Genomic DNA, 144,179 nt, shown 5'->3' with positions numbered 1-144,179 from the left:
CCACCTTTAAAGAAGTGCTTTACTTATATCTGGAGATAATAAACTAGGGAGTGGAATAGGCTGGATGAGAAGTTTCTTTTAGTGTTTTAAGTTTTAACAAAAGCAAATACAATTCTTTCTCTCTCACATAAGTAAAAAAATGTGTTCTGCCTCACACACATTATATGTGTGCATATAATCTATATATGTCCACATTTACAAAAACATACTCACTTACCTAGTTAGCCAGTCATCCCACTGTCAAATGCTAATATAGTTTACACTGCAAATTTTATGTATCCAACCAGTTCACTATCCTTTTCTTTTTCTTTAATATATTTTTTTTAAAGATTTTATTATTTGAGAGAGAGAGGGAAAGAACAAGTGAGGGGGTAGACGGAGAGGGAAAGAATCTGAAGCAGATTCCACGCTGAGCATGCAGCCAGTCACAGGGCTCCGTCTCACAACCCCAAGATCACAACCAAGAGTTGAACACTTGACTGAATGCACCACCCAGGGACCAAGTTCACCATCCTTTAAAATGCCATCATCACAGAAGCATGAATCATGATTATGTTTTGAAGTTCTCTGAATAACTTAGGTGTGTAACATTTATCTACAAAGCTAATTTTTTGGTTTTGATTTATACTTGGAATTCAAACAAAATAGTATTAGATCTATTTTTACTTAAAATACTTTAAAGAAATAAAACAACAAGCAGTTCCATGGCTTTCTTAGCTTTATTCAAATGCTCTTTGACCTTACCAGGAAAGAGCAGCTCAATAATTTTTCCTTTCTGTATTCCCTAGTGTCAAAGTTTCTCAAGCCCAAATACAAAGGAGATGCTAAATCAAACATATCTGTACTGGTTTCCACTCAGAGAACTCTGACAATCCTGCTGAGGAAATAAAGAAGCAAACATCCTCCCCACTCCATGTCCCTAGCTCCAAGGAAAGAATCCAGTAGACTGGGGTTCATAAGTTTATACATCAGTTTACCTTCCTTTCCTGCCAGAGAAAGAAATAATATTAAGGTATGGAGGGGAAGTCACCTCACCTATCTGCCCTACCTCCACCCTTCTAAAAGAGCAAGCTTCTTTCTGTTTCCCAGAGATAGGACACAGTCACGATTCAAGTTACGATGCCCTTTCCACTTTCAGACGACTTTACCAGGAAGTGGCTCTTTACATGCTGAGTCAGAATGTGCTTCCCTTTAACTTCACTGGAGTTTATATGCCTTTTGAAGCGGCACAGAACAAATCTAGAACAAATCTAATGCCAATTCCAAATGGCAACCCTCCAAATAGTGAGAACATGTACAATTCCCTAGGACTTTGAAAATTCAAGTTAGGTACCTCCAGTTCCTTCAAACACCCTTTATGAATGATTCTTTTGATCCCCCTGGCTTCCATCTTCTAGTTATGCTGCAATCTGTCCAATGTCTCCATAGGGTACCCTAGTCACTGTGGAGAAAAGTGGGATCTTCTTCACTCATTACACAGTACCTCTCTGGTCTTAAAAACATAGCCATTCTGTACTGTTTCTTCCTAATGAGATTACTGTTAATCAACCACCTAAGTCTTTTTCAGATGACCTGTTGCAAATATCAAGGGGAAAAGTGTGAGAAATTGTAACTTGTATTCACTAGTACTTGAATTATATATGCAGAATAATGTGTTCGCATGTAGCCTAAAAAGGTCTAATAGTATCAACCTTTTCCCCTAAAAGAAAAAAAAATAACAAAAGTACTCAAACAAAAGTTATCATCATATATTGACGTTTTCTAAACTAAACATCATTAAAAGATAATTAACTTACTTGTTCTTTTACGCTGTCACCAGTAAACATATACTTCATATGATACAGGAAGTCACAGATGGGATCCATGTAATTTAAGTGGGCACTACACTGGTCTACATTCAGCAACATGTCATAAAATGCCACTCCGATCTATTTAACAAAAAATATAAAATTATTTAAGTGGGCAAAAAAGGTTCAACTATTCAGAATGATGTAGCGGGACTCCATTATAAGACTAACAAAGAGGGATAACACGTTTGTTGAAGAATTGTCACTGATCACACAAACATATATCTGGATGGGATATACGATAGGATCTGCATTTTTTTTTTTTTTTTAAAGATTTATTGATTTATTTCAAAGAGAGAGAGAGAAAAAAAAGGTATGTGAGAGTGTGCATGTGAGTGGGGGGAGGAGCAGAGGGAAAGAATCTCAAGCAGACTTCCCACTGAGCAGGAAGTCTGACATGGGGCTTAATCCCACTACCCTGAGATCATAATCTGAGCTGAAATAAAGAGCTGGATGCTTAACTGACTGAGTCTCCCTGGCACCCTGATATGGTCTGCATTTACAAAAGAATCCAGAGTGCTACAAAATGTCCCCTAACAGGGCTTAAATGCAATTTCTCTTCATAACTCAGTAATGTCGTTTAAAATATAAGAGATAGACGATTTCCATTCTAGAAACCATTTATCAATATCTGAGATAACTGCAGTCTCAGAGATACTTTACCTTGTATCTTCTCAGTTCCATGTGGTGGCTCATACTTCAAGGTTCTATTCTTGACTCATTTTCTTTTCTCTGCCCTCTTGTTAGGTGACTGACTTATCCATTCCCATGATTTTAATTAATTCCTCTGTACTACAGTACAGGCTCTCAAATGCACTTCTCCATCCTTAACTTTCTTTTCAACCTTAAGAATGAGTATTTCCCCTCCACGTCAATTTCCAATTTCCAATTTAATACATCCCACGTCAAACTCACACACTAAATCCTGATTTAGTGGGCACACTAAATCCTCTAAATTGTTCTTAGATCCTACGAAACTAATTTCACTATTAATGGTTATGATGATATATAGTTTGGAAAACCCTGGGAAAGAAACATCAACAGATCTTTTAGAACTTAATCACAGACAACACAGGTTATATTTTACCTCTATCATACAACGTGTTCTCTCTTGCTGAAATCTTTGTAAAAATGGTCCCACAAGATGGTACACGTAAAGCAACTGGAATTCAGTCTTCACTATAGGAAGAAGGACTTCAGTGAGAAACCTAAAATTTGAAGATTAGAAATAAAAATTTCTTATCACTTCAAATCAGCTGAATTCTTTGAACTTTGTTGATACAGCCTACCCAGGCATTTCCTAAAATTTGTAAATTTTTGCAAAGTTTCTTTTTCTAATTAATCTTACATTCACACTGGCTATGGTTTTCCTTTGATTATCAAAATAAATAAGTTCAGATTGAGGAGTCATTCTCAATAGTAAAAGTACTGAATGACAGATTGTGAACTACAGGTATCCTGCCTGCTTTCTGAAAATTTGCGTTATGCCGCTTTGCTTTTACAAAAGGCCTACATTATTATAACAATGGCTTTTCTTGTAAAAGCAAAAATTCTCCTTGGTTTTCTTTAGGTTATCAAAAAGAGGTATTAATGTAGATTTTCTCTACAAGTGAATTGGTATAACATGAACTTTCAGAAAGGGCGGGATGTGCTTCACTTTATGTCATTTTGGCTTATGGAAGGTTTCATAGGAATACTTTACTTTTGAATAGCAGGAAAAACCTGTATTTGAAATAAAAAAGAGAATAACCAATCTAATATAAACGCCATTCTCAAGAAATTTGACTCTAATTACTACCAATTTTATAACCAAGAAAAGTAATCAGAAAATAGCTATTATGAGTTATTCAGTTCAAAATGCAGCTTTTGGGATATATTCTGGAGAAAGCATGCATTTGACTGAATCTCCTGAAACTGTAATGGAAAACTAGATGCCAGACTATTTTTTGCTCATTCAAATTTAATTTTTTTTAATCTTTTTTTTTTTTTAAGATTTTATTTATTTGACGAAGAGAGAGATCACAAGTAGGCAGAACAGTGGGCAGAGAGAGAAGGGAAAGCAGGCTCCCCGCTGAGCAGGGAGCCTGATGCAGGGGCTTAATCCCAGGACCACAAGACCATGACCTGAGCTGAAGGCAGAAGCTTAACCCACTGAGCCACCCAGGCGCCCCTATACAAATTAGTTTTTTCAAACAATTTTAAAATATGAGTGCTTTCTCATTATCTAGAAACTCTACTTAATTAAAACTCACTTTGAAAGTTACTCTATTGAATGAGATATATACCTCCTGTGTAAATGAGGTTAATAAACACAAAATGAAAAAAGTCCAATTTACTTACGAAATCATAATACCTACTTGGGAATGAGAGAGAGCTGTCCAATGCTAGAATGGTGCCACACAGCGTGTGCAAGAGCTAACGTATAGCTGCAGCTCATCTCAGAGTACGACTGATGACAAGCAGTGAAGTCAAAGAGGCGGAATGGATAGCCAACCCACTCCGACTCGGATGTCAAGCTGGGACTGCTGATAACGCTCACAATTCGATCATGCAGGACAATCCAATATGGTTCCTTTAAAATCAGAGGAAAGCCTGATGAAAAATATCCCTTATTGGGTATTCCACCCCATTTCCAGTATTCCACTCCAAAGTCTAAACTCATGGCACTTTATCGTTCTTTCAAGTTTTTTACTTCTCTAGCATGTTGTCTTGTGTAACGGAGATTTTGAAAGCAAAAGTGGATGGCTTCATAGTAAGTCAAATTAAGTCAATAAGAACCTGGGGATAATTGTCTGTGAGTTAAGAGGGCTCTATACATGTGTCTGCCTGATTCATATAGTATCTGGTATTTACTACACCGTAAATTGCTTTTACCAATACCTATTACATAGACAACACTAGTATACATAAGTAACTCAGAAATAAATATATATATTTTGGAGGCATGTAAGGAAAAAAATGACTCATTTGGAGAGGTGAATAATCAAGTCTGTAGAGCACAGGGTTAGACGGTGTTACTGACATTGAAAGATATTGCAAAGTCAACTGTGTGGTGCCAAGTAGACACAGATGAGGTCACAGAAGGGGGACCTCACATGAAGGAAGGTCAGGGAATGGCTCACTGAAAAAGCAGGACCTAAGCTGGCAAAGAATGAATAAGCTTTAGAAAAACTGACAGAAGGAAAGGGGTTCTGCATGTCTTATTATGCAACACATCAGAAGTACTTAAAACATATCTCAACAAGAGCTATTTGCATGAGCAAAGCCTCTAGATACACAACATGTTAAGTGGTCAAAAGCAAATCAGACTTTAATGCCAAAGTAAGGTTGGATAGGTAAGGTGGGACCAAAGGATGCAGGGACCCACAGGTCAGGTAGGTTTTTAGAGCTCAAGAAGAAGGCAAACAAAATACTCACCGTAGGTTTCTGAAGCAGTAATACAATAAAAACTTAAAAAATATGGGAAGACTTCCTTAATTGTGTGATGTCCTCATACAGGGCATCTTACATGCATCTTATTCTTGTGGCCAAGAGGGACAACTGCATTCCATTACTACATAAAAATCAGTTATTAACTCACTGGTAACGCAGTGATGATCAGTCCAATTGCATTCATCCATGCTGTAATATTCTCTCTTGGCACTAACGGTTGACTAAAAGTGAAGAAAAAAAAATGTGAAATTACAAAAATACTTTTATATGGTTGATAATGGATCTTATTTTGAGAATATATATAATTCAGGGCTAATAACCGACCTACTTCAATAAAACTACAATGGATTTTTTTGGGGTGCTTGGGTGGCTAGTCATTGGGCATCTGCTTTTGGCTTGAGTCATGATCCAAGGGTCCTGGGATTGAGCCTCGAATTGGGCTCCCTGCTCAGCGGGAAGCCTGATTCTCCCTCTCCTACTACCCCTGCTCATGTTCCCTTTCTTGCTGTCTCTGTCAAATAAATAAATAAAATCTTAAAAAAAAAAAACAAAACTACAATGGATTTTTATTGAGTAAAAATTTAATATACCCAAAAGCTAAGTAAGGCTTTTCTTAGTTGTCTCCTTTAACAATGGTTGCTGGGATGAAAGACTATTTCTACTTATTTATACTTTTCCAATCATCACCCTCTACTTTTTGTTGATCTTCAAGAAAGGAATCTTGAGAGACTATCTTCAGTGAGATGTTAACATTATTCTTAACTTTATTAAATGTCAAACAGCTACTGAAGAGCAGAGGTGGGAACAAACCCAGGTCTTCTGACCCTGTCCAGGGCTCACTCTATTACATCTATATCACAAAGATAAAATCTGGGACCAAAAGACAGTTACTATCCCATGTACTTCAGCCTTGGGACAACAGGTTTGTCTAACAGTTCCAAATAAAATATCATTCTTTTTATACAAATAAACAATGAATGTTATTGCATGAAACAGGATACACACCTTTTCAGGACGACATTTAGAAGAGCATTTCCAACATCTTCACCTGAAACGGCCAAGGCCATGAGCTCCACACAAGTAACATGCAGTGCATGCGCAGCTGGGTTGGGAAACTCATTGAATCTCCAGTCACAGTTTGGGAATGGTCCAGGAGATTTGCCAGCCATCGGTGCAGATGGTTAAAGCTATAACTGTTTGTTTATTTTGAGATTAACGGCTCACATTTGTAGTGCTTTATAGTTTTAAAAGTGTTTCCCATGTAAACATCTCATTTTATTACCAATTTATCTGATTATAAGTCCCCAAGAAGTGACTGAACAGAAATTAAGAGGCAAATAATAGGAACCAAATACACATCAGTTTGACATAACTGAAATGTACTGACAGCAACCATGTGATTAACCACAGGTATAAATGGTTGCTCTTATATACCTGTGGTTTTGTAACTGTGACAAGATAGCTAGAGAGGCAACAAGATAGCTAGAGAGCCCCAGGCTGCATCCCACCTATTTCTTTTAATAGTTATAAGACAGTTGATAAGAAGATTACTTTATAATGAGTAATTCTTTTACTTCAGGAAACAAATGCCTTCATGTAGGAAAACAAATCACAAAACAGTGGGATGATGTACAGACATGATAAGCACAGTGTGCTAATAACTTAAAACATGAAATCAAAATAAAGAAATAAAAATCCACATATAGCAGCCTTTTCATTAAAAAAGAGAGAAAATAAGTTTTATTATCTATTAATATTTTTAAAAAGCATTTAAGGATTTATTTTAAGCAACAAAATTCTATGTTCTCCAGTAGCAAACAGATACATTTACTACAATACAGAGTATTTTTTTTTTTTTAGGAATAGAATTTTTTTCTTTGAAACAACCTCATTAGGTCTATTTTTTAGATATAAAATTTAATGGAGTGAATGCAATGCCTGTCTGGCATCTAACTTGATGCTAATGTAAGCTTTCAAAACATTTACAAAAGTAAAAATAAAAATAATTGCAAAAAAGAATTGAAATTTTGGAATATATAAAAATATTACTTGAAAGTATAATATGTATTCTCACAAATCAACATATAGTTATTTCTGAAGGGTCTGGAAAAATCACAATGAAAAGGATATTATCTACTAGTCTGCCAATCAATCTGCAATAGTAGGAGTCATCTGGGACCCAAGGATTTTCTTCCCGTGCATTCATGCCACACTTCAAGTATGTGTCACTTAGACACCAGCCTTGTGGTCGATTATCCTTGAGTGAGCCAATGATGGCATGGACAAGCTTTCGCTTGAGATGTGGGCGTTCTCTCAGATGCATTTCATAATAGTGCAGAGTATTATATAAATAAGTCACGGGGCGATCTGCCAAGAAGAAAAGACATCATCACAATGTTAATCTGGTTGCCCACAATGAAAAACTAACCCCCTGTTTTCAAGATTACCAAAAAATAGCTCAGAAGCTCATGAAACTATTTCATATGCTGGGCAACTGCATACAATGAGTATTTTTATTTTAGGACAAGGCAGAAGGCTTCTAATAATATATACGTGGTACATAAAGGAATATCCACTGCAATGCTGCTTACACTAGCAGAAAGATTCGAATAGTCCAAATAGTCAAAACAAGGTAATCATGGCATGTGTGGCACAAATGGCTTTTTTATGTACTGATATAAAATAATCAATCCTAACATATTATAAAGGCATTAAACACAAGGTGCAGAACAATGTGTATATCCTATATTATTTGTGGGGGGGGGGGGGAAACTAACCCCAGGATATCTACAGAAGGATACACAAGAATCTGGTAACAGTAGTCTCCTATAGAAAAAGAAACTGGGCAGCTGGAGGTCATGATGGAGTTAACTACTTTTCACAGCATACCCCTCTCTACCATGTGGACGTTACCTAATTCTCCCACCCCTCAAAAAAAATTTTTTAAAGGAATGCTTGCTTGAACTTCATACCTATCCTATAGTGCTAAAATGCAATTCAGACTTCTGGTTAGGAGGACAGTATCTAGACAAAGAACTGAGAAGAACTGCCCCCTAGAGAAATACACTTTGTCCCCACAGTGGCTGCTCTAGGCCTTTCATGCTTCTGTCGCTCCACCATTCTCCGGTCGCCTCGTTTAAAGCTTCAGAGTTGTCTCTGACATCTTCCTTTCTATATTCTCTCCACAAGCAGCTAATCAAACCCTGTTCCTTCTTCCTTGACTATCTGTCCCTTCCTTCTCATTTCCAGTATCATCACAGTTGTTCAGGTACTAATCATATAACTGAATTTTTTGATCGAAGTCTTTGAAATGGTTTCTTCCTTCCGAAACATGCTGCCAACTACAATTACCTTTATCTTTTTAAAGTAATGCTTTCTATGCCTTGACCTTACTCAATAATTTCTAGCTGACTCTTGATTATCTGCAGGTTATAAAATCAAAACTTCTCAGCCTGGCACTTAAGGTGATCTACAGTTGGGTACAAAATTTAAATTCTCAATTTAGCCAATGAGGAGACTATCTTCAAAATGCTGTGATTTTTCCAAAGGATTCCTTCTGCCTAGAGTGTTCTCTTTTCCTGCCTGTTTATATAAATCACATATATCAACAGCTTGAATCCTATCATCTAGGGAGCCTGCTGAGTTAGTTCATAGTCACATCAGTCTGTTCTGAGCTCATATCATACCATTCTCCTTCTTTACTTATTTGGCAACTAATCAAACACTATGTAAAAAGGATCATCTCTTGCATATCACTTTTATTTCTGCTATTTAATATATTTGCCATGACCTACCTATTCATATTTTTATGCCATCTATTTTATACTTCACAGCATCACTATATAGCACTTATTCTCAAAACACTTTTATTGAAAAACAATTAAAATGTTTAAACCGTGATTACCCATATGGTCATGCCCAGACTACTTTTGTTTATTGAGTTATTAGATGGAATTATAATTTGAAAAAGCTTACCGTGAAATTTATATAAGCCACCAAGGTGATCTAGTAGAGTTTCCAGTGATTTGGAAACTGGAAGCAACTCTAAAAATCTGTGGATGACTATATCGAATACTGGGAGAAATCGAAGACACACATTTCCAAAATAGATGGGTAGATAGGGAGACTGGATCTGCACAGGAGGATCAACCTGCTCCGCCAGGCCCTCAAAATATAGTTTCTCAGGGTATTTCTATGGAAGTGAATAAATGGCAAAAGTTCAGGGCACCTTTTTCTATTCTCTTAAAAAAATAAAGCTAAATAAACTTCGTCATTTTTAAAAGAGTATGAAACAATTTTGTTTTTACGATGCAATGAAATAAATCTAGAGTGCTTTACTTGAAAAAATATTATCCCAAAGACATAGCAAAAGAGATTTATGTAAAAAGAATTTGTAATACCCTTTCATTTTGTAACTATTCACGTCTACTAAAACTGCACTTTCAATAAATTCCTAACAGAGCTACTCTGAACCTTGAGGCAGTTTAGAGAGCTAATTTTCTTCTATATAGATTAGAGGGAAAACAGAGAACCAAAGAGAAAACAGCCAAAGCAATTAGCCAAATTCCTAAGAACAGTGTAAACAAGATTCACTGAAGCGCTGAACTGAATTAGTACCTTGTGATAACTCATGTGCTTGGTGTGCCAGTCATTCTGTAGCCAGTGTTCTGGAGAATTTTCTTTCACAAAGTCACTTACTCGATTTCTAAAATCATTTGGTTTGAGTAACAGCAACTGAATTATGAAATAACAAACCTGGGCTTCATTTCCTTCATGACTACGCATGGCCTTTGGAGAACAACAGAAAAATGGTATTAAAATGTCTGACCTGTGCAAAAGCATGGGTCTGCTACTAGATAGTCTATATGTGAATATAGTAATATCTTACTATTATTAGAATTTTATTATATGTCTAGTCTACCCCTAACCAACTATTCAGAATTCCCTAAACATATTTGACTTTCTTGCCCATTTTTGGTTCTCACCATTCCTTTTGCCCAAAGTGTCCCTCTTTTTTGGTTGAAATTCAATCCATCCTTCAAGATCTCTCACCTAGATAGATATGGTCTCTCATTGTTGCCAGGCAATATTTTCCTTGCACCTCTATCTTATCCTTCTATTTACTGATTTATAGATTTAGCTCATTTCTTCTACTATATCATAACCATACTTATATTTATGTTTCACAGCTAAGAAGTTAATCAACTAAGTCACCCCAAACATCACCATTATAGTTTTTAAAAAGTAGTATTTTCCAGCCTGGTTCTGTGTCTTCTCTTAAAATTTTGCGTAAAACAGACATCAAGTGAAGAGGAAAAATAATATGGGGAATATTGGGTGGCTATGAGAAATATTCAGTTCTGAATATGGCTGCGCCAAAGTGTAGAGAAATGATTATTAGCACTCTGCAAAGAAATACAATGACTTTTTTTTTTTTTTTTTTTTAAACCACTTTCTACCTCTAGTGGCAGCCTTTGGAAGTCAACTCAGGGGCTAATTGCTTGTACTTCTACAGTATCACAAGGCCAGGACCATGACTGTCTTACTTATTTCTATACTTTCTATGCATAGAACACAGTAGAAATTTAATACACACTTGCTGAATGAATGAATAAAGACACTGGGAAATCTCTAGTCCCTTAGGGAAGTGATAGCAATGCTTGATAACAGTATAATTTCATTAAATCCTTAGAAGCAATATAGCTAGATTAGCGCAAGATCCATCAGTCACACACCTTGATCCAAAAGAGAATGAAGCAGCTTAGAAATTTATTATTAAATAAGCGTATTCTTACCAGGCAGAGAATTAATCTGTCCAGTGTAACAATGTTATACTTCCACACCATGTCATTAAGAATTTCAATGCATTTGTTGAGTTGCTGACCCCCAGCTGATGTAGAGAACTCATATACTAAGAAATCTGCAAATGTTCTCACATGGGCTACCAGGGCCCTGGCTCCAATTCTTTCTAATACTCTAGAAAACAAAGAATAAAAAATAAGTTATATTGCTATATGGTATAACGGTTTGTCAAATGGAATGCAGATCTAGGTTTCTGGCTTACCTATAGCCAATTTGATTAATATGATCTGTTTCCAAGAGCATTTTCCAGAGAAGACAAAGGAAGAGAGGAGGGGAGCCTTGCATAGAGAAGTGGGTAATGATGTCATTTTCATTGGTCATTGACTTCCACTTCCTATATTCCTCCTCCACATTTTTTTTCAGATTAAAACGGCTTTCCTGAGGTACATTATTTTGCTTGAAGAATGCCTAAAAGGAAGATCAGAAGTTTACATCAAGGGTTATACTAAAAAGAAGAGCACTCGCTATAGAGTTAAGAAACCAGTTCTAGGCTTGATTCTGATAGTAATAAACTTTATGTGACCTCAAGCAACTTAGTAATCAAGACCTGAATTTCTATAATGGGAAAATACACAGGCTTGAGGAGATTATCTCGAAGATTCCTTTCCTAGATTTCCTAAGCAGAAATTCCAAGCAAGCCTGAATTCAAAGCCTCCTCAATCACCTGTTGATCTTTGGTTCATCTTTGGGGGGGGGGGAGGAAAGAAATTTATGTACATTTTCGTTACATATTTTGTTATCTCTATAAGGAAAATCCATTATACTACCTCAGACCATCAGTATGAGTATCACCTGGGACCTGTAAGAAATGTAGACTTGGGCCCCATTCCAGACCTACTGAATTCTAAGTTCAGCAGTCTTTCTGAACAAGCCCTCTAGGTAATTCTGTTAAGTTTGAGAACTACTGCTCTAGCCCTATTGGGAGTTCTAAAAAGTAGATGCTCACTACGCTTAAACTTTTCTATGAAACGTAGAGGACAAATGAGGTTTTCCTTTCTCCATTATCATAGAAGCCAAGTTAATAGTTTTTCTGTGTGATTAAAAAAAAAATTCAGTCAAGTGTAACAATGTGTATTCTGTGAGGCTCTGTTAAGTTGTATTTCTCCTTCAATTCTAAGAGAGACATTTTTTTCAGGTAATGTGTTAATTCTCACAAGATTCTAAAACTGTTAACTAATAAGATAAAATGAAAATTTTATTTTTAGGAATATATCCAGTTCTGGAGTGGGACAGGGAACAACTCAAGAGACTCTGGAATGGCAAAGATTTTTAAAAAAGGAAATATAAGCTAATTTCCTTTGGAAACCACTAAAACAAGTTCTCTAGAATAACACTAAGTGGGAAGAAATGAGTTAATGGGAAAGAATGATTTCATATATATTAAATGGAAAAATGACTTTGTATACATTCAATATGTAATTAAGACCAAATTACCTGTAGTGGGCCTGGAAAACAGCTAAGAGTGTGTGATGCCCAATTATGAGGAGTAAAACTCATGATGGTCTGAAGTATGTCTTTACACCAAGTTCCCTGAATTGAATCAGAGCCTGTAAAAAAATCTAAACATAAACAAACAGATGTAATCCAGATATAAATGACCCACAATTCATAAGTGATATCATAAGGAAAATAACAATTATGTACACCCATTGAATTGCACTGTAATACGCTCACTGCTTAACTAGTTATATTCAATTTAAACTTACATTCTCTTAGTTTATAAATAATCTGAATGATTAATTAGTAATTATGAGCACAATTAATGAAAAGAAGACAAAAGACATTGCAATCTTTTTTTTTTTTTAAAGTAGGCTCCATACCCAGTGTGGAGCCTAACATGGGATTTGAACTCATTAAGATTAAGAACTGAGCTGAGATCAAGAGTTGGACACTTAACTGACTGAGCCACCCAGGTGCTCTTGCAATTTTTTTTTTTTTTAAGGTTAGAGAGCACCAGTGGTCTAACAGTGATACAGGCCCACCATGACTGCTCATGCAGTTCACTCTGACAATGAGGTATCAGAACTTTCTTGAGCCAAGGAAACAGAATTAATAAAGTATCTTTTTTAGTGGTTGAAATAGTTACAGACTTTAACTCTCTAAATCAAGAAGGTTAATTTATGTAAAATAAGATAGTTCACACAAATGTATTTGAGGCTGCTAAATTCAATAACTACTTCTTTTAAAACAGCAGTTTTCAGAGTGTGGTCTGCAGATTCTGTAGGTCCCCAATATATCCTTTCAAGATTTGATGAGGTCAAAACTATTAAAGTAATAATAAGATAGTACTAACCTTTTTACTGTGTTGATATGTGCACTGATGGAGCAAAGGGAATGTAAGTAAAACTGCTGGCCCTCAGAACATTCAAACACTGGCACCAGACTATACTAACAGCCACTGTAATCTTCACTACACTCTCATGGGGGAGAGGGGCTGTAGAGGGGAAGTGTCAGTTTTACTCAATAACATCCTTGAAGTAGTGAAAGGAATGTATCTTAGCCCTTAAGTACATCTAATCTTATGTTATGATAAAAATGGAAGTATGCATAAAGTGTCCTAGCTACCCATCAAAATATGATGGGTATCTTAAGGAAAAATACTTGCAATTTTGTTTAAATATTCAGTTAAATCTCTTCTTGGCCTTTTGGCTAAGATCATGTGTGGAATATCGAGTTAAGTTAGCTCCTTTTTTTTAATGGAACTCCACTTTTACTTGAAAGAATATCTGAAAGAAAACTACAGTTATTTGGATTTGGGCATTAAGCAGAAATTTTCTTGAGAATGAACAAAGGGAACCTGTTACTTCAAGGAAAACAAATGACCACATCTTTTGACTTTTTTTTTTTAATTTGACTTTTCAAGTGAAGAATCAAAATTTTGGAAAACATGTATCCATTACTATAAGCCTGATAGTTTTCCAAAACTTAATGACTGTCCTAATGAAATTTGCAGCGATATTAACAAATGTAATTTTAAGATACTGTATAGTGAAGTGTGCCCACATTTATAAGATCTATGTAACACAGTGAACCAAAGCTTTCCAAAAACTAATTCATGAAGTTATAAAATATACATGAATTTAAAAAATCCATTAGGTGTGCAAAAGAGACCAAAGGATTATAATGTTAAGAGTACACAAAGTTCACTGATAGAACTTTGGATTCTACACTACAACTAATGTTTGAGAAATCATCACTTGTCCAATTTTGTGTGACATCAGAGAATATTAACAATTGTTGGAAAAGACCATTAAAACACTCCTCCCCTAAAACCTCTTACCTGTGTGGGGCCATATTTTTTTAGTTCTAAAATAACATATTACAGTAGATGATATGTAGAAGTAAATATGAGAATACAGCAAAGCTTCTTTTACATCAAGTATTAAAGAGAGATGCAAAAAATGTGAAACAATGGTGCCTCTTCTCATTAAAGTTTTGTCTGGAGAATATATAGTTTATTTTCACAAAAAAAATGTCATTTATGTTAATATATAATAAGTTTATTATTTTTAAGTGAGTCAAAAAATATTTAAAAAGCATCCAACTAATAATACAGTGTATATTACCTAAAATTGAATTTAAATTTAAAAATTTTTTTAAAGCATCTATCTTAATATCTAATAAGTAAATATTGATAGATAAAATCCATATAAACAGAAAATCTTTGGGAATTTCTTTTTTTATTTTTAAAAGTGTAAAGTGGTCCTGAGACCAAAAATCTCAAGAACCACTACCTAAAAATGATGTAAAATGGCTGAAAACTGAAGCTCAATTCAGTTAAAATAAGAGTACACAAAAGAACCTACATTAATGACTAAAATGGTGAGTATTAAAACAACCGTTATTTTTTCCAAATAAATGAAATGCATCTTTTTAGTATGTTATCCCCTTAATAATCAGTAGGGACACTGCATGCTCTAATTCATCTGTTTTTGTTAGTGGTAACCACCATATTCACTGTACCTGTTACGTGAGTTGCTCTAGCTAAGGTCAATATTAAGGCTCGGTTCAGCTCTTCCGATTCTGCGGACAGCACTGTTTTGGGATCACTCAGGAAGCGTGTGAATTGTGGCTGGACCTCCGAGCTCCCTAATGCTGTTATAAGCCTAAGGGCAGTGCTCTCAACACTGAAAGGTGGGAGAACAAAAAGAAATGAAAAAGTTAAGTTACATATAAAGTTTCAGAATTAAAGATTTAAATCTAATTCTAGATTGATTAAATGGAAAAACATGAAAACTATGAATTTCTGTTCGATTAAAAAAATACCCTCTTCCTTTATGTGAGAATGAGCTTTGTTTAGTTTTAAAAACCTGAGGTGACAAAAAAATTTTAAAAATTTAAAAAACTGAGGTGCCTAATTTTATAGCAAAAACCATCTAACACTACTCATTTGAAAAAGGTAGCTCCTAGCTTATAGGATTACACAATTTCAACTGAATATACAGCATTTCAAAAATCACATTTTTCAATCTGAAATATATTTTCACTTAGAGCTAAATCAAAGTGACATGATAATTTAACCATAATCTGGTGTATTTAAATCCAATATTCTTTTTTTTAAATCTTTTTTTTTTTATTTGACAGAGAGAGAGATCACAAGTAGGCAGAGAGGCAGGCAGAGAGAGAGAGGGAAGCAGGCTCCCTGCTGAGCAGAGAGCCTGATGTGGGGCTCAATCCCAGGACCCTGAGATCATGACATGAGCCGAAGGCAGTGGCTTAACCCACTGAGCCACCCAGGCTCCCCTAAATCCAATATTCTAAAGGAATAAACTAGAACATTTTGTCAAAGGCCCTGGAAGTACTTATTCTCAGGCCAAAGATTATCAGGAGATGCCTGAATTACCTTAATAACTTCCTATTTAAAAAGCTGTCCTCTATTTCTTCTGTATTGGAAATAAAATACCCTAGAAGCAGAGGAGATTTATGACACATGAATATAAATACTATAAGGGATTAAGTTCCCCATGTTCAACACAGTTTCTAAGGAATCTTAAGGAAAGACCATCATCCCAGAGCTCACCAGAGATGGAGCTGGTTCTGGTTGGTTTGTGCAACGGCGGCTAGAGTATGAAGATGGCTCAGGAGCTGCACCCTGTAATGAGGCTGGATGTGGTGCATCCGGTAGCTGAACATCTCAAGAAGTGTGTGTAAGATCCCCCAGGCGTGGGACTTGAAAACGGTAGGCAAAAGTTGACCTCGAGGAACAAGACAATTTAAGGTACGAATTATAAAAGCTATGCGTTAAAAGACATTGAAGTAAAGTCACATGGAGTAAAATCTGTGTCAAGATTTGATCGAACACACACATACACACTTTCCAAATTTTCTCCATTAATTTCTTCTTTAATGGTAAGGAAAAAAAATCCATATCCTAATTAGAATACCGAGTTTGCTTTTTTTTTTTTTTAAGATTTTATTTATTTATTTGACAGAGAGAGATCACAAGTAGGCAGAGAGGCAGGCATAGAGAGAGAGGAGGAAGCAGGTTCCCCGCTGAGCAGAGAGCCTGATGCGGGGCTCGATCCCAGGACCCTGGGATCATGACCTGAGCCGAAGGCAGAGGCTTTAACCCACTGAGCCACCCAGGTGCCCCTGCTTTTTTATTTTTTTGTTGGACTATGACAAATGATACTCAAGCTCATCTGAAAAAATGAGACAACATATGAAGAAAAATTACCCTTCCTCACTTCTCAGTTGTTTTTTAAATTACTTTCATAACGTTAATGCTCCCAATCTTCTGAAGCATAAGGATCATTTTTTAACATACAAATTGCATAACACCCACTCTTATTCTTTCCTCTTTCCCAAAAAAGCTGTATTCAACCCTTAATTATCTGGGAAGAAAAGTAATTATGGTTCAAATTAAAATTATACTGTATTAGTAAAAAGTTGTAATTACCATGAGTCAGAAAAACACTTCTATATTAGAAAGTATCTATTACTTAGAACTGTATAACAATTAACAGATGCTATAAGCTATCTTCTGAAATGCAGAAAACTCCTTTGCCGGTCAGATATAGCCCCAGGGGCAAACCAGCAGAAGCAGCACATGGGACCACACATTCTTGCATGAGAATAGGGACCATGTCTGTCTAGCTCACTATATCCCAAGCACTTAACAAAATACCCCTTCAAAAATTTAATTATAGGGCACCTGGGTGGCTCAGTGGGTTAAGCCCCTGCCTTTGGTTCAGGTCATAATCTCAGGGTCCTGGGATCGAGTCCTACATCCCTGCCAAGCAGGGAGCCTGCTTCTTCCTCTCTCTTTCTCTGCCTGCCTCTCTGCCTACTTGTGATCTCTCTCTGTCAAATAAATAAGTAAAATCTTTAAATAAATTTTTTTCAGTGTTCCAAAATTCATTGTATATGCACATACATAGGGATCCATGCAATATGTGAACAATACGCCTTTCTTATCGTAACTTTAAAGTACAACTCACTCTCCTGACTCTCACACTCTTATCCCTCTTTTTCACTTGATTTTTCTCCATAAGGCTTATCATCTGACATATTCCATACTTCATTTATTTTTTTCTGTCTCCCTAATTAGCAGGTAATCTCTATGACGGCAATGACATCTGCACACTATTGTATCCCCAGGACCTAAAAGAATCCCTGTTGAACGAATGAAAGGGTTAATGGTTATGAACACGAGAAAGTCCTGTCTTACTGATAAATCCTTTGATGCCCAAGGACTCTATTTCCATATACACCAATAAACGACTGTAAGTTTCCACTAGGGCTGGAGCCAAGGCCACGCTGGATTTGGCATGAGCAAGTTTTATCACTCTGGTAGCAATGCTATGGATAAGGCTGAGGAAAAACAAAAGAAAAGAAAAAATCCATATTTTTGAAACAGATAAGCAGTTACTCATAGGGAATCTGGTATAAATCTAAACTTAAATACATGAAAGGCATGAGCTCCATTTTAATCATTTAAGTTGTGCAGGACACTTGATAGTGATGCACTGAGGCTAATTCTGGTTTCCAAGGTGCTTTCAATGTGCATCAGGATCCCTCTGCTCATGCAAAAGCAAAATTGAGGTATGACTCATAAAAACATACTTGAATTAAAAAAAAAAAGACTAAAACACACGCAAACCAAAAACGCCAAAATCATTTAAACAAAAAGAGCATGTATAAATGGTTTTAGTCTGGTTTTCTTTTTCAAATATGTAACTAAAACTATTTGAGAAATTAAATGACTTTTATTACAGAATTACTTAAAAAAATCACTGCTAAGACTCAAACTCAACTCTGTCACACAGCGGGTAAAGTACATGTATAATGCTATGACAATGTTTACCATTAGAAAAAGAGTATGACTCTTCTAGAACCGGTGTCCCACAAATGCATTCTCTTTTATCTACAAAGTGTCTGAACTCTGAGCCAATACTTAACAGCTAAAAGACTAGAATCTGGATTTCTAGCCCTTCTCAAAAAAATTTAGAAGATCAAGCTATACTAGTTTACATTCTTATATTATAGAAATGAGCTAAAATGGCAACACCAGGAGGTAAGCCCTGAACGCTTCAGTCAGCCTCAATTCCTTCTAGATGCACATACTTGCATGTGCATGAATATCTGGCTCTCTTTCACTCAGCAGCATGTGGGACTCACCTACATTGTCAGCTTGGCTCCTAGAGGTACTTGAGTTCTAGAATCACAACCAACAGAGCCATTTCTGTCTTTTTAGAAAATCATAATGTCAATTCTAAAATCATCCCTGTTTATAATCAATATAGTATAGGCATTAAAATTTTTGCATCCCTGGACTCAGCAATTCTACTTCCAGCAAATTATTTAATAAAAATGTTTTATAGGTAGGTGCAAAGACAGTCTTAAAGGTAGTTTAGACATCATTACAATACTAACACACTGCGAATAATTCATGTCCAACAATGTGGAACTGGCTAAATAACCATATATAGCCACACAAAAAGACTTCTTCATAGAAATTAAAAACAGATGTTTTTAAAAAACACTGGAAAGAGTTGTTTGACAGATCCTTATGGGGAAACGATGGTTATGAAAGAGTACTGCAGGGCACATGAGTGGCTCAGTTGATTAAGTGTCTGCCTTCTGCTCAGGTACTGATCTCAGGGTCCTGGAATCAAATCCTGCATCTGGATTCCTGCTCAGTGGGGAGTCTGCTTCTCCCTCTCTCTCTGCCTCTCCTCCCACTGATATCACTTGCTCTCAAATAAATAAATAAAATCTTTGAAAGAAAAAAATATCGCAGTAAGAATCCATTTCGTTAAAAGAAAAATCTCAACCCATAAATACATATATTTATACATAGGAAAAAAAAAAGCCTCAGAACATACACCAAAAAATTTTATAATGCTCATTTCTCATGAAGAGATTATGGTAATATTTTCTTGAGGTTTATTTTTATACTTTAGAATTCCTATAATAAATATTATTTTTGTAATAAAATAAATCTAATCATTTTTTGATCATTTTTTTAAAAGTATACCTGACCATAAAACACACACACAATCATAAAATAAAGCCTATACTACGCTGGTATCAATTCCCTGATATAGGACCAAATAAAAAGAACATACCTCATTTTGGCATGAACTGTCAGTGAATCCAGGAGGTTCATGGGTAAGGGAGTAATAGATGCTGAAGCCAAGCAGCTTGTTCCAGGAAGAGGTACTCTCATAATTCCATTTCCATAAATAGTTTCTACCAGAGCTCCCATGGGTAATGTAAAACATTCTGAATTTGTAGAGTATGCATTACACAGCAAGGCAATCTTATAGTCATTCATTTGTAAACTTTTATTTCTAAGACTCTGCTGTAGGAACCTAAAATTTCAAGTACCATTAAACAATAAAAAATGCAAATAATTTCCAGAAAGTTAAGTCTGTGCTTTAAAAAACATTTAATTTCATGAAATGATTTACTAATACTATCTTTATTCCTACAGGTATTATAGTTTCTGCCCCAAATGCAGAGTGGAAACACAGAAAAGTTTGAGTAGCATTTCAAAAAGAACTTAAGTAATCACAAGTTATCAATTAATGGATATTTGTTAAGTATTACTACATACACGGAAGATTCAGATAATGAAGAAATTACTCAAGAGTTCATGAACTTGATTTCTACTTATTATCTATCTGGTTAAGCACAACAATGTGGCATCATTATAGATGTCACTGTGAAAAGATATTAAGGAAAATCTCATAAAGGGAAAGCCAAGTGAAATGTGAAGTCTGCATACCCTACAGTTTCCTATGAAGAGATTTGGCAGTCCTTGTCAGAAGTTCTAGGTGGGAAGTCCAGGTGTTCCTAACACTGGTGACTGTCTAAAACCAAGTCTATCTAACAAGGGAATCTTCACTGGGTAATCACAACTCTGGAAATGGTGTAAGGGAGTACACCAGCCAGAGCAGCTCAAATAATCCCGGCTGCCCAGGGAGTGAAGTCATCTGTCAGATCATTCTCAGATCCTGAGTACTTAAGAAATTTTGAAACACTTTCACATGCTTTTGGAAAATAAGAACTTTCATTAAGGTAAAACATGTAAAAGCAAAAATTAGACCTGGAAATTAAATATATATATGTCTGCATACATATAAAAATTTTCTAGTTGTTTTCTGATATAGGTATTGGTCAATTTCTCTTGGTAGGCCATTGCCCATTAAATATTCACCTTTACCCCCAGTCGGTGTGGGGAGATTTCCATACTCGATACAAATACTGAGACCAAGATTAGCCTACAATACCCTACTTCTTAATTAAAAAAATTAACTGTTAAGCTACAAATTACTTACTCATGGTGAAGCTTTAGGGAATGAGGTATTGGAATCTGTAGCTTAGAGTTGTCATTTTGGGCTTTTCTATTGAGATGAATCCAAATGCAAGTCATTGCAAAGGCATGAGTTGACTGGGGTTTGTTAATATCAGGAACTGGGATATACTGGAAAATAACAATAGGCATATGATAGGAAAGAGAAGAATTAACTAATTATATGTATTCTAATAATCCATTATTGATACACCTCTTTTTAAAATATCCTTTATTAATTTAACTTCAATTGTTCTTTGACTATTCAATATTACAAATCAAAAGATCTAACAGCTATAAAATAATGAAAATGTAATTACAGGATTGTTTTTTCTTGCCAAGAAATTAACAGAAATTCAAAGATGCTTAGCTGAATTTTCCTACTGTCATGAGGCATTCAAAATCATTTAAAAATTATATTCTTTAAAAAACAAACACATTATAAAATTTTACTGAATGTGATGAATACTGAAAACACAGAATTTCTAAAAGTCGCATATATGCTTTTCAGGAACATCTAACAATTAAGAAATATACAATCTAAATAAGTACGATAATATGCACTATCACACATATACATATATTGTATACAGATGGGGGAAAGAACATGAGTGTCTAGAATTTGCCTTAAAATTGTCTAGTGTTAACAAAAATGATGAGTGGAAAGAGGAAGCAAGGATACTTCTTAAAACTACAATGAGATATCACCTCATACCTATCAGAATAGCTAAACTCAAAACACAAGAAACAAGTGTCAGCAAGGATGCAGAGAAAGAGGAACGCTCTTGCACTACTGGTGGGAATGCAATCTGATGCAGCCACTATGGAAAACAGTATGGAGGTTCTTCAGAAAGTTAAAAATAGAACTACCCTATGATACAGTAATTGAATGTACTACTGGGTATTAAAATACAAAAACACAAATTCAAAAGAATACATGCACCCTATGTTTACTGCAGCATTACCTACAGCAGCCAAATTATGGAAACAGCTCAAGTGTCCACTGAGATGGAATGAAGAAGATATGGTGTCTCTGTGTGTGTGTGTGTGTGTGTGTGTGTGTGTGTGTGTGTGTATAAAATGGAAAATTATTCAGTCATAAAAACTAATGAAATCTTGCCATTTACAACAACATGGACAGAGCTAGAGAGTACAATGCTAAGCGGAATACGTCAGTTAGAGAACGACAAATACCATAGGATTTCACTCCTATGTGGAATTTAAGAAACAAAACTGAGCAAAGAAATAAAAAAAAAGAGAGAGAGAAACAAACCAAGAAATACTCTTGAGAATAAACAAGGTTACCAGAGGGGAGGTAGGTAGGGGGATGGGTGAACTAGGTGATGGGGATTAAAGAGTACACTTATCATCATGAGCACTGAGTAATGTATAGAATTGTTGAATCATTCTATTACACACCTGAAACTAATAAAAAACTTAAAAAATATTTCTTGGTAATGAGTACATAGCAGTTTATTTTTCTATTCACTCTACCTCTTAGTGCATTTAAAAATTCCCATAACAAAATTTATTTTAAAAACTGGCAATCATCAAAATATAGCATAGATTACTCGAATACTCATATAATAAAATAGGGGGAACATACTCAATTGGCAAACAAACAAAAAAGATTAATATTGATGTCAGTTGATCTCTCAGTAATGTATACAGATTAAAAACAGCTTAATGCTTTCAAAACTGTAAACCTATTTAGAATGTAGAGAAAGAGTTTGCTATACAAGATCTTCAACTGTAATTCAAAATAAACTTCAGAAATAATCTAGATCAATTTCTTCACTTTACATATGGGTAAACTAATGTTAAGAGGGATTGATGTCCATCCCAATTATGGTTAGTCATAGAATTGGGAAAGAACTCAGGTTTTCAGCTTCCAAATCCAGTGATCTTTTCACGAAATAACACTACATATAAATTAGACATAATCCAATCATCATACTGTTAACTATTTTATAAAACTTACCTCTTTTTCTGGGTATAGAAGGTCAAAGAGCTTCATGACAGGGAGAAAATCAGCTAGCGCATTTTTCTGAATACTTCCAGAAATGAATTGCAGGAGAACCCACATTAGATGATCTCTGCCTTTAATCAGTCCTCGCCCTGCTAACTGTAAAAGATGTTTAAATACACATCTACACAGCTGGTTAAAGAGATGGCGTAGTAAAGTTTAAAGAAAAACAAAACAAAACAAAAAACCAGGAGAAACCCTGGTGTCCAAAAGTTAGCATCTGGCTTTGGCATTTATAAAGTATTTAGTCTCAACTCAAGACACACCAAGCAAAGCCTTTTAAATTATTTTTATATTTTATACACGTTTCCTCCCTGACTCCCAAAACAGCTGTGCTTACCAAAAGTTAAATGTTTTAGAAACAGGATTAGGACTAGGTTGACCATGTATGCAAGAAAATCAAGTTTAATAAGATAATTACTTAAAATAGCTCATCAAACACAAGCAATACCTTATGATACCAGAAGGATTTTTTTTTTTTTTTTAATTTAAAATTTTCAGGGCGCCTGGGTGGCTCAGCGGGTTAAGCCTCTGCCTTTGGCTCAGGTCATGATCTCAGGGTCCTGGCATCAAGCCCCACATCGGGCTCTCTGCTCAGCGGGGAGCCTGCTTCCCCCTTTCTCTCTCTGCCTGCCTCTCTGCCTACCTGTGATCTCTCTCTCTCTGTCAAATAAATAAATAAAATCTTTAAAAATTTTTTTTAAATCTTCAAGAAGTTGTTATCAAAAACAATTTCTGGTTTCCTGCAGATTGTAACAGAAATAAAACGTCATGGGAATGGCAGAGGGGTAATTAACTGGTGGCTGGAAGGATTTTAACAATGCTTACAAAAACGTTTCCCCCAAATAATCCATGTTGTAGAGATGTTACAGATACAACAACATTTATTTCCATTCACTGTGTCTAAAATCTTACAATAAAACCAACTTTTCCACAAACATAGTCTTCTACTTGTAGTCTCTATTTTGGATTCATTGTCCCACTTTTTCATTCACTGCCAAAGTAGAAACCACTGAATGATTCTAGACTCCTGTACTCCCTCTGTTACCGATCCATGGCCAAGTCCTATTCTCAGCATACCTGTACCAGCATATCTGGTCTTGGACTCCTCTCTGTTCTGGTTTGGGCCATCAGCATCTCCCATTCATATCACTGCAAAGGCTCCTTTACCAATTTCCTTGTCTCTGATTTTGTCCCCCTCCATCTCTTTATGTCACCCTCTACCTATATGTGGCAATTAGCAGTAATTTTTCCCACTTGTGTATGATGATGTCATTCCCCTCCTCATTTGCCTTCCAAAGAGGATCTAAACACCTTTAGAACAAACATGTGGCCATATAAAGTTTTCCATGTCTGGTCTTGCCTTCTCGCCTTCCTGATCTCACCAATACTTTCCTGTTTATATTTTTCTTTCTAGTTCTCACACACACATTAATCTTTTTCCAAATGGTCGTCTTATTGCAATGGAAACACTTTCTTATCTTTTCTTCTTGGCAAATTTCTACTTGCCCTTCAAGTGCTAGCTTTAAGATCTCTGATAAAGTCATACCTGATGTCTTGAATAGGGACTATTCTCCTTCATACCTACTGCAGGAAAATATGCTTCCATTATGTGAACTATTAAATTATAATCAAATTGTTTACTCTTGTATCTTCCCAATAGTAAGCTGCTCCTTGAGGGTAGCATGGTGCCTTTTCATTTTGTACTCCCTGGTCCTTGCACTATGAATATGTGGAATAAATGACTGAAACCAGTATTTATAGTGACAAGAAAGTGAAAAGTTTAGAAACCACAAAAGCACTGCACAAAATGGAAATTAGGGCTCAGACCTTCTGTTGTTGCTGAAATCACCAGGCAATGTCCATTATCAGTCTAAAACATACTCATCAACAGGTGAAGTGACTCTGATGAAAGATTAGTACTTACCTTCTGATGAAGAGAAAGGACCATATGCGGAAAACTTGCAAATTGGAAAAGCACAAAGAAAATGAGCTGACTTGAGAGATGCTGCCACAGGAGTTGGCTTGTGCCGCCATCATCAAACTTCTCCTCGGTCTCGGACCGCTCCATGGCATAAACCACCAGATCCACCAACTGGTCCTCCAGCACAGGGCAGCGCTGCTTGTGCTGTAGGGCAGAGATTAGATACAGTATTCCAAAAGCCTCCCGGTTAGTTTTAGAAGTTACTGGTTAATGGACATTAATTGTAACAAGAGGCTGAGAAGCATGGAATGAAGTTGAACTTAAGTTGAGTTAAGGTTAGATTTAGTCTATTAAAGCTGCATCATGTTACATTATCATAGAGGATGAGCTCCATAAAAAAAATTAATTTCCAGATCTCATAGAAAACAGACTCCTTAGTAACTTTTGACTTTCACTCACACATCACTGTTTCAATTTGACAAGGGGCACTACACAATAGAAAATTTTGTTATTTATCCTTTGAAAAAAGATAATTTACAAAGCATATGAAATGACGATAGCAGTATTAATTTTGCATTCTAACTCAAAATATAAAAAAACCCGAATCTCCAGAATCAAATATTGTGATGAGAGCAAACAAAGCAGAGAGAATCTACGTATTTTAAAGCAACCACCACAAGTTTATACTAACTTTACATACAGAGATGTATCTCAATAGCTGCAATTACTCAGTATCTGTTTTTCAATGTGTGTTACTGATCCTGATACTGAAATGGAAACTTCCTCTACAAAAAAACTGATCTCAAAGTTAATCTCTGGTCTTCCTTCTTAGAAGCCAAACATAATGCAGCTTTAATTTTAAATTAGACTATTTTAAAATCTAAAACAAGAAAAAGAATTGAATTTAAACACTAAAAATGAAAATGCAACTTCCCTTTCTAGAGGCAAAAAGATTTATGCTTTTAAAAGTGATTTAAAAAAATATACTTTTACCAAAAGAAATATGTTAAGCCATATTTTAAGCCATTTTCATATTTCTTTTATAAAATATGTTATATGACTTAATGGCCAGGCAGTTGGAAGCCTTTCTAATGAATGCAATTACTAATACAGATGCTTTCCCTCTAAACTTTAGACATGATTATTAGTCTTTTGCCATGAAAAAGGGATATGATTTCTTTAAATTTAGGGAAAAAATGCAAAATGGGGACAGATTTGGGAAAAAAAAAACAAAACAAAACATAATGAGTAGCATCCCCTCTTTTGCATGCTCTTTGCCAGCTCCAAACTCGTAGCTTCAATATAGCTGCACTTTCTTAAAGCATGCAAATAAAACAAACATCTATCCAGAACAGTAAGCATCAATGGTTGTTTCATAGTTTTTTCAAAAACACAATGCCATGATCACAGTTCAACCACATTACAGGTTTACAAATAGCAATATTAACACCACCAGTTGAGACTACAGTACTTTCCCTCCAAATGTAATTATCATTATGAAGCAGAGCAAAGTGCAACAGACAACACTACAAACTATTTCTTAAATCAGCATGCAAAACTACTGTGTACAGGGCTTGAAATTCACTAGTTCTGCCAATCACCAACAACCTAAGAAATGTGTCAGACAACACAAATTTAGAGTGAAATCATTCAAAGTATACAAGAGTCAGAAAAATTTGTGAAAAGAAGTACAGCCAGGATTTCCAGTAGGAATTTTTCATTAGTGATGGGAATTTGCCTCTATTTTGGAGACTAACCAATTTGTCATCTATTCCTCCATCCACAATGGTCTTCCATTAGTCTACTCCAGGAAAAAAGAACAAACTAAATAAAATTGGTTTTTAGCACCTGAGTCGTTTTGGAATTTTCCTTTTTAGTATTAGTTATTTATTTTAAAAAACTAAATGTTTACCTACATATCTTTAACCGTGTTGTAATAGTCATACAGTTAATGATTTAAAGAGGAAAACCAAAAATATTAAGATTTTGACTAAGTAAGAACTGGGAAATTTACAGTTAAAGCTGATGATCTTTCAATACATACCACGACTTAAATTACCTCTAAGTTTTCTGTTAAGAATATATGAGTCTGGAATCTCTATGGCATCCAATGCCCTGGTGTCTGAGTGTGGCAGAACATCTATCAGGATTAACTCTATGTTTCCCAGGTGTTTTGTTTAAAGCCAAGGACACTTCTCAAACTGAATTTTGGGATAGCTTAGTTCCTTTGTTTATTTGCCAATTTTATTAGTACCAAAAATAAAAATAAAAAAAAAGAAAAAACCCTGCTGAAATATAAAATGATCTGTGTTAACTACTTGAGGATAAGTTCAGCTTTAGTTTCTTCACTAAAAAATAAGTACATTAAAATTAATATATTCCACCATGTAGATTATTTTACAAAGTGGAACAAATGAAAATTTGTAAAGCAGTTTAAAAATCTGATGAAGATTAAGTATCAATCACTAGGCTATGGTAATTTGGTAGGCCACTGGATGCTTTGTCTATGGCTATTCACCATGTGCTTTCTGAAGATTTTGTAAATTTAAGTCTTCGAGGCAACAGGCTTGTAAGTGAAACTAGCTAGTTTACATCATATCTATATGCAAATTTAGTTAAAACCTGTTTAAACAATAAGAACCCAAGTTCAATATTTTAACAATTTAATTTCTGCATAATAGCTCAAACTGCACTGGAAACTTACTTTTCAGCTCTGGTAAAAGCTGAAAATGAGGCACAAGGCATTAACAGAGACACTAACATTAACCTCTACTCATGACCCTGATTACTTCCCATCACTATTCCAAACAACAAATGGTAATGCTTTTCAGTCTAAATAAACATATCCTATATTAAGTGGCCCTGACAATTTTGATTTAATAGATCTGGTACTGCTTTTGTGGTAAAATTTTAACATATTGTAGGTGGGCTTAAGTTATTTTCAAATCATTATTTCAGTGCTAGAAATCAATTTTAGAGCAATATTTATTCAGACAAATTGGGAAGAGAAATCCCTTTGTATGCCATTTATCATATTCTCTGCCAATCAGAATTGGAATCCTATGCCAGTTAATAGCACTTTCAATGGTGCCTTTCAAAAATACCTGAGTGATTAATCTAGTACTTTACTGTCTCAGGGTAGCCAGAGTTTACACACCACCACATAAGAGCTTGGGGAGCATATCTGTTTTGTAATGTTCTTATTTGGCAGAAAGAACACAAAGTTGTGTAAAGACACAAAACAGGATTCTTCCACTGTGAACACTCCACCTTGATGGTCACAGAACTGGGCTATTTACGACTTTATGAATGTGACCGACTTTAGGTTAAAATATAGCCCAATTCCTACTGGAAAATGCAATATGGACAGCTCTTAAAAGGTTTCAAGCTTTAAGTAAATTATTGCATTGCTAGAGAAAGGACAAGAAAGTATAGTGCAGGATATAGTTCTGTAATGATAAAAGATGTGATAAGATAACTTGTTTATTTTTAATCATATATTTATACTTTGTATTCTCATTTTCTACTCTACTTTCTAGGTGGTAAAAATAATATATCAAGTCAATTCAGCATATATCTTTCACCTATAAGTCCATTCACTACAGTTTTCTACCAAAACAATTACTGATGAATTGTGAGCTTTTGACAATGTTTACAGTGGGACCAATACTAATAATGTTCTGTCAGCATTTCCATTATAAACTTTATTTTTTATGGATTTATGTCTTAGTCATAAACTTTTTTTAGGTTGAAACTTGTTACTAAAATAATCAAATCAGAAATACTCTTCTATGAATTGTTTCATCAATTTCTACTTTGAGAAGAGCTGCATCCCAAGTGAAAAAAGTTAATGATAACTAAGGATATCTGGGGGAAGGTACTCGCAGCTTGAATGACCACGGGTACATTTATCCAACAAACTGTAAGAAAAATTGAGTCAAGTATGACTTAAAGTTCATTGCAAAAATTAGTTTTAAGACATAGCATGAAGCATTCTTTCAAAGTTGACTAAATACTTACCTCTAACTCAAGTGAAAGTTGATCAGAATTAATGACTTGGTATTTAAGATGTTAAATTGACAGGTTATATGAAGTAACTGTCAGATACTGTAGTGTGAAGCAGTTTCAGTTTCACATGTACATAGGCTTGTCCAAACAAGGAAACTTGGTAAATTTGTCAGAAGAAAAAACTTAAAATAATAAAAGAGATACTGCTACTAGGGTGAGGTTTGGCATGCAAAGTTTCAACACTGAGCAAGTTTTATGGCCAAGCTATATGTCCTTAAAAATAGGGCTTTATAAATGGAAGCACTGGCACAACCTTCACTATAGTATTGCAAACAGTAACGCTATTTTATATAACCTAGACAAGAACGTCTTTTTAAAATAAAAAAGCTGGTCTATTTTAATATGTTGGGCTCAAAAATTTTTAACAAAAATAATTGGAACCACTATTTTGTTTAAAATCTCAAAGGTGAAAAGTCCTGGAACAGACTTGGGACTGTATAAGAGTTTGGTTTATAAAGTTTGGCCACAGTGTTTTTCTCCCACTACAGGTGAGCTTCAATTGCAAGGAGCCCACTCTAGGAGGAGGACACTTCTGGCAAAGACTGACAAAGAAGGGTGTTTGTCAAGCAGGTGTGGGGTCACCTAAGAGTGTGACATTTCTTAGTCAATCCCCATGTTTCCAAAAAAACCTTCCCTGTATAAAGTTTACCACTCCAGCTTTTAAAATAACATATCTCTATTAAAGTTTTTCCTCTTTGTCTTTTTAATTTGTTTTTGTTTTAAGGCAAAGCAACGTATTTTTATAGATGTTATTTATTTATGTTTTAATAATCTGGAAAGATAAAGGCCACCATCCATCTTTCCATATCTGAAAATTCCACAAGGCGAGCTTTGGCCCTAAAGTATTTAAAAAAAAAAAAAAAGTAAAATGGAGTGGGAAGGAAAAACAACCCATCAAAAAGTGACAGGCGTTATTGTGTGCCAGGTGTTGTCTCTTTGTTAAAAAAAAAAAAAAGAAAAAAGAAAAAAGAAAAAAGAAAAAAAAAGAATATAAAAAAACAAACACCAAAAACCAAAACCAAAAACAATCCACCAAAAACAACTCTCATATCCCAAGAAGAAATTCATTTTAGTGGCCTTGGTCTCAGCATGGTCCTGCCAATTTCAAGCCCCGACCATACATGTATTTTCTAAATGGAATCAGTGGCTACAAAGCGGCCAGCGTATCGTTAGTCACAATACAACAGTAAGGTTGTGAACATACCTGAGCAATGTTCAAGGTCTAGAGCATTGGAGGATGGGCAGGACAAGACAGGACAGAACAAAAATAAAGGAAGAAAAAAAGAAAAGACAAAACAGTGACTATGAGGCCAGCCTCAAGGAACCCAGAGTCAGCACAAACCCTCCCACATGTTAAACCACCAAAAATAAACATATACCAAAAAGGGGGAAAAAAAATCAGCAGTCAGGCCACGCTGAAGATACCAAGGGTTATAAAAATAGGCACCCAAAAACAACAACAACAAAAAAAAAAGTTATGGTTAAGTCATGTGTAGGTTTCTCTGGCAAAAGGTATACTTGAAACTGGCCTTATAGAAAAAAAAGCAATGCAAAATAAACCAACTTTTAAAATATCTCTTTTTAATTTAAACATTTCTAAAGCAATATATAAATGATAGAACAATACATTGTTTAAAAAACCATATATTAAAAAAAAAATCACCGAATAGTTCTTAACTGTTTTGCTCAGTTAGCTCTAGCAAAGAAAAGAGAAAAGAATAGTGCAGATTCTATGCAGAATTTACTTGGTTTCCAGCATAGTACAGTACCTGCTTATTTAAACCTAGCATATTGCAGACCATATCCCTGGAATAAGGCTGCTCCAATACATATCTCAACAAAGCAGTCTGTGGTTCAAACAGATCCTTTAAAGAAAATAAAAAAAATTATTGCTTCAAGATCAAAGTAAATGTTAATTCAAAGAATTTGAAATTGGGATAAAAAAAAATCTGCTAAAGGCACCTGTTACCTTCACAGAGTAGGCAGTATCTAGTGGAAAAAAATCATAGGATTTTAGTGCTTACAGTTAATCTGATCCCACCCCTCAATTGATAGGAGATATAACTGAGGTGAAGGGACTTGCCCAAGGTCATACAGAGGCTCAATTTAGATAGACTTCAGTTACTGTCACAGAAGAGTCTTAAGCATCACTGTAAGGAAAGGATTTTCTGCTCAGAAATCTAACCAAAGAGGAATGGAAGTAGTTTCCAATCATTTTCATACAAGTCTAAAAAAACAAACACTACTTCCAAATTTGGAGAGGACAACTGACTTATAGTACAGGCGTTAATTAAGAGTGTGGATTCTGGAATCAGACTGTCTGAGTTCAAATTCTGATTCTACAATTTTGTAAATATAGGGCCTTAGTCAAGTTACCACCCTGCTCAGTGTCTGTTTCATCATCTGTACAGTGGAGATACGAAGATGATAGTTGAGAATAAGGGCTACTGCAAAAAAGTTCTTACAACAGTGGCTGGCATACAGTACATGCATAATGAATTGATCTGTTTTCAATATTATTTCTATCATGATAACCGCAAATTCCATTTAGTTTACCACTTTTTTACATTCCCACGTTTTGCCGACTAGTATGCCAAGAGTCCAGGATTGTGACATTAGTTTCGCTATTTCCCTCACTTCTGGACTAGTTTCTTAATCACTCTGTACATCATTTTTGACACGAAACACTTACATAAAAAATCTCTAGTCCTCCTCATACCCTGCTCTGTAACCATTTCAACTCCCAAGATACTATAATGAATATATCAAACTTCATTGTGGCTTTATTTCGTGCATCATTTTATCAATACTTGTAGGTTTTTTTCTCTTGAGAATATTTTACTCCACTTTTGTGTTCTCTAACCTCCCTTCAAAAAATCTAACACAGGTAGGGGCACCTGTCTGGATCCGTCAGAAGAGCATGTGACTCCTGATCTTGAGGTCTTGAGTTCGAGCCCCAAGCTGGGCATAGAGATTACTTAAATAAATTTTTTAAAAAATCTAACAAAGGAGAGACACACTCTTCAAATTTTAAGAAAAGTGCAAATTCATTTTTGGTCCTCACTTTGCAAAGGAAGAATAAAAACGTTTCCATTATAAAGATTCAGTTTTCTTAATCTAAGTGCTTTGTCAGGACCAACTGGAGCATAAAAACCCAATATTAGAAACCACAGGGTATACTTGCATATGAGAATCACATGATAAACCATAAACTATTTTTCATTAAATATATACTTCTTCATTCTGTGAAGAGACAATTTAGCATAACACATCATATAATCTAGGATGAAGACTGTTAGATGGACCAAAGTTCCATTATATTTATCAACATACCTTATCATAAGGCAAAAGGCCCTTCAAAGGAAAACGAAGAGTTGCAGGATCCAATTTCCATGAATTACAAATGGCTCCCGAGTTATTTACAACTGGCAGAAGGCTGCAGCGGCCTATATGTATTACAGAAAATGTTTTAAAGTAAATGTAAACATAAATGCCTAGTCCTTCATTCACTCTATGAATATTTAATACATATCTATTCTGAATCAGGCACTGGTTTTAAAAAGGTTGTAATTAGATTTAAATTTTGATTATTTTAAGTCTAGATGGTTAGAGACCAATTTACAGGCCTCTAAAACTCAAAAATGTTGGCATTTGTCCAAGCATATAGGATAAAGATCAGCAAAGTATAATCCATGGGCCAGATGCAGTTTGCCACCTATTTCTGTAAAGTCTTATTAGGACCTGATGCTTTCCCACTATAATGGCAGAGCTGAATAGTTGCAACAGATTGTATAGCTCACAAAGCCTAAAATATTTACTGGATCACCATTTATAAAAAAAAGTTTGCAGATCTCTGGTCTAGGGTCAACATAATTGACTTTATGCATGATGTTCCTAGAGGCTTAGATGTAGCATATGACCATCAACTCATATACCCAATTGCCTAATGAATACTGTCACTTGGATGTCTCCCAGGGATTTCAAGCTTAACAGATCTTAAAACTGAACTCATCATCCTTCTCAAACCTACATCACTTCCAGAATTCATTAAATGATATCAATATCCACTCAGTTCAGTCACAAAAGCCAGAAGTCTGAAAATTATTTGTCTAGAGTCTGCTTGTTTTATTTTTGCATTTCCAATCTAAAATAGCACCCAACTCACAAGAAGTGTTCAAAATTTGCCAAATCACATGCTTGTTTTTAAAAGCAAATTCTGAGAATGAAACAAAACATGGAAAAATGAAAAAAAAAATAAATGAAGTAGAGAGCAAAAGTGTGAACTGGAATGAGCTTAAAGAGCCTGATAGTCTTGTGCACTATGGCCACAGAGGAATGGTCAGTTGAGACTTCTAGTTGCCTGGATATTCCATGGTGCTTTACTAGCTCTATTAAAAATTCCCTCTAATCGGGGCGCCTGGGTGGCTCAGTGGGTTAAAGCCTCTGCCTTCGGCTCAGGTCATGGTCCCAGGGTCCTGGGATCGAGCCCCACATTGGGCTCTTTGCTCCGTGGGGAGCCTGCTTCCTCCTCTCTCTCTGCCTGCCTCTCTGCCTGCTTGTGATCTCTGTCTGTCAAATAAATAAATAAAATCTTTAAAAAAAAAAAAATTCCCTCTAATCACCAGGAAATGTATCTTCTAGAATGATTCTATCTGAAGCTTAGACTCAGGCAAGATAGTTGCTTTTCCCCTCCCTATACTGTGTAAACAAAGTACCTAAAAACAAGTAAATGGCTATTATTTAAGCTTCTACAAATTACCAAAATGACAAACCACCAAAATATGCGTAAGATACCATCTACCAATTCTGCTGAATAGTTCACTAAAAAACAGGTACTATTTAGTACATCTTAAATTATAATCCTACCACAAATAGAGTTTATCCTTGCTGTGGGCCTGAAGGTATCCACAAAGTCTGATACCAGGTTTCCAAGTAACTAAAAACAAAACAAAAAACATGGAAGTATAAAAATAAAATCAAGATTGCTTTTAATATAACCATCATTTATGTAAAATAAGACAGCATGTAAAGATCTAATATAATACCTGGCATGTAAACATTACTCAAAAGTCAGTCTTCTTTTACTTTCTTTCAAACAATTCCTTCCCAGTTCATCTGTTCCTAAATTAAGACAAATAATACCACCACATCCTGTGATATTTCATGAAGCTGGCATATTTTCACACATGATATAGAAACTGTTGTGGGGTTCTTGGGTGGCTCCACTGGTTAAGCATCCAACTCTTGATTTTGGCTCAGGTCATGATCTCAGTGCTGTGAGATCAAGCCCTGGGTCAGGCTCTATGCTCAACAGAAAGTCTGCTTGAGATTTTCTCTCCCCCATTCCCTCTGTCCCCCCACCCTAGGCACATTCTAAGAAATAAATCTTACAAAAAAGAAAAAAACAAAAGACAATAAACTTTTAACAGGATAGAAGAGAAATAAAAGGAACGCATTATAACAATAAAAAAGTACATTTTATCTCGGGATAAAAGTGACAATTTTAAAGATAGGCACGCAAAAATGAGATTAATATAGCTATTTTTAATTAGAATTTCTACCAAAAAAAACTTGGAAAATACCGTATTTACCCAGTGTGGAAGTTTTCCCTCAGGATATAGTTTCCTAATCTCTGTGACCGCAAAGTAGGCTGGCAATAAACAGGCATTTCTTTCTAAGATGTACGCTATAACCTAAGAAAAATAAAAGAGCAATGTTATTCTTCCTGGTTAGTTCCACATATAAGCTCTTTAAATGCAACAGTGACAACAACAAAGATATTAAAAGCAAAGATATTATTTCGTGGATTTACTGGGCTTAATCAGTAGCATAAAGAGTCCATTTATATGTGAAGACTCTCTAAAAATGGAGATTAATGAACAATGAAATGGATGTTACTAAGTAACATTAATTTAAATGCTGGTAGATTCTAACAGAAAAGCAAGAGACCAAAGTAGTAATTCTTGCAACAGCAGTTATAAAACACAAAGATCTTTCAAGCAGTCTATAGGCTAAAGCCTTATAGCAGCTAAAAATATCTGAATGTCTATATTGTTATTTTCTTAATTAAAAACCATGACTTAATCAAAACTTAAAAATTTTTCCTGAGGGGCGCCTGGGTGGCTCAGTGGTTTAGGCCACTGCCTTCGGCTCAGGTCATGATCTCAGGGTCCTGGGATTGAGTCCCGCATTGGGCTCTCTGCTCGGCAGGGAGTCTGCTTCCCTCTCACTCTCTCTGCTTGCCTTTCTGCCTACTTGTGATCTCTCTCTGTCAAATAAATAAATAAAATCTTTAAAAAAAAAAAAAAAATTTTCCTGAAATATAATACAAGCAAAACAGCATCTTTAAAACTACAAGTGATTTTTGTAGAAGTTCCCAAATGGAATAGTCCACAAACTACCACAGTCCACAAACTACATTTTAAAGGCACAAAACTATATAAAACTGGACTTTTTTGAGGTTATGATCAATGAATTGCAGATATATTTAAATTACCTCTCTTGCTGCTAGAAGCTGCTGTACAACGGCTGAGCTCACTGTATTGGGAATTGTCAAGATTTTCTCCAAAATCACTTTTAAGAGATCTCGAACCCCCTGTTACAAGAAAAAAACCCACAGGTTAAAACTAAGTAGTGCCCCCTGTCCTAGTTAAAACACCTAAAGGTCAACACTTATATGCTCAGAAAAAAAGTTACCTCCCAGATCACATTTTCAATCAAAGCTAACACTCAAGTCCCTAACATTAGCCCAAAAGAAGAGTCATATTCCAAAACAGAATTCTAAGGAATGTCTAACAATGTGAATGAACAAAGAAAGTCCCTTACAAATAAAAATTAATCTTGCCACACTCTGCTTTCTGGACCCTCACATTACAAGAGTTTCCATTGTTAAAGTGGTCCAAAATGCTTAAATTGGGCTGAGAGGCAGAAATAATTCGAACAGAATTTGAAAATACTCTGAGACATGGACCTTAATGTTAAACTTTCTGGCAGGTGATTCCTTCTGCTCACTCCCTTTGTCATATTCTAACTTTATTCCCCCTTCTCATTCATCACATATCTAATCACTCAAACTTATGCAATAAAGCTATTCTGTTAAATGGTCATCTCTGCTGATCTATTATCAGTTACATTACTTCACAGAAGAATCTGATACATGGAGAAGAAATTTCATTCAACATGCATTTATGGAGTATAAACTGTGTAATCAATCTTGTAAAAAAGATAGATAGAACATAGACATGACAGAAACTAGAAACAATTATAAAGCACCATACAAATAAGAAGGTAAAAACTTCATGTTAACCTGCTAAGGAGACTAGGTGGGGAGAAACAAAAGAAAACAAAACAACTTCTTAGATTTAATTTTGTATTAAATCATGATTCAAATCAGTAATTACCAGTTAAGTCATTTAGACTAGAGAAAATACAGACATAAAGCACTGGGTCAGGCACTGGCAATTATTTCAAAAAGGATAGCAACAAAAGTGATTTGAATGAAGGAGAATGGTTGTGCAGCAAGGAAGATCCTTGCTGAGTTGTACTAAGTTGTACTAAGATACACAGAGAGCATATGCTATGCTGTTAGTTTGGCTGAAGAGAAGTGCTGAAGGACATGTCTTCAAAGGAGGTCAAAGCAGAAGTGAAGCAGGACTTTCTCCCTCTATCAGTTGATGCCTACAACACTTCACAGTTCCACACACCCCTGCTCTGTGCTCTTTCATTTGCAACAGGCCACCACATTCTAAATCTGTGGAATGAAGGGGCCCAGAGTTTGTCTGGTGACTTCTCTATTCATCATAAAAATATATTAGCCATCTGCATTTTAAAGACTGTTGGGAGGAAAGCAGATAAGCTGTGGGAAACACTGAGCAATTTTAAATCCCTTTAGGAAATACAACAAATTTAGGAAATTTGTTTAGGAAATTTGTTTCCTAAATTAATTTAGGAAATACAACAAAAACCAGATTTTGTAAACACTTCCATTTTATTTCTCTCATCAGAAATTAAGATACTACTGCATAAGATACTACTACATAAGAAATTAAGATACACACTGAAAAATGAATTCATGTCTGAAAGTGATTACTTTTTATAATTAGGAAAAAATACCTTATAATCCACTCCCCCAATTATTTTCCGAACTAGTTTAAATGTTAAGGCCCAAAGTTGTGTTCTTTCCCATTCAAGTGTGTCGGAGTTTATCAGGGATTCACAAACCATCCTAGAAAATAAGAATACCCATTCCAGTTACAAGACACAATTTTGCCAAGTTCTCCAATTGCAAGGTCTGTGTACTCTGGATATTATATCTGTCATAATGTTCTTCAGAAAGGTATATAACTATTCAATAATACTTTTAAAAAATTACATACATAGTATATTACGCTTTTTTTTAGTGTGAAAGAACACAAAATAGAACTAAATAATATTGTGTTATATTTTTACTAGAAAGAAATTTACCAAATGCTATTGATTAAATGTTTACCATCTATCAGTTTGTGGTAGATTATATTTTTCCAACATGGCTGCAACAAGATTTTCAATCCCACATGTTCTTCTGAAGGGTGGTAATGATACTCCTCCCACGAAGAGGTGGGAGAAGTATCTACATTCTCTTCCCTTAAACATGGGCAGGCCTAAGATTATGGCAAAAGGGACACTTACGACCCCCAAGACAAGATAATGCAATTTCTGCCTAGTCTTCTTTTGAATGCTTGGTCTTGACACCATCATGCTGTGAAGAAGTCCAGGTCACATGGACAGGGCCTACGGAGGTTCTAGCTGATAGGCCTGGCTAAGGCCCAGATGACAGTCAGGCATCAACCACCAGATATATGAATGGGGAAACCTTTGTCCTAACTAAAGCTATAACCACGATCAGATTGCAATCACAAGACCCTGAGATAAAACTGCCCACTGAGGGGCGCCTGGGTGGCTCAGTGGATTAAGCCGCTGCCTTCGGCTCAGGTCATGATCTCAGGGTCCTGGGATCGAGCCCCGCATCGGGCTCTCTGCTCTGCAGGGAGCCTGCTTCCTCCTCTCTCTCTGCCTGCCTCTCTGCCTACTTGTGACCTCTCTCTCTGTCAAATAAATAAATAAAATCTTTAAAAAAAAAAAAAAAAAAAAAAAAAAACTGCCCACTGAGCTCAGTCAACCACCATAACCATGAATGTTAATAAAATGTTAAGTAATCCTAGCCCTTGGACTGAAAGGCAAAGCCTGCCTGGTTTTGAGCCTTTAAGTATACAATTCTAGGAATACTACATCCTAGAAACTAAAACCTGAGGTTTTATGAAGGAGTATTTGTTGAGCCTAACTTCCTTCTTCATTCCTCATTCTTTTATAACAACAATCTAGACCAATTTCCAAACATTAATTAAAAAAAAAATTCTTTGGATTGCTCATATCTGGCATTACACATACCTGGGTGGAAGAAGACCAGTCTCCACTGCCATTGCTAAGCAGTCATAAAGAAAAGAAATTCTTTTAGGACTATGCTGGCCATGAATAAATTTAACAATCCATTGGATGCATTGTTCATGAGATTCCTGGAAAATTAGAAAATGATTACACTTTAGGTCTAAAGCGACATTTTAAAACTGACAAATACCTAATACTACGTCTGGGAGTGTATCAAGACTACAACTTAAATACTCCACTATAAATATTAAAGGACGGAAACAATTTTTAAAAAATGGAAAAATTCAGATTTAGTATTTCAGTTATATTAAGCATAAAATCATACAGTTCTATAAACTCCCGCCATTTTTATTACATGGACCTCCAAAAGGAGTAAGATTTTATTAACATACCCATGGTCAACAGAAAACTCTAACAAGGATGTGTCAGTGGGGGGAAAAATCCACTACGATTATATAAGCCTTCTGAGAACTGTGTGAATCTAATTCCTAAGAGCCCAATTGTGAATCCAATGACATCTTAAATTTCTAGACCTCTATAGCTTTAAATCTGATACCAAAATATAGTCCTCATATCAGTCTTACTTCTAGGATGCCCTCAAGAAGAACCTGGATGTCCCCTTGGTCTGCACTACCACTGTCTCTCAGACACACACTATTGTTGAATGTACATTGCTGATTTAGAAATAGCTATTTTCTTCCTGGCTCCCCCATTAGAATACAAACTTCTTGAAAACAAGGGCCATCCTTAATTCATAAAATGTTCAATGGATTATTAAAAAATTAAAAGATGTTGAAAAGATGTTCAACACCAAAGAAATGCAAAATAACCTATGAGATATAATTTCTGTTTTAGATTGGCAAACATCAAAAAATTCAAGAATACCGTACTGTGAGACCCTAGGGAACAGACACCCTTAGACACTGCTAGAGGAGTATAAACTGCTATGACTTTTATGGAAAGCTATTAGGCAATTTCTATGAAAATTATAAATAGACATACCCTCTAACCTAGCAATACTACTTCCAGGAATTTATTCAATGTCCTGTGCATAATATTGTTCATTATATTATTGTTGAAAGTGGAGAAGTTAAGAAATAACCTGTGTCAGTCAGTAGGGGACTGGTTAAATAAAGGAAGGTGCAGCCACGTAATAGATTCTGGTGCTGTAAAAAAGAAGGCAGAAGTAACTTTCAATGGACTGATGTAGAATTACTTTCAGAAGTGAATAGTAGGAGGGAAAAAAGGTGCCAATTAACAGTGAACACATTATATGAATGTTCTATAAAAATGGAATCCTATATATGTAAAATATTTCCAGAAGGCAACAAACTGGGGATACTGGCTGGTGATATGAAAAAGAGCAGTAATTAATCTAAGGGAGATGGAAAGCAGATTATACATTGGGTTCTCCTTTTGGTACCTTTTGCATCTGGAGTCATACAAAAAGATTACCTATTAGAAGATAATTAAAACAAGATTTAAAAAAAAAACGAATGTATGCCATGATGTGAGCCATGTTTGAGTAGCAAGTCTTACCACCAGAGGTTCAAACGCAAACAGTTCTCATTTTCCTACCAAAAATACACCATGAAAAGATAATACACTACTGAACACCAGCTCTTTAAGGATCATACATTTCGTCTTTTTCATGTATACATTTTCTGGTGACTGTTCTTTGTTACTAAGTTTTACTACTCCTTTCCTCGTTTTTATTAGAATACCTCTGTGGAGACACCTGGATGGCTCACTCATTTGTGTCTGCCTTTGGCTCAGGTCATGATCAAAGGGTCCTGGGATCCAGTCCCAGTCTGGCTCCTTGCTCAGTAGGGAGTCTTCTCCTGCCTGCCTTTCCCCCAATTTGTGCACACACACACTCTCTCTCTCTGACAAATAAAATCTTAAAAAAAGAATACATTTGTATCTTTATTATAATATCCTTACTGTAGCATCTTTGTTTCTTTACTATAGCATCTTTAACCAAAGTATCTTTGTATCAATGCTTTAGCTAGTTGCTTTGCTGAGTAAATTAATGTAATTTATATCTTTTACAATCACTACCAGAGCTGTTCTCACATGTACCAAATAAATCAGAAAAGGATGAAAATGGTTTTATGTAAGGTAACATGGCGGAGATTATTTTAAAGACACCTCACACTGTGCTGTCAACAGTTTGAATTCTTACTATCAGTTCTCCACTGGAAGAATGCAAACTGAGGGCCGCCTGGGTGGCTCAGTGGGTTAAGCCTCTGCCTTCAGCTCAGGTCATGATCTCAGGGTCCTGGGATCGAGCCCCGCATCGGGCTCTCTGCTTAGCAGGGAGCCTGCTTCCTCCTCTCTCTCCGCCTGCCTCTCTGCCTACTTGTGATCTCTCTCTCTCTGTCAAATAAATAAATAAAATCTTAAAAAAAAACTTCTAGGGGCGACTGGGTGGCTCAGTGGTTTAAAGCCTCTGCTTTGGGCTCAGGTTATGACTCCAGGGTCCTGGGATCAAGCCCTGCATCGGGCTCTATGCTTAGCAAGGAGCCTGCTTCCTCCTCTCTCTCTCTCTCTCTGCCTGCCTCTCTGGCTACTTGTGATCTCTGTCAAATAAATAAATAAATAAATAAATAAAATAAAATCTTCAAAAAAAAATCTTCAAAAAAAAAATGCAAATTGAAACAAATGGAAACCAGAATATACAAACAAAAGTGAGACATTTCTCTGTCTCCCTTTCCTGAAGGACCCTAACAGCAACATCAAAGTAATGTAAAACGGAAGGCATCAAAACCCATCAGCTGAATGTGCAAACAACGTAGTACTCACCTGAGAAAGACCACTCCAGAACTGTCTGAAGGCCCCCAGACAGCTAATTAGTTTTGTTTTTTCATCTTCAGGGGTGTCCATAAACATTCTAAAAAACAAAAATCACATTATTTGCTACTAGTTCTAAAAGGGTCATTCCACATAACCAGAATCTCACGGACCTTAGATACCTCCAAGACAAACCTTAGTAAAATCTCACAAAGACACACAAAAACCTGCCACGCACAGACACTCACCCAGGAAAAGCCTCTTCTATAATTTCCGTTTTCTGTAAAAAAACAAAACAAAAAAAGTCAGCGATGTTAAAAACAGAAAGAAGAGAAAAGAGAAAAAGAAAAGAAAAACAAACAAACAACAGGGACCTCCCTGAGGAAAATATTACAATGTAATACAGGACAAGTCGCCTCAACCGCCGACCCGCACAAAATATCACTTCCGGCCTGGTCTGTCACGAAGGGCGCTGTGGACTTGAAAGACTGAATTTTGACAGCATTTTGGAACTCGCTAAACCCCGGCAGGCACACAGGGTGTCACAACAAAGGAAAGGTGGGGGGGGGGGGTCAGGCTCCCGGGGTCTCCCCTCTGCAGCCACCGCCCCGCATCCCCGGCGGCTCCACTCACCACCACATCCTCAAAAATGCTCTGCAGTTGCGTCTCCATCTGTACCATCGCCCCCGCCTGCCCTGGACGCCCGGCGCGCGGCCCGGGTGAAGCCCGAGCTCCGAGAATTGACCGGCAGCGGGGCGGAGACGCCCGCAGGAAACCTCCGCCCGCGGGGGCTGCTTTTTCTCTCAAGCAGCTCCGCCGAAGAGGATTCCCCCGCCCCGGCCCAGCTAACCGCCGGCGCCCACACGGAAGCCGGAAAGGGTCTGGTGCGCCCAGATAATGAAACCTGAAGAAACCAGGATTCAGCCCGTTGGTTCTGCCGGGTAAGGACGGCCCGCCGAGTCAGACGAGAGCGCCCCCAAGTGGAGCCTTGAGCCTACGTCACGCATAGGCGTCGTCGGCTGCAGGCCGCCACCTCCCGGCTGGAGCGGGAGTTGCTTCCTGCTCTGGACTAATGCTTTTGCCTACTGGGAAGGAAAGAAGCTTGGAGCCCAGGAAATCGCAGGCAGGGAGAAGAGCTCCTCCTGCAACCTAGGTCAACCAGATGTCTGTGAGCTGCTGACTTTCTGGAGCCAGGAGTTGGAACCACGATTTCCTTGACGACAGGAACCATATCTTCTCAAGTATGGCTTGCACAGTGCCTGACACATAGCTGACTTTTAATAAAGTTAAAAAAAAAAAAAAGAACGCATTATTACTGATTTTTAATTAGTCAAACAATAATGTCTACAGTTTTTAGTTATAATTGTCTAAAATAATATTTATCAATTACTGAATACCTAGAGCATCTTTGGTGTGTAAGGACTTATTTTATATTTCTATTTTAGCCAGAGGCTTCCACTGAGGTTAAACAGTAACTTTGTTGTTTAACCCTTAAACTGTCCCTGCTCCCCTTCCCCCAGGGGACTTAAAAACAAGTCCTGGAAACCAGTTCCAGGTGTGGAGGCCAAGAAAAACAAGGAAAAGCCTCTGAGTCTACCCACCTGAGTCTAGCCCTGACATAAGTACAGCCATGTTGGCAAAGCAAAAGCTGGCACCTTGCACTGTAAGAGCGGGTTAGCATAAGAATGGCCATCCTGAAGGCCGGTAGGCCATTTTACTGAGCATCCCTAATGGGCGATACTGGGTACGTGACTTGAGATAAGAGAAATTAGCTAAAACCTGGGAAAACAACTTAATCATATACCACCAGGGCGGTTAGGCGGTGGTGCCACAGGGACCAGATGTTAATAAAAAACAAATAGTTAACTTGCAGAGATCACAACAATCCTGCAAGTCAGGAGTCTCCCTCGGTTTACAAATGTCCTAGTGATTTACAACAAAGAAGCTATCTTCTCAATAGTCCAGTTTCCAGAGAGAAATAGCTCAGTTCCTTGAGGCCTAAGGTCGCCTTCCCCACCATAAAATTGAAGGAGGCTGAGGTGGAGGGAAAGGTAAATAAAGTTAAATTTCTTCTAAACCTAAATCTCACTTAACCGCCAGGGTGTCGCCGGGGTGGCAAAAAGTTAAACAAAGTTAAACTGTCAAAGTGGGGCGTAAGATATGATATGTATGTAGCTATGAAAAAGTGCCTTGAAAATGCTATATAAACCCTTGGCTTTGAGTGCTCAGGGTCCTTGTTGAAATCCGCTGTGCCAGGCAGATACTTGGACCCCAGCTAGCTGGAAATAAACCTCGCTGTGTGACTTGCATTATCGAGAGTGTTCTCTGTCTCATTGAGGGGTGGTCGACTCCATACCCTAACATTTGGAGGTTCCACCAAGATCTTAAGACCCCTCCTCAGGGAGACAGATGACCCCCGATACCGAAGTTCAACTAAAGGAACCGCGGCAGGAGGTTTGGTCACCTCCGAGAGGGGAGGACTGAAACAGGTCCTCGACCAGAGAGACTGAAACAGGTCTCCAAAGAGGGGAGGACTGAAATAGGTCCTCTGCCGGGGAGGCTGAAACAGACCTCTGCCCTGTCCCAATTGAGAATTCTCACAGGAAGGAAGGAGCGAAATGCGACCCTGGAGGCTCCGTTACTGGAAGTCGCGGGAGACGTCCCCGATGAAAAGGGCCCCGACGACTGCAGTGGACGCTGTTTGGAGGGCTAGGTAAGGATCCAAAGTGTTGTGTGAGTGGGATGGCGCCTGTGGATGTGGTGTGGCTGACCGGCCGGTGGGTGTTAGAATGCTCGGATCGAATTTGTGTGTTTGTTGGCTTGTGTCCTTTGTCTTTTTCTGGCTTAAGTGTATTTGTCTTGTTGTGGACTGAGGACATGATGGGACGGATGGAGACAACTCCTGTCTCCGAAGATTGACCACTTCTTGGACATTAGGGAAAGAGCTCATAGAGCTCATAACCTGAGCATGGACGTACGAAAGGGAAAGTTTCAGACTTTTTTGCATGTCTGAATGGCCATCCTTTAATGTTGGATGGCCCTGGGAGGGCCGCTAGGTCTGCAGTTGTCTTTGTTTTGTCTTTTTGTTGTCTATTGTGTTGTCTGTTATGTTTGGAGAAATGAGGCAAGCAGAGAGTAAGGAGACTCTGACTTTCGTCTCTCCGTCTCTCCGTTCCTCCTAATAGATGTGGGGCTTCTCCCTCATTCATTTCATGTGTTAATGGCTATAACTGGAGCCAACTGGGGTTAGTCTAACTCGTGACAGACTTTAAGGAATATTCCCAAGCAGCTGCCAAAACAACTTTGTTTCAGGGACATTCCTTGCCCTCTCTGGCCTGAGGGAGACAGCCTAGCCCCTCCCCCTTGCTGGTGGGAAAGCAGGGTGTTTGCTCCTCTGTTGGAGTTGATGAGCTCTAAAACCGGGAAGCCTTTCTCTGCCTCCTGGCAGCACTTTGTTTTGTCTGTCTCCCGTTTCTCATGCGTGCAGCCTGCATGACTAGCTTCTAGATCATTCACCATGGCTCCTTCTCTCTTCACTGTCAAGGAGCAAGAAGAGCACCCCCTGGACCTAACACCCCCAACTCCAGATCCTCCCACCCAGGTCTCAGGTAAACATTCAAAGTGGAGTGGGCCCGGGTGGAAAGTAATCAGTATTTGAACTAAGTTAAGCCTGTTGGTTTAATTAAGATAGACTTGTCTTTTAAGTTATCAGCAGCAAATGTGGAAATTCGGTTTACTGAAGGTCAGATAAGCTCATGTTACTTGTTAAAATCTGTTAAAATCTGTGTTAAAATCTGTTGAAATCTGTTAGCAAAGAGATGACTAAACTGATGGTTAATTGTCTTTCTCAAAGTTTAATGGGTAATTGTTAAAGTAGCCTTCAAAGTCTGCTAACTTGAAACTCTAAACCAAATTGGATAAAATGCTAGAGCGCTGGTTGCTGGAACTAGGTTTGTGCTTTTGAAGTCTGTTGGTAAACACGTTTTGTGCTTAACTGATTGATAAATTTGCCATCTGAAGAATTCTGTTATAACCGTTCACAATTGGTTAATAACTGACTAGAGGTTAAGGTATTTCTAAGAGTACAAAATTCTGTAAAGTGTAATTAAGACTGATGGAAATGAGAAAAGCAACTCTGTATGTAAAAAGTAGGAGGTACGTAAAAAGAGAAAAACCTGAGGCCTGATCCTGTGGAAATAAGAAAGAGAGAAAAACAGCCCCGAGGCCACTGTCGAAGCCAGACCCATTTGTAAAGAATGGGAGGGGAGACTGATCACTTCCCATTAGCCGGGGATACCCAAAGGGGAGGGTGTCCAACCTGTTTGAATCTGAGGAGTGCCTGACTGTGTGAATATATCTGTATGGCTCCCGCTTTGGCTACGGAGTCTGAGTGGGCTGCACCCTGAGTCTCACGGGGCGTCATATGGCATAACGGTCATCTACTCCACGGAGTAGACTGGCCCGGGTTTATACGGACAGACCTTAGCTAAGACGCTCCTAAGTTCCTGCAAGGGACGCGAGAAGGACAGCATCTGAAAGATCCCCCTTCCTTTGTCTGCAACATCATTTAAGATGCGAGGGAAACCCTGAAAACTCATGATCTTAGAAAAAAAAAAAGAAAGGAAAGACACTGGTAGAAAAGCTGGTTTTCTGTCTAAAGGGCAAAGTTTCTTAAGTAATTGACTGCAAAAAAATGTAATGGTTTTCTCTTTGCCTGCCCAGAAAATTCAGTTTCTATGTTTTATCAGGTGTTTAATTACATTTAGGCATGTGTTTTAAAACTTTCTAAGGTTTTAGCAATTGTCAACAAGATTTAAATTGTAAATGAGATCTCTTTGACTCATAAGGCTTTTCCTTGATATACTGTGTTACTCAGTAAGTACTGCTAAACCAATGATAAACCTTGGGTAAATGCTGTAGCTACTCTAGAGGTTCTGTACATTTCCTAAAATTTTAATGTTTTCATAAGGGTCATCACTTGATATTTAACCATATCCATTCTGAGTTTTTGTCATTTGTAATTGTTTTAGTTCTCTCGTAAGATGAATTCCGCCCTAAAGGAAATTCATAGGAAGACTTTCAGGACAAATACAGGTCTTTGATATGTTAAAATCCTGGGAGCTGAAATGGGTAAAGATTTACAGAAGTAAGGGTTTTATTCGGACTAAACCAGAATTAGTAACTGTTAGGGCCAATTTAATGTTAAAACCTGTTTAACTGTTAGGGCCTGCTTAGCCAGAGCAACTCCATATTGCCTAGGTAGCCATATTGTTGTTTACATCCACGGACTTCATTCCGGGAATAAACGCCCCCGTAGTTCCTGGTATGGTTCCGGGTATCGATTCCGGGAGTAAATGCCGTAACAATAGAAGTCACATACCTTGGGTCTGTGGTTATGCCCTATAAAACCAGCCTGTGAGACTTGGAGGGGGTTGCTCTCTTTGGAGGCGGCCCTGGCGGGTCAGTCTGACTTCTAATGCTTGGCATAGAATAAAGCTTCACATAACTTTCACTTTGTCTCAGTCTCGTTCCCCTGGCCAGTCAGTCTAACTTCTAATGCGTGGCATAGAATAAGGCTTTGCATAACTTTCACTTTGTCTCAGTCTCATTCATTTGATAACGGACCCCAACAGTAACATGGGACTAGATGAACTGAAAGGTGGTAATGTTGTGTCTCTTAATGTTCTAAACATTACTGGTTCTGTACTGTTTGCTCCTCCAGACTAGGGAAACTTTTTCCTAAGTTATCTGATTTATAGAGATGTAAAGTGCTCATTTGTATACGAATCAAGGCATTCAACTTTTCTATCTGCACCCTCTGAAACCAAAAGGGCTCTCAATAAGTATTCTTTCTTCCTTGGCAATCAGTCATTTGCATAAGTTCAATAAGAATCTGTTCTCCTTGTAACAGGACACCATTGGAAACTGGTTATTTTACCAAGGCTTTGACTGGAATGTCATATTTGAAAAGATTCAGATATGACCAGACAGTTTAAAGGAACGAAGGTTGACTTTATGAAACCTGGAACCATAAAGCCCTTTAGAACTGTTGGCCTGATACCTTGCTTACAGAGTTCCCAGCAGCCTTACCAGCTGAGTAAAAAATGTCACTCCCTGGTAGGGGCAGGACCTCAGGATGACCAAGTCGACAGGTATTAGAGGCATGTCTGATGGCAACTACATGGCTTGGCTTCTGGCCTGGAGAGGCTACTAAAAGTTCAACCTAGAGATTCCTTATAAGAAGTTCCAGCAAAGCAGATTCTAAAAGATCTATACGATCACACTCACTGTTCTTGCTGAGCTTATGTAAATAATTAGGCCAAGTTTGTTAAAACTGGACTTGTTTTTCAAGTGAATTAGTCCTGATTTGGCTATCTCTGGAAATGAGGGTTATTTTAGAGAGAAAAATTATGTTTTAATAACATGCCTTTATGGGTGTTAAATTCTAAATTAGATTATCTTTAAATGTTTGTTTACCTAAACTAAACAGCTTAAGGTAAATTTCAGAGAAGTTACACAAAAATTCATGTAAACGATCTTGCCTATGCCAGTCAGTCAGCTCTAGACAAACAGCCTTACTGAGTGCCCCAGCATTGGCCATCCCAGACATTACGAAGCCTTCCACTTGTATGTGGATGGAAAGACAGGGGTGACTGAAGGAGTTTTGACTCAGACTCTGGGGCCTGGGCAAAGGCCAGTAGCCTATCTTAGCAAGAAATTAGATCTAGTAGTGGCTGGGTTCTCCCTTGCCTCTGCATAATTGCTGCCACAGCCCTCCTGGTCAAAGATGCAGGTATATTTACAGAAATGGACTAAATTAGACTATAAAGGGGATTGAGCTAAGAACTAGAAGAAATTAGTAAGCCAAATACATCAGGGCACTCATCTGGGGACACACAAGCTTAAGGAGCTTATGAGCAAGCAGTTCCAGGTTTCTAAATTAGGGCATTTGGCTCAAGATACGGTTGATAGATGTACTCAGTGTCAGGTGGTAAATGCGGGAGGAACTAGAATGGAAAGAGGGAAAAGAGAAAGAGGTAAGGAACCAGGAATTTATTGGGAAATAGATTTTACAGAGATGAAACCGGGAAAATATGGGCACAAGTATATGTTAGTTTTTGTAGATACCTTTTCAGGCTGGGTAGAGGCTTTTTCTGCCAAACATGAGATGGCAGAAGTGGTAGCCAAAAAAACTACTAGAGGTTTGGGTCACCTCTTGCGATCAGGTCAGACAATGACCCTGCATTTGTGAGTTCAGTCTCACAGGTATTGGCCAAAGCTATCGGCACTAACTGGAAATGTGCCTACCGACCCCGGGCAAATAGAAAGAATGAACTAGACTCCTAAAGAAACTTTGACAAAGTTAATTCTGGACACTAGCGGTGGGTGGGTAGATCTCCTTCCCTTCAACCTCCTCAGGGCGCAATGTATACCCCATTTAAATAAGGTGACCCCATTTGAAATAATGTTCGGGAGACCCCCACCCCTCTTCCCTCGATTACAAGAGGTTGCTCTAGCAGAAATGACTGATCAGTCTGTACTCCAGTCACTGCAGGCATTACAGTCTGTCTTTAAAAAAGCTCATGCAGGGATCCGGACTGCCCACACTGGGACAGAGATGGAGGTGGAGCCACATCCCTACCAACCCAGAGATTTGGTTTGGATACCAAGTGGAAAACCTGGAGCCCCGCTGGAAGGGACCCTTTACTGTCATCCTGACCACCCCCACAGCAATAAAAGTAGAAGGCATCGGCCTGGATTCATGTGGGTCCCGTCAAACAAGAACGCCCCCCAGAGGTGGATGCCGCTGCCTATGGACCCTGCTGATCCTGGACTTAAACTAAGACTCAAAAAACAATGAGTTCATTAAATTCATGGTTGCCCTGTTGTTAAGATATAGGCAGGAAGTATAAGAAATTGCAAAATAAAAAGAGGGGGACTTAACTTACTGTTTCTAATAAAAGGAAGAGGGGGGCTCTGCATAACCTTTGGAGAAAAATACCGTTCCTGGGTAAATCACACTGGAGTCATTAAAACAGCCTAGCAGCCATTAAAAGGGGGTATAGAACTGGCTGAAGAGTCAAAGATTTGACTAATCTCCAAAGAAAAGGGGGGAATGTAAGGACCTATCTTATATTTCTCTTTTAGCCAGAGGCTTCCATTGAGGTTAAACAGTAACTTTGTTGTTTAACCCTTAAACTGTCCCTGCTCCCCTTCCCCCAGGGGACTTAAAAACAAGTCCTGGAAACCAGTTCCAGGTGTGGAGGCCAAGAAAAACAAGGCTGTACCCACCTGAGTCTAGCCCTGACATAAGTACAGCCATGTTGGCAAAGCAAAAGCTGGCACCTTGCACTGTAAGAGTGGGTTAGCATAAGAATGGCCATCCTGAAGGCCGGTAGGCCATTTTACTGAGCATCCCTAACAGGCCGATACTGGATACGGGACTTGAGATAAGGGAAACTGGCTAAAAACCTGGGAAAACAACTTAATCATATACCACCAGGGTGGTTAGGTGGTGGCGCCACAGGGACCAGATGTTAATAAAACAAATAGTTAACTTGCAGAGATCACAACAATCCTGCAAGTCAGGAGTCTCCCTCGGTTTACAAATGTCCTAGTGATTTACAACAAAGAAGCTATCTTCTCAATAGTCCAATTTCCAGAGACAAATAGCTCAGTTCCTTGAGGCCTAAGGTCGCCTTCCCCACCATAAGATTGAAGGAGACTGAGGTAGAGGGAAAGGTAAATAAAGTTAAATTTCTTCTAAACCTAAATCTCACTTAACCGCCAGGGTGTCGCCGGGGTGGCAAAAAGTTAAAGTTAAACTGTCAAAGTGGGGCGCAAGATATGATATGTATGTAGCTATGAAAAAGTGCCTTGAAAATGCTATATAAACCCTTGGCTTTGAGTGCTCAGGGTCCTTGTTGAAATCCACTGTGCCAGGCAGATACTTGGACCCCAGCTAGCTGAAAATAAACCTCGCTGTGTGACTTGCATTATCGAGACTGTTCTCTGTCGCATTGAGGGGTGGTCGACTCTGTACCCTAACAGGTGAAGGTAGGGGTAGAGAATGGTTGGCAGGAAGACTGATCCATTGGTGGGTCAGATCAATGGCCAAGTGCATCGCGGGAGAGTGCCCCCCCACGGCCGCGATCTTCCAAGCATCGATTTGACCTATTTTCTGGAAGCCTGCCCTCCTCATTCAACTTGATTTAGGGTCTCTTTCTTATCCTCATATAACTCCTTAGTGCATTAGTAGTGGAGTTCTCCATGTATGAAATACATGTTCACCCTTTGCTCAGTGCTAGACACAATGTTAGGTACTTAATGAACTGTATTGGTGGGAATAAATTTTGTAGAATGTCCCAGCCAGAAGGATGACAGAGTCAGAATTATTGAAATCTAAGTAGCCTAACAATCTAGTCTTTTCTTTCTTTCTTTCTTTCTTTCTTTCTTTTTTGTATGCTAAACACATTATTTTATTTTGGACTATCTTTAATCAGATAACACTTCTAAGAGTTTTCAGTTACTGTCAGGCAGATTTCCATGTCTCCATGCTGTTTCCAAATCAGTATGTTCTCAGGAAACACTAGAAAACCTTAATATTAGCCATGACTTGTATAGTTTAAAAGGTACAGTGGTCAGGAAAGAATTATATCTTTTTTCATAACCAAATATAATTTAATTTTTATATCATGCTTGCTGATGCTTCATCCATCGAATAAAAATAGACCATCTAGTCCTAGATCTTGAGGTGTTTTCTCCCAATAATCACTTTTTCAATTGATGTATAATCCACAAACAAGGAAATACCTAACTTTTACATGTTCAGCTCCTGTGAATCTTGATAGGTATTTACACTGGCTTAACTGCCTCTTCAGCTGAGATATAGGGCAGTTTCATCACACCAGTAACTTCCTGGTGTTCCTTTGCAGCCAATCTCCTTTCCAGAGGCAAACACCATTTTAATTTCTGTAACCACTAATTAATTTGCATGTTCTTGAAGTTTATATAATTGGAATCATACAGTCTGTACTCTTTTGTGTCTAGCTTCTTTCACACAACTGCATATTTTGAGACCCATCCACGTGTATCATCCCATTTTTTAAAAAGATTTTATTTATTTATTTGACAGAGAGAGATATCACAAGTAGGCAGAGAGGCAGACAGAGAGAAGAGAAAGCAGGCTCCCTGCCGAGCAGAGAGCCCAATGTGGGGCTCGATCCCAGGACCCTGGGATCATGACCTGAGCTGAAGGCAGAGACTTTAAACCACTGAGCCACCCAGTCGCCACCCCCCCCCCCATTCAGGCACCCCGTATCATTCCATTTTATGAGTATACTAGAAGTTGTTTATCAATTCACCTGTTGGTGGACATTTACATTATTCTCAGTTTTTGAATAATGTGAATAAAGTTGCCATGAGGTGCAACCACTCTGGAAAACAGCATGGAGGTTCCTCAAAAAGTTGAAAATAGAGCTACCCTACAACCCAGCAATTATTTTATTTACCCTATTTATCCTATTTACCCTAAAGATACAAACATAGTGATCCGAAGGGGCATGTGCACCCGAATATTTATAGCAGCAATGTCCACAATGTCCACAATAACCAAACTATGGAAAGAACCTAGATGTCCATCAACAGATGAATGGATAAAGAAGATGTGGTATATATATACAATGGAATACTACGCAGCCATCAAAAGAAATGAAATCTTGCCTTTTGCGACAATGTGGATGGAACTAGAAGATATAATGCTTAGCGAAATAAGTCAGTCGGAGAAAGACAACTATCATATAATCTCCCTGATATGAGGAAGTAGAGATGCAACGTGGGGGTTGGGGGGTAGGAGAAGAATAAATGAAACAAGATGGGATTGGGAGGGAGAAAAACCAAGACAAAGACTTGAATCAGCCTGGAGAGTGAGGCCAGGGCAGCATCATTCCAAATTGAAGGACCCTGAAAGCCCATGTGGGTAGTCTGAGTCAGCAGCTAATGATAAGTTTGTTTTGGGTTTGTAAATAGTGGAGTGAGCTATAAAAAAGACAAAAGAAAAAAAAGAAAGGCAAAGAGAAAAAAGAAAGTTAAAAAACAAGTACATGGTTTAGAAGAAATACTAGGCTAGATTTGAGGGTCCAGGGGTCTACCTACCTCCCTAAGGAATAGGATAGGGCAAATGTAATGGGGAGCTGGGAACCCTAGATTTCGCAGGTGGAGATGAAACAGCTTAGGGTCTTTGGAGGATGGGAGTAGAGAGGAGACATACCCCATAAACATGTGAACAACATAAGAGTACCGTGTGTATCTTCATGTTTTCTGTTCCAAATTCTAGTATGTCATGAATGAGTGAATGAATGAATGATGAATGAAGGAATACTTGAGATTGTAAAGGAAAGTGTGGAGAGTAAGCTGGGTTTCAGGTTCCAAGCAGATAAATGATCTCATGGACTCCTCAATGAAATGAAAATCTGCTCTTTGCCCTTGACTTCTGAAGGATAATATTGAAGCCCTTGTAATGTTGTGCCGGGTTTTGGTTTCCCTGGAGCCCTTGAGATACCCTAGGTAGTCTAACAATGTGATTTGGGGTAAGGAAGTTTCTCTCATGAGGTCAACCTCTGGAGGCGCTGGAGATTGAATTCAGCTACGTGGGCATCAAGCATTCCTACACAGTGGAGCTCCAGTAATCTCTGGACACTGGACTCAAATGAGCTTGAGCAATGTTTCATGTATGTTGTCATGTATTGATGTCAGGAAAGTAATGCCGCCCACAACTCCATGGGAGCAGGACACTGGAAAGTCTTTGGAGCTTCCCTGGACTCTGTCTTATGTGCCTTTTCCCCTTGGCTGATTGCCATATGTATGTTTTAGCTATAATGGACCACAATCATGGGTATAACATGAGTCTTTCTAGAAAATTATCAAACCAAAGTGTTGTCTTAGGGACTCCCAAACTTGAAATGGGTGTCAGAGATGAGGATAATCCTGAGGACTGCCCCTTTTAACTACACACACTACAATTCCACTTTTGTTGGGAAGGAAAGAAGAGAAGAGAGAAGGGAGAAAGCCTGGGAGGGAAGGAGGGAAGAAGGGAAGGATGGAGGAAGAGAAGAAAGAAAATGTCAACCACTACCTGTCTTTATAGGTATGTGCTTGCAAGCATCAGGAGAAAGTATAGAAGTATTTTTGTTTCTTGTGGGCAACATTATAGCCCCCCAAGGATGTCCATATCCTCATTTCCAGAACCTGAAAAGATGATAGATTTTTATGGCAAAGGGGAATTAAAGTTGCAAATGGAGTTAGAGTTGCTAATCAGCTGACCTTAACCTAGGGGGACTACGCTGTATTATTTGGATAGACTCAATGTAATCAAAAAAGTCTTAAAAGTAGAAGAGGGAACCCGAGGAGGAGAACCAGAAGGCATGTCTAAGGAAGAATAGTCAAAGAGATGCAAGATTTCTGGCCAAGAACATGGAGAAGGGAAACCATAAGCCAAGGAGTGTGAGTGGCTTCTAGAAGCTGGAAAAGGCAATGAACCAGATTCTCCCCCTAGAGCCTCCAGAAGGGAACCTAGTCATATGGACGCCATGATTTTAGCCTAATGAGACCTGTAACAAACAGAGCTATAAAATAAATTTATGTTGTATTAGGCCACTAAGTTTGTGGCAAAAGACTCACATTTAAATTTCTTCAACCCAAGCTACTTCATTCCTTTTTCCTTTCTTTCTTTTGAAAGAATGGCTTTTCAACTTCAAGATTATTATTTTTAAAATCTGACCATATAGATTTCACATCCTAAAGAATTCTGATTCTTATAATTTATTCTGCCTTGCAAAAACCTCGTTTTTCCTGCATCATTTTATTTGTATAGAGATAGATGTTTTGATTCAGATAGTATTGTAACTCATACTGGTAGTGTTCATTGTGTTGTCTGGAATTAAAAACCTTTTTAAAAAAAGATTATTTATGTAAGGGCCTATTCAGCCAGAGCTGCCCCACCCCGGTTGAACTGCCATTTTTTTGTAAAACTTAAATTGACTCTGCCCCCCCACCCCCACCCAGGGGAACTTAATTAAAAACAAGTCCCAGAAACCAGTCCTAGGTAACAAAGTCCAAGTACAAGGGTGGGTCGGGCCAGGTGGAAGTATTCAATCAGTCGGGGTGCATACTGTCTCCTAGTTACCAAGGTGATGGGCTAGTTTCCGTGGCTACTGTGGGGTGAGTTGTAATTCAATTAGCCACCTGTGTGTGGCCAGGCCCAACCACATGGGCTTTGCTCTATAAAAGTTAGTCTGGAAAGCAGGGAGGGGTCATCCTCTCTGTAAGGGGCAGCCCCAACCGGTCTGTTTGATGGTCCATCTGATTCTTGATGCTTGGCATGAAATAAAGCTTTGCTTGACCTTCACTTTGTATCAGTCTTGCTCCTTTAATCACGGACCTATTATTGGGGCATAACAATTTATTTATTTATTTGATACAGAGAGAGAGCACAAGCAGGGGGAGCAGCAGAGGGAAAGGGAGGAGCAGGCTCCCCACTAAGAAGGGAGCCTGATGTGAGACTCAGTCCCAGGACCATTGGATCATGACCTGAGCTGAAGGTGGACGCTTAACCCACTGAGCCACCCAGTCACCCCCAAAATTAAAAACTTTAATTTTCTGGTTATACATTGTGAAATCAATTGGTAATACAATTAATATAATTCTTAACTTCTTTTTGCTGTACAATTTTTCAAAGCACTATATGTAAATATTAAAAAGATGAATAACTCTCCAAAGCTTGTATTGAAAAAAAATTTTCAACCAAACTTCTCCCCACCTCTCATTTCCCAAAACCTAGCCACATTCAATTCTTTTTCTAAATAGCATGCTTTATTCTATTATTTCTTGCTAATTCCATTTTAGAGACTATATTTCAACTTGCCATGAAAGAGGAGTATGTATTGTTCCCTGATATGCTTCACATTTCCTCCTCCAACCTATTCATGTATCAGAATTTGTTAAGCAAATAATTACAGACCATTCATACCATTCTGACTCTGTAGCTATTATTTACAGCTTAGCAACAGTGCACTGTGATTACGTTTCCTTTTTCTATATCACTTTTTGTTTTGTTTTGAGAGTTAATAATTGCCTAATTTTTTTTCTTTGCTTAGTTTTGGATGTGCCTATCACTAATTCATGCAGAAACCTCTGAGGTTTCCTTCTCTCAGGAACCAGATACAGAGTATTCACCAACTTTTCTTCCCCTTGGGGACATTCCCCTGGATCCTTTGCCTGTCCAAATTGTCTGCTCTCTACACCTGCCTCAAGGCTCCTGGCCAGGGGATTGGTTCCTGGTGATTGTCTTTGGCCCTCTCCTATGTAACATCTGTGTGCTCAGCTTCATGCTTTCCCCTTCCGCTATTTACTCCCTTGTTTGGGGGATGGAGGAGAGCACATCTCCCATTAACTTTCTCAAAAGACTATTTCTCTTCCCCAAACTAGTTTGAAAAATTTAAAGCCTAGAGAAAAATTAGAATTTTACAATCAACACACATTTTAAACATTTTACCACATATACTATTTTTTTTTTATCTCTTCCTCTCTCTCTTTTCCCTGTCCCGCTGCCAATCTTATTCTATCCCTGTGAACTATTTGAGACTTATTTCCAGACCTCATAACTTCACTCTGAAATATTTTACCATGTGCCTTCTGTAAGTCAATGTACCTAGGACCTGACTTTCCTAACCACATAAACTTATCACACTCAGGAAATTAAACATCAGTACAGTACTGTTATGTGGAATGCATCTATACTCACATTTTTTTCACTTGTCTTCCTCTTTTACTCCCATTTTACTCTTCCAGGATCTAATCAGGGATCTTGCATGGCATTTAGTTGTTGGGTTTCTCCTTTGAGATTGCAGTTCTGTTACCTTTCTGTCCCCACTTCATAAAATTGACACTTTTGAAGATTCCATGGAGTTGTTCTGCAGAACGTCCCTCAATTTGGATTTGTCTAATTTCTCATGCCATATTGGTCCCATCCTAGCCTTCAAAATGTTGATTCTTGGGATGCCTGGGTGGCTCAGTTCGTTCAGTGTCTGCCTTTGGCTCAGGTCATGATCCCAGGGTCCTGGGATAGAATCCCACTTCAGGCTCCCTACTCAGCAAGAGCCTACTTCTCCTTCTGCCTGCCCCTCCCCCTGCTTATTCTCTCTCTCTCTGACAAATAAATAAATAAAATCTTTTAAAAAATCAAAGAGGTGTTTTTTAGAAGGTTTATCTCTTTGCCGGATGTAAGCTATAAAGAAAAATACGTATATACCCATATGCATATATATACACATATTCACAAAATCAAGGTTGTGCGTAATTTCAAGTGGCTCACAGACCCTCCCCTGAAGCCTATACATGCAAGTGCTTGAAAGCTTGGCAAAAACTGTGCTCTAAACATAACTGGCATGGGTGATGGGACTCATGATCCTGCTACTCAGCAACAGTGTTTGAGTTATGTTTTAAGTTACATAATGTTTATTAGAAATGTTATATTATGGAATTATTTGTTTTCCTAAAATTCATATGGTGAAGCCCTACTACTGCAGAATATGACTGTACTTGGAAACAGAGTCTTTAAAAAGGTAATTAAGTTAATATGAGGTCATTAGCATGGGCCTTAATCAATATGGCTAGTGTTCTTATAAGCAGAGAAGATTGGAACATAGACAGAGACAGCAGACAGATGCATGCATAGAGAGCCAGCCATGGGAAGTCATAGAGAGAAGGTGTCCCAAGTCAGGGAGAGAGGCCTTAGGAGAAGCCAACCCCACATCATCTTGATCTTGGACTTCCAGCTAACACACGCACATAAACACACACACACACACACACACACACACACACACACACACACACACACTCGTTATTATATAATTGTGCAGTCTACAGTATTTTGTCACGGAAGCCCTAGCAAACTCATGTTGGTACCTCTCTGAATTCTCTTATAAAAGTTCAGTTCTTTCCTCCTCTATTCCCCTGGCAGTTCTTTAATACCACTCGTGTAGCACATATCACACTGTATCGTGGTTACAACTGTCTCTTCTACCAGACTGAAGCTCTTTAGAGTAGATGCTAAACATTCTTGGATCATCTGGCTTAAAATCTGGGGCTTGGTAGTGCTCAGTTGTTATTTGTTACTCTGAACTGAATAAAAGCAACCAAATAAAGTGCCTTTGTTTCATGAGTGTGTCTTACCTTTGAAATGATAGCTATTTCTGAGATGCTGGATATAGGAAAAGATTTGGATCACATCCAAGGTTATATCTAGATAAGTTATAATTTATTACAATTTGGTTTACTAGACATTTATGAGGGTGGGCTTAGCCCTCTTAGGTTATTTTTGAAACCATTAATGATTTATTTTTCAAGTGTATATTGAATGTCTTCTAGGTGCTGGGCATTATAATAGATACTGGACCAAGTGGGGAACCAAAACTGGCCTTGTTCCTGCATGCCAGAGAGATTCCAGGGTCTTGGGAAATAATCCATTCCTGCCAGGTTTCAGGGAAGTAGAATGAACCCACAGTCTATACTTTCATGGACGTTGGAGAGCCTTGGAGAATTCAGGTAACATGATAATACTCTAGTTGTAGGATGTCTTTTCTGGAGATGTCTCCAGAATTTCAGTCACAAATGATGTCCACTTGAGAACACTGAAAATAAGAAGAGCCTATCAGAACTTGGAAAATTTTTGGCAGTAATATTATTTCTGAGTTTTGAAACAAATAAGAAAGACTCTTTAAAATTCCAACATTACTGGGGCTTATTTATGCACTTGAGGCAAAGTAAGAGAAACAGTGCTCCAGGACCTGGAGACAACCTTAGAAATGTTGATTGTTCAGTAGAAAACAACAGAAATGCCATAGAAGGCATCAGCCAGGTTTCTGACTTCTGATTCATAAGAGGTAGTAATTGGTGGTTCAAGTGACAAGTTGGCTCAAGTTTCTCTGGCCAGATACATTAGTGGCAGCCTTTGAAAGATGGAAGAAATTAGGGGTAGATTAGGGATTAGCAGTACTACAAAGGGCCAGTTAGTAAGTATTTTATGCTTTGTGGGCCAGAAGCAAAACTAAAGAAATTATGTAGTTATGTGTATAAAATCAGAGATGTGCACGTATTTATAAATAAGTTAAGAAATAAATCCTTGCAAATTTTTATTGATAAAATTTAAAAAGTAATAATAATAGGGTACCTTTTTTTTTTTTTTTCTTCTTGGTAATAAGTGTTTCCTGATAAGAAGTATGGAACTCTTTTTTCCCCTCCAAGGTTGGGAGAAAATTTTTGTTTAACCGAGGTTCAAAATGACCATTCTCTATCTCCAAGTTGATCATAAATGTTCAACTGTGTGGACTGGCAATGAGATTTTATGTATTTCATCTTGGAAAATGTCTTTTCACATTCATAGGTATTGCAAAATACTGATATCAGTCTATAGGCTCTGATTCTACTTTATCATCATTGTTGTTTGGATGTCTAATACCCCAAACACTCTACTTGTATTTCAGTTTCAAGAACTTGGGTCCTATAGTCCATGCCGAGTTTTTAACCTTGACCCTCATGTAAAATCTTGCCTCTCAGCCCTGGTTCAGCCTTGCTAACACCAGTCCCACCTGGACTGCTAGTCCTGGCATCAGCTCCTGTGTTGGATCTTCACTTGCCAGGGGCTGGCATATGCCCTTCTTATACTTATACTTCTTATACTAACTGCTTGCCAGGCATGCTCATCAGTATCTCTGTGTTTTTCTGCCTTTTCCTTATGACAGGCCCTCCTTGAAGTTGGCCATCTGCCCCCTTGTTATTATGTTATTTGAGGTCCCTCAACCTTGACAGACTCCTTCCTGCTTCTGGACCTGAGCCTAGTATCTACCTCACCTCCCCCACCTCTCTCAGTGGATCTAGTTTCTCTGGACCTTCCCAGTCTGGCTCGTCCAACTACCACTCAAGCTCTAGGGTGGGAACCAGAAAGGGCAGGTTTACGTGCCTTAAGAAAGTTGATGCTGGCAGTCCCTGGGGCTTTCCCGAGACAGCAGCAAATAGGTTTTCTGTGGTTTTAGAAAAGCTCTCAGAAATCATGATGACCTTGTAGAGTGTGAGAAATATTTAGGACTGGTGGGAGATGTAATGATAGCTGCCTACCAGAGCATAAATGTTCTAGGAAGAAGCTTTCAGAACCCAGAAGGTGCAGATTGTTCTAAAGTTTAAAGGAGGGGGAGGAACACCTGGGTTGCTCAGTCGATTAAGTGCCTGCCTTTGGCTTAAGTCATGATCCCAGGGTCCTGGGATTGAGCCCCACATTGGGCTCCCTGCTTGGTGGGGATCCTGCTTCTCCCTCTTTCACTTAGCATCCTTCTGGCTCTGTCTCTGTCTCTCTCTCTCCTTCTCTGTCAAATAAATAAGTAATTATATATATTTCTTAAAATAAAGTTTATAGGGGAAAAGAATAGCGTGGCTTTCAAGGTTCAAGAGACTTAGAGTTATATAGGGTCCGATCAAGGTAACCAGACAGTGTATTCCAAAGTCTAAGTTGCATGGGCGGGGCGGTTGTAGATTTGTTCAGTGTCCAGTGCTTAGGTGAACTGTTGGGACTAAGTTTCTAAGACTTGGGACAGTCAAATGAGATTGGGCTTTCGGGCTCATTTAGGGGAATTGCTATAGTAGAAAATATGACTAGAGACTGGACAATGTTAATAACATCTCTACCATAACTGCTTGTGCGTGCCCCAGGTAGAGCCCCTGAGGTTTACTCACCTCAGGACCTAAAGCACTAGGTTATTTTTCCATTAATTTAGTAATTTAGAGATAAACTGAGATCCCCTTAAAAATGAATAACGTGAAGAGTCGATTAACTTGTGAGAAAGACAAGATTGTATCAGAGGACTCTTGACTCTCTTATCTAATATTTTTGTGTTCACAGGGTTGAAAAGGTGGTGGATGAGGATGGAAGAAGAGAGGAAGGATGTTTTGGCAGTTGGGGGAGGCAATGAATTATATAATGGTGGAGAGAAAAACCGAGTCTCACATCAGGCAAGAGCCCTTGTCAAAGCACGACTTAAGCGGTTAAGATAGCTCGAAGATAACACCCAGACCAAGTCAGCTGACACCCCACAGCTGATAAGGAGCAGAACCAGAGGACAGCTGCAGAAGTCCCAAACTGATCAAATCCCTTTAAAAAGGGGAGGATTTGGGCAGCAAACTGTCAGACTCTTCAGCATGACTTGTCTACATCTGACCACTTAAAAAGGGCAACCGCGGCCGAAGGCTCTGCCGGATGCACCCTGGAACAGAACCGGGGGCCTTCCCTGCTGGAGCCTCAGAGGCAGGCAGTGCCCAGAGCCGGCCGGGACTGCAGGCCTTATCGCCGCTGTGCGCCCGCAGGCGGACTTCCCGTTTGTTCACTTCCTCCACCCACCCTTCTGTTATCTTGTCTGTGGTGTGACTTGTCTTCTGCCCTGCTCTGTGTGCTGCGGTGGACGCCGAGTTTAATAGCAGGGTGAACTGTCATTGAGTCTGGAATCCTGAACCTGCTTTATCGTTGTGGTGTAACTTTGCTTTATGACTGAATAAAGCTGACACCGTGGAAGGACACAACTCGGGTGTGCGCCTTCGCAGCGCGGGCATGACCGTAATAAAAATAGGGAGAGTCTGTGATGCTCTGGTGGGCAAAGCGAGGATGGGGTCACCTGACATCGTGGCGCCTACCCGGAAGCAGCCTCTGAGCGCAGCTGGGGAATCCGTACCAGGTGAGCATGCTGGAGTCAAGGAATACAAATTATTATAGAAAATGTCAAGACAAACAGTTAAAAATCAAGAAGACAGGACACCTGGGTGCCTCAGTCCGTTAAGCACCTGCCTTCAGCTTAGGTCATGATCTCAGTGACTAGGAATGAGCCCACTCAGCGGGGCGCCTGCTTCTCCCCTCACCTTCTGCACCCACCCCCCCACCAACTCCTGTGGAGGCCTAGAAAAACTAAGGCCGTCTCACCTCAGGTTTAGCCTTAGCATAAATACAGCCTTCTTAGCTCCCGCACCCATCTCAGACCCCTGTGCCCAAGGGCTGAACTTTCCCCTACTTTACTTTAGTTCTAAGAACCCCCACCCTGCTTTGGTTCTTGAGACCCCCACCCTGCTTTAGTAACAGGAACCCATAAATACCCCTGCCTTAACTAAGCTCGGGGTCCAAGTCCGTACTCCGCTGTGTCGGGTATACGTGGGCCCAAGCTTAAGCTTGTGGAATAAACCCTCATGTGATTGCATGTGATTGCATCGGTGTCGGTTCCTTGGTGGTCTCTCAGATGCAAAAACTCGGGTACAACACTCCCTCCCTCCCTCCCTCCCTCTCTCTGACAAATAAATAAATAAAATATTTTTTAAAATAAAAATCTTTTTTTAAATCTTTTTTTAAAATAAAATATTTTTTAAAAGATTTTATTTATTGTCAGAGATAACGAGAGAAAGAGCATAAGCAGTGGGACCTGCAGGCAGAGAGAGGGAGAAGCAGGCTCCCCACCGAGCAAAGAGCGCAATGCGGGACTCTATCCCAAGACCCTGGGATCATGACCTGAGCTGAACATAGATGCTTAACCAACAGAGCCACCCAGGCATCCCTAAATAAATAAAATCTTAAAAAAAAAAAAAATCAAGACAGAAGCCAAGATAACAGATTCTGGAGGTCCAAATAGGAGAGGTTAAAATAGAGCAAAGTCTTAAAAAGAAGGAGAAATGTGAGGTGTTCAAAAGACGTATCAGTCAAGGTCCTTCAGAGAAACAGAACAAAGGTGAAGTTGGAGGGAGGGAGAGGGAGAGAGAAAAAAAGGAATTGACTCCCTCCATTGTTGGCGCTGGCAAGTCAAAGGGCAGTGCAAGCTGATAGGCTGGAAAGGAGGGCTAATGGTACAGAGTCTTGAGGCAAAATTTCTTGTTGTTTTAGCCTTAAACTGTTTGGATGAAACCCATCAACATTATTGAGGGTATTCCCCTTTATTTAAAAGTCAATTGATGTAGATGTTTCCACGCTTACAAAATACTATTGTGGCAACACCCTAGATTAGATTTTGATTCAATAGCTGGAAATGATAGTTTAGCCAAATTGACACACAAAACTACCCTCATAGAAAGGAAAATAAAGGTAGAACTGTTAATGGGAGTCAAGGTGTGTTGGGTACGTTGTCATAAATGCAGATAGAAAAATGAAGTTGTATGTCAGATGACTAGATAATGGCCCTAATTACCAGGAATCTCCTAATTTTGATGCCAATTGTGATGTACACTTGATTTTTCTTTCTCACTCTCAGTTTGCCACGACAGCCATGGTAACAATAGTATCCCTTGAAGCCAGAGTTTCAATACCAGGTGGAGTCTCACTTCTGAGATAGCGCTACCAAAGGTGACCTTGGGCAAGGACTCAAGCTCTAGAGGTCCTCTAGTTTAATCTGCAAAATTGGCAAGTTTAAGTAGAATCCAGAGTAAATGTTTGTAGAAGAGAATTCAAAAGTGCGTGCACTGCTCAAAGTGAAGTGTCTCCACTGAAATTGGCTACATATAAAATGGCTTGGTTAAGCATCTTTGGGGTAATTTAGCCCCAAATCCAGAAGATTCTAATGCAGTTGAAGTTGGGCCTGGGCCTCAGAATTTCAAAAATAAAAATGAAAATTAAAAGAGTACTCTGGATGTTTCTAAGTTTATCGTGTGCAGAGAACTATGTGCCAAAGGTATCCAAATAATGTGTTGGTTTTTTTTAAGATTTTATTTACTTACTTGAGAAAGAGAGTAAGCAGAGCAAGAGGGAGCGCAAGCTGTGGGGGAGGACAGAGGGAGAGGGAGAAGCAGATCCCCCACTGATCAGGGAGCCCCATGCAGGGGCTCCATCCCAGGACCCTGGAATCATGACCTGAGCTGAGGGCAGACGCTTAACCACCTGAACCATCCAGGCATCCCTAAAGCATTTTTTTAATATGTTGGTTTTTAGCTGTGCTGTGAAGTTTATACAAATATTGAAACCTTCTGGAATTTCCCTGAAGAGGCTTTTTGTTTTGGGTTATTTTAGAAGAAAACAAATAGCCAGATCATATTAAAATTTGACTATTGTATTATTCTTGTTACCTGTGTTTTGATTAGTATTTAACGTTTGTCTACAGTGTCCCGGAAAAGGACTTTCATCTCTTGATGCTATTACTATTTGACATTTTTCCCTCTCTTTTGATCGTCCAATCACTGAAGTGCTATAATCTTCCCAAACAAGTTAGTCACAGCCATGTAACTCATTCAGTTTCTCTTTGCTGGGCTAGAGAGAGGAAGGAGTACAGCTGTCTTCTAGTAAAACAGGTTTCTACGGCTAATGGAGTCTATGCTGGCTTTACCAATGGAACAGCCTGTTGAGAGGAGCAGTGTTAAGAAATATAAAATAATTTGTATTGTAAGTATAATTTTTAATGTTAGTCTTTGTAGCCTTTTTTTTTTTTTTTTTTTTTTGACAGAGGGAGAGAAGGTCACAAGTAGGCAGAAGGGTAAGCAGAGAGAGAGAGACAGTGGGGGAGCAGGCTCCCTGGGGAGCCTGAGGTGGGGCTAGATCCCATGACCCTGAGGTCATGACCTAAACCAAAGGCAGAGGCTTAACCCACTGAGCCACCCAGGTACCCCTAGTCTTTGTAGCTTTATGACAATGTTAAGTGTATAAATCCCCATTTATATTTGTGTTGCTATTTAAGTGTAAAGTTTTTAAGTGATTGTACGTAGCTTTATCCCTTCTGACAACTGTGATGCCAGTTAATATTTTTAATCATGTTTTGCTTAAGAAATATGAGTAACAACAAATTAATATTTGATGAATCTAAAAAGTGGGGATCTGTGGTGAAACACTTGGCAGCATTGATTTTAGTATGATTATAATCAGCCCCCCAAGTCACCCTTTTATACTGCATGAAGTCTTTAAGAGTAGAGAGTTACTCTGAGTAGTCCATCCACTGCCTTGGTTTTCTCACCACCCAACCATTCTCTGATCTGTTTGTTATTACTGTCCTGATAGTCAGTCCTTCCTCTGTCCTTGTCCTGCTGTGTCTCCATAACAATAATACTACAGCATATGATCATGGTGATAATGATGATGATGGTGATTATCATTTTAATTTTCTCATCTCCTCATCTCGAATTATTCTCTCCTCTTGCTTTCCTGATGGCATTGATATGATGAAGTTCTTGAACCTAGGTGAGGTTCGGTGGGGTGAGGTCCAGAGCCAATGACCAAGAAAGAATTCTTGAGACATCTTTGGTGCAAAATGGTGGTTTATTAAAGCACGGGGACAGGACCCGTGGGCAGGAAGAGCTGCTGTTGCCCCTGTTATCCTGAGAAGTGACTGATTATATACACAGGAGTTGGGTAGGTAAGAACAAAGGGGATGATATTTTCTCTAAGGAATTTTGGAAGCAAGGTCTCCAGGACCTTGAGGGGCTAGCTATTGTTGGGAGAAAGGTTATTTACTGCTAGTAGTAAAAATCTTCTTGTGAGACCCTTTAGATGTATATCAGTGGGCCATATGCTTGGGAATGATTTTCAACGCTATCTTGGAGATCTAGGGATAAAGTTTCACATTTATCCTATCAAGTGTCCTTGTTAGTGAGATTTGGGTTTAGAAGAAATTTAACTTTATTTAGGGCTTGAGGAACTGAGTTATTTGCCTCTGGAAATTGTGCTATTGTTAAGATAGCCTCCTTGTTGTAAATAAATCTCTAGGACATTGGTAAACCAAGGGAGACTCCTGCCTTGCAGGATTGTGATCTCTGCAAGTTAACTATTTGTTTCTCATTTATGGCGGTCAGGGGTGCCTGAGGAATGTCACACATATTATTACTGAGGGGAGAGGGTGGAGAGGGGGTGCAAGGTGCCAGCTTTTGCTTTGTCCTCAGCCAGCCTCATCAGATAGGCTCCACTCTCATGACTTTTCTCTTTATCTGCATTCTTGGCTGATTTCTCTTTCTTCTCTTTGCACATTGCAATGTTCAGTGTTCCACTGAACTCTGTCTAAAGATCTTCTCTGTAGGCGATTTCATCTTCTCATGATTTGGGGGGAAGATTTTATTTACTTATTTGACAGACAGAGATTATGAGCAGGAAGAGAGGCAGGCAGAGAGAGAGAGAAGGAGAAGCAGGCTCCCTGCTGAGCAGAGAACCCGATGTGGGGCTTGATCCCAGGACCCTGGTATCATGACCTGAGCCGAAGGCAGAGGCTTTAACCCACTGAGCCACCCAGATGCCCCTCATCTTTTCATGATTTTTTAAAAGTGACATTCTCAACCAAGAATTTCAAGCAAGCCAGGAGGTCTGACTTCTCACTGAGTTTGCGTCACACAATTTCAAACCCTTTCTTGCTGACTTACTGTCCAGTATCACAAGGCAAAAACCAACTGATTAATTTCTCACACTCAATCAGGTTGCAGTTTTCTCCTTAATTCCTTATGTTTATTAATGTCACCACCATTCTGTCCCTCAAGCATTGTTTCTAGAAGCAAAGGAAACAATGAGCCCAGTAACTATAACAAAGTAAACTGTTAAGATATTCTATTTATTCATTATCCTTCTGGGAACTTTGGAGTGTTCACTTCTATGCCATTTATTATATTTATGCCATCTTATAAATTTAAGAAATTATAAACCCCTTGGAAGCAAAATTTTGTACATCATTCATTTTCCTTCCTTGTATCCTTCTAATGGTTTACTACTATATATAATAGAAGCTCAGTATTTTAAAATCATAGTTTCAGGGTACCTGGGTGGCTCAGTTGGTTAAGTGACTGCCTTTGACTCAGGTCATGATCCCAGAGTCTGGGAATCAAGTCCCCCATCGGGCTCCCAGCTCCACAGGGAGTCTGCTTCTCCCTTTGATCTTCTACGATCTCATGCTCTCTCTCACTGTCTCTTTCTCAAATAAATAAATACAATCTTTATAAATAAATAAATAAATAAAATCATAGTTTCAAAAGTACTCTGTTTCCAAGTTTTAACACAAGCTTCATTCAAAAAACTTTACCTGTATCTACTGTGTTCTTCTTAACCCTCTTTATTCAGCCATCTAAAGCCAAATATTGGATTCTCAGTGGTTTTTGGAGTCCAGAGCTTCTCCTCTCTCTACCTTCTCGATAGTTTAAGATACATATGCACCTCAATATCAAGAAGCTTATTCTGGGGATGCCTGGGTAGCTCAGCTGGTTAAGTGTCTGCCTTCAGCTCAGGTCATGATCCTGGGGTGCTGGGATCCAGTCCCACATTGGGCTCCCTGCTCAGCAGGGAGCCTGCTTCTCCCTCTGCTGCATGTGCCATCTCCCTTGCTCTCTCTCTCTTTGACAAATAAATAAATAAAATCCTTAAAAAAAAAGAAGCCTATTAAGAATTACTACATATTTAAAGGTAATGATTATATGAGATTAAAAATGAACCTTTTTCTTGAGGAACTTACAGAATAATGAAGGGAAGAAGTAAAAAAATAATATGGAGAAAGTATAATCATGAAAAAACAGACACGAAGATTTAACAGGAGGAAGTTTGAGAGGATCCTAAGGACAGCTAGATGCTGGTTATTTTCCCATCAAATTTGAATGGTGAAAGGACCAAAGATAGGATATAAAACCAAAATATACCAATATGTAAATCTATGAGGTTTACCATAGGACTATGGTAAATCTATGCATGAGGTTTACAGTAGGACTGTTTCCCCGTTTCGCCACTTTGTGTTCCCAGTCTTGGTCACCTGTGGCTTTTGAGCATCATAACGAGGTTATGATGACTAGTACTAGTTACTTACTAGTACTAGTACTAGTTACTAGCTACTTAATAACCATTTATGTTCACTTTTCCCCCTTCATTCTCTCCACTGAATCCATACCTGCTGGAAGGTCACTGAAACCTGGGCTAACTTGCAGATTTCATTAAAAAATCATTTTTACAGCATTTTAAAGTATTTTCTCAATTGTTGAATCCATTTCTATGATAAAGGTTAACCTAGGTTAATTTCCCAGTTGATTTTTAGAGTGAAAACAAACACAATGTTTACATAGATCTTTACTATCTAAGCAATTTTGATGTTGTGAGTTGTTTTTTTTTTCCATTTTATTTATTTTTTCAGCGTAACAGTATTCATTGTTTTTGCACAACACCCAGTGCTCCATGCAAAACGTGCCCTCCCTATTACCCACCACCTATTCCCCCAACCTTCCACCCCTGACCCTTCTGTTTTTTTTTTTTTTTTTAAGTCAGAATGAAGGGTATTGGTGTTTTAAGATACCTTCCTCAGTAATTTGTGGGTCTGTTGCATTCATAGTTTATGGCTATATATTATGCAAGTTCTGTTATCCAGCGTACTTATCATTGGACTTACTGGGTGGGGAAAAAGGTCAGTGGGGAGAATTCTCCTTAACTATATCACAGTTTAATTCCAGGTATCGCATAAATTCCACTACACTGAAGAACCTGGTCAGCAGCAGAGATAATAAATGACACACACAATCTTTGCTCATAGAACTTTCACCTCATTGGTCTGAGCTGTAATCATAGCAGATCAATTGTCAGTTAATTATTTGAAACTATATTTTTACATGGGTTAGATATTCTCATACCTCGGTAGGACAGAGCTGGGCAGGGAAGGGGGAGGTGGGAACCTCTGCTCCTGAGGAGTGAGGTAGTTAAAAATTTCACAGTTGAGGAATGCTTTTAGATAAATGATCTCCAAATCGGTATCTAGTTAAGAATGAGAAATGGGCAAAGGTAAATCGTTCCCATGGTTTCATTCATACTTTAACTCTATTTGGGGTTAAGCTAACCAGGACAATTAGCTAACCATTGGTTAAGCTAACCAATGTATCTGAATTTGAAGTTCTGTAATGTAGCATTTTAAAATTCTTCCCAAAGCTTTCTTATTTTCAGACATTAAAAAGAAAAAAAGTGGGGCGCCTGGGTGGCTCAGTGGGTTAAAGCCTCTTCCTTCAGCTCAGGTCATGATCCCAGGGTCCTGGGATTGAGCCCCACTTCAGGCTCTCTGCTCAGCAGGGAGCCTGCTTTCCTTCCTCTCTCTCTCTGCCTGCCTCTCTGCCTACTTGTGATCTCTGTCAAATAAATAAATAAAATCTTAAAAAAAAAAAAAAGAAAAAAGTACATGCCCCTATCATTGTTGGATCTGGTGTGCTCTGTGTCCTTAATATTGACTGAGAGAGGGAGGAGGGTATCTTTGTACCTTTTTGCATTTTTTTTTTAATTGTAAAGGTCACTTTTCCTTTTTTTCATAATAGGTTCTTCTTGCTTTGTTGGTGATTGTGTCACTAGGATTGGGGCTGGGGCTTGGACTCAGGCGACAAGAAGAGCAAGGTATACTCTTGGTGTTCTCTCAACATGGTTCCTTATATCTCCTTTCTCCTCACCTTTACCCCTTGAAACAGAAAGCTCCCCTTTCTGGAGCTCTGCTCTTCTAAGTGGAGCACTCTCTTCCCAGGCCTCTCCTTTTCCCACGTTGCCCTTCCTAGGAGCCCACATCATGGTGAGCATCATCCACTCTCATTTCTGGACTTAACCCTTTTGCCCTCACTGGCTCCTGTGAGATTCCTATCATTCCTGTCTGTTCCCTTTTATTTGTCCTCACTTTTGTGGAGGACTCTGATAACTGGGTCAAAGACTCCTGTCCCAGCCCCTACTCTAATCATTCTGATCTGCTGATAAAGTTGGTCTGGAAAGTTTTGGTTGCTTCCCTCCCAGGACCTCCTGCCATGTTAGTACTGCACGCTCCCTGAAATCTATTTCTTGGTTAGGCAATGCCACAGTCTTAAATGTAGTACAGAGTAAAAGCTTCACATTTATTTATTTTTCCTCATCAGAAGCAGAGAAAGGGACGCCTGGGTGGCTCAGGGGGTTAAGCCTCTGTCTTTGGCTCACACCATGATGTCAGGTGTGATATCTCTCTAGGATAGATCTCTCTAGGATAGAGCCCGGCATTGGGCTCTCTGCTCAGCGGAAAGTCTGCTTCTCCCTCTCCCTCTGTGCTATCCCTCCCACCTTCTGTCAAATAAATAAATAAAAACGAATCTAAAAAAAAAAGCAAAGAAAAAAATAGGAGATAGAGGTCCCAACCTATCAGTTCATATCTCTTTTGCCATATCTGCTCAGTATGAACAGTACATAAACCATTTAAAAGCGACTCTATGAAAAGCATTTTCTAAATCTTGTTATGTATCATTTTGGTACTTTTACAAAGGGGAGGTATGAGGTCAAATGTTAGGTAATTTATTCTCCTTTTTAATTTGGTTGATTCAGTTCTGGTTTGACTTTCCTTGGGAAGGTCTTATTGCTTCTTTGTGTAGGGAGACTCTTGGTGAGATTAATAGACACTTTCCCAGGTATGTTTTCACTTAAGAATTAACACTCAGTACTTGTGACATAACACGGGAACACGGTGGAACTGGAAAGGTGGGCCTTACCTGGAAAATTACTGTCTTTTTTGGGGTCGCTTGGCTGTTGGGTTTCTGATCTACAGTACCAGTCCTAGACCTGACATATGTAGGTGCCACTTTGCTAATTATTCTGATGTTCGTGTGCACAGGAATGCATCACTTCTTGGTTCTCTTATCCCCAAATCATGTAAATTAATTGGAAGAGGAATATAGTAATCTCTGAATAAAATCTCTGATTATTTTGGCTCTTTCTCTCCCTTCCTTTAGTACACCTACTGGCTGGCTTCCCAGTGTCACTGCTCCCTATTCTTGTCCTTTTATCTTAGGTTGCCAGCCCTCATGTGGCATCACCCCTTCCCACTCACAGTCTTGGAACTTAACTCCAGCCCCTCCTTTGCCAGCATCCTTAAAATAGTCATCCCCTCATTCTTCATGACTGATTCCTAATCCCCAACCCGGACCATTTTCACCATTCTCCACTCCAATTAGCCCCACTTTTCGTAAGCATAGTATGTTTTTTCTAGTGTGAGTTTTTAAGCTATTTTTCTGTTTGAGTTTTTATGTGTTCTTACAAATTTATTCATTTATGTGCACATAATATTCTTCAACAATTGGGCACTGACTGTATGCTAGGTACAATTTAATTACTGGGAATGCAGTGGTGAAGAAAATGGACACATCCATCTGAGAGTTTACAGTCCAGCAGGGAAGACAGACACTAAAAATATAAATAAGCCAAATATATATATAATATGATAAGGAAAGTGCTAAGGGATAAGTAAAACTGAAAAGATTATAAAATATGGAGTTAGGGTGGGGGGAAGAACATTCCAGGCAGGAGGAAAGAACAAGGGCAAAGGCCTAAAGCAGGATCTTGCCTGGCAAGTTCATTTAAAGAATAACAAGGTTGGTGAGTTGGAACTAAGAGGACAAGAGGGAGAGTAGTCATAAAATGAGATCAACCAAAGGACGGAAGAGAAGCCAAGCCAGTGAGGTTGTCAGGTCCTATCTGGCCATAGGCTTTCATTCTGAGAGCGATGGGAAGTGATTGGAGTTTTGAGCAGAGAAGTGACATGTGGTGGTTTGCTTTTTCACACACGCACTTAGGCTGCTGTGTTAGGAGTAAATGGCAGAGTGAAATCAGGAGATGTGAAGACACCAGTTAGGGAATTATTGCAATAATCCACACAAGCTCTATGTCTTCAACTAGGGTGGTAACACTGTAACTGTGAGAAGTATTTGGATCCTGGATATCTTTGGATGTGGTAGACAGATGTTATTCACAGAATGGAAATGGAGAAAGAAGTCAAGAATGACTTCAAGATTTTTGGTATGAACATCTGGAAATACAGAATTCCCAAAATTGAGATGGGGAACGCTACAGAGAAGCTGATTTGGAGAGAATAATCAGGAACTCTGCTTTGGACATGTTAAGTTTGAAATATATCTACTACTAGGTGTCCAAGTGAAAGCCAGAAGGTAGTTGGATATATGAGGTTGACTTTGAATGGAGGTCCTATATGGACATTCAGTGCGACAGTTATCAGCATCATATATGGAATTAAAGCAACGTGACTGGAATACACTAACCTTAAAAATAGGGAGGATGTGGTTGGGGGTGCGGCATGGATGAAGTCTAAGAAGAACTGGTCAGGGATGTGGGAGGAAAGCCAGGTGATTGTTGTGTCCTGGAAGCCATGTGCAGAAAATGTTTCAAAGTAGGACAGTAAATATAGAAATGTAAAGGCCTTATGTATAAATGGTATATAAATTTTTTTTGGTTACTTCTTCACTGAATGTTTCTTAAGATCCATCTAAATTGTTATGCATTCTTCAATTCTTTGGCATCTATCTACTTACTAGAGTAGAGCTTTTTTAAAAAAAAAAAGATTTTATTTATTTATTTGTCAGAGAGAGAACATAAGTGAGGGAGCAGCAGGCAGAGGGAGAAACAGGCTCCCTCATGTGGGACTCAAGCCCACACTCTGGGATTGTGACTCGAGCCAAAGGCTGATGCTTAACTAGCTGAGCCATCCAGGTATCCCAACTAAATAGTACTTTTTAGCATGTATAACAATATACTATTTGACCTATGCGTACCCCCCCTCCAACCAGTGCTGGATACCCAGGTTGATTTTAGTTCCTTTACATCACTTCCATCCTGCAGGTTTCCTTATGGACCTGTGTGAGATTGCTTCATCATCCATCATCTACCCAGGAATAGACTCCTAGGTCTTAGGGTCTGTATTTTAACTTGGGTGAGTAGCCACAGTTTGCTTTCTGGAATGGCTGCTTATTCTCTGTCTTTACCATGGATCCCCAGCCACCAAGCAGCCCTTGGCATTATCTGGCTCTCTCATTTTCGGTAATGTGAACTCAGTTATAGAGTGATATCTTTTTTAACTTTTATTTCTCTGCCCTGCTGCTCCAGTCTGTGTTCATTGCACTCTTCGTTTGTTTGGTGTTTCCTTAGACCCTCCATTGTGTTGGATCTCACTATTTTTTGGATCTCTTTATTTTACTTCCTCATTTTGCTAAAAAAAACATCCTTTAGTAGCTTCTTAAAATAGGATATTTTATCTTTGATAAAAGATACAACTTGAGTTCTTATCTATCTAAAGACATTTTCATCATCCTAACCTAACATTTGATAGTTTGGCTAGATACTGAATTCTGAGATGAACATAAATTTCCTCTAGAAATATGGAGACATTGCTTTCCCATCTTCTGGTTTTCAGTGTTGCTTTTAAGAAATGTGATGCAATTCTGACTTGTGATCTTTGGTAGATAGCTCATGATCTCTCTCTGGGAACTTTCAAGATCTCTTTATCCCTATTGTTCTGACCCCTTTGTATGAGTTTTGGCCCAGGAAATGTTGATGTAATAATTTATACTTTTCAGTTCTGGGAAATTTTATAATATGATTTCTTTAATAATATCATTGCTATTTTCTCTGTTTTCACTTTCAGGTACTACCTTCCTTTTAAAGGTCAGCTATGTAGCAGCCTTGATTGTATCTGCAATAACTCTTTGCCTGTGAAACAATGTAGCATATTCAGTCTTGGGGATTAGGGCGTGAAATCTTCTCTGAAACCATCATTCTGCATACCACACCCCTCTATTGAATTTTTCGTTACTGCTTTCATGTTTTTGTTTCGAAGAGTACCCTGAACATTATTTCTCTTTTTGAAATTACAGCTTTCTCATTTCATGGATACAATATTGTCTTTTCTGAAGATCTCACTATTAGCTGTGTGTGTGTGTGTGTTTAACTCTTCTGTTCCTTAAATTGTTTCCTTTTCAGTCAAGTTTTCTTTTTCTGTTTTCTTTTTTGTTTTGGTCTTTGTTTTTATGTTGGATTGTGTTTTGCTATCCTCAAATGTTTGATAACCATTTGTTCACATTTGTGAGTATGGCGTGTTCATCTTTTCTCATCCTAGCTATTCTCTATGTCTGCCTCTGTGGTGAAAGCTACTTTTCCTAAATTCTTCCAGATTATAAATCTTCTATCAAGTGAGAGGTGGGGTGGATCATTGTTGCTCCATCTCCATACTTAAAATGAGTTTCACTTTATTAAGCCTCTGCCTGTCTCTCCTACCTTCATCTAATGATGCCTGGTGTTCTGAGTCTAGGAACTCTCTAGAGTCCTGGGGAAAAAATCACCTACTATTTATCACTTTGCACTGATGAATCATATATCACAATTTAAAAATGTCTGTTTGTCTGACCTAGTCTGCACTAGGTATATCTTCTGTGTGCTTCTACGAACATCTAGCTCTGAGACATCAAATAACTTGTTTTTTTTTTTTTTAAGATTTTATTTATTTGATAGAGAGAGCGAGCATGGGAAGGAGGGGCAGAGGGAGAGGGAGAGAATCTCAAGCAGACTCCCTTCTGAGCACAGAGCCTGACATGAGTTCGATCTTACAACCCTGAGATCATGACCTAAGCCACAATCAAGAGTTGGGTGGTCAACTGACTGAGCCACCCAGGTGCCCCTCAGATACTTCTAAGCACTGTTTTCCTTATTTCCTCAGCTCCTACAGGCAGTTGCAGGAAGAAATGCTTCGATTCTTCATTCAGAGGACTGGAGAACTGCCGGTGTGATACAGAATGCAAACACAGAGGCGACTGCTGCTGGGATTTTGAAGACACCTGTGTGGAATCAAGTATGGATTCTGAGGATAAGTTCATCTAGCATGTTGGTTGTGCTGTCATTAACGCATGTCTAAGTGCTCCCCACACATCTTGTGTATTGGTTTACTAGGGTTGCCATAACACAGAATCTGGGGGGCTTAAACAACAGAAATTCTTTTTCTCAGTTCTGGAAGCTAGAAATCCAAGATGTAAGTTTCATCAGGGTTGGTTCTTTCTAAGGGCTATGAGGGAGATCCATTCCTTGCCCTTCTTTTAACTTCTGGTGGGTTATAAGTCATTGGCAGTCATTGTCTTTTGGCAGCATAACACCAAAGTCTGCCTTTGTCTTCACAGAAAGTTCTGTTGTGTCTTCACAGTCTTCCCTGAGTGTGTGTGTGTGTGTGTGTGTGTGTGTGTGCATGTCCAAATTTCCCCTTTTTGTAAGAATACCAGTTGCACTGGATAGGGACCACTGTAATGACCTCATTTGAACTTGAGTATCTACAAAGATCTTTTTTTTTTTTTAAACATTTTATTTATATATTTGACACACAGAGCACAAGCAGGGGGAGCAGCAGAGGAAAAGTTTCCATGTTGAGCAGGCAGCCCGATATGGGTCTTGATCCCAGGACCCTGAGATCATGACCTGAGCTGAATAACCTACTGAGCCACTCAGGCATCCCAACAGAGATCTTTTTCTAAGCAAATCACATTCATGGCAATGTGGGCTAGCACTCCAGCGTTTTGAGAGGACACTATTCAGCCCATAACAGCTTGGGTACAGGATTATTATTTCCCCTTCTGCAGTGCTAAACAGAGTTCACACTTGATTTGACTGAGGTTGAGGACTAATGGTCTCCAGTAGACGAAATGCCGTATGTGTTGCCGGAAGTACACGTCTTAATGCAGTTTCACTGTGGCTCAAATAAATAAATCATCTTAATCAGTTTCATTGGCAGTGGTTCTCAGGTTTCAGGGTGCATAAGGCTTACTTGGAAAGCTGGTAATCCTTGGTGATTCTGATGCTGGCACTCCACAGAACACAACTTGAGAAATGCTGTTCTCTGGATAGAAGAGAGAGTTCTCAATGTTTAATTTTTTAAGAAATCAGTGAAGGCATGTATGTCGGGGGTTAGCTAGCGGTTCATAGAGTAAAGATTAGAATAGTAGAGCTTCTTACATTATATTTTCTGAAAAGGGCAAGGAGGAAGGGGTAACTTAGTATAGATAAGATCTCTATTCCCTTTACTTAATCTCCCCAAATCCTTCCTAAGTAAATGATAAATAATGGACAATGAAGACCTCTATCCAGGACAAAAGCACACAGCAGTCACCTGTCTGATGCACTTGTCTAAGCACAGGGCTGATGTTGATATTAGACACTGATTCCTAGCAGACGATGCTAGGAAATAGCCATGGGACAGCCTCTTGCTGTTTTTAGCACTGATGTGTATTTACACTGATCTTATACCAAGCACAGAGCCTGGGAGAGCAGCAGAGGCCTGGTGGAGACTCATTTTGCCCTCTGCCACCCTCAGCTGGGAGGTGCCCTGACCTTCCTACATTCTTACAGACCTCACCCTCTTCCTGTTACTTCTGTTGCACTGCCTCTTCCTTGCTGCCTGTCCTTAAACAAAACTGCTCTTGGGTGGCACCCATCACCAGTGGGTCATCTCAACTGGGAGCGTCTACTTTTGGGTGGGAATAGAGCCAGTGTTCAGAGTCTCTCCAAACTCAGAGAGGTGCACCTGCCAGGCAGACCAGGGCTGTAGCTTATAAAACCACCTTTCTCTCTGCCGCTCCTGCCAAATGAAGACAAGGGATGCATTGTCTCCTTGTTTGTATTATCTATTTTCATTTATTAATGCAGAGAAGCCAAGAATTTGACCTTACAACAATCCAGGGGTAAATGCATGGAATTTACGTTTGCTATTGGATACTGAAGTATTTAAGTTAAATGCTGGGAACTGAATTGTGTGCTTTTCCAGCTCAAATATGGACATGCAATAGATTCCGTTGTGGGGAGACCAGATTAGAGTCCAGCCTCTGTTCTTGTTCGGATGACTGTCTGCAGAGGAAAGACTGCTGTGCTGACTACAAGAGTGTCTGCCAAGGTAAGCAGAGGAGGTTGACCTGTTTGCCTCTGTGTGTTCATTGACCCCAGAGCTGGCTGACCCAGGCTGCATAAATTGAATCAAGTCAGAGACAACATGTTTACTATGGCAAAAAATGTGGCTTGTTCACTATACAGAGAGGGAGCTCATAGCATAGATACTATAGAAAAGAAGAGAGAGATAAAAGTTCCATATTCATTGGTAAAGCAAGGTCTTCTCCAGCCCAATAATAACTCTGCTAAAAATATCTGTGGTTTGAGATACCAGATAGCAGAGTTGATGAAAGAGGTTATCTGGCCCATCTAGCAGTCCGTTAAACCAACGTTACTGTTCAGATGACTGTGTCCTGAGTGATCAAATGACTGATTAGGGACCTTTGGAGAGTTAATGCAGAGCCAAGATAAGGATACAGATTATTCAACTCCTGGTTCCAACTGTAAGTGACATACTGCAGATATATATGTATATTTTTAATTACCAATCCCTCGGAACATGTAATGAAATTTATAAAAAGTGCACATAAACACACAGCAACAAAATTGCTTCAAGTTAACAACCCCTTTTTCATAATGCCACAACCAATAAAGGTAAGTAACTTATACTTTTAATATTTCTAGACCAAAAGAATAAGATTAGGTTGAATTCTGATTTTTCTCGAATAAGAAGAAAATGTTATAGAAGAAACATTAACTGTAACATCTTAGTAGAAAGTAGATTTTACACTAACGGATGAGTCCATTTTTATTACAAAATATAATTGAAAAGCAACTAAAAAGAGCTATCAAAAAGGAAAAATAGGTGCCTGAAATGGTACCTTCTTTTCCAAGTAATTATTGTTTGAATTTAATAGTGCATCATTAAAACTTCTGCTAAATTCATGAGGGCACTTTCTTGTTTGCTTACTTCCATAAGGTCATTGACCACACTGCCTCTGACCACTCTATTTTCCCACTTTCTACCTCAAATATATAACTCTTAACTTTTTAAATCAAGACTGATCCTCGAGTCATATGGTAAATTCTCCCAGTGGATTCATTGCATAACATTACTGAAATTTAATGGAAGTGTATCTATTTAGGGGTGCCCAGGTGGCTCAGTGGGTTAAAGCCTCTGGCTTCGGGTCAGGTCATGATTCCAGGGTCCTGGGATTGAGCCCCACATCAGTCTCTCTGCTCAGCAGGGAGTCTGCTTCCCCCTCTCTCTCTGCTCGCCTCTCTGCCTACTTGTGATCTCTGTCTGTCAAATAAATAAATAAAATCTTTTAAAAAAAAGGAAATGTGTTTATTTATTTTGCAAGTATACACCATAGATGGTGGTATTATTTCTGTTAAGAGACACATCTTGTCTGCTTGTTGCTTTTTCTGGGATGTTAGCCATTAATGATCATTGCCTGTATCCATCAAGGGATACAAGTGATGATATTTATACTCTATCATTTCTACTTCATTAGTTAGCTGGAATGTTCTATAAACACAAACATTGAGGTAAAAATTTTTTAGTTAAGATCTTAAAAATTTCTTGGTTCAATTTTTCCCAATTGAAATCAGTTACTCTCATTGGCTGCTTCTGTGCCCCCCAACCCTGCCATGTTTTCTTTTCTCTATTCTTTAGATGGTATATCTATATTTATTAAACTCATTTTTTTTTCTAATTGTCCCTTTCCAGCTAAAAGAATCCCCTTTGTTTTTCTTGGTAAAGATAAGCTTCTTGGTATTCAGTCTGTGCAAATCTCTGGACACACTGATCTTTTCAACATGCAAAATGGCACTTAACACGTTCTAGAAGAATTTAGTCATTGGAATAACAAGAAAGAAGTAGTTTGGAAAGATCAAGTTCATTGCACATTTGTTTCTCTTTTCTTTTCTGTGGTGCACCTTTCTAAAGATTTCGATTTTGTTTTTCAGGAGAAACCTCATGGGTGAAAGAAGAGTGTGGCACAGCCCAACAGTCTCAGTGTCCCGAAGGGTGAGAATATGGGGAATTTTTAATCCTCCTTTAACATGGAATGTAGCTGAGAAGCAGCTACATTTCCTCCACTTTGTTTATATTTTAAAACAATACACTTGGGCACCTGGGTGACTCAGTTGGTTAAGCACTGCCTTCAACTCTGGTCGTGATCCTAGAGTCCCAGGATCGAGTCCCACATTGGGCTCTCTGCTCAGCAGGGAGTCTGCTTCTCTTTCTGACTTTCTCCCCTCTCATCCTCTCTCTCTCTCACACATAAATAAATAAAATCTTTAAAAAACAAAACCAAACCAAAAAAGCCAATACGCCTAACCAACTATTAGGATTCCTGGTGGCTTCAAACTTGGACTTTTGTTCACATCATTGTTTACAAAAGCAATTTTAATTAATTTTTTACATTCATGTCTTATAAAAATGACTTTAAAAATAGGTGAAGTATTAAATACTAACATTCTCAAGGTCCTCTTGTCAGGATTAGGATTTATATCTGAATTAGTCCATGCAGAACCCTTTCCTATTGACATCCTGGAACTTTGAATTGATATTCACTGAGGAAAAGGAAAGAAGTTTGTCCATTGTAGGCCTCACAAGGGAGAGTGGATAAGGACTTTATCATGTGTACATGAGTAAGGAACGCATGAGGCAAAACTCCTCACCCCTCCCACACATCTCCTCCACACATTTATAATGGCTGCTGCTGGACTTTGCCCAGTTCTGGAAACATGCCCCACATCATCTCTCAGTCAGGGTGGATTTCCTGTTGAGTTGCCCCTTCTGCCCTTTACCAACTTCATTCTTTTGGCCCAAGGAGGGGAAGGAAGATGGTGAGATAATGAAAAATGGAATATCTGGCTATAGAAAGTATTGGTGGAGTCATTTTTAGATAGTTTTATTTTATTTAAAGAACGTGTGTGGATACTGTCTGTTTTTGTACCATGTGACTTTGGTTTCCCAATCCCCAGATCCAGCTGCCCTGTTCAGTGGCTTCTGGGTAGAAGAGCAAAAAAATTAGTATAAAATGGATATTTGAGTATCCTTGCTCTAGTAAATTCTCTGAGCTTCCTCTATAAAATAGTAGTAGTAGCTGTAAAAATCATTACCATAATCATAACGCCAAGTTCAAAAGATTTCATGTGAGAAGTCAACATCTTGATCCCTTAGATGTCTGACCTTGTTTTTAAACTGCAAGGTTATTTTGATGGCATATTTATAAATATAAAAGTTTTAACAGCCCTATGCTAATGAATTTATGAAAAATAAGTATTTCCAATGCAAATTGTAATGCACTATTTGAACTTCTTTTTTTTTAAGATTTTATTTATTTATTTGACAGAGAGAGATCACAAGTAAGCAGAGAAGAAGGTAGAGAGAGCGGGGAAGCAGGCTCCCCACTGAGCAGAGAGCCTGATGCGTGACTCGATATCAGGACCCTGAGATCATGACCTGAGCCAAAGACAGAGGCTAAACCCACTGACCCACCCAGGCGCCCCTGCACTTCTTGAACTTCTTGATGAGTTTTCTGTATATTGTAGTTAAAACAATCTTAACTTTCCATTTTGTTTTGAGGTATAATCTGTATATATTGAAAGGTTCACATTTATGTGTACGGTATAATAAGATTTGGAAATCCAGAAACACATATAACCCAGAGATAAAGAATATTTCCATCACCCCAGAAAGATGCCTCATGTACTAATATCTGTCACCATAGATTCCTGTTCTAGAATTTCATATAAATGGAGTCATCCCATATGTTCCCTTGTGTCGTTTTTCTTAATCCAGTGATTTTGAGACTCATAAATGTTATTGTGTGTGTGTACCATATCTCTCACATGGGCTTTTGCACAGCATATTTTTTTTCTGATTAACACATTGGTACCATTCTCTTTTATATTATTTCTATTCATTCTTTAGGGCCAAGTTCATGTGTCTGTTCATACCTTACAAAGGTCAAATCTGACATCCCCTATGTAGTTGAGTAGCATCGTGTAATCAAATCTAACCCTTAACCACTCCTGTTTACTTCTCAATTTCATCCCCTAGGTTAGGGCTGTAATTCCTTCATGCTTTTATTTTCTATACCTAGTATAATGTCTGACTCAAATATTTGTTAAATGAATTACTCTACAGTAAATATATACTCTGGGAAACCATATAGACCTATCCTCCAGACTCTCCTGTTTCTCTTACAATGTGGAATTATATGGCCAGGGTGATATTTTTCTAGCTTTACTCAGCACCTTGAAAAACATGGAAATTATTTTTCTTATTAATAGTTTGTATTAGAGGCTTCCAGGTAGCTCAGTTGGTTAAGTGTCAGACTCTTGATTTCAGTTCAGGTCACAATCTCATGGGTAGTGGGTGAGCCCCACATTAGGCTCTGTGCTCACCAGGAAGTCTGTTTGAGTTTCTTTCTCTTTCTCTCTGCCCCTCCCCCTGTTCACTTGCACTCTTTCAATCTCTCTCTAAAATAAATCTTTAAAGAAATAGTTTATATTAGCATTCAGAATTTTCTCCATAATAATATTGGATATTCATCAGAATTTTTAAGGACAATTCCAATCAAGTTTCTTGGAAAAGTGTGTTTTTGTTTAAAAATTTATGTTTTTAATTAAAAAAATTTTAAATTAACATATAATGTTTTATTTGTTTCGGGGGACAGGTCCGTAACACTCAGCACTCACCCTCACCAATGTCCATCACCCAACCACCCAATCCCCCCTATATAAAAATTTAAAATTCTCATCCAAAGTGAAATATGAGCCTCACATTATCAGTTGCATGCAGTGTATTTGGAATTTAACACAAATGTTGGTGTTTATAGCTTCTATTCATAATAGCTCCAAAGTAGAAATTACCTAAATGTCCAGCAACAGTAGGATGACTAAGTTGTGGATTATTCATTCACTATATAAGACAGCCATGAGAATGAATGATCTACAGCTCCATGTAACCGTATGAATTAATCTCAAACATAATGTTCAGTAAAAAAAAAGCCAGTCATGCCAGGATACATCCTGTATGATCCCATGTGCATGTAAATATAAATCTATTTGTTTGAAGTCAAGGTTCTGCTCACCCTTGGTGGGGGCTGTGGTTTGCAGAGGCTACTAAGTGGAAAGGAGCCTGAGGAGAGGATTCTAGGGTGCTGGTATTCTGTTTCTTGATTTGGGTGATCAAGTTCACAGTGGAGTTCAGTTAGGAAATTAGGAAACATTTATCAAACTATACATCTGTGAAATGTGTGTGTGTGTGTGTGTCTGTATATAAATTATATACAAGTAAAATTTTAAAAGTAAAAAAAAATATTAAACGAAGAAAAGACAGCCTCTGGCTATATCCTAAGAGTTACCTTCCATCACTTTAGCTTAAATATGGATATTAAAAAAAGATTGTAATGCTTTTGATGTTAATATTAACCTAGTGGGATATTAGATAGGGAATCGAAAGGGTAGCACTTTTTAGAATAATAACCTCATAAGCTGTAGAGTTCCTAAATTTCATATCATACTTATATCCAAAATACAGTGGAATTAGAACCTCAACAGATTTTGAGTTTGAGCCTTGAATTCAGTAATCATAACTCTTGACTCTTTAGCAAACTCAGGTCCGTGAAAGGTCTGAGGCTAACAGCCCCATCTCTGGGGATGTTTTATTAATGTTTTGCTCACATGATATTGACTTCTGTTGAAAAATTGCAATTAATAAGCTCCATGTATACTTACCACTGTAAAATACCAAATGTATTTGAGGTAAGGCAATGATACTAATGTTCTGTTATAGTGATTCCAAAATATTAGGCGAGTGGGTCAGGACTGTGTTATGAGAGTTCAAGTAACTGCTTAGGGTTCAATAGATACTACAGACTGAAGCTAAGGGATTACTGACTTGCCGTCATTACTAGCAGCTAATTAGAGGTTCCTTACATACTGGAAGAACTGATGCTTAAGGGAGATAACAATTTTTATTTCTAAATTGTTTTTAAAGATTTATTTGAGAGAGAGAGAGTGCGAGAGCACGAGAAGGAGAAGGGTCAGAGGGAGAAGCAAACTTTTCTGTTGAGCAGGGATCCCCATGTGGGGCTCAATCCTGGGACTCTGGGGATCACAACCTGAACTGAAGGCGCCACTTAACCAACTGAGCCACACAGGTGCCCCAAGAGATAACAATTTTTAAAAAGAGAAAGAAAAAATTGACCCAGCATTGTTTTCTTACCGTACTTTCTAAGCATTTTCTAATTTAGAGAATTATAAGTAGTACAGCAAAGTGTCTTTATTTTTTTTTTAACAATCAAAATAATAGACTAATATTTTGTTTTCCATTTTCAGATTTGAACTACCACCAGTTATTTTGTTTTCCATGGATGGATTTAGAGCTGAATATTTGCAGACATGGCACACCCTCATGCCTAATATTAATAAACTGAGTAAGTCTAACACAACCATAGGCACACAAGGGTAAGGACAATAGTTAGCCAATTTGTAGATGGTACCTTCCTTCCTGACCTTCCTTGCTAGTCATTTGGCTTCTCCCAGCTCCTCTGAAGATCCTGAGGAATTTACCACCACAGTAACTATTTTCATACTTGTAGGCTCCTCCTTTTTTTGTAACCGTTTATCTTTTTGTTTATTGTGATTTGTTTTGTATTTGAATGTAAGTTCCATCCTATGGAAATCTGTTCACATACACTGTCTTGCAAGCGGTGTTTGTCAGACTTGGGTCCTGGGTCTTAGCAACACGAACATGACCAGCAAGGACAGGATCCTGAAGGAGCCTGAGTGCAGAACAGAGCCAGCACGTACCAGTGTCCAGAAGTATTCTAGAAGTAGAAGTAGAATGATTCTAGAAGTAAACTGCCTGGAAACTGGCTCTACTGCTTATTAGCTGTGAGAGCGTGGGTAAGCTTATCTCACCTACTGGTGCGCATTCTCTTCAGTTGTAAAATGGCCACTTCCTACCTGTTGGGACTACTTTGAGAACATAAATGTAGTACACACTGAATTATTTTAAGCTACTGTTATGATTATTGGTCTTATCATCATCTTAAGCAGGATGTTACACTTCTATTCAGGAAAGTTGGTCCTCATATGATGTTATAAGGTTATTAATAAAGAGAAATCAAGTACCTAAGGACACAGAGCTAAGAAATATCAGAGCACAGTTAGGGCCAGAGGGTTGGTTCCTGGGTCTATAGGCTTCACTACCCCTTCTTTCTTTTGTCCCCCTTCTGCCAGGCCCTCTTTTGCTTCCAAGAGCCTCAAAGTTTATCACAATTTTACTGGTGTCTCTTTTTATTTTTCTACAAATTATTAAAAATAACTATTCGAGCCTGAGTAAGTCTGTTCCCTTGTCTGGGTCTCAATATCCTCACTTGTAAAATGAGAGGGTTAGTGCTAATGATTTCTACTGTTTATTCCAGCTCTAAAATCCCATGTTGGACTGCTTCTCCCTCTAACACAAGGTGCTTTGTTGCTTCAGCTTTTCTCTCACTCTCTGAGATAGAGCCTTAGCAAAAACATCGAGAGTTTGGGGTTCTGACAGCACTGGCTCCAAATTCGGTGCTTGCCATTGAAGCACTGAGTTAACTTTGGCCCAGAAAGTTAATATTTCCCACACTTTTTATTTCCTTATCTGCATTTTCATTGATGATCTGGATATCAAATTCTGTATCCAAAGAGAATTTAGCCGAACCCCTTTTGAAGTAGAATTATTTGATTTGCTCATCTCACTCGGAGTTGGAAGTGACACCAGTGAAATGTTGGGCCATAGAGAGTGTTCCCTTTTAAGGTTTAATATGTACTTTTTAAGTCACGCAGAAAAGATTTTGATCCTTTCAATGTGTAGACATCACTAACTGGGCCTACCAAGGCAAAATGGGCTATTAGCTTTCAGGAGGCCTCATTGAGAGTAGATGTGATAAGACTTAGGATTAGTACCTCCTGCAAATGGTAGGCTTGAGGTGAGGTATGTGACAACAAGCATCACTTTAAGAACCTTCTAGTACCCAATCTCCAGTGTCCCATCAAGCTCCCTGGGTTGGGTGACAGTGACAGTGGTCATGGAAACTGACATAGCTAATACCATACAGCACCATGAGTCAAATTTGTGATGGTTAAAAGGACTCAGACTCAACTCCAGTGAGCAGCTGAGGTCATTGTCTTGTCTGTGTGGGTGGGAGCAGAAAAAAAAGGAGTGAGACCCAAGAACAGGAAACTGTCAAATAAGGGAGAGGTGATTTGGCTTAAGTCAGGTTTCCTGAAAAGTTGGGTGAGAAACTGGGGATAGACTAAGACTAGTAGAACAGGTGTATTTAGCAGGCAACATTTGCTGAGTTTTGAAGATTAGAGTTACCAAGTTACCAGGTTTAAAATTCATGAACAACAACAAATTCTCCAGATGCCATTATCTGTCTGACCCCCTCCTCCTCTTCGTTTTTAAATTTATTTTGGTAAAAACACTTAACATGAGACCTAGCCACTTAATAGACTTTTTAAAATATAGAATGCAATATTGTTATCTATAGGCCCAATGTTTTACAGCAGATCTCTAGAATTCATCTCATGTAAATGAAATTTTATACCCATTGATTAGCAACTCTCCACTTTCTCCTCCCTACAGACCCTAGCAACCACCATTCTATTCTTTGCTTCTATGAGTTTGAATCTTTTAGATGTCTCATGTAAGTGGAATCATGTATATTTGTCTTTTTTTAATATCCTCAAGGTTCATCCATATGGTTGTACTTTGTAGAATTTCCTTCTTTTTTTAAGGCTGAAATACATTATTATATATTACACTTAAAAGTGCGTTTATCTGTCAATGAATATTTGGATTGTTTCTACATCTTGGCTATAGTGAATGCTATTATGTTGAACATGAGAGTATTAATAGCTCTTCAAGATCTCGATCTCAATTCTTTTGGATAAACATCTGGAAGTAGGATTGCTGGATCATAGTGTAGTTGTATTTTTGATGATCTGAGAAACCTTCATACTGTTTTCTACAGTGGCTGTATTATTTTGTAGTCTCATCATCAGCATACAGAGGTTGAACTTGATCATTTGCTTACATCATACACAAAGATAAACTCTAAATGGATGAAAGACCTCAATGTGAGACAGGAATCCATCAAAATCCTAGAGAACAGGGCGCCTCGGTGGCTCAGTGGGTTAAGCCGCTACCTTTGGCTCAGGTCATGATCTCAGGGTCCTGGGATCGAGTCCCGCATCGGGCTCTCTGCTCAGCAGGGAGCCTGCTTCCCTCTCTCTCTCTCTGCCTGCCTCTCTATCTACTTGTGATCTCTGTCTGTCAAATAAATAAATAAAATTAAAAAAAAAAATCCTAGAGAACATAGGCAGTAGCCTCTTTGACATCGGCCACAGCAACTTCTTTCAAAACACATCTCCAAAGGCAAAGGAAACAAAAGCAAAAGTGAACTTTTGGGACTTCATCAAAATAAAAAAACTTCTGCACAGCAAAGGAAACAGTCAACAAAACAAACAGGCAACCCACAGAATGGGTGAAGATATCTGCAAATGACACTACAGACAAAGGGCTGATATCCAAGTTCTATAAAGAACTTCTCGAACTTAACACCCAAAAAACAAATAACAAGTCAAAAATTGGGCAGAAGATATGAACAGACACTTCTCCAAAGAAGACATACAAATGTCTAACAGACACATGAAAAAATGTTCATCATCTCTAACCACCAGGGAATTTCAAATCAAAACTACATTGAGATACCACTTTACACGAGTTAGAAAGGCAAAAATTGACAAGGCAAGAAGAAAATGTTGGAGAGGATATGGAGAAAGGGGAAACTTCCTACACTGCAAGTTGGTGCGGCTACTTCAGAAAACAGTGTGGAGATTCCTCAAAAAATTAAAAATAGAGCTACCCTATGACCCAGCAATTGCATTTTTAGGCTATTTACCCCAAAGATACAGATGCAGTGAAAAGAAGGGCCATATGCACCCCAATGTTGATAGCAGCAATGCCCACAATAGCCAAAGTGTGGAAAGATCAGAGATGCCCTTCAACAAAGGAATGGATAAAGAAGATGTTGTCCATATATGACTCAGCCGTCAGAAAGGATGAATACCCAGCTTTTGCATCAGCATGCATGGGACTGGAGGAGATTATGCTAAGTGAAATAAGTTAAGCAGAGAAAGTCAATTATTACATGGTTTTACCTATTTGTGGAACATGAGAAATGGCATGAAGACATTAGAAGGAAGGGAAAAATGAAGGGGACAAATCGGAGGGGGACCTGAACCATGACAGACTATGAACTCTGGGAAACAGACTGAGGGTTTTAGAGGAGAGAGGGTAGGAGGATGGGTTAGCACAGTGACAGGTATTAAGGAGGGCATGTTTGCATGGAGCACTGGGTATTATACACAAACAATGAATCATGGAACACTGCATCAAAAACTAATGATGTACTCTATGGTGACATAACATAAATAAAATAAAAGTTAAAAAAGTTGCAACTTCTCCATGCCCTTGCCAACACTCGTCTTTTGTGTTTCTGATAATAGCCATCCTAACAGGTGTGCAGTGATAACTCATTGTGGTTTTGATTTGCATTTTGCATTTTCATGATGTTCAGTGACATTGTCCCTCTTTTTTAAAAAAGATTTTCCTTATTTATTTGTCAAAGAAAAAGAGTGCACACAAGCAGGGGGAGCGGCAGGCAGAGGGAGAAGCAGGCTCCCTGCTGAGCAAGGAGCCCAGTGCAGGACTCCATCCAGGACCCTAGGATCATGGCCTGAGCTGAAGGCAGATGCTTAACCAACTGAGCCACCCAGGCATCCCTGATCATCTTTTCCTATATGTATTGGTCATTTATAGGTGTTCTTCAGAGAAATGTTTATTCAAATCCTTAGTGCATTTTTAAGTGGGTTATTTTTTTTTTCTAGACTTGTAAGAATTCATTATATATTTTAGGAAACAATTCCTTATCAGATACACGATTTGTAAATATTTTCTTCCATTCCATATGTTGTTTCTGTTGATGGTTTCCTCTATTGCACAAAAGCTTTTTAGTTTGATATAGTCCTGCTAGTCTTATTTTTGCTTTTGTTGTTTGTGCTCTTGGTATCATATTCATGAAATCATTACTAAAACAATGTCATGAATCTTTCCTCCTCTTTTGTCCTAAGAATTTAACAGTTTCAGGCCTTATATTTGAGTCTTTAGCTCATTTTGAGTTATTGTTTGTGGTGTATGAAAGGCTCCAGTATCTTACTGGAAAAGCTTGGTTTTTCATTGTGGAGTATGATGTTAGCTGTGGGCCTTCCAGAGATGGCCTTTATTATGGTGAAGTAATATCCCTCCATTTCTAGTTTATTGAGAGTTTTTATCATGAACGGGTATTGAATTTTATCACATGCCTTTCTGCATCTGTTGAGATATGATCATGTGATTTTTTTTTAAATTTTTTTTTCTTTTTTACAGATTGAGAGAGAGAGAGAGAGAGATTACAAGTAGGCAGAGCAGCAGCCAGAGAGGGGAGGAACCAGGCTCCCTGCCAAGCAGAGAGCCCGATACGGGGCTCGATCCCAGGACCCTGAGATCATGACCCGAGCTGAAGGCAGAGGCTTAACCCACTGAGCCACCCAGGCGCCCCTGATCATGTGATTTTTATGCTGTATTATATTAATGTGGTATATCACATTAAGATTTTTGCATCTATGTTCGTCAGGCATATTTTCCTGTAGTTTCCTTTCCTGTGGCGTCTTTGTCTGGCTTTGAATCAGGGTAATACTGTCCTCGTAAAATGAGTTTGGGTGTTTTTTTTTTTAAATGTTTTGGAAGAGTTTAAGAATGATTGAAATTAATTCTTCTTTAAATGTTTGATGGAATTCAGCAGTGAAGTCTTCTAATCTTAGGCTTTTCTCTTTTGAAAGGTGTAGTCTAGCTAAAGGTTTATTAATTTTATCTTTTCGAAAAACCAAGTTTAGTTTTTGTAATTTTTAAAATTATTTTTCTATTCTTTATTTTATTTATGTCTGCTGTAATCTTTATGGTCTCCTTCCGTCTGCTAACTTTGGGTTCCTTTTGTTCCTTTCCTAATCCCTTGGGGTAGATATTTAAAAGTTCTTTTTTTGGGGCACCTGGGTGGCTCAGTGGGTTAAAGCCTCTGCCTTCAGCTCAGGTCATGATCCCAGGGTTCTTGCATCAAGCCCTGCATGGGCTCTCTGCTTGGCAGGAGGCCTGCTTTCTCCTCTCTCTCTCTCTCTCTGCCTACTTGTGATCTCTGTCTGTCAAATAAATAAATAAATAATCTTTTAAAAAAAGTTCTTTTTTAACGTAGATGTTTGTTGCTATACACTCCCATCCTAGTACTGCTTTTGCTACATCTGTCAGCTGTTCCCCTACTCATCCGTTTAGTTTTCTGTTCCTTATAGTTTATAGTTACTGGGGGAGTGTGCTTATTCCATTTATATTTTCAGATTTTTGTTTGGTTGGTACATCCCTTTAAAAAAATTTTTTTAAGGAACAAATTATACAAATGATAAACTTTTAAAAACAATATTAAAATGTATATGGTAGGGAAAAATGTGTATATAATAGAAAAACAACAACCAGCCAACAAACAATAAAACTCTTTCCTGATTTCTAGCTTATCTCTGAAGAAGCGATTATTATTGGTTTATTGTGTGCCCTTCCAGAATTATTCTTTAGATTTAATTTAGATTGTTAAGTTCTAGAAGAAACAGTTGTAGAAGATTTTACTTTCTGTGAGCTGTTCTACAACAGCTCTGGTTCAAAGTCCAGTGATCCAAATGGTAGTCTGAGTCATGGATAGTCAGCAGGTGTGGCCTATTTGGAACATTCTCAAGAGGGAGGTGTCATGTCCTTCCATCACCAGTAGCTTAGTTTATATTTTATTTGATACTCCATGCCTTTAGGCGTGTAAGGGTTTAATTACATTACCCATGTTTGAAGGAAATAAAAACAGAAACTGACTTAGTATTTCTGTTTATTTTGTATGTTTTTCCCCCTACTTAAATTCTTTTCATTGTATAATCAATTGGGTCTCATTTTATTTTCTTATCATATGACTTCCTAACAATAATACATGTACCTTTCTCTGAGGTCGAGATTTATTTGTTGGTAGTATTGACTAAAAAAAGAAGAAAAAGGTTATTTTAATCTTTAATTAAACTTAAGAATCAAATTGCAAGGCAGACCTCAAACTTCAGGTACACCAGAACCACCTGGGATGCTAACCACAAATGTAGATTGATTGATTGATTGATTGAGCTCCCTTTTCTTCACCTTCCATTTACCCTTCCATTCCTACCAGAGTCCTACTTAGTAAACTTGATACATAGCCCAAGGAGGTTCTGAAGGAGGTCATCCCAATATGAAATTTCCATATTGGGAACACTGCATATTGGACCAGCTCCAAGGCTATTTGAGCAAACATTCATTATTTCCAGCTGCTAAGTTTGTTACTTGCTTTACAGTAATCATTTTTGCTTTATTTTTTCACCTATATAGAATCAATAATGGTGAAGCTTTCTTGTAGAATTTGAGCTGACAGGATTTGGGTATGGGAAATTTCTCACAAGTCACTGTTGTAGAGGGAACAGCAATGTTGTAATGGTTCTGACCTCCTTCAGCAGGGTCATTGCACAGACCAAAAAACAATAGAACATTTGAAAGCAAAATTGATGCCATGCTTTGTGGGAAACAGATCACAGGAAATTGTAGTGATCCAATGGAAACCGTGGTAAAAATAATGAGTAGTAAAGTTAGCTCATTTGGTAAATGTTACTACATGATATGGGCTTATGCTCTTGGTACAAGTCAAATCCTTCTCAGTTGCCTAGATAGTTGTGTTGACTTTTGTCATATTGGATATTGTCATTTAAGAACCATCAGCTGAGATGCAAATGTGATCTAGAAATTCTCATCCTAATGATCTGGTTCAGAAGGAGGGGAGCAGTAAAAACAAAGCTGGTGGTAGTATATGATTTAGGGTACGCTTAGCTGAGGGGTCAGCAAGCTATGGCCCACGGTCAAAATGTGGCCCACTCTGTTTCTGTGTGGTCTGTTAAATGATAAGAATTGTTTTTTTTTTTTTAAGATTTTATTTATTTATTTGACAGACAGAGATCTCAAGTAAGCAGAGAGGCAGGCAGAGAGAAAGAGAAGAAAGCAGGCTCCGCGCTGAGCAGAGAGCCCGATGTGGGGCTCGATCCCAGGACCCTGAGATCATGACCTGAGCCGAAGGCAGAGGCTTTAACCCACTGAGCCACCCAGGCGCCCCTAAGAATTGTTTTACATTCTTAAATGGTTGGGGGGAAAAGGAGAGAATACTTTGTGACAGGTACAAATTATGTGAAATTCAAATTTCAACATCCTTTAATATTTATTGGAGGACAGCCATGCTCATTTGTTCACGTAGTGCCTGTGGATGCTTTTGGGCCTCAACAGATCATATGGATTTGCAAAGCCCAACATACTTATTATCAGGTCTTTACAGAAAAATGTAGACCCTTGATTTGGCTCACTTCTCTACTAAAAACTGACAGTCCTTGGGATAGAGGAATTGTAGACGTCAGAATTCGACTTCTTTCCATCTTTAATCTACTCTTAGTTTTTTATTTCTCTGGAAAATTTTATGTTTAAGTTGTTATAATAAAAATAACCTTCTGAGGAAAAAATAATTCTACCCCCCACCCCATGGGGAAAGCCTGTTTTTGTTTTTACTGGAGGCTTGGGTGGCACATGATAGTTTATAAAATGGCTTCAGAGGTAGGGGCTAGAGGGTAGACAAAAAATAACCTGGGGTGGGAAAGAAAAACAACCAGGCAGAGGTAAGAGCTGGGTGGTTCCCTCTCAGCCTGATTTAGGGGAGGGAGGTGGTGCTTCTGAACAATACGATGGATCCCTTCCCTCAAGCCAGCTGGTAGCTCTGGGGTTTCTTTGAGTTAGAGTCAGTCCAATATGGTGGTGGTGGGGGTCCCCACTGTTGATGGGAGCCAAGATCCCCTCTGCCTCCCACCAAGCCGCCCAGGTCCTCACCTTTGGGGCTGTGGGCTTCCTGGGTCCGGAGAAGAGCTGCCACCACAGCTACTATAAGTAGGGTTTTGTGAGCACTGCAGCTTCTTAATTTCTTGTGCTTTGTTGCAGAAACATGTGGAATTCATTCAAAATACATGAGAGCTGTCTATCCAACCAAAACCTTCCCAAATCATTACACGATTGTCACGGTAAGTGCTTGGCCCAGTGACAAGTCAGACAGCCCATAGACAGGCAATGGTCACCACAGACACACTGAGGTAGGAAGTGGCTGATCCCCATGCTACATGTTGCACAAGTTCATGGCTTCATTCAGGCTAGGAGGTAGCATCTCACTGCAAGGCCAGTCCAGTGCTCTGAGGTGTGAAGTATTACTGAATGTTCCAGCAATAGGCTATTAACCTGTGTGACAGGCTAGGATAGCTTCTCAGAGGTGAGAAATACCGTTCTCCTTTTGATCTTTGGATTTGCCTCCATTTATCTGAAGGTCCGCTGGGAAATGTAGGCTATGTGTGGGGACAGCCACTTTGATGTAGGAAATTTCTTGTTTTCCTAATCTTTTCTTTGTATTTAACTTGACAGAGCCTTCTGTTTCAAATAAATTCATGCTGGCTAGATCTCTAGATAAAGCAGGTGAAGCAAGTGAGTTCTCAGGTATGATAAGAAATAAGAGAAATGATCAAAATGAACTCATAAGAAAATTATATAACTTTTATAGATCTAGAATACATCTTAAGGAATCTTTCACCTCAACCTTTATTACCAAAGGCCAAAGGATATTGTGTTTGTATTACTTTGCAGACACAAAGATATTTGTATCTTTATTACTTTATTACTTGTATTCATTGCTTTGCATTTATACTTTTATTGCTATGGAACAGTAACTATAATATTTAAATTTTAACTCTTATATAATATGTAATTTATGCACGTATGCTTGTTTGTGTATGTATACACATATATATACACAAACATGTATACACATGTGTGCATGTATACATACATATACTTGCAGAGTTTCCTAAATATTCAAGTTTCTTAGCTCACATACTCCCCCCTGAGGTCTACCAAGGCGACACTCTGTCTTTCACAGGGTAGCTCTCATACAGTAAACTAGTGTTGTTTCCACTGTCTACTGCCTGTTCAGTGTCATAGTTTTTACATGTTTGCGCTTTTTGTTGATTTTTAAATTGCTGCTTGAAATAGCCCTCTAGCGTAGTGCTGAAGCACTGTCTGGTGTTCCTAAAAGCAAAATGGCTGTGATGTGCCTCAGAGAGAAGATACATGTGTGTTAGATAAGTTTCATCAGGCCTGAGTTGTAGCGAAACAATAACCTAGGGTACATAAGGTATCTTTAAACAAAAACAGACAAAAACAATATTATGCATTGATCAGCGGACAAAAGTCTTATGACTAGAAGCTTGCAGGTAACTATCCCTGTATTTTCTCTAAGGGTAGTGGTTTAGTATTCACTAATTCAGTGTTTGCAGCAACTTTATAGAACGTAATTACCAGAGACAACAAGGAAACGCAATAAAAACCACAATGAGATACCACCTTATGACTGCCAGGACGGCTAGTATCAAAAAGACAAGAAATAACAAATGTCAGCGAGGGTGTGGAGGACAAGGAAACTTCATTCCCTGTTGGTAGGAATGTAAATTAGGTGCAGTCACTGTGGGAAAGGATACAGAGTTTTTGCAAACAATTAAAAATAGAAATACCATGTGATCTTGAAAGAAAGAAAGAAAGAAAATAAAAACACTAAAGTGAAAAGACATACACTCCTATGTTTGTTGCAGTATTACTTAGAACAGTAGCCAAGTTACAGAAGTATTTAAGTGTCTTTTGCCAATGGCAAGGTTTCTTTTTTTGGTGGGTGAGTAATATTGCACCGTATATGGTATATAGGGACTATTACTCATCTATAAAAAAGAATGATATTTTGCCATTTGTGACAAAGTGGATAAACCTAGAGGGTATTATGCTAAGTGAAATAAGTCTGACAGAGAAAGACAAATACGCTATGATTTTACTTATACGTGGAGTCTAAAAATCAAAACAGATGAACAACTAACAAGCAAAAGCCAAAATAACAGAAACAAGATCAGAAATACAGAGTACAAAGTGGTGGTTGCCAGAGGGGAGGGAGTTGGGGGGATTAATAAAATAAGTGAGGGGGATTTAGAGATATAAACTTCCAGTTATAAGTCACAGGGATGAAGAGTACAGCATGAAGAGTATGGTGAACAATAAGATCATAATGTATGGTGACAGATGGGAACTACAGTTACCGTGGTAGACATAGTGTAATGTATAGAATTGTCAGATCACTAGGTTGTACACCTGAAACTGCTATAACATAGTATGTCAACTGTGCTTCAATAAAAAAAGGATTGAATGTACCTATGGACACATACATAAATATACATACATTATATATATATAACACACATATAACATGTATATATAAATAAGGGGTTATACGTAAGTGCTAATAACTTACTGTATATATGTATTCTATGTTCTGAAGGAATAACTCTAAATTAATCTACCTAAAAGTGGTTATAAATGCACGAGCTATCATAGGCATTCAGTGAAATGTGTAACATAAAAGAAGATGTGTGATCGTATTGTAAGAATTATTGGATTGATTGATGGGTGGAAAGGAAGATGGTTAGAGACTAGGCAGGGTCCATTCTAAAGTGCTGGTAACACATTTAACCCCTTTACCCAAGATATTTGATACTTAAAATCTTCCAGGTAGTATAGTTCTTGCTATTTTTGCCAATATAACCAGTGGCTGATCATTATTATAATGCAGGAAACTTTAATTACAGTAATTAATCACATAAGAGTTGTATTAACATCATCAGCACAAGCCATCTGCCTAATGTCATTCATTTTCTGCTCTAGACTATGGTAGAGCCAGAATAGCTACACATGTGTGTAAATACCTATACTTAAACCTACACCTATACCTACCCTAACACCAATACCTATGTATGTACACACACACACACACACACACACACACACACATATATTTGGTATTTGGGTTCAGACCCAGGGGTTTTATTTTGAAAGGTATATAACACCTTTCCAAGACCTGAGTTATAGATCTTATGCTGTTTCAATTTAACTGTTTTATTGATACATCATTTTATTCTAAATCGTTTTTGAAATTATCATTTTAGGGATTATATCCAGAATCCCATGGCATCATTGACAATAACATGTACGATGTAAACCTCAACTTGAATTTTTCACTTTCATCAAAGGAGAAAAATAATCCCGCTTGGTGGCAAGGACAGCCAGTATGTAGCATTCTACATGTGACTCCAAAATAGTCTCCGTTCTTCAGTGTGACAGTGGACCACACATCCCTCTCCACTTTTGCATTATCTTTCTAATTTCTAAGGGCAGAGGGTGGTGGGAATGTGTTTCATCACTGATAATTGAAATCTTCTAAATATGTATGATTGCTCACTTAACTTGCCTTCTTTTGAAACTTGGATTCATATCAATGAATCCAAGATTCATTGAATCATGAAGATTCTACATATCAGTGTAGAAACTTCTCAAAGGATTTCCCTGATTCTGTTTTAAGATCCTTTAAAAGGGAAGGAAGAACTGTACAATTTTACCAGTTTGGGGGAAAAAAAAAGATCTTTCTTACTGCCTTAATATGTTTTTGATTTTTGAGGTAGATCCCTGGTAATTAAATTTTGCAACTGTCAATACTGTTTAATTTCAAAAAATGGCACCATTCCTACCAGTTCTACACTAATTATTCTCTTCACTTATCTTAAATTTTTTCTTCTTATAGATCTGGCTGACAGCAATGTATCAAGGTTTAAAAGCTGGTAGCTTCTTTTGGCCTGGATCAGACGTGGATGTCAATGGGTCCTTTCCTTCCATATATAAGATTTACAACAGGTAGTGAAGTTTTTGCAGAGATGATCCCACCTACGCAGCCATGATTGGGACATTTTTGGTCTTAAGCTTGATAGTAATTCTATTTTTCCAGTTGTTTGGGTCAAAAATCTTGAAGTCATCATTGATTTCTCTCTCTTACAACCCTCATCTGGTCTGTCAGTAAATGCTTGTGGCTATAATTCAAAATATATGCAGTCTGAGAACTTTCTATTATTTCCAGCATTACTGCTGTGGTTGGAGCTACCATTGTCTTTTTGCCTATATTACTGCACTTGCCTCTTTACACATTTCCCTGCTTCTATTTTTGTCTCCTATCATCTACTCTTAATCCACCAACCAGCATGGTAACTTAAAAAACACATGTCCACTTAGGACACTTCTTTGCACCAAAAACTTCCATGGCCCCCTGTACCATTCGTAATAGAAACCCGCAGGGCCCTATTGGTATGGCCCTAACCAACCCCCTGTGTCTCAGACTTCCTCTCCCACTACCAGGTTCTGACCTCCTGGGTGGGCCTTGACACACCTGGTTTGCTCTACTTAGGGCCTTTGTGCTGATTGTTCCCTCTGCCTGAGATAACTCACTCCATGTATCTGTACAGCCTGTTCCCTCACCGCTTTCAGGCTGTTGCACAAAAATTACTTTCCCAGTATTGTCTTGGTCTGATCAAACAAAGATTTCAAACTCCAAACCATCCCCCCCCAGTTTTGTAGTGTCCTTACTTTTTCTTTTCTACATAACATTTGTCACCTTGTGATACACTATATAATTTATTTGTGTATCAGATCTATGGTTTATTGTTGTCTTCACTAGAATGTCATCTCTAGAAAGGAAAGCATCTTTGGTTTACCCACTAATAAATTTTGTTTAAATTGAACTAATAGTGTGTGACGGTAGATGCTCAATATAACATAAATGTGAGTAATACTGAGTCCCCTTTCAGTATTCTGACCACATATGAACACAAAATGGATATCTAAAAATAGCAACCTGTCTTCCTGCATAGGAATATAATGGAATTACTTCTAATTTGATTAATTTTTGAAAATTATTTTTTCCTCTTCAGAAGTATCCCATATGAAGAAAGGATCTTTACCTTGTTAAAATGGCTGGACCTGCCCAAAGCTGAAAGGTATAATCTAGTATCAGAGAAGTTACTGTCCTATTGGGATATTCGTCGGTATAATATGAAATTATTCCTTTACGGCAAATGACCATTTCTAAAAGAAACTTGGATTTTTTTTTTAAGAAATTTTCAAGAATTATTTGCTCTTGAGAATGTGATGGGCATTATGGGGCAATAGAGATAGAGCCAGTAACAGAGAGTAGAGGCAAGTATCACAGAACCAGATACAGCCTGGAGAAAGAATGGAGAGCAAATCGGAACCTTTGTTATGAGGACAGACTCAGGGAGCCCAAGGTGCCAGAGCAAGGCCCCAGCAAAGGCTTGGAGTCAGAGCATCCTGCAAGAAGCAGCAAGTCAGCAGAAACCAGACATTTAAGAAAGAAGGGGAATGGCGGAACAAAGAGTGGGCTGAAGTCAGAGTGTGGGAAATATAAAGGCCTGGGCACAGAGAGAGAGGACTCAGCAGCAAGAGCAAGGCAGATTTTCCTAAACGAGTCAGAGCCCCACTCACACCCAGGAAGGTCTCACGGACTTCCTGTTAGAAGAACTTCCTTGCTGGGGCCAAGGGGAACCACTGGGCTTGGACCAAGAGAAGGAGGCCAGAGGAAGAGAAGGAAACTGCCACCAAGTTCTAAACCATACAATTCCTAAATCCAACCTGCAAGTTTATTCCAAGCTGATAATGTCTTTCTCTGTTTCCCTTTTATCCCTAGGCCTGCTTTTTATACCATCTATGTGGAAGAGCCTGATTCTGCAGGACATAACAGTGGGCCAGTCAGTGGCGAAGTAAGTTCGTTTGACTGAACAAAATGTAAAATGATCTAGCCCTAACCCACAATGTAAAATATTCTTGAATTCCCACTAAATAAAATGTATTTTATACAAACATCAAGACATTAAAATAGTGAGCAGTCTAAATGAATGTCTACCTTATTAAACCATAAAAAAATCAAAAGTCTAGGAAAAAAGATACCTGCTTTATTTGCTACATCTTGATTCATTTGATAGACATTTGCTGGGGACTTAGATGCTGCCCTGTTACTTCATACAGTGGAAGCAGCAAGGCTAGATACTGCCTACCAGTTCCACATGGTAATGCCGCTCATTTCAAGCTAAGTCACCTGCAAGTCCATGGTGGACTACCCAGCTGTCTATTCATCTCCTTTTTTCCATTCATAAGATCCTTATAATCAGACTTAATATGCTAGTGCCTCAGGCAGAGTTCTTCCTCTCCTCCTGGGCCTTATTATTGAAGTTGCCTTTTTTTTTTTTTTAAGGTTTTTATTTATTTATTTGAGAGAGAGTGAGAGAGAGAGAGCATGAGAGTGAGGAGAGTCAGAGGGAGAAGCAGACTCCCTGCAGGGAGTTCGATGTGGGACTCAATGCAGGACTTGATCCTGGGACTCCAGGATCATGACCTTAGCTAAAGGCAGTTGCTTAACAAACTGAGCCACCCAGGAGCCCTGAAGTCAATGTTTAAATACTAGTTTTGTCATTATCTAAACCATTATGTTACATTTTTACTACAGGAATATAAGCCTTAAGTATTACTTAAAAAAATAGTCATCTGTCCTCTGAAGTCCACTGAAGCCTCTGTTGTCCTGGACATAATATAAAGCTGTGGAGGCCTCCATGAGTATGGCATTTTCCTGCTTCACAGAAACTTAATGTAACAGTTATCCTCTGTTGGAATACAAGCATATTTATTCTGGCACCCTGAATTTGTGGATTATCAGAAGTGTCCTTCTTACTTTTTCCCATTAAACCAAAATGATTCCTTATGCAAGGTCCCGCTCAAGTCCTACCACTTTTAACCTTTTCGTCCTTTGCATTCCAACACTGCTTTTGACTAAATCTCAGAATTTTTTTTAAGATTTTTATTTATTTATTTGAGAGAGAGAGATCACAAGTAGGCACAGAGGCAGGCAGAGATGGGGAAGCAGGCTCCCTGTTGAGCAGAGAGCCTGATGAGGAGCTTGATTCCAGGACCCTGGGATCATGACCTGAGCCAAAGGCAAAGGCTTAACCCACTGAGCCACCTAGGCACCCCTATATCCCAGAATTTAACATATAATCATGCTATTTTAAGGGTGAATGGCATAGTACCTATCTGAAGTATATTCAGCACTTCTTTTCTTTCTTTTCGTTTTTTTTTTTTTTTTTATGAGAGACCGAGAGACCAAGCAAGTGCGTGTGAGCTGGGGAAGGGAGGGGGAGAGTAAGAGGGACAGAGATAATCTCAAGCAGATCCCCCAGTGAGCTTGGAACCTGACACAGGGCTTGATCTCATGACCCTAAGATGATGACCAGAGCCAAAATCAAGAGTTAAATGCTCAACCAACTGAACCACCCAGGTGCCCCTCTATTTTAATTCTTACCCATATTTGATATAATTATTTGAGAGGGGACACTATAATCTGCATTTGTCTGACCCCTGCTGCTGACTTAATATTAGGTACCATATCTTTTTCTTCTAGTCAGTGCTCTAGTTTGGTCCCCAAATAAATTTTAAGTATAATTTTGAAAGGTACTGCAAAGGAAAAGATCAGGGTGCCCTGACAGATGGTTGAGGAGGTCCTACCTAGTCTGTGGTGGAGTGGGGACTGGGGCTGCTTAGAAAGTTCTCTGAATAATAAAAAAGAGAAAAGTTCACAAATGACTTGGTTGAGGGAGGAGCTGAACACAGTCGAGGAATGCACAGAATGAATAAATGGACAGGCAAATGGACCGATGGTTAGACGAATGGACTGCATGATAATAGTTAATAATCGTAGCAGTTAACTCTTCCTGTGTTCACCTCTGTGCCAGGCACTGTTGGAATCCCTGTGGGGATTATCTCTCATCAATGTCTAGAGCCCAGTAGCCCAGATGCGAGGACTAAGGGGAAGCCTAGAGAGGGAGGCAGGGCACCAAATCATGCACATCCTTGTTGGCCATAGAATATGTAATGGAAGCACTGAGGCAAGTGATGTAATCAGATGTGTGTGTATTTAAAGATCAGTTTTACTGTATGAGAGGAATGGGTTAGAGGAAACGGGGAAGGTAAGGGGAGACAAGTTAGCTTTTACAACTTTTCCGAAAAGAGATCATTGTGTCTAGGATTAGGGTAGAGGCAACCACCACGGAAGGAAGGAGATCATTTGAGGTGGATTTGGGAGATAGATTTGGCATGGCTTGCCAGGAGTTGGGGGATGGGGTGGGGGATCAAGGACAATTGTCAGATTTCTATCATGAGCTGCTATAAGTGTTCCCATTTACACCAGTGAGGTGGCTGAAGGGTTAATTCTGCAGGGGAAGATCATGGTGTGCTTAAGCTGCTTGTGATGTCCAAAGGAAGATGCCCAGAAGGCAATTGAACATGGATTTAAAGCTCAGAGGACATGAAGATTGAGCAGCTTGGCAGCATGTAGATGGTGCATGGAAGTGAAGAGCTCCTAAGGAGAGAGTGAAGAGTGAAAACAAAAGAAGGATGAAGACCACACCCCATTTAAAAGTTAGAAGAAGAGGCAAAGTGGATGGAGAAACTCGATGCCTTCATGGCTTTATTATTGTTACTGGTATTTTTTTAATCACATACTTTAATTTAGAGTTATGACATAACTTGAAATCAAAAAGTCTGTTTTAGTTTGCTCACTCACGTTGTTGAAAGCTTAGTAAGTTCTAGATGTTTCGCTCATTAAAACCATCTTGCTCTTGCTCCACTATCCCTTTAAGGTCTACTTTGAACAGTTTCTGGTGGACCTAATGTTGTGCAAGACATTCTTAGGGGTGAAGAAAATGAGGCCATTACCCAGAAACCACGTGGAAGGGGCAAATAAAAGAAATAATGAGTTAATGTATAAGGAGTTTTTATTTTAAGAAACCTTAAAAATGTGATAGCTTAAACAGTGTTTAAATGGGAAGCTGATGGTGGCCTGGTATAAGTGGAGAGGGCTTTATGAAATGGGGTTGTAGTAGATAGTAAGAGAGACATTTAAAGTCTGGTGAGACCAGCAACTTGATACCAAATTTGTTCCAAGGATTCTCTAGTATAGAAGTTGAATTAGGTACAGAATGTCCTGACTGGTCCTGAGTAGCTTTAAATAATGGTCTAATACTTGAACAAGTTTCAGCTGTTAATTCATTATTGAAAAACAAAGTATTACATCTTAGATGGAATGAAAAGTTGAAAAGAAAAATCAATTTGGAAAAGAAACCTGAACTTAAGTACAAATCAACTTAAATTTTTGATAATGCTCATGAACAGGACGGAATGATTCTAGAGCGCTAAGGGCCTCCACTTTTGGGGAAGCACATGGAGGCAGAATATACAGGAAGGATGTTGTACCTATTGAAAAGCCAATGATGTTAAGGCTGCATAAGCTTCCTACTAGCATTATCCTCTGCAACCTTGAATTTCATTTTATAATAAGGAACTTCTGGATCCAGAAAACTGTTATTTATTGAGAGTCTAACCATTTAGCTCATTGTGTCGGAACTGATTTTGCTGTTTCCACAGTATCCACTCCAAAAGTGAATGATCACGATTCCATTGGGAAGAAGCAAGGTTTCCTAATCTGAACTTGGTTTTCCCAAAGCTTCAAACATTTCTATTCCTATTTATTATCTTACCATTCAAAAAACTGTTCATTTATTGCCTGTCACAGGGATTTCTTGTTTCTTTCCTTTGTCTGGGCTAGACTAGGGGGCTAGCATCTAGACAGTTAACATTGAGTAAAATGTGCCATCTGTTGAGTGGATACTTTATGAAAGACTCTGTGCTTGGGAAACGTGATGAGGTAGGTCGCAGGGTCTCTTTCCTGCAGGAGCTTACACTTTCCTGGAGAGGCAGACACATGCACAGATGATTTCAATCTGTGGAAAGTCCAATGACAGCAGATGCCAGGAGGCTGGGAGATGACAGAGGACGGGGGGCTGTTAGTACAGTTGGGAGGAGTGAGTAGAATGACCACAAAAGGGGGCATAATTATGCCATAACAGGTGGGAATTGTGACTCATGGTCACAAACCAGAGTGCACGGTCACCTTAAGAATGGGAATCAGGATGGGCATCTGGATGGCTCAGTGGGTTAGGCATTTGCCTTTGGCTCAGGTCATGATCCTGGGGTCCTGGGATCCAGCCTCCTAGCTAGCTCCCAGCTCAGCAGGGAGTCTACTTGTCCCTCCTCTCCCTCTGCCTCTCTCCCCACCAAGTAAATAAATAAAATCTTAAAAGAAGAGGAAAAAAAAGAAAAGAACGGGAGTCAGGAAAGCAACTCAAGAGTTGATGCATTTAGCGGTAGATTGAACGGTTTGAATTCAAGTCCCTTATTAACTATGGGACCATGAACATATTAATTACTTAACTTCTTTAAACCTCAAGTTTCCTGGTCTTTCCTCCTGGAAATTCCAGATGGTGGAAATAGCACCATCCATGCATATTACCATGACAATTTCATGAGGTAATATACTAAAGCTCTTGATAGTAATTGGCTTGTAAAAGTCTTTCTCAAAAAAGAAAAAAAAAGCTATCATTTTATAATAGTACTATAAGAGATTACATATTTTTCCCAATCCCTTGCTATTACATTTTCCCAGTCACTGAAAAAATGTCAGTAACTGACATAACATCATGTTATAACATGTTATAACATGTTATAACATGATGTTATGTCAGTTAAAATGTATTCACTTAAACCTTGTCAGTCCAATGCACTAGGGTGATGAAGTGGAGAAAAATTTTAAAAACACAAAAGAATGTAATCAATAAAATAGACATGAACTCCAGTTCACTGTTCAGAGATAACCACTATTAATACTATCTTGATATAGTTCCTTTTCATTTCTGTACAAGGATGTTTACTGAGAAATGTTATATATATTTAAAAATGAGGTGCGCTTGAATGGCTCAGTCAGGTAAGTATCTGCCTTAGGCTCAGGTCATGATCTCAGGGTTCTAGGATGGAGCTCCACAACGGGCTCCTTGCTTAGGTATAAATCTCCATTTGTACTCTCAGTGTTTATGAGGACAAATGCCCCGAAGCTAGCTGTTAAGTTATAGGGTATGCATCTTTTTAACTCTCTGGTTAGGCATTGTCATGTGATGCCCCCAGCACCCGTGAAGACTTCTACAGAGGTGTCTGTGGACCACCCCTCCCCAACACTGGGCATGATCATGAAAGCCTTTGCAGCTGAATAATGTTGTGGAGATTGAACATTTCTCTCAGATAGTTATTGGCCAATAGTCTATTTTCCTTTGTTTTTTTTTTAATATTTTATTTATTTGACAGAGAGAAATCACAACTAGGCAGAGAGGCAGGCAGAGAGAGAGGAAGAAGCTGGCTCCCCACGGAGCAGAGAGCCCAATGTGGGGCTCAATCCCAGGACCCTGGGATCATGACCTGAGCCAAAGGCAGAGGCTTTAACTCACTGAGCCACCCAGGTGCCCCTCTATTTTCCTTTGTTGAAACATGGTTTAATTTTTTTTTTATTTGCTTATAGAAATTTAGGGAATCCATGTGCTAGCATGGATGCCAGGCTCTGATGTCCTACTTCAAAATCCAGAAATTTCAGAGAAGGAAATTTATTCAAGTTTTTTTCCCTTAGATAGTGATTTCATTAATTAATGTTTAATTCATGAAGAAAATCTTAACTCTAATTTTTCCCTCCTCAGGTAATTCAAGCCTTACAGTTGGTAGATAAAGCTTTTGGAATGTTGATGGAAGGCTTAAAACAGCGGAACTTACACAACTGTGTCAATATAATCCTTTTGGCCGACCATGGTATACTTTCTTTTCTTTTTCTTTTATACTTTTCTTTTTAAATCACATTTTATCATTGATTATGTCTTATCATTTCAAGGAACATGTGAAAAGGATAGTGATATTTTAAAGATTTTATTTATTTATTTGACAGAGATCACAAGTAGGGAGAGAGGCAGGCAGAGAGAGAGAGAGGAGGAAGCAGGCTCCCTGCCAAGCAGAGAGCGGGATGCGGGGCTCGATCCCAGGACCCTGGGATCATGACCTGAGCTGAAGGCAGAGGCTTTAATCCACTGAGCCACCCAGGCGCCCCAAGGATAGTGATATTTTAGAGTTTACTTCCAGACCTAGAACTTCTTGAATGAGTGAGGAACAAGTTTTGTGGTAGGTTGTGAGGAATAGAGGACTAAAACTAAAATTTCTAGTTTATTCTAACGTTCATTCTGAAAATCCATCCATATATTTACTTTTCTGTAAAAAGTAAGGGATATGGCTGGGTTATTGTTCAATCAAATATTTTTTGAGTGCCTATTTAATGTCAAGTATTTCACTAGGTAGGGTGTTTTTGGAGGTACATAAAGCGGAAATTGGGTGATTTTCCTTAGGTTAGTCAAGCTTAGCTCCAAAGGCTGTGAAGAAATGAGGCATGGAGGAGAGGAGGAAAAGGATTTTATGTGTACAGAACTTTTGTTCATATTTTATGACATCAAGGTAACGAGAAACAGTAATTTATTTTAAAAATTTCTAAAATGTTTTCTTAACACGTTGTCCTACTGTTTTAAAATGAAAGTGAACCATTTTAATGTCCATTTTGTTAAAAGAAATTTAAAAAAAAACAAAAAAATATAAAGTGCATGCCGCTTATATAAATTTAAATAATGTACTTAAAATATAACTAAATTTCTCCAGAGGATTTTCTTCTTTGAAGTTAGTTGATTTATGTTGAACAAATGATCTGTTCATAATTCTTGTTTATTCTTCTCTTATAAACGTGACCCTTCTCCACTGCCAGGGTTTTCAAGGTCTGCCATTTAGAGTGAAATCATAGGGTCAGTTGTATAGGTGCTCAGTGAAACTTGGTTTGAGATCTGTAACATAGAATATCTCTGATTTGAAATGGTCAAAGACAACAGATTGTTACCATTTGTTACTATCTGTCTATCTATACTCAGTGGTATACATACTTTTGTTAAAATTTAGGAATGGATCAGACTTACTGTGACAAAATGGAATATATGACTGACTATTTTCCTCGAATAAACTTCTACATGTACGAAGGGCCTGCCCCTCGTATCAGGGCTCGTAATATACCTCATGACTTTTACAGTTGTAAGTATGAAGATGCCATGTGAAAAAAAAGGTAAAATCGAAAGTGAATAACATACCTTATGATTCTGAGGATGTAGAGATTGCCAGGCCCCTCTTCTGACTTCTTGGGAAGACCATACAGAAGCAAAGGAGAAATACCCTTCCTTGTTTAAATATAGTCAGCCTGTAAAGTCTATGGTAATATTTAATATTCTCAAATTAAAACATATTCTACTTAATTGTGCTAATATTAATAAAGTATTGATGGAAACAAAATGTTAATAATAATAAAAATATTAATATATTCTACTTAATTGTTAGGTTAAAATATGTTCTACTTATAGCCATATAAGTAGATATTTATAATAAATGATATATAATGAAATACAGTCCACTTACATTAATGATCCTAGTTATATTAATTAAAACATCAATTAATTAAATTAAATAGTAATATTAATAAGATTTAATATATTTTACTTAATTGTTAGTTTAAAATATATACTATTTGTAGGTTAAAATATATTCTTAAATTCTAAAATAATTCTTTGCTTAAAATAGTTTTTTATTCAATCTTACCAGATCCTAGTCATTAATAAATGTATATGTCAAATTCATCTGAGTTGTTCACATTTGTTATGTGATTCTTTTTTTTTTTCTTTTGAAACAGTTAATTCTGAAGAAATTGTTAGGAACCTCAGTGTAAGTATACAGTGTCCTAATACATATATGTAAGGTAATAGAATGTCCTTAAAATCTGGGTTGGAAGAAATCTATATTCTGTATTTCTGAGCCCAAGCCACTTGTCATTTCTTTATGAAACCCTCCGTTGACATTATTTTACATGTATATCAGTTGCTTTTATCTTAGGTGTTTCCATTTGCAGTTGTCACCCCTCCAGAAGATTAGTCTGGGGGGCTCCTGGTTTTCACTGAGTGGGCTGATGTCCCCTGCAAAAGATCCATGCCAGGGAGCCTCAGGCTGCACGGCCTGTCACATGTTTTAATTGACTTAATATCGGAAAATAGTGAATCATGAACTCTTACCGTTCTTTTCATACGAGTCAGAAAAATCATCCCTTCACCCTCTAAGTATAATTGCAACTGCTTTTGATTGGTTCCCACATTCTGGGTTGTGAGTAAAGGAGCAGGGCAAATTCCAGATACCTAGCTTAAAGCCATCTGGGTTTTTCAAAGTGACATTCACTGCTCCTAGAGAGACCTGATGAGTTCTTAAGTATAGTTTTAATAATTCTGTATTTAAGGCATATTCCCAAGTATATTTTCTATTACCTGAGATTCATGACCCTATCATTGCTTGGGATGGGGCTAGGTTTATTTAAGTATAGGCGGCATGCAATTATAGTAAAAAAGGTTAAGATGAAATGTGAATGATTGAAAAGTGAGGAAAACTCAGAGGGAGCAATGTTACTGTCTCCTGGGACCCACGGCAAGTCTGATGGCCCCTGGGGGGCTCAGTTGGTTAAGCGTCTGCCTTCTGCTCAGGTCAGGTCATGATCCCAGGGTCCCGGGATAGAGCCGTGCTGGGCTCCCTGCTCCGCGGGGAGCCTCCTTCTCCCTTTCCCTCTGTCTGCCATTCCCCAGGCTTGGGCTCTCTCTATCTCTCTCTCTCTGTCCAATAAATGAACAAAATCTAAAAAAAAAAAATTATGAAATGACCACTAGAGCAGCAATTCTTTAGTCTTAATCACTCCTTTTTTCTCTTACACCTTCTGGTACGCTGATCTTGAGTACGCAGGGTAGGCAATCTCACCCCATGCTGGTGAAAGGCAGAGAGGCTGTGTGTCCACGCTGATTGGAGGGGCACTTGGGAATTTTCAGCCTGTGGACTCTCTAAAACCACATATTGTTGCTCTTTCCTCATCACCTCACGAGCCCTATAGCTGAAGCCGTGTTGGTGAGGAGGGGCAAATCTCTAACAATTCTGATGGTGCAGGGAATTTACCACAGGCTTTGGAAACCCATTACCTGGCGCTGTGAAAATAGGCTGGGCCTGGAGCCACAGAACCCTGAAGGAATGGACCACCATTTCCTGAAGTCGTCCGTTATTCCCAGGAAATACTGCACTGGCAGTGCAATATATATTCCTGGCAATGCTGGTCCCAGGTCCCGTATTGAGCTTTTATTGGACAAACATAACCAAACATGAATGGGTGGCTCTTTAGCTCAACAATGTTGTGACTGCATGACAGAAAACAGCATCAACTTTGTTCTTAGATAAAATGACCCAAGTTTGCCCAACTTTAGGGTCTTCAGCCTAAATTTTCAAATGCAAAGTATAACCCCATTCTTCCTTCAGAAATTGGCAACATGCCTCCCATTTCCTTGGGATTTACTCTGGCTACACACCAGCTAGGAGAGTATGACTGCCACATGACCTGTGGTCCTCAAGGGCACAGTCTAGTCCCGTGTATCTTTGAGGAAGCTGCATACCCAAGAGCTGCCATCGAGTATTTGCCTGAATGTTACAAAAATACTGGCTTCTGAAGGAAGTAACAATGGGGGTGCCTGGGTGGCTCAGTCAGTTAAGCTTCTGCTTTCAGCTCAGATCATGGTCTTCAGGTCCTGGGATCGAGCCCTGCATTAGGCTCCCTGCTCAGTGGGGATCCTGCTTCTCCCTCTCCCTGACCCCTGCTCATGCTCTCTTTCTCTCTCCCAAATAAATAAATAAAATCTTAAAAAAAAAAAAAAAAGAAGAAGAGGCCTGGTAAAGATACTAAAATAGGCAAGAAAAAAAAATGGCCAAAATATGTGTGCAATAAAACATTTCTCTTCCCCTTTTCATCCTATAACTCTCTGGCTCTATTGTCCATTTTCCTTTTTAATTTTTTTTTGTTCAATTTCATGGTGTCTTTTTTTCTTCTATAAGTTGAGCGCAAAATAGTAATGAGTTCAGACTTAAAGTATTTGTGAGATGATTGAGACTTAAGAATGAGGAGGTAGAAAAAATTTAATTTCCCCATATTCTTACCTGTATTTTCTCTTGTTTCTCAAAAAGGTCATGAGGGTGAAAAAGTTCATTTTTAGTTCTAGTTCTCGTCTCCTCACTTTTTTTTAGATGTCTATGAGTTGGATTTTCATACAGTTTTTTTTTAAAGATTTTATTTATTTATTTGACAGAATTGCAAGTAGGCAGAGAGGCAGGCAGAGAGAGAGAGGAGGAAGCAGGCTCCCTGTTGAGCAGAGAGCCCCATGCAGGACTCGATCCCAGGACTCTGGGATCATGACCCGAACCAGAGGCAGAGGCTTTAACCCACTGAGCCACCCAGGCGCCCTGAGTTGCATTTTTGCACAGTTTTAAAATATGCCACCAAGTTACTGTAGTAATTATTAATTGTTAATTATTTAATTATTAAGGAAATATTTCCCTCTACTTTGTAAGAGATCCATGAGTTTTAAAAATAAAGAACCTATGCCAGGTATCAGAAACTTTTGACTTGATTTGAGAAGTAAGCAAATGTAGGTTATTTCAAGGGTAAATTGAATCCATTGTAAAAGGATTTTGGTACAATTAAACTGAGTCTTAAAATTTTTAGTGATATTTACTGTGTTATATAGTTTTCATATATAATTTAAATTCAAAAGTTGTAATTGCCACTCGGAATCTCGACATAGCTAGTGTCTGTCAAAAAAGGAGGGGAAGTTTATGGTGAAAAACTTAGAACATCATAATTTAAATCAACAACTTGCAACAATAAAAACAACATAATTGGGAAATGTGACCACAACGATACTAGGTTTCATATCCTTATTTTATAAGCCAAATTTAAATCCTCTTAATTTTAAAAAGTGCTTAATTGCCTTAGAAGATGTTATTGTTGAATTAGCTAGCATATTTTATAACTTACATGAAGAAAGAATTTACCTATTTTTTAGTGCCGGAAACCTGATCAGCATTTCAAACCCTATTTGACTCCTGATTTGCCAAAACGACTCCACTTTGCCAAAAATATTAGAATTGACAAGGTTCATCTTTTGGTGGATCGGCAGTGGCTGGCTGTGAGGTTTGTGCATCTATTCACTTGTCTTGTAATACTTTTAACAACCATCTTTCAATATAGATTACTTTAAATTTTTTATAATTTATATTAACATATGATGTATTTTTTGCATCGGGGTACAGGTCTGTGAATCGTCAGGCTTACAAAATTCACAGCACTCACCATAGCACATACCCTCCCCAGTGTCCATAGTCCAGCCACCCTCTCCCTACCCGCCCCAAGCCCCCAACAACCCTGTTTGTTTCCTGAGATTAAGAGTCTCATGGTTTTTCTCCCTCCTGATCATACCTTGCTTCATTTTCCCCCCATAAGCCCCCATGACCCCCCAGCCTGCCTCTCAAGTTCTTCATATCAGAGAGATCATAATGATAATTGTCTTTCTCTGGTTGACTTATTTCACTCAGCATAATACCCTCTAGTTCCATCCACTTTGTTGCAAATGGCAGGGTTTCATTTCTTTACCTTAATTTTACCCTGCTGATATGATCCTGTTATTTTTTTTTCCTGAGTACTGATATTTCCTTGACTTTTTACATGCCACCTAGAACTTCTGCATTTGAAATGCCGGTTCTTAGGGGGCCAATCTTAGCATCCTAATTCTCACAAGACAGACGAGCAAGAGGAAGAAGACTGACACTGTAGACCATTCCAGAAACTGTCAATAGCAGCACATTCCTAACTGCCACTCGGGTCATTTTCAGGTGGTAGACAGGATGTAAAGATGATATCAGTTGTCCTGAAGGTTGGTAGTAAGTTATTGATTGGGTGGCTCCTTGAGATCGTTGTCTGTCATCTTTGTGGTTTTTATGAAGGAGCACCTTTATGGCTTTGAGGCCAAGCTATATTGGTTAGCTTGGTCTTTTTTTCTAGTTACCATGCATGTTGATTGTTGAGCATTTGTAAATTATAATTGTGTTTAGAGAAAATAAAAACCGTTCTGAATCCCCTCCTCCCAAGATAACCAATTCATTCATTGGTTTCACAATGATGTTTGTTGTGTGTGTGCTGGGCCTTGTTTCAGGCATTTGAAGGATAACAGACAGGATTCTTGTCCAATGATGAAGACTGATAATAAGCCAGCAAACAAATGCACACACACACACTTTCTGGTAGTTCAACTAATGTTTCCTATTTCTTTATTTCATTCCAGTGTTGTTGTTGTGGTGGTGGTAGTTTTTCCATGTGCACGTGGGTTTAAATGGAATCAGGATCATACTGTTTTCTGGCCTTATTTGTGTGCAATGTAATGCCGGAGGATACAGAAGACAGTGGGCATACAGACTCTGAAAGACATGTTTAACAAAGGGGAAACAAGAGAAAGATAAGGCAGTTGGGCTCTAATATGAGTGGGTACAGGATGAGGAACTGGGGTTTTGGCAAAACCTTTCTATGAGATAACGGGAAACCCAAGCAGTGCACGGTTAGTCCAGAGAGTGTGTGTGCTTGCATCTGACCACTAGATGGCGTGGCCTCTCTCCTTGGGATTAAGGTTTCACAATCCTTTGTGAGGATGAGTGGCTTTATTGTATGGCTCACCTTAGCCTTCTCCAGAAGAACTAAAGAGACTAAGCTTTACTAATATTAAGTATATAAAGCTTTTAGTAATGTAGGCATGTATCATGTGAGCAAATATATGTCCAAATTGAGTAAATGGCTCCAAATATTTACTGTTGAGAGTATGAGATGGAAGAAATAAAGAGGTCACTGGTAACAAATGCAGAAGTGCCCATGGATCCTATAACATGACCGATGGGTTATAGAAGGAGAGTCCAGCTACCAGAATACCTCTGGGTATTACACATTAATATCTAGTCTCAAATTATGAGCTTTTTAAATGTGACCGCTAGCAGCGAGATGTTCAAGACGAGGGTTCAAGACTCGCCTCCACACATAGACTATGAGAACATAAACAAATTAATGTCTCAGGATTTCATCTTCATCGTCTGTAACACCAAATTAGCCTTGTTTTATTAGTCTCTTGATATTAAACTCATTTATATCAAAGGGAAATGTTGACGACAGCCCAAACCTGAGCAACCAGGGAGTCTCGTCTGATCAAGCCCTGGGTTCGTTCTACCTCCAACCCTTAACACATGAGTGTCAGGCTGCCTGGTCTCTACATTACAGTATGTTGTTTTTAGTTATAATGTCTGATATTTGATAACTAGATTAGATCTCCTTTCTAGAATTACAGCAAATATCATCATTTCGTGTTATCTTTCACCGTCATCATTTTTATTTTGCCTAAAATGTGTTGGATTTTATTAATTTGAGGAAACCCAATTATTTGAAACTACAACTGAAGTATTGTTAAAGTGCTCCCTAAAAGAACATGAATAATAGCTTTTCATTTTATGATTGAAAAGTGACAAATACCTCCCAGGCACCTTTCTTTTTCTTCTTCTTTTTTAAAAAATCATTTTTTTTTAAAGATTTTACTTATTTATTTGTCAGAGAGAGAAACAGCACAAGCAGGGGGAGAAGCAGATGTAGAGGGAGAAACAGGTTCTCTGCTGAGCAGGGAGCCCAATGCAGGATTCTATTGAAGGACCCTGGGATTGTGACCTGAGCTGAAGGCAGACGCTTAACTGACTAAGCCATCCAGGTGTCCCTCCCAGGTACCTTTCTAAGAAATGGGGTAGACACAGCCCCCACCCTAAGGATCTTTGTGCAGGCAAGGAGGAAGACAAGAATTGTAATCAGTTGTTACAGCTGCTGTGTGAGGCTCAAGTACAATGCGCAAGGAAACAAAAAGAGTGATTACACAGCCCAGGTATAGATGTCAGAGAATATCAGAGGAAGCTTCCTGGTGGCTGTGATTACTGCTCTGGGCTTTGAAGACTCAGGATGGGATAGCTAAATGCTATCACATGCAGCGGTCTGCCCCAGGTAGTTGTGTAGTTTGTGCACTGCCCAGAGGCACTCAGCCAAGAAGAGAGGCAGTGAAAACAATCCTTGCTCAGCTCACTGAGCCCTGATTGGGGGCTATGTCTACAGGAGGAAATTGACCACTTTACTCTGCTAGAAGGCATCCATCGGCTTGCTAAGCCTCGAGCACTGCCAGGCTGTATTCACAGAGGTGCTTTTCTCAAAATGCTCTGCCCAGAGCAATGGGGCACCCCTTTAAAGCCAGCAGCTACTCTGGGGCAAGGAAGTGTAGAAACAGGTTTGCAAGGCTGATGGACTAGATTCCAGCAATTTCAAGTAGTTCTGCATCACTGGAGCCCTGGGAGAATGGAGTTGGTCTCTTCCTAAAGGAACTGTTATGACTAAAATCCGTGACTTTTGACAGTTAAGGAAGCAGGTCATTGGTAGATACAGGGTGGCTAGAGGTGAATATGTGGATATGAGCGTTTGCATTTCAGAGAGCTCAGTGTCAATACGGCTAAGAGGTGTGTGTGTGAGATGTGGGAAGACTCTGAAATTCACAGTCAGGATAACCAATTAGACCAATTAGGAACTTTGTTCAGGCCAGAAGTAACAAGGATCCAACAAGGAGCATGGTAGAAGAGGAGAGCAGGGGAAAATGTGAAAGGGACTACACAGGTGCATGGGACTTGGCAGCTGTCTGAGAGTCAGGAAAGAGGTCTTGCTCATCTCCGACCTGTGTCATTACTCAACGGTGGTGGAGAAACTGGCCTTGATTTCAACTTTACTAATGAGACATGGAGAAGATAAAAGAGAATTTGTTCCAGAAGATTTCATATGGTACTTGGAAGTTGAGCTTAATCAGGATAGATAAAATCAACTCATCTTTTCCCAATGCTGGCTTCTGTTTTTCCATATGTAATTTCCAGTCTAATGGTTGGAAAGCATAAACAGGACCAGTTGGAAGGGCGAGCCAATTTCTGGAATGTTCACTTGAGAAGGACAGAAAATCGTGTTTTTCAAACACTATATTTTACCTTTCACTTCCGAGTAAGTATTGACTTTCACATTGACTAGTTTCCTAATTGAATTCGGTGAGAAGTTGAAAATACTAAATATTTTTCTGAAAATAAAAGATGAAGGAAGGATCAGCTTCAGAAAATTTTACCAATGACTTGGTTCTAAAGATCTCTTTTTCCCTTGTATTAATGAATCCTCTAGCCTCCCACACAGAATTTAAAACTTAATTATCCCCATATAGTTCCAATAATCTGATGGAACCAAATATAACTGGAATAAGGATAAAAATATTTTTAAACAACTCTTTCCTTCTGTCAGATATTTTATTGGAATTAATCAAAGTAATGAACTGGCACCTTGGGTAAATGAATTTGAATAGGACTCCTCTTGTTTTTCCCCACTCCAGCTAGTCCCTACCCTCTCCTTTCTTTCCTCTCTTGGGTAGAAATGAATGTAGCCTGCTCAGTGTTGTGATTTATTTTTTAATTTGTGATTTATTTTTATTTAAGCTGAGTAGGAGTCATTTATGACTGCTCTAAAAGTTAATTTTTTAAGACACTTAAGGCCTGCCTACGACATAAAAACAAATAAAAACACTGCGTGTATGTATTTGCCTGAGGAGTGGGAGGTAGGAGTGAGAAAGCAAATGAGAAAAATCTCTTAAGGCCAACTGTTGGGAAGAGGAGCCTTTTTTTTCCATTAGCGACCTAATTTGAACCCCTATGACATTGTTGCTTTAAAAAAAAAATCTAGGTTTGTTTGTTCCCATTTTGCTTTCATGTATAAAAACCAACTATGTATAAAATTGCTAATACTGTGCAGTTCAAATACTTAAGTATGAGAAGGTGGGCAAAAGACTAATTACATTTGAAAAGTCCTTCAAGTAATAGGGCAACAGCCTATGGGAGAATGGCCCCCAAATTAAAAATAAACTGAATTTGTAAGAATATACTAGCTTCTTCTTACCAAGTGTTATAATTAACTTCCTCTCCATATTCTTTACACTTCAATAGGAATCAATATTTTTTCCCAGTTTCAAAGACTTATTTCTAAAGTACTGAAATGCCTTAAGTAGCATATTAGTCAAACTGTTCTTAATCACACAGACATTAATTAATGTGTAAAGATTCAGGTAAGCTAGAAAACAATTTTTTTATATTTTTAATTTTTTATTGATGTGTAGCTGACACACAATGTTACATTTCGAATTCTTCTTTTTTTTTTATAATCTATGCCTTTGTTTTTATCTTGTCAATGTCTAAGTGTCAAAGGCTTTTGAATTCTATTTATAGATTCTGGAATTCTCCTTCCTTCTCTCCTACCATTCTGTTTGTTCCTCTGAGGTTATGAATTTGAGCATGAAAAGAACTCTGTTTATGCTGTTGTTGACAGAAAAATTTACTTCTATAAAAGCAGAAGGTACATAAAAATCCATTAAAGCTCAGGTTAGAGTAAGATTTCATATCCATATATTTATTGCAATGTAACATTATTATTTCTTTAAAGGAGTAAAGCATATTCATTCTGTGGAGGAGGCAATCATGGTTATAACAACGAATTTAAGAGCATGGAGGTAACTTACTGCTTCATTAATTTTTTTTTAACAAATATTTATTGAGTAGCTACTTTGTGATAGGCAGTCTTCAGGACTCTTGAATACAGCTTTGAACAAAACAGCTAAGGATCCCTGCCCTCATGAAGCTTTCAGCCTAACAGAGGAATATAGACTATTGGTGTAATAATGTAGTATATTATTTGGTATGTTAGGGGTAGGTGCCATGGGAAATGAAAGTAAAGCGGAGTTGGCAGACATTGGGGATGTTTCAGGGAACCATGGGAGTGGTGTGCTATTTTACACAAGGTGGAGAGGGCGAGATTCATTATGATGTTTATACAGAGACTTGAAGAAGCTGATAGAATTTACCTTTCAAATATTCAGGGGGCAAGTGTCCCAGGCTGAGGAAACAGCCAGTGCAAAGGCCTGGAGGTGGCAGTGTGCCTGACATGTTGGGGATGAGAGAGTCATAGGCAATTGGAAGGATGTTCAACTGTGGCTGATTGGAGAGGAAGGAGTGAGGGTTCAACTGGGTATCTTAAGTTCAAAATATTTATTAGACATTCAAGTGGAGAAGTTTTATGGGCACCTAAGGAGAGTCTGTCTATTCAGAGATTTAAAAAATTTTAGGTTTTAGGTGTGTAAATTAGTTAAAAGATACATAACTAGAGATGGTCTTCAGAAACTGAGTGAATAGAATATAGAATAGAATAGAAAGTGAGTTGAAAGAAAAAGAGTCACTAGCAAAGACACTTAGAAGTAAAGCCAATAACGAAGGAAGAATAAAAGGAGGAGCATAGTGTGTCCTGGAAACCCAGGGAAGAGACTGTTTGAATAAAGTATAACTGATATTCCCCTATAGGTAAAGCTTTATGACTTTTTGCAACTGGCTGTCTTATCTATTTCCATTAATAACAATACACACACAAACACAAACACACATCCCTTCCCAATTAAAGAAAATGTTTTGGGCTTTTTCTGAATATACTGCCTTTTAACATTGTCATGATGAGCTATAGATCCTTGTAAACATTTGAAAAGTCTCTGGAGACAGATGCAGAATACTATTGATAATTTGATATTTGATAATTAAACCAATTACTATAAGGAACACTTATGCCTCCTGTTCTTTGTTAATCACCTTGGGAAAAAATATACATGGCACTGTTACCAAAAAATAATTATGTTTGACACTTTTCTTCTAGTTATTTATAGTCTGAAAGTATGAGATGTGTTATTAATAATATATTTAGCATGAATTAATTAAATGTAAATAAAAGTATTTAGGTTTTTTCTTCCTAAAAGTAGACTCTATTTCTTTCAACTTCTTCAAGTAGAATTGCTTAGAGCTCAGTAGTTGGTCTTCCTTTCTACCTATTCTCACTCAGTTTCTGAGGACCCTCTGTAGTTGTGTATCTTTTAACTAATTTACACACCTAAAAGGGGAAATATATTTGAGCAATCAGTGGGTTAGTATAAGTTGGTAAAAAAAAAAATTCAGCATTTAGAGACTTCAACAATTTTTGTCACTTATTAACATATTTGAACAACGACATGAAAGGACTGTGGAAAAAATATCTGCTATTATTTGATGACTTTCTAATTTATACCATAGATATGGTAGAACTGTGCTGACCTGGTTGTCCGTTGTTGCTTGTTTCTCCTCTGTTGACATAAGAGGAGCTGTGGAAGCAGGTCCATTTAGCAAAAGTAAATACAATATAGATGATATTTGATTGGGATGGTTGGAATCCCAATCATAGGTGCAGATGATATAAAAATCATTTCCAAATCTGAAAAGAAATCCTTACACTAGCCTCAGACACAACTGGGGAGCTAGGACAGAGGGAAAATTGGGTCTTTTCCAATATCTGTTTTTGAGTTTAGATGGCATCTAATAACAATAGGACTGTTGCCACATAGGCTATCTTCTTGGCACATGGACCAAGTTTTAAAGAGAAGACTGAAATTGAGCCATTTGAAAATATTGAAATCTATAACCTAATGTGTGGTGAGTATATCTATTTACATTTGACACCAAAATGTGGATATAGTTTTAAAAACACGTGTTTTGAAATTGGTAATAAATTGAATCCCAGAGATGGATGCTTTGCCCTAAGAAGACAGAAGGAGAAAAGATGAGAATGAATCATCATTCACAATTATTCAGGCATAAGAGTCAAGTCTTTCTGTTCGTCGGTAATGATAAACATTAGCTCTCAGGAGACAAGCTTTTCTGTCAGTTACTATTTGAAAACTTCATAAAACTTAGATAAATAAAATTACATTTCTAACTTCTCAGAGCAGGCAAAGAACCCCTAAAAGCACAAGTATTTCTTATAATTATAGAGAAAATCTTCCGGCATAAAAGGATGATAGGAAGTTGGACAGATGCTTCGGATTACACTTATTATTAAAAACAAACAAACAAACAAACCTTAAAGAATTAGAGTTTTAGGGGATCTCCCCTACTTTTCTGCCTGCATGCTTACTTCAGAGTGTTGTACTAATAAATCATTTGTCTTGGCAAGGCAATGGGTAAGTTGTAATTTCAGCTTGAGCTTTAGGAATTCTGACATAAATACACTCACAATTGTCGTCCCTAATCTTGCCAAAGGCCTGTGGTGCTTGAATATGACTTAGAAACCAAAGAGTATCCGTTTGAAAATAATATGTTGTAGCCTTAACGACTTTGACTCTCGGATCCCAAGCTGAGTTTGTGGTCAAGGATGCTGGCCCTTTGTGAGAAGGCTTAGAAGGAACCAGATAGGATTTCAGCTCTAAGAGAGTTCTGTTTGGTGGCATTCAACAGGAACCACTTAAAAGACTATGTTTGTAAAATATCTGTATATTGGGTTCTTGTAGGAAAAAGAGTAGAAAAAGTGATCTAAATATTACACAAAATTTATGAGTTTAATTTTTAAAGGTATCTGGCCTTAACGAAGTCTCATATAACTAAGTAAATATACTATCAGTAAGATTGTAAGTTAACTTCTTCAAAATTGTTCCTGATAAAAGTATAGCTTTTTATGCTAGAAAACCAGGATATGCTTAAGGAACAAAGTGACCATTTAAACAATGATACTTTTCTCTGGAGGAGCAGAAACAGTTCCTGAAGGTGTGTGTAGCTTTTGTAATAAATGTTCCCATTGTCTAGAAGGAGGAGGTGTTAGAAACTATGGAAGGGGGTGGGGTGAGGGAGCATGTGCGCCTGGGTGGTTCGGTAGGTTAAGTGGGTTTGGCTCAGGTCATGATCTTAGGGTAATGGGATGGAGCCTCACATTGGACTCTGTGCTCCATGGGGAGTCTGCTTGGGATTCTCTCTCCTCCCCACCTCTCTCTCCCCCTCCTTGTCACAACCCCCCCCCCCAAAAGAAATCGCTGAGGGAAGGGACACTAACCTGAAGGCGTATGCAATACAAGACCATGTTATAGCGGAATTTATTAAAGCAAGTTCTGTTTCCTTCCAAATGCTAGCAGGTGTTGCCTTTTAATTTAAAATTACTTTGAATTTATTTTTAAAAACAGATCTTCTACACATTCAACCAGCACCAAACAATGGCACCCATGGTAGTTTAAACCATCTTCTGAAGGCACCTTTTTATGAGCCAGTCCATGCAGAGGAAGTGTCAAAGCCTTCTGTTTGTGGCTTTACTGCTCCATTGCCCACAGATACTCTAAACTGTTCGTGCCCCAAGCTACAGAACGTAAGTAATAGCTTCACATGTCCATAAGAATGTGAAGGGGCAAGTTGATCTATAACCAGGGTTATAATAGGGGTAGCTGACCACCAGGTTTGTGTTCTAGTTCAGATATTTACTAAGTAAGTGTATGTGCTGTGTCTGGAGTGTGTCTGGAGATGAGAAATGCATTGTAAGATTAAGTATGTGAATATGCTTTGTAAACTGGAAAGCACTCTTTGGACATTATTAATTCCCTTGTGGACTAAGTGTCCTTAACCGTTCAAAGCAGTAGAATCTTGAAGCTGTCTTTGGTTTCCTTTGTAAACTTATCCCTCTTACAGCTAGGGAGATTCCGGTGTTAGGAGTCCTCCCACCCCCGAAGGCAAGGAGTCAGAACAGGAGCTCAGAATCCAAGGACCAACCCTCCCTGTGAGAATCAGAGCATAGGGATGGGGGCTGGGATTTCAGGATGGAATTGGAGGCCTGTTATTAGGAGTCGATCAAGTTAAAACGAATGTCGGTGCATTTGATGCCAGGTTTAAAATGTTGTAGAGTTAAATAAGTACCTGCTGCCTTGGGTAAGAGTTACTCCTTATGGCCAGGAGTGAGCAAAGACTTGACTTTCTCTAATGCTCAAAATAACATTACGCCACATAGATCAATAAGTATATAAAGAAATGCTGACCAAAAGAGGCTTTAAAGGACAAAAAGTCCAGCCAAGATTCCCAATAAAAATCAAGTCCACAGCTTGATCAGATCAGAGTAGGGGTGTGGGTTTCTTACCTACAGCTTACCTGGATGGAACCACCATTTAAAATAATAATAATCTTAAACATTAAAATGTGGGTGTTTTCATCTCCATTTTAGGAACAAAGAAGAGTTAGAGAAGCTAGGTAAACTGTCCAAGGTCACAGAAATTTGATCTACCTGACTGCAAACCTCCAAATTCTTCTTGTAAAGAATGCCCTTTGTTGTTCCAAGTGTGGTCACAGGAATAGCATCTGCCTCTTGAAAGCTGGTGAGAGATCCAGCAACTCAGGCCCCACTGGGCACAGGTCAGAATCTGCATTTTAACAAGCCTCTCAAGTGAGTTGTACTCATACTAAAGCCTGAGAAGCCCAGAGATGTAGTCATTCTAATTTAGTAGTTGATTCTAGCTGTGGTCACAACTTTGCCTCCTTATCAATTGTATCTTTGTTAACTCCCACACAAAGTATCCCAAGCAGTAGTAGGATCTCCATCTCTGAGCCAAGTGGCAGAGTTGGAATTTAAACTCAAGTTATTCTGGCTTCCTTGCTTAGTAGTAAAACATTCGGGTGTTACTGCAGAAATAATCCTGATCCCCTTACAACATGTCTTATCACTTTGACTTAACTTTCTCTCTTCCCCATATTGTTTTGCAGGCTATTGATCTAGAACATGTGAATCAAATGCTAAATCTCTCTCAAGATCAAAGTAAGTCCATAGAAAACATGTCAAGTCTTTGGTGTTTAAGCTTAACAAAACACATTATTGCCTTTTTGGGATTCCTTAAGATAAACTCATAGAGACTTTTGAACATAAAGATTATATTGCCAATATACTGGAAGAAAAAAAAACCCCACAAAACTAGATCTAAATAACAATCACAAGCCTGGGAGTTACAGTGCTCCCAAGAACACAACAAATTCCTTGAAATGGTTGTGCGTGTTCCTTTTCTTAGATGTGAGTAGCCCAAATGGCCCACCTCTACTGCTTCTTGTGTGACTGCGCCAAATCACTTAACCTCTCTGGGTCTCAGTCTCCTCATCTATAATGGCACTCACCTCATGCAGTTGTAAAGACTGAAAAAGTTACTCCATGGAAATAATTTAGAATAGTGCCTGGCCGCAGCGATATTATTATTACCTGTTATCTTTTACGTATTCTTGTGTTAAACTCACTGTGCCTGTTTCATCATTTATAAAATGGGGATACCTTCTTTATAGAGTTTTTGGGACAATTAAATGAGTTAATATATGTGTGCACTTAGAATAGTGCCATGGCACACAGTAAAAGTTCAGTAAATATCAAGGTTTGCTGATAATCTTTTTATAATCTGTTGAGTATTGCTGCATGGCATGAATACCTTGTAGGTTTTTAAACTCTCAATAATTGATGGGTGTTTAGAAATAATAGGCAAATAAAAATAAATAAGTACATTATGACATACTGTTCTTTAAAATTGCATAATCTTTCCTATGATAATTATTAAGGTAGGTCATCTTTGTTACAAAGTATGTCCTTTTCGTTTTGAGGTTGTATCTCTTCAAATATGTCAAATATGAGCTGTTAGCCCCTTGGCCAGATTACTTTTCTAAACCCTAGTTTTGTAACACATAGAATGGAATATAACACTTGCCTCAGAATTAAAAGAATTAAGAGGTTAAGTATGAAAAGTAATTACCAGAGTGACTGACACATAATAAACCACCAGATGATAGTTTTTTGCATAGAAATATTTGCTAATTTTACAAACATTTTTATTTTATGTTTTTTTTGTTGTTGTTTTGTTTTGTTTTTTCATTTTAGTAACAGTGACAGAGGAACTAAATTTGCCATTTGGGAGGCCCAAGGTTATGCAGAAGAACAAGGAGCACTGTCTTCTCTATCATAGGGAATATGTCAGTGGATTTGGAAAAGCTTTCAAGATGCCCATTTGGAGCTCCTATACAGTACAGAAACCAGTGAGTTCCTGTGTCCATTGAGCCCTGAATGATGGAACAGATTTGTAGTTCTCAAATAGTCTAAGAATTGACTTTTGATTTTCAGCAGAGATCCCAAAGGGTGTTCAACTGCTCTGTGTCTTGTAAAACAAGGTCCCAGGCATTCCTTAAAGGTATTTATAGGTGCTATGTTGGTGCAAAAGAGAACACATTGTGTTTTGCCGGAGAAATTAAAAGATGTTCACAGGCCAATTGGTAAGGCAGGTAGAAAAGTTTTCCAAGAGAAGCAATAGGAAATATAGAGGCACACTATTTATTTCATCTATCCCAAGTACATGGTAGGTGCACCTAGAATGTGAGGCTAACTAGATTATAAAGGGCTTTATATTTATTTGATTGTTTAACAAATACTTTTCTATCTGCTGTGTGATATGGTGGGCACAAGGAGCCTAGTGTGAGGAAGATGTAATCCATCTCTGAAGGATCCAGCACTCTAATAGGTCAGGCTAGACTTACAGGTATAGATGGGCTATGTCATAGATCTCTTTAGACTGGGTTTGAGAGTCCAACTGTTGAAATTCTCTTCTTTTTCACTGTCTGGCAATCTCTCTTTTGATATGTGACCCTGGGACGTTGGGCTACCAAAAGAAAGAAAATAAATCTCTATTTCACACCATATACAAAATTAAATTGTTGGTGGGTTTATAGATCTAAATGTGAACAGCAAATCCATATTTTCCTTTCTGTATATCTTGATGGCCTTGGGATAGAGAAGGACACAAGAACAATAACAACAAGAAAAATACAGAGGAAATCGACTAATTTGGCTATATTAATTTAATACGTGACAAAAAGACAAAGTTATGGATGAGACAATGTATTTGCATTGTACATAAGAAACAAGAGATGAGTATCTAGAATGGTAATTAGGATCCAGAATAGCTAATAAATCTCTTCCACTAATCAAGAGAATGGCAAACATCTTTTTTTTTTTTTTAAAGATTTTATTTATTTGACAGAGATCACAAGTAGGCAGAGAGGCAAGCAGAGAGAAAGAGAGGAGGAAGCAGGCTCCCCGCCAAGCAGAGAGCCCGATGGGGGGCTTGATCCGAGGACCCTGAGATCATGACCTGAGCGAAAGGCAGAGGCTTTAACCCACTGAGCCACCCAGGCGCCCCGAGAATGGCAAACATCTTAGTTAATAAATGGGCAGTGACTGTGCGCCAAGCAGCTGAACCTCATTCGCAATCAGGGAAACAAATGAAAGCAAAAATCAGTCAAAACACCCCTTCGGGGCAGGGATGGTTCTACTTAATGTATCCCAGCACAATAGAGCTGACCAGTAAATGTTTCTTGAATGAATGCATTGGCTAAATTAATCCCAAACCATGATTTTTAAAGACTAAAGGAGAAAGCAGGACTTTCAACTAGAAGGGTAAATAAATAATCAGGAAGCTGTTCTTTTTCTTTTTTTTTTTTTTTTTTATTTATTTGATGGAGAGAGAAATCACAAGTAGGCAGAGAGGCAGGCAGAGAGAGAAGGAAGGCTCCCTGCTGAGCAGAGAGCCTGATGCGGGGGCTTTGATCCCAGGATCCTGAGATCATGACCTGAGCTGAAGGCAGAGGCTTAACCCACTGAGCCACCCAGGCACCCCAGGAAGCTGTTCCTGTTGAGAAAATCTTGATATTTTAGATCCAAAGACTCAGATGATAAACTTCAACCTATCACTCTTCTTGTTAAGGGTAGAGACCCTCCAATTCTTTTTATGGCCAAGAAGTGATTGGTTGTATCTGGTTTATTTACTATTCTTGTTCCAATCCAAGATTTCTGGAGAAAAATAAGCATATTTTCCTGCTATTAACTGAAGCTTTGTGTGTTCCTGAACATCAACTCTACTGCTGACAATGGTTTAATTGTGGTGCCTGGTAGGAGAGCACTGATGCTGTTTCCCAATGTGGGCAAATATTTTACCAACAGTTACCTGAGTTCATGTGTCTTGTTAATGGCAGCATCGCTTTCCTATTATGTGAAATCTTCAGTTTGTGACTTTCCTCCACATACTGTGAAACAACAGTATGAATTTACTTACTCCTTAAAATAATTCCTATTTGTTTTTTGGTTTTGAGAAGGGCAGTAGATCCAAGGCCAGTGTTGTTATTCAATTCTCTGTTTTGAAAAGTCCAGGTAGCAGGGATTGTGTGGAGTTAAGGGGAATGTTTATGTTTTTAATACTTTCCCCTGCTGTCTTGCATTCCTGAATTTATATGAGCTTTGGCGGAAACCAGAGGCGGAGAGATTTTAAGTGGGCTCAGACCAGGAGTTTAGTACAATTCTTTTTTGTTATTATTTTAAAACTAGCTTCTTTGTTACCAAAAGTTCCTGTCCTTTCACTGATCCCACAGAACTACTTGTGCATTTTTCCTTCCATGAGACAGGATGGAATTCTAGCAATTTTCTGCTTTCTAATTCAGAAATTACTCTGTTAGTATGTTGTGGTTCAAGAAAATTACATACAAGGATGTTTTGAGATTCACATAAAAATGTTGTAAATCAGCCCTGTGTTTGAAAAATCAGACTTTAAACAAGCGCTTTTTGGAGCATGGGCCCAGTTGGCTTGTGCCTTTAAGTTTTATGAAGCTTTTGTTTTTCTGCGGTTTTGGTGGGTTTTCTAATTTTTGTTGTTCTTGTTATCACAAAAGAGTTCTGAAGAAGTACCTGTGATTTGAAATCAAGGTCCTGCAAGAACAGCTTCAAAACTATTATGGTTGTTTAGATTGTATATGGGTTTTGCTTCTGGGCCCATCGAGTAGGGCTGTGTGAACTGCTCTTTCTGTTGCTGGGTGAAAAATTGAAATTAAGAGCAAGAATTATGATTGTGTTTTAGAGTATATACCTTATAAATTTTAATGTAAATCAAAGCACTTTTTCAGAGAAGAAAATCGAGCATATGTGAAAAATGTTTCCCCCTCTCTCAATCTATATGTGTATACACGTCCCATATCATTGGATTTTTGAATAGCCTTTTTTTGTTTCCAAAGCTTGTCAGCACTAATACTATAAATAATGGCTCAATCATGTTCTATGATTCTTTACAAAACTGGGAACATTACTATGTGTCGTAAACATTTTTGGGGGGAACTATAGGAAATATTTTTCCCTATGGGAAAAAACCATGACCATAAAAATAATTTTAAAAGTATATAGTTATTATTCTTACCATAAGACCAGATGGTAACAGTTCTATCTTAAAACAAATAACAGGGGCGCCTGGGTGGCTCAGTGGGTTAAGCCGCTGCCTTCGGCTCAGGTCATGATCTCGGGGTCCTGGGATCGAGTCCCGCATCGGGCTCTCTGCTCAGCAGGGAGCCTGCTTCCCTCTCTCTCTCTGCCTGCCTCTCTGCCTACTTGTGATCTGTGTCTGTCAGATAAATAAATAAAATCTTTAAAAAAAAAAAAAACAACAACAACAACAAAAAAAACAAATAACATTAGCTTTTATGTTCAGCCTACAGGTAAAGAGAGTCTATAACTTCAATAAAAATAATTTCATCCACTGTTCAAGTTTTATTTTAACCCCACGCCAGACTAGAAATGAAAGCATCTCTCTTTCCTGTGTATGCTCATCATTTGCTTCTCTTGAAGAATTTTGAGAGCTAGGGAGTTCAGATTTTATCTGAGTGTCTGAGTTCTATTTATTGTTTTCCTGACTTTCTATCCCTTGGCTTTTAAAAAACTCTGAAGAGCTAGCAGGGTTGAAGTTGTTTCTGTGTGTGGAGGTGGGGGGATGGTTCGCTGTGCCTTCGCTCAGGAGCCCAGGACTCAGAAATGACGTCATCATACCTCCCCTCCATCCTTCTACAGGGCTGCCTATTGCATAATCTCCCCTTTATAAAGGAGGCCACATCCTGTCTTTCCTAGTCTCGATGCACTTATATTAGGGGTTCAGGTTTGGTGTGTAAGAAACAACATTTTCAGTAAACAAAAAAAAGTATAACTTTTTTTAGCACTTTCCCACTAAAGACGTAGTGATCCATGTCCCCCAACTCAAAGTCTGTATTACTTTGAGAAAATAGTAAATATTTTTGCCCAACTGTTACGTGAGTATAACTTCTACAGCTGCAGCCTCATGAAAATTATAATACACTTCCTTCCTTAATATTTTATTATTTGTTTATTTTTTTAAAAGATTTTATTTATGTATTTGACAGACAGAGATCATAAGTAGGCAGAGAGGCAGGCAGAGAGAGAGGAGAAAGCAGGCTCCCTGCCGAGCAGAGAACCCGATGCGATGCAGGGCTCAATCCCAGGACTCTGGGATCATGACCTGAGCCGAAGCCAGAGGCTTTAGCCCACTGAGCCACCCAGGTGCCCCCCTTCCTTAACATTTTAATAATTCTTTATTTTATTTATTTATCAGAAAGAGAGAGGGAGCGCATGCAGGAGTGGCAGGCAGAGGGAGAAGCAGGCTCCCTGCTGAGCAAGGAGCCCAACTCAGGACTCCATCCCAGGACCCTGGGATTATGACCTGAGCCAAAGGCAGATGCTTAGCTGTCTGAGCCACCTAGTGTCCCCATTTTTATAATTTTAACTGTTGAATATAGGCATTCAGTAGACAGATTTTTATTTAATCCCATTGCTTTCAATATGGTATATCTGCTCTCAGGACTGTGTTGTGTCCTTCAGTTTGAACATCCCTCCAGTCCAGCCTCTCCAGTGAGTAAACTTTCCATCTAACTTCTTTTATAGACTTTCATCCTGTCGTCTTCTTCCCGGCCCTATGTACATTACCCATCTTTAGGAGACTCTGAGTTCTACCCTCGGGTTTTGGCAGTAGGAATCCACTTCTTTGTGCTTTCCCTAATCATGGCTTCTGGTTGTCAGTATTTTCTGGTCTACTAAGTCATGTTACAGTAGTAAACAAGTGTTGATCTGACTTCCAGCTTCTGAAAATTTCGTATTATCCATGATGTGTTTTCATCATTAATGTTCTTTTAATGGGCTTTTGGTAGGGAGCAGAGATAAATGTGTTCAATCTAAAGATTGTATTTATTTATTTGACAGAGAGAGAGCGAGACAGCGAGAGAGGGAACACAAGCAGGGAAGAGGGAGAGGGAGAAGCAGGCTTCCTGTCGAGCAGAGAGCCCGGTGCAGGGCTCTATCCCAGGACCCTGGGATCATGACCTGAGCTGAAGCAGATGCTTAAAAACTGAGCCACCCAGGTCCCAAATGTGTTCAGTGTAGTTGTGGAGGGTACTCAGCTTCTATATAGTGTTTTCCAGCTGGAGTGGTGTAGCGTGTTGGGGGAATATCTTCTCTGGTTGCTTTTCCTCAGACTTCGCTCATCATCATCTCCTACCTGTTCTGTACCTCATCATGTTGCTCTCCTGCCTATAAATATAGTGCATGGTGTTTTCTTTGCCTTTTTCTTTGTGAATTGATCATATACATTTTATTTTTCTCCAGCTTTATTGAGCTATAATTGGCATGAAACATTGTATAAGCTTAAAATATACCATGTGATGATTTCATACATGCATATATTATAAAATGATCACTATATACATTTTAGATACCACAGTTAATTTTCACTTTTAGCCCAATGCAGTGAATAGGGGAAGGACATCCTAATTTAACTAAGCCTTCTTTTTTTGTTGTTAAGAAATCTATACATTGTGGACAGTAGTGGGTATATGAATCAAAATCTGAAAAAAATGAAATGAGTAGCAAAATGTTTACTTATGATTACATGTTAATTGAAATATGATGATTTAGGGGCACCTGGGTGGCTCAGTGGGTTAAAGCTTCTGCCTTCGGCTCAGGTCATGATCCTAGGGTCCTGGGATCGAGCCTCGCATCGGGCTCTCTCTGCTCCACGGGGAGCCTGCTTCCTCCTCTCTCTCTGCCTGCCTCTCTGCCTAGTTGTGATTTCTCTCTGTCAAATACATAAAAAATATTAAAAAAAAAGAAATATGATGATTTAATACTGTATTACCTTAGACACTTGGGTTTGGCAGCATATTTATAAAGTGGCTACGAGTGGATAAGTTATTGTATTTGTCTTTAAATATAAATAGAGTTCCGCTGGGTGGCTCAGTTGGTTAAGCAGCTGCCTTCGTTCGGCTCAGGTCATGACCCCAGACTTCCTGGGATCAAGTCCCACATTAGGTTCCTTGCTCAGCAGGGAGCCTGCTCTCCCTCTGCCTGCTGCTCAGCCTGTTTGTGCTCTCTTTCTGACAAATAATAAAATCTTTAAGTAAAAATAAATAAATAAATAAATAGAGTGACAAAGAAAATTGTAAAAACGTAATAATCCTATATATTACATGATAAATGAAGCACAGGTACCAGTTTTTTTTAGGTCAGCACGTAAGGAAGTTCGGACAACTGTAGCTTCTTTGAATTAATCTCAGATTGCCCCACTGAAGAATAATATTTTAAGTTATGTATGTGTATTTAAAAAAATGAATCGTTTTTATTTTATTTTCAATATATACTTATAAGTACACCATATGTATCACTACCTAAAAGTTAGATCCTCAAAAGAATTTTGTTTTTTAGTAGTAGGTCCCATTATTCATTTGCTCTCAGTTCAGTTTTATTCTGCAAATATTCCTTTCCAAGATGTATTCGATTTGCCCTCCCAGTGTCCCTAACCAGAAGGGAACCACAGAAGAAAACATTGCTGAAGACATCCATTTCCATTGCTTGCGTAGACCTGATTCACTAAGAAAATAGGAAAAGGTTAAATGAAAAACATTCTAGGGAAGTTACAAACCATATAAGGCAATGGGTTAGCCACAACTGTGGGTGTAACTTTTTTTTTTCTTTTTCTCTCTTTCAACAGGGAGACACATCGCCTCTTCCTCCCACTGTCCCAGACTGTCTGCGGGCTGATGTCAGGGTTGCTCCCTCTGAAAGCCAAAAGTGTTCCTTCTATTTAGCAGACGAGAATATCACCCACGGCTTCCTCTATCCTCCCGGTTAGTAGAACGCTTTTTTAGGGCAGCGACTTAGAAAGCCCTCATCAGCTGGATGTGGGCATGTGCCTTAAACATACGCTCCTCGCCCAAACTACCTGCTTGGGCTAACTAGCTGCCCAGGAGGTTTTCCAGCGGCTGCGGGCTGCTCTGAAGCAGTCCAACAGCTATAATAAAGACTAATACATTTTGCAGTGCAAACCACATATCAGCTCTAATCTGGCCCAGATGTTCAGAGAGTTCGGCAGGTTTAAGTTTAATTTTAAAACTGAAGATTGTTTGGAGAGGGACGCAAAGCAGTCTAGAAAAACATTTTTTCTGGCTGTTACCCACGCGAAGGTCTGCATGGGCGAGCACGCCACTGGGCCCGTGGCGAGAAATCAGGCTGGAATTCAGGTCTGTCGTACACGGATTGTGCTTGTACCCAACCATTACACACCATGGGTTAAGCAGCTGAACGAACTTTGCATTTGTTATTTGTAGGTTTTCAAGAAAGCATCTCTCTTGAGAACATGCAAAAGCCAGTGTTGTTTTTCTAAACTCTCATGTCTTCCCTATGCAGCAGCAAATGTCAGTTCAATGAACTCACTCATGAGATTTTCAACAATTTCAGCTTCTGGGAATGGGTTTGTTCCTAATATCTGGCTTCATTTTTTCTGGAAGCTCGACCTAAGAGATCAATTTAGAGATTTATAATTTAGGGATTCATAAGCGGGGGCTGGGAGGAGGCCTAATGAAACAAGTAGCACATCAATTTATATCCCTAACACAGAGTTAGGATAAATAAACTGATGTATCTTATTAAAATATTTGCAGAGTTCCCAAATTCATGCAGATACTAGAATGAACCTTAAGGAGTTGCAGCATTTTAAAATTGTATCTGTTGAGCTGTAAGACATCAGTTGATACGTAAATGTTTGCCTCGACAACAAAATGCAATTAATAACAAAACAACTGGGCGCCTGGGTGGCTCAGTGGATTAAGCCGCTGCCTTCGGCTCGGGTCATGATCTCAGGGTCTTGGGATTGAGCCCCGCATCGGGCTCTCTGCTCCGCAGGGGGCCTGCTTCCTCCTCTCTCTGCCTCCTCTCTCTGCCTGCCTCTCTGCCTACTTGTGATCTCTCTCTCTGTCAAATAAATAAATAAAATCTTTAAAAAAAAAAATAACAAAACAACTTGTCTCAAAAAATCTTAAGCATGAAATGAAACTCTTTGCTAACTCTCCACTATTTTGTTTGTTAGAGATTCCATTATAAGCTAATCTTATTTTTCTCTGAAAAGGAGGTAATGCCATATGGATTGCTATCCCAACTTTCAGGGCTTAATTTAAAAAGTAGAAAAAGCTTCTGAGGGTTCTGAGGACTGTGAATAGCGTGTGAAATTTTAAGGAAGAAAAAACCCAACAACTTGTTTTTCCTTGCTTTTTGGTATTCAGCCATTGGCCTTTCATTTAAATATGAACATACCCAAGTGTAGTTTAAGTATAAAAAGCCTTTTATAAACATTTATAGGCTTGCAGCTTTTTTCAACCCTCACAATATTTCCGTGATCTAGATGTCATGAGACAGTGAAGCACAGAGGGACAGAGCCCTTTGTTCCAATGGGGCAGCTGGTGGGCAGTGGAGCTGGGCTTCCACCCTGGGCGGTCTGGGTCTTGAGCACACATGCCCAGCACTCACTATGCTAGACAGCACATCCAGGAGTCCTCCAAACCAGTCGTGTGTGGTGTCGTCAGAGTCTTCATCAAGTTAAAACTCACTTCCTTAGGGAAATTTGATTTTGGAAGTTATTTATACCAGCATTATTGTTTTGTGCACATTCAATAACTATGCATTCATCCTGGTTCAGCGCTTGTTTTCTAGTGCTGTTGGAACAGATTACCACAACCCTGGTGGCTTAAAACAATAGAAATGTATTCTCTTACAGAGGTAGAGACCAGAAGTTCAATATCAAGATATTGGTGTGGCCATGCTCCCTTTGAAGGAAAGAATCTAGGGGAGAATCCTTCTTTACCTCTTCAGCTTCTGGGAGCTCCAGGCATCACTTGGCTTATGGCTACATCACTCCAGTCTTTGCCTCGGTCTTCACAGTGACTTCTCCCCTGAATCTCTCCTCTTCTGAACCTCCTCTCTCTTTATAAGAACACAAGCCTACTCTAAATCCAGGATAATCTCTTCTTGAGACCTTTAACTCAATTATATCTGCAAAGACCCAATTTTCCTATGTATCACATTCACAGGTCCAGTGTGGTTAGGCTTTGGACATATCTTTTTAAGGGTCACCATTCAACCTACAGGTATCAAATGCATAACTCGGCCAGCATTGTTAACCTCTACTGGAGGGTACTTAGTATCCCTGTGTATTGATGGCTAATACATTTTCATTAGTATGTAACAGTATTTTGCTTATTATGTAGTATGTTATATTTTCTCTTCTGGCTAGAGTTAATCAAGTCCATTTATTTTGCAGCAAACAATAGAACTTCGGATAGTCAATATGATGCTTTAATCACAAGTAATTTTGTCCCCATGTATAAAGCCTTTAAACGTAAGTATACATTTAGATGATTAATTTAAAAATATCTAAGTGACTATGAACTTATAAACCAAACACATCTTTTTTTTTTTTTTTTTCCCAGTTTGTCTCTGATATTGAGCCATTATGTTTTAATGCTTTGAATTTTGAGTTAGGAAGGATCTCTGACATAGATTTTTTTTTTTTCAATTTCAACTTTGGGTGCTTTGTGATTAGATCTTCAGTGATGGTGCTCGCTTCGGCAGCACATATACTAGAACTTCAATGATTTGTTTTTAATCCTAATTTAGTTCTAAATGGCTCTTCACACACACAAAAATTTTTTGCTGACCTTTACCATAAGTGAGTGAAAGGTGTTTGTCCCTAGAATCATAATTAATAAAGCAGTATGTATGTTCTGACCATAATTTGAATATCACTGTCCCGAAAGCGCCTCAACACTAGGAAGGAATTTGGAAACATTTGTTACTGTAATGTTAAGTCTGCAACTGCATCAGCAACAGGAAGTACCATCAATGTGACTTTTATTTATTTTCGTTACATGGACTATTTTGCAGAATTTACCAAATCACCCCTGACAATTATTGAAGCAGAATTTGACACTATTTAAATGTACCTCTCTGTAACAGAAAATATTTCCATGTTCAGTAAAGGTAGATATTTTTAACATCTTATTCTATTATTTTTAGAAATGTGGGATTACTTCCACAGTGTTCTTCTTGTGAAACATGCCATGGAAAGAAATGGAGTAAATGTGGTTAGTGGGCCAGTATTTGATTATAATTATGATGGTAATTTTGATGCTCCAGATGAAATTACAGAGTAAGTAATTTGAAAACAAATGGACTTTTTGATTTAGCAATAGGGTATTAAGAGGGGGAAACCTCAGTACTCTAAATAAAAGCTTAGTATTCTAAATATTACACAATGTATTTACATAGAGTTGTTATCATTGACTATTTTCAACTAGTCTAAATACATGGCAAAATTTTACACTGCTGGGCAAAGAAAAAATGTTGAGGAAAAGCTCAACAAAATGTTTATTTAGAAAATTTCTAAACAAATGGGCACAGGGCAAATATGATTTTGTAAAGGTTAAAGAGATAAGACTCACTGTGGTATCAATAAATATAGAGCCTGTCCAGCAATTAATTTAAGAAAATCAAGTAGTTAGGATTCACAATATTGTCCAATAGTGGATGAGTCATAATATATATCTCAGGGGAGGGTAGAGGCTTCCCCTAGAAACCTGTCTTATTAACCTGTATATCTTTGTACTAAACCTGGGTGTAATACGTTGCTAAGAATTACTTTGCAGCACACAGGCGTAGAGAGGTCTAGTTTTACTCATGATTTCTCTTTATTATCAAAGTGTATGAAGGCCCAAACTAAACAGCTGTGCTATCTGAGCTTCGACTGGGTAAAGCAACAGTTTCTACCTACAGCTTTTGATGGAGTGACGTTTATGACAACTCAGTGTGCGGCCTTCCCATTTCATTTGTCTCGTCCTTATTTCAGGGCTTATTAATCCTACATTCCACCGTTTAATAATTCTAGCAAACACTTTGATAGCACCTGACTACATGCTAAGTACTTTTCTAAACATGTACACTTCATTTAGTCCACAAAACATTCCTATATTAGATTTTGTTAGCCCCCATATAGAGATGGAGAAACTGAGGTATAGAGAGGTTCAGTATCTGGTCTATGTTCCACAACGAATACATGGTAAAGCCAGGATACAAACCATCTGAGTTCATGTAGAAATCCTAAATTCACAGTAATATCACTACTTACATCAGTCATACTGCTTTTACTGGACTCAGCCTACCTTTATTTTGCGCTTAAAACTTCTAAAAGCACCTCCATGTTCATTATCTAAAACAAAACAAAGGACTGTCATATCAGTTATATGGATTTATCCACATGTCCACCCTGTGAAGTGGGTTGTAGAGGTCACCTCCATGTTCAAGTTGAGGAAACTTACCAAGTCATAGGATGTGAGAGGATTAGCACCCACTCAGACATCTAGCGGAAGTGTTCAGCTAGAGTTGGAACTGGGGGTTCTTTGTTTCCAGTCCCTGCTCTATTGCAAATTGTCACTATGAAATATAAAGTTAACAAAACTAGAAAACACAAGAGGCATAATATCATGGTCTCCTTTTCTTTGTATTCTCATATTTTCCCATAATTTTTTTTTAAGACTTTATTTATTTATTTGACAGACAGAGATCACAAGTAGGCAGAAAGAGGAAAGAAAGCAGGCTCCCCGCTGAGCAGAGAGCCCGATGCGGGACTCGATCCCAGGATCCTGGGATCATGACCTGAGCCGAAGGCAGCGGCTTAACCCACTGAGCCACCCAGGTGCCCCCCATAATGTTTTATAATGACCAAATTTAGACTTCTAGAAAGTTCTGTTCTAGCTCATGGAAGTGTAAAAATATGTGATGAGATTTTGTACTTTCTGTTCATTTACTTTCTTTGACTGTATTTTTACTTTAGCATGTCTTTTAAAAAATGTATAATGACATTTATAAGATTCAGAAGCAAAAAATATAATAACATGAAATCTTTTCAATTGTGGTTTTAGATATGTAGGGAACACTAGCGTTCCCATCCCAACACACTACTTTGTGGTGCTGACCAGTTGCAAAAATCAGAGCCACACCCCTGATACCTGCCCTGGAGGGCTGGATGTCCTACCCTTTATTATCCCTCACCGACCTACCAACGTGGAAAGCTGCCCAGTAAGTATGCTCGCAGAGTCCTCAGGACCTGAGAAAAATGAGCTTCTCCAAGCTTTCATAAAAGTGGCTTTGACTACAACGTATTTTTTTAGTTGTTTCATGGGTAGAGTTGTACTAAATTACCTCATTTTTACACTTTTCCTTAGACTACTGATCTCTATGTAATTGATGTAAATTTAAACATGTATGTGCCTACATGAACATGTGTTTATATGCGTATCTTACATATTTTACACATATATGTTTTATTCACACTCACTCATAAGGAAAGGGGTGGTATCTTATTAATATTTTACTTCTTTTTTTTTTAAAGATTTTATTTATTTATTTGACAGACAGAGATTACAAGTAGGCAGAGAGGCAGGCAGAGAGAGAGAGAGGAGGAAGCAGGCTGTCCGCAGAGCAGAGAGCCCGATGCGGGGCTCGATCCCAGAACCCTGGGATCATGACCTGAGCCGAAGGCAGAGGCTTTAACCCACTGAGCCACCCAGGCGCCCCAATATTTTACTTCTTAACACAGAAGCTTGATGGTGCTACGTCAATGTTGGCACTCAATTATTGTTTCCTGAATGAATATGTAAATATAAAAACTCCATCAGCTTGAAACATGAGGTCTGAAATCAATTACATATGCGTAGACAATGAGTTAAAATAACACTTTTTTAAAACATCGTGTGTTAGTCTACTTCAACATCTTTATGGATCAAGGAAAATTGTATGTAAATGGTTACTTAAACATCATAAATTTTTATAGGAAAAATATGTATTCTTGTAATTGGGTTTTATTAGTTACTCAATAAATATACTGAATACCTATTAAGTGCATAGTACTGTGAAAAAACCTTTTAGAATGCACCAACGAAGAATACATTGTCTCTGCCCTCAGGGAGCTCATATATAACTTTGACATATAAATGAGATATATAAATGAAGTATAAATAAGGATAAATGAAATATAAACACATAAATGGGTCAGTTGACAATATAAAAATTATTTAAAAATGAGATGTCACAAAGTTGCTTTAATTGCTAAATCTAAAGTTGGGTTAATGGCTAAATAATATAAGGATTGTTTGAAACACATTTGACTAGGATAATCTATAAAGGAGGATTATCTAAAATGAGGAGAGAATAAGGTTCGGCCCTGAAAATGGGCAGAATCTGAACAAATTGAGAGGACTGAGAAGAACTTTCAAAGGAGAAAAGATTTGGTAACTGGATGCAACAGCCAAAGAAAAAGGGAGACTTGAAGATGAATCAGAGATTTTAAATGTAGGTAATTAGGAAAAAATGGGAGAGAGGGAAGTAGGAATGAGAATTATTTTGGCAGGTAGATAAGATAGTTAAGTTTAGGCATGTCCTTTGCAGAAATGGGTGTTCACATGGAAAATCCCACAGGCTAGTAGAGACTGGAAATTAAAGCTTAGATTCTAGGTAAGATTGGAATTCATCTCTCTTCTTTCAGGTGTTCAACACATAACTGCCTTCATCATACTATACTATGTGTTATAGGAGATACACTGATAAAGTAGACATGAATTCTATCAAAAGCAGCTCACAGTCCAGTCCTTAGATGCCTAGTATAATAGAAGAAAGAAGAGATAAATGGCATGAAGAGGGACAGATACAATTGCTGTAGGATTTCAAAGGAGAAATATTTCTTAGTAGGGAAGGTGACATTTTAACTGGGTCTTGAAGGTAGGATTTGAACTTGAATGTTTGAATGGTCTTTCAGTGACTAAAGATGGAGGGCAAAGGTTAGAGGCTAAGCAGTGGCTCTCTCAGAGTCCTAGAGCGGGCAAGTATTTCCAGAAAAGGATAAGCCATCATTCTTCATGTATGCTTCCAATGGCAGAAGTGGTGACTAATTCACCGTGGTGCTAGTTACCACTGAATCAGAATTAAGTAGTTCTTTATAGAAGGTTCTAGGTAGCTACTATGGATTGATTAAAATGGCTATGCAAAGAGGAAACTATTAACTACCCCTGGTCTAGGCCCTTACTGCCTTTTGTCAGGCCAGCCTAAGTAGCTTCATTGTCTCTTTTCCTCCCCTTCACCTCCCCTTCACCTCCCCTTCACCTCTGTACACCATCTTAGCTTAAACTTCAGATTTTTATTATGACATGCTTTCTCATCCCAAAACTTTATCTACCCTGAATGAAAAATAAAAACAAGCAAACAAAAACCTTCTAGCTTCTACTTAAGGCTCTTCACAATTTACCTTCAATTGGCCTTACAAACCCAAGTCGTGGGCCTGCAGAAGTCCTTGAAACTATTTGATGCATCTTGAGTTTCCCTCCTCAACATCATTGCTCATGCTTTTCTTTCCTAGAATGCCCTTCTTTTCCATCTGCTAAAAATTCTACCTACGCTTCAAGGTAAGGTACAAATGGTGTGAAGCTCAGACATCCAAAGTAAAGATGATCTCAAAATTCGTCTCCATCAAAGAAGATAACAGCACTACTGAATTGGACATTATCTAAGATTTCAAGGAATTTGCAGTGTAGTAAATTTATAAAGGTAATTAGGAGACTTCACAATATGAGTGTAAAGCAAACTTAAACTATGCTATGATTATGAGGGAGATTGTGGATAGATGTGGCTGTCAGTTAGACAAGAGGGAAGGGAGAGAGGGTCAAATGTAACTGAAAATTTAGGCATGACCGACTAGGAAATTTATGAGATAATCAGCTTTTGGGAAGGATGGGTTTTCTCTTGGCGGTCTTCAAACTGAGAAACCAGTTGAATACCTAGGAGGATATACGAGAAGCAGTACAGAATAGATCTTAAACACATGGATTTTGGAGTTGGACACCCTGTGTTCAGTTATTGACATTGCCTCTTTGGGTAAATAACTGAATATCAATCTCCTCAGTTGAAAACAAAAATTCACCTTCCCTTATAAAATTGCTGTGAGCATTAGAAAAGTTATTTCATATAAAACCCCAAGAATTCTCAATACATAGTAAGCAAATGGTGGCCATTTTAAAGAAGTCACATCTTATATTGGAGTTAACATTCTACAGTCAATATAAAGTGACATTGTATACAAGTAAAATCCTCTTTAATCAAATCACCCAATAAGTACAGTACATATACAAACTATACCTAAAAAAGTCTGAATCAGTCAGTATTTCCCTTAACATTAGGAAAGGTAATTCTGTCATGAGCACTAAGTGAAATAGTTGGCTTGTTTTTAAGGGGAATGCTGTATGGAAACTGCACTTTCAAATATTCTAACCAGTGAGGTACCCCCACTGTAAGAGATCTGAAGAAACTGACACCAGTTTAGAAATGATAGATTTACAGCACCACCTCACACTTGTTCTAGGGGACTAGATTCATATAGCCTTATTATTTATTTTCTTCCTTCCCTATTTTTCCATGTTTTCTGTCCTTCTTTTCACTTTTCTTTTTTTACTCTCAACTTTATATTGTTAAATTCCTGCCAGATAAAAGAGTATATTGTCATGAGTCCAAGTGGCAATTATTACTATGGCTTGTTCAAAAGATACTGGAAAATACAGGTATGGAACTTGGAAGAGCTGTGGAGACAGAACTGTGGAGACAGATTTGGTATTAAATTATGGGAGTGAAATAAAGTTGCCAAAGGGAAGAAAGTGGAAAGAAGAGATCCAAAGATCAAACTGAGGAAAATGTCTATAGTTCCAGGTCAGAAAACACCAGAAGCAATTGAGGAAACAGGAAGTGTCAATGAACAAGTAAGAAGTTAGAAAAAAGGAAATTTTAGAAGCTTGGAGTGACCAAATAAGTGAAGGATCTTAAAAAAAAAAAAAATCCACTCAAATTATCCTTGCCAAAGCGATTCCATTAGTGTGGTAGCAGCAATAACCAGACTGTATGTGGTTCAGGGGAGAAAATAAGGAAGTAGTTAGAGTGGAAAAAGACTGAAACTGATATTGCCTCAAAAACCTAACAAAGCGAGTAATATTTTAGGGGCATATAATAGTTGTAACACATACACCGTTGACTCTTGAACGATATGGGGGTTAGAAGTACTGTCCCCCACACAGCTGCAAATCCATGTATAACTTTTCACCCCCTCGAAACCAAACTACCAATAGCCTCCTATCGACTAAAAACCTGACAATAGCATAAACAGCTGATAAACACTAATTTTCTATCATGTACTGCATTCTTACAATGAAGTAAGCTCTAGAGAAGTGAAGTTGTTTTTAAGAAAATCATAAGGGAAAGACCTTTGCAGTTCTGTACTGTGTTTACTGAAACAAATCTGCATCTACATGGATCCTCACAGTATAAGCCCAAGTTGTTCAAGGGTCGATGGTATTTAAATACAGCTCATAAGAATAGCATGGATGCAAGGCTGCTCTTCCGATGGGAGGTGCTCGTACATCCCATTGTCTATGGGTAGCTTCTGTTCACACTGGTGGGTGCAGGTGACCTTACCTGTACCGAGTAGTCTCCCTGCTGAAATAGAGTTAAGTGTTGTGCTTTATTAGGTTCATTGAACTGCAATTTCAGGAGAGAGTAGACCTAGTCAGGTGTTGAGTAAACATTTAGTCGGCAAGACACCAAGGAAGTCTTGAGAGAGCAGAGCAATATAAATCAAGTGGGAGAACTTGTGAAAAACTTGATAAGAAACATTAAGTGCTGCTGAAATGGAAACTAGTAAAGGCAGGGAAAAATGAATTAATCAATTAGATTCCCATTGGCTATCTGAGCTCAAATTAATACAGTGTTTGTTTATTTTAAACATTTATTTATTTTAAAAAATTAACATGCATCATTAGCCCTTAGGAGGTTAGAGATACTTAGGGGGTTAGAGACAAGAAGTAGTTCCCTCTTACACTTCCTCTAGCTCAAATAATAGCTTCCTATTTTAAGCCTGCATATTTAAAAAACAAGCTAACTACCACACTGAAGTCAAATGACAGGGTTTTTTTTTTTTTTTTTTTATGTTCAGTTAGCCAGAATATAGAACATCATAAATCAAATGACAGTTATCAGAACACACTCTTCTAATTAAATAAACTTTCAAATTTGCTTCCTTAAAAAAAAATGGAAATAAAAATTAACAAGACCATATGAATATCAGAAAACTGTTATATAAAGAATAAAAGATTATGTAGACATCCATGGCTCTAAATGATTGAATTGATTTTGATGTAATAAAACACCTATTAAAAATCAGATGGCTAAGAAATGTCTGAAAAGATGCTCAGCTATAATGGTACTCAGGGTAATAAAATCAAACAGAGATGGAACCTTTCACACTGTGATTTGGCAAGGAAACAGTTATTATCTTCCACTACCAATGCCAAGTGTAAATTGCTATGAGCACCTTGAGGAGTGCAAGGTTTAATACCTGGTAAAATTAAAGTTGCATGTACTCTATGATCCAGCAAGTGCATGTGTAGATCTTAGAAAGCCATATTCTCGAATACAGGAAGTATGTGCCAAGTTGTTCATTACAGTATTATTTATAATGCCAAAAATACTATCAATATGGCAGTGGAAAAAAAAAAAAACTGCCACCACAAACCACAGCTAAAAACAAATGATTTAACTAGCTCTAGATATATCACTTTGGATATACTGCAGACATACTGATTGAGAAAGTAACTATAGAATGCCACTTGTAACATCGCTTACATAAATTTGAAAACTCGTAAGTCAGTGCTATGTATTGTATACGATGTGCAGTAAGTTTAAAGACACAGACTGGATTCACGTGAACTCGTGCTAGTGCTCAGTGCTGAGTAGAAGAACATCAGGAATTTAGCTTCATCTATAAGATCTTATTTCTTTTCCATCTGAAGTAAATATTAAAATAGCTAAACTTTATGACTTTCGGGTGGTATTTGTTCTAATGTACTTTGTACTTTTGTTTTTCCTTATATTTTCGGAAACAACAAAATGTAGGTATATCAAGTGAAGATTTAAGGCAAAAAAAAACCCCAGGAAAAAGGCAAACTTCTAAATCATAAAAGATCTTTCTGTTAATGAAAAATAATGCCCTGTGAAAAACAGTCTTTTGTTTCTCTTTTACAGGAATATATGCCAGAAGCTGTTTGGATTGAAGAAAGATGGCAAGCCCACATCGCTCGGGTCCGCGATGTGGAACTTCTTACTGGACTGGACTTTTACCAGGGAAAAACACAGCCTGTCTCTGAAATTTTGCAACTAAAGACATATTTACCCACATTTGAAACTGTTATTTAACTTAATATATGAATGATTTCTGGCAGAACGTAAATGATTCTTCCCTGTTAAACAATCACAAAATAAAGTTTTCAATTTTCCTTACCTCCTTAAAAAGCCATGTGGCATAATTTCATTATTCCCTTCTTGCTTTTTCATCTCTATAACTGTGAATTTTATTTTGAAGTCACTTTTTTTTTTTGCACAGAGATTGTGCTGTGTGAGACCTACCTTATTATATTTATAATCTTGAGCTATATTTTCATGCCCAGCATTAACTAAACAGAAGGGAGACCAAGAGAAGTCTCACTTTGGTGAACATTATATCGAGAAGTGTTACATTTGACAATTAGACAGTATTTATTAAAAGAAGCACATTATCTCATTCAGTAATTTCACTTATAAAAACTGTCAACAAATCTTTACAGTAGAAAAAAACAGAAAACAACCTAACAGGCTGGTTGAACAAATTATGGAATTTATTTAAACAAACAATGGCATGGAATGCTATTCCAATACTGTGAAGATAGAAGTAGATTTATATAGTGAATGTCTGTCTATTGTTAAACAGAGAAGTAGGTAAAATAGCACACTATTGTGTTTTAGGGGCCAGATGATAAATTGCCTTAGGCCATACAGTCCCTATTGCAACGACTTAGCTCTGCCATTACATCAAGGAAGTAGTCATAGATAATATGTAAAAGAAATTGGAGTGTCTGTGTTCAAATAAAACTATTTACAAAAAAAAAAAACCCAAGCAAACAAACATGGAGGGCTAGATTTGGCTACAATAAATTTTATCAAGAAACAAACCATGGATAGGCTATCCTTCGTCAACCCCTGATTTATATAATATAGCTGGGGTGGGGAGAGGTAGGAATTAATGGTAAAGAGAGAGGGAGATACATTTTTAGTTTTGTGACCTTGGCATTGTCTAAAATTTTAAAAAGTCACTTTGTTCTATTTATCATCAATTTTTCAATTACTAATCAAGGAGATCCTATACTTTCTGAGGGACAATACCACTGATCAGATTTTTGCGTAGCTAGACTAGCAATGTTCCAAATGATTCTCTGATACAAAGATCAGTTCATCCAGGGGAAAAAGGCTTTGGTAGTGATGAAAAATCCTGTGACATTAAAAAAAAAAAAAAAAAAAAAAAAAGTAATGGCTTAAAAAAAGTAAACTATTTCTCTTAGGAGATCAAATGAAATGTGGCCATTAATGACAACTAATGAAATGTTAGTTTAAATGCCACTGGGTTTTTGTTTTTGTTTTTTTAGATTTTCTCCACTTGTAAGATTTAGTTTAAAAATGCATGCAGTGAAAACTGTACACAAATGGAAAACCGCTTCCAGTTACATGGCAGAAACATTAATACCCTGAATATAAACGGAATTCCTTCAGTTCATGTTCCTCTGCACCGTCATAGCCTGGAAATTAGATAAGATCACCTGAATTTAGATTCCACCATGAGGAGACAAATGGAGGATAGTTACACCCCTGAACTGAATTTAACTCTGAATTGTCCTCATTGCTTCTAAATTTCTCTGAAGGTAACTAAATTGTTTTCTATTATCAGGTCAAATGGGAGTACAACATAGAAATACAAATTTCAGTCAGAGAAAAATTACTTTTTTTTGCATAGAGTTTGTGTGATACTGTACCTTCCTTTTGTATAATCATTATCCTATTAAAAAGAAATATGTAAGTATGAAATCATTTTGAGGGAAGGACACCAGTTATTTGGCAAACATGGAATTATCCTTGTCTTGAAATTGCTACTTTACAACTTTATGTAGTTACTTTTTTTTTTTACAATGAGCTTGTTTTATTTTTTTAAAAATCTGAAAATGTAGACAATAATGTTAGTTGCATTTGAAAAATTGTGCTGCATAAATAATGAATCTTGGAATATTGAAAAAATTAAATTTTAAAAATATTTATTTAGAAAGAATTTCCAAGATATAGAAAGATTGCAAGAATGGTATAAAGAACTCTTGTATAACCTTCACCCAGCTTTACCAATTGTTAATTTCCTCATTTTTACCCCTGAACTTTGAGAGTGCACACTAGACATCACACCCATTTCCCCCCTGCAACTTAAATGTGTATTTCCTAAGATCAAGGACATTAAACTAATACAACGATAGCTGGAGGGCTTAATGTTGGTAAATCACACTATTTAATTTATAGGTCTAATTCAAGTTTTCTCATATTTTCTGTGATATCCTATATAATGTTTTTGGCAATCCCAAACAGAATCGTTCATTGCATTGTTTTCTGCCTACTTTGGTTTCTTATAATGTACAACTGTTCCTCAGCCTTTACCAAATAATGTTGACATTTCTGATGAGTCCAGGTCACTTCTTTTGTAGACTGTCCCTCAAATTGGGTTTTCTGACATTTCCTTTTAATCAGATCGATGTTTTTACATTTTTGGCAGGAACACGGTATTGGTCATGGTGTGTTCTAAGCTTCATATCAGGAAGTACATGATGTTCAATTATGCCATGGTTACTTATGCCAAATTTGATCAGTTGGTTAGGTTGGTGTTCACCTGGCTTCCCTTCTGTAAAGATAGTATTTTCCCATTTATAATTTATAAGTTATCTGTGTGGGATACTTGAGACCCTATAAACTCCCTGGTTTTCATTAAATCACCCACTGTCTTTAGTATACATTAATAATTCTTCTAAGATTTAATTTATTTATTGACAGCACAAGCAGCGGGAGGGGGAAGGAGAGGGAGAAGCAGACTCCCTACTGAACAGGGAGCCCCATGCAGGGCTTGATCCCAAGACCATTGAATCATGACCTGAGCCAAAGGCAGATGCTTAACTGCCCAAGTTAAGCCCTACCTACATTAATAATTCTTGCTGACTAAATTTTTATGATAACTATGACAGTTGCAAAAAGGTGATTTCTTTTTTTTTAAATTTATTTTTTCAACGTAACAGTATTCATTATTTTTTTTAAAGATTTTATTTATTTATTTGACAGACAGAGATCACAAGTAGGCAGAGAGGCAGGCAGAGAGAGTGAGAGGGAAGCAGGCTCCCCGCCAAGCAGAGAGCCCAATGTGGGACTCGATCCCAGGATCCCGAGATCACGACCCGAGCCGAAGGCAGCGGCTTAAACCACTGAGCCACCCATGCACAACACCCAGTGATCCATGCAAAATGTGCCTTCCCTATTACCCACCACCTGTTCCCCCAACCTCCCACCCCTGACCCTTCAAAACCCTCAGGTTGTTTTTCAGAGTCCATAGTCTCTTATGGTTCGCCTCCCCTTCCAATTTTTTTTTTTATAAACATATAATGTGTTTTTATCCCCAGGGGTACAGGTCTGTGAATCGCCAAGTTTACACACTTCACAGCACTCACGATAGCACATACCCTCCCCAATGTCCATAACCCCCTCCCCCTTTCCCAACCCCACCTCCCGCCAGCAACCCCTGGTTTGTTTTGTGAGACTAAGAGTCATTTATGGTTTGTCTCCCTCCCAATCCCATCTTGTTTCATTTATTCTTCTCCTATCCCCCTAACCCCCCATGTTGCTTCTCCATGTCCTCAAATCAGGGAGATCATATGATAGTTGTCTTTCTCCGATTGACTTATTTCACTAAGCATGATACCCTCTAGTTCCATCCATGTCATCGCAAATGGCAAGATTTCATTTCTTTTGATGGCTGCATAGTATTCCATTGTGTATATATACCACTTCTTCTTTATCCATTCATCTGTTGATGGACATCTAGGTTCTTTCCATAGTTTGGCTACTGTGGACATTGCTGCTATAAACATTCGGGTGCACGTGCCCCTTCGGATCACTATGTTTGTATCTTTAGGGTAGATACCCAGTAGTGCAATTGCTGGGTCATAGAGTAGTTCTATTTTCAACATTTTGAGGAACCTCCATGCTGTTTTCCAGAGTGGTTGCACCAGCTTGCATTCCCACCAACAGTGGAGGAGGGTTCCCCTTTCTCTGCATCCTCGCCAGCATCTGTCATTTCCTGACTTGTTAATTTTAGCCATTCTGACTGGTGTGAGGTGATATCTCATTGTGGTTTTGATTTGTATTTCCCTGATGCCGAGTGACGTGGAGCACATTTTCATGTGTCTGTTGGCCATCTGGATGTCTTCTTTACAGAAATGTCTGTTCATGTCCTCTGCCCATTTCTTGATTGGATTGTTTGTTCTTTGGGTGTTGAGTTTGCTGAGTTCCTTATAGATTTTGGATACTAGTCCTTTATCTGATATGTCCTTTGCAAATATCTTCTCCCATTCTGTCAGTTGTCTTTTGGTTTTGTTAACTGTTTCCTTTGCTGTGCAAAAGCTTTTGATCTTGATGAAATCCCAATAGTTCATTTTTGCCCTTGCTTCCCTTGCCTTTGCCGTTGTTCCTAGGAAGATGTTGCTGAGGCTGAGGTCGAAGAGGTTGCTGCCTGTGTTCTCCTCAAGGATTTTGATGGATTCCTTTCTCATATTGAGGTTCTTCATCCATTTTGAGTGTATTTTTGTGTGTGGTGTAAGGAAGTGGTCCAATTTCATTTTTCTGCATGTGGCTGTCCAATTTTCCCAGCACCATTTATTGAAGAGGCTGTCTTTTTTCCATTGGACATTCTTTCCTGCTTTGTCAAAGATTAGTTGACCATAGAGTTCAGAGTTTATTTCTGGGCTCTCTATTCTGTTCCACTGATCTATGTGTCTGTTTTTGTGCCAGTACCATGCTGTCTTGATGATGACGGCTTTGTAATAGAGCTTGAAGTCCGGAATTGTGATGCCACCAACTTTGGCTTTCTTTTTCAATATTCCTTCGGCTATTCGAGGTCTTTTCTGGTTCCATATAAATTTTAGGATTATTTGTTCCATTTCTTTGAAAAAAATGGATGATATTTTGATAGGGATTGCATTAAATGTGTAGATTGCTTTAGGTAGCATAGACATTTTCACAATATTTATTCTTCCAATCCAGGAGCATGGAACATTTTTCCATTTCTTTGTGTCTTCCTCAATTTCTTTCATGAGTACTTTATAATTTTTCTGCGTATAGATTCTTAGCCTCTTTGGTTAGGTTTATTCCTAGGTATCTTATAGTTTTGGGTGCAATTGTAAATGGGATTGACTCCTTAATTTCTCTTTCTTCTGTCTTGTTGTTGGTGTACAGAAATGCAACTGATTTCTGTGCATTGATTTTATATCCTGACACTTGACTGAATTCCTGTACAAGTTCTAGCAGTTTTGGAGTGGAGTCTTTGGGTTTTCCACATATAGTATCATATCATCTGCGAAGAGTGATAGTTTGACTTCTTCTTTGCCAATTTGGATGCCTTTAATTTCTTTTTGTTGTCTGATTGCTGAGGCTAGGACTTCTAGTACTATGTTGAATAGCAGTGGTGATAATGGACATCCCTGCCGTGTTCCTGACCTTAGCGGAAAAGCTTTCAGTTTTTCTCCATTGAGAATGATATTTGCGGTGGGTTTTTCATAGATGGCTTTGATAATATTGAGGTATGTGCCCTCTATCCCTACACTTTGAAGAGTTTTGATCAGGAAGGGATGCTGTACTTTGTCAAATGCTTTTTCAGCATCTATTGAGAGTATCATATGGTTCTTGTTCTTTCTTTTATTAAAGTGTTCTATCACATTGATTGATTTGCAGATGTTGAACCATCCCTGCAGCCCTGAAATAAATCCCACTTGGTCGTGGTGAATCATCATTTTAATGTACCGTTGAATCCTATTGGCTAGTATTTTGGTGAGAATTTTTGCATCTGTGTTCATCAAGGATATTGGTCTGTAGTTCTCTTTTTTGGTGGGATCCTTGTCTGGTTTTGGGATCAAGGTGATACTGGCCTCATAAAATGAGTTTGGAAGTTTTCCTTCCGTTTCTATT

The 144,179-nt window shown here is 38.3% G+C and overlaps 2 protein-coding genes across 5 annotated transcripts in view; one reads left to right on the top strand and one right to left on the bottom strand.

Annotated features, from left to right (window-relative positions):
- MED23 (mediator complex subunit 23) overlaps positions 1–42,058 on the bottom strand; it is a 44,575-nt gene extending 2,517 nt beyond the window's left edge. Inside the window, exons 1-29 of one of the 3 annotated variants that reach the window (XM_046005033.1) lie at positions 41,808–42,058; positions 41,423–41,454; positions 41,187–41,274; positions 38,385–38,509; positions 37,071–37,182; positions 35,455–35,553; positions 34,550–34,651; positions 33,825–33,894; positions 32,292–32,404; positions 30,728–30,823; positions 30,163–30,180; positions 24,894–25,094; positions 22,922–23,065; positions 20,927–21,072; positions 19,712–19,957; positions 17,812–17,954; positions 16,162–16,336; positions 15,105–15,268; positions 12,576–12,700; positions 11,344–11,549; positions 11,075–11,255; positions 9,897–10,067; positions 9,255–9,471; positions 7,410–7,646; positions 6,285–6,450; positions 5,428–5,500; positions 4,205–4,419; positions 2,935–3,055; positions 1,797–1,928 (exon numbers count right to left, since the gene is read on the bottom strand). In XM_046005033.1, coding sequence (XP_045860989.1) covers positions 1,797–1,928; positions 2,935–3,055; positions 4,205–4,419; positions 5,428–5,500; positions 6,285–6,450; positions 7,410–7,646; positions 9,255–9,471; positions 9,897–10,067; positions 11,075–11,255; positions 11,344–11,549; positions 12,576–12,700; positions 15,105–15,268; positions 16,162–16,336; positions 17,812–17,954; positions 19,712–19,957; positions 20,927–21,072; positions 22,922–23,065; positions 24,894–25,094; positions 30,163–30,180; positions 30,728–30,823; positions 32,292–32,404; positions 33,825–33,894; positions 34,550–34,651; positions 35,455–35,553; positions 37,071–37,182; positions 38,385–38,509; positions 41,187–41,274; positions 41,423–41,454; positions 41,808–41,855 — 3,966 coding nt within the window. In that variant the 5' untranslated portion in view covers positions 41,856–42,058. Of the gene's footprint in view, positions 1–1,796; positions 1,929–2,934; positions 3,056–4,204; positions 4,420–5,427; positions 5,501–6,284; positions 6,451–7,409; positions 7,647–9,254; positions 9,472–9,896; positions 10,068–11,074; positions 11,256–11,343; positions 11,550–12,575; positions 12,701–15,104; positions 15,269–16,161; positions 16,337–17,811; positions 17,955–19,711; positions 19,958–20,926; positions 21,073–22,921; positions 23,066–24,893; positions 25,095–30,162; positions 30,181–30,727; positions 30,824–32,291; positions 32,405–33,824; positions 33,895–34,549; positions 34,652–35,454; positions 35,554–37,070; positions 37,183–38,384; positions 38,510–41,186; positions 41,275–41,422; positions 41,455–41,807 lie in introns of those variants that run through there. The other 2 variants (XM_046005034.1, XM_046005035.1) reach the window with 2 other exon arrangements.
- Positions 42,059–63,477: 21,419 nt separating this feature from the next.
- On the top strand, positions 63,478–138,398 carry ENPP3 (ectonucleotide pyrophosphatase/phosphodiesterase 3). Of its 2 annotated transcripts, none has more exons than XM_046004466.1 (25): positions 63,478–63,624; positions 68,484–68,559; positions 73,673–73,804; positions 75,761–75,886; positions 77,791–77,851; positions 82,180–82,277; positions 91,004–91,083; positions 94,090–94,209; positions 94,722–94,831; positions 95,899–95,964; positions 96,672–96,744; positions 102,610–102,718; positions 103,898–104,026; positions 104,676–104,707; positions 107,902–108,029; positions 113,421–113,487; positions 115,393–115,480; positions 116,998–117,176; positions 118,556–118,607; positions 119,703–119,857; positions 126,682–126,817; positions 129,283–129,360; positions 130,038–130,170; positions 131,939–132,095; positions 138,132–138,398. In XM_046004466.1, the coding sequence occupies exons 1-25, from the start codon at positions 63,547–63,549 to the stop codon at positions 138,300–138,302; spliced, it is 2,634 nt and encodes an 877-aa protein (XP_045860422.1). In that variant the 5' UTR covers positions 63,478–63,546; the 3' UTR covers positions 138,303–138,398. The 2 variants fall into 2 exon arrangements, with proteins under 2 accessions (XP_045860422.1, XP_045860421.1); XM_046004465.1 differs by having other exon boundaries at positions 126,679–126,817.
- Positions 138,399–144,179: the final 5,781 nt, after the last annotated feature.

The sequence above is a fragment of the Meles meles genome, chromosome 5, assembly GCF_922984935.1.
Source record: "Meles meles chromosome 5, mMelMel3.1 paternal haplotype, whole genome shotgun sequence".
Taxonomy (NCBI): domain Eukaryota; kingdom Metazoa; phylum Chordata; class Mammalia; order Carnivora; family Mustelidae; genus Meles; species Meles meles.
Note: the sequence above shows the minus strand (reverse complement) of the source record. Positions and strands in the feature narration are given on the sequence as shown.

Coding starts and splice junctions, on each gene's coding strand:
- ENPP3 (XM_046004465.1), top strand. CDS start 63,547: ATGGAGTCTATGCTGGCTTTACCAATGGAACAGCCTGTTGAGAGGAGC. Junction 102,719..103,897: donor AATCCTTTTGGCCGACCATG/GTATACTTTCTT, acceptor GTTAAAATTTAG/GAATGGATCAGACTTACTGT. Junction 108,030..113,420: donor CGGCAGTGGCTGGCTGTGAG/GTTTGTGCATCT, acceptor ATTTCTTTAAAG/GAGTAAAGCATATTCATTCT.